Genomic DNA, 144,179 nt, shown 5'->3' on the forward strand with positions numbered 1-144,179 from the left:
TGTATACACTGAGAACATATACCACATATTTTCCATATTTGCGGTATCTCTTTATTCCCCAATTGTTAAAAGCTTCCCAGTATTCTTTTAAAGGATTCTTTTTTGCTCGAGTTAAATAAGGCCTGTCCAAGATATTTGAAATGGAAAACCTAGCGCAGAAAATAACGAAGAGTTACGAGTACGGTAAGAAAATACTGCTTTCTGTAGAAATGTTAAGAGAAAATAATAGCCAGAAGTTACCATGGTCGAAATGGAAAGAAAATGCACCCTCTCACAAACTTTAGAAATTGCTGCAACTTTTCTGAAGGTTACTTTTTCATGATTACTTGCCATGCCATACTATGCCTATTGACTTATGGAAAAGAACTTTATAAATCATACTGTAAATATCTAGTGTACATAAAGATTTATAAAATTGAAAAATTACAAATAGATCGCTCAACACTACAACTGGGATTAAAATATCATTACATAGCTACGTGTCTGAATACTTTGCAACCGTAAAAACAAAGGATTTACCGTAACATTTACCAAATAGAGAAATTGCTTATGATATAAGTGATAGAGAAAACATAACAAGAGTCTAAGGTATATCTCATGATCTCGATTTCGGGTAAAGAGCATACATTTGCATATAAAGGACAACTAGAAGGAAAGATAAGATTATATTAATGTACTATGACTTTCTCTTAATATGTATTAAAAAAATGTTCCCGATAGGAACACGTTTTAATTTCTGTATGTATCAGAGTAAAATTGTGTAGCTAAAACCAAGCAGTAAAAAAATTGATGGATCAAGGCAAAGTACCCCACTCCAGGGCTGAGACAGAGGCACCAGGTAACACCAACCGCCCGCCTGGCCAAAGGTGCATGAGAGCGCCCACCTGAGACCGCCCCCCAAAGGCTGAGACAGACCACACCAGGATTATCCACCGCTCCGCTGGAGCCAGAGCCCCCAAAGCATGGTCCCCAGACACGGCTGAGATGGAGGAGCCAAGGAAGCGGGGCCACCCCTGCATTAGTGAGATGGCGTGGCCAGGAAACCATCCTCACCAGGGGCTGAGAAAGGGCACCATGACAGAATGCCCCTCCCGTGTGGAGGCGGACCTTCCAAGGAAGAGTCTCAGCCGCCCCAGGCCTCACAGGGAGCACCCAGCAAGAGCCCGAAGCCCCAGTGCTGAGAAAGCGCCCATGGGAACGTTCTGTGCCCCCACGCCTGAGGCGGAGCCCCCGGGAGAGCTGCTCCCTGGTCTTAGAGCCCGCAAGGAAGGGATCCCCCCGAGGCCTGTGGCAGAGCACGCAACGCCAGTCCCCCAGGACCACTAAGAGTCCCCACGAGGAGAGCAGAACACAAGAAAGGTGGCCCCCCAGTCAGAGCTCCAGAGAAGACCCAGGGAAGCGTCGCCCCACCCCCACCTGTGGAAGCCGACGGGGTTGGGGGGGAGCAGTCCCACACGGGCTGAGGGAGGGGCGGTCCCACACGGGCTGAGGTAGAGCCCGCAGGGGAGAGGCGCCCAACGGCGGAGGTAACTAACGCCCCTGAGGGCAAGTTCCCCCTCACAGGGCTGCATGGGGCGCCCAGGAGCACCCCAACCCCCCCAGGACTCAGGCCAGCGCCCAAGGAAGAGGCCCCTCACCAGCGCTGAGAGGAGAGGCCTTCTCAGGACTGAGGTGGGGCGCCAAGGACGGCTCTCTCCCCAAAATGGCTGAGGGGAGGTGCCCAGGGGAAGGGCGCCCCCCTCAGGGCTGAGATCAGCGCTCCGCAAAGTGAGCATCTCCACATGGCGGAGGGGGATCGTGCAGGAAGAGTGCCGCACCCTACAACCGAGAACAGCCCAGGGGGAGACACCGTCTGGGGCAGAGAGAGCGCACCCAGGGAGAAGAGTCCACACCCCAGGGGCAAAATCCTGACCTGCTGGAGGCGCCTGGCAGCCATTCTCCAAGTAGCGGTCGAGTGGTGGTGCCTCACCACTGGGACTTTCTAGAAACACGCCGTCCGGAAGCCTCTGGGAATGCGCCCCCTAGGGCGTCTGGGGGCCAAGTACAGGAGGAAGTTCCTCACCAGAAGCTGTTGGATGGATCAGTTCCCCGAGAGGGGTTTGAGGGAAGCTGCGGGCCAAAGAGCGCCTCTGAAGAGGCCGTGGGCGGGGCGAAGCCTCGGGCTAGAGCAGCCTCCTGCTAGAGCAGCCTCGGGCTAGAGCAGCCTCCCGCCTGGGACAGCCCCCTAGGGGCCCGGAGGCAGCACGCCAGCTGCAGCCTCTCTGGCGCCCCCTACAGACGAACGCCAGTGACAAGGACACTGGAGCAAAACGTTTAAAGGAGCCATAACCGCTTTCACAGTTGAGGCCAAAAGGGCACAGACGCCTGTCGCTCGTTGGTAAAAAAGCAAAAGCGACTCTGCTGTATCAACAGCAAAGGAGAACCTGCGTGATCACAAATGGAACAAATATTCACGAGGAAGGAAAGACCAAAAGCATTTGTTGAGAAGGTATGTACCAAAAATCCACAGGACACATCATTCCCGGTGGTGAAAAGTACCAATTACCCCTCGTAAGATGAAAGCGGGACAAGATTTTCCACCTTCGTCACTTCCGTTCAGCCCTGCACTACAGGAATTCCTACCAGGCACCTTAACATAGGGAAGGGGCTGTCACACAAAGCGAGACCCCAGGCTGTTCCATGAGGGACAACCTCTGAGAACGGTGCTTTGCAGGGAGGCGCCAGGCACGTCCAATAGTGACCATGGCCCGGGAGTAGGACGCCGGGGTGCTCCCATCAGGTTTGCGCCCTCCAGTAGCTGGGAGGTTGCTGGGCTTCAGAGCCACTGAAGATGTGAGGGCCGTTGGTTTCCTGGCTGCCACGGAGCTGAGGAGAAGGGTGGGCACAGCGCAAGTCACCACATCCCATCACAAAACTCCCCGCCCCACCCTCATCCAGCCCTTTTTCTTGGATAAATGCCCTTTGGGTTGGTGCGAGCCTTATAGTTAATCTCCAGAGTCTGAAAACCTTTATTCTGACAATATTTGCCCGTGTTCTCATGGCTTTTATGCTCGTGTGGATAAAGGCTCTCGGGCCCTTACTCCACCAACCCACAAGTGCCTCTTCACATGTGCTGCGTTTTAAACTAAGTGTAAATCCAGTGAATCACACTACATTACTTATACCATTTCTCCTTTTGTCCTGGAAGAAAACTAATAAAGCCTGTGTGTGCATACTGTAAACAGCTACGTATAATCCAGTCCTCACGTCTTGAGTCTCCGGTCAATGGGTCTTAGTGAAATACAGTTGCAGATACAGAAGGCATATCAGGCTTTTATTTTGTGTAACACATTACCACAAATTCAGTGGCTTAAAAAGATGACCCCCAAACTTAGCGGCTTCAAACAGCACTCGTTTATTATTCTTATCTCACAGGTCTGTAGCTCAGAAGTCTGCATGGTTCTGAGTTGCTTCCCTGCTTCAGGTCTTAAAGGGCTGACATTAAGAGCATAGCCAAGCTGTGCTCTCATCTGGAAGACCTGGGGTAGAACGCACCTCCAGATTCATTCGGATTGTTAGCAGGATTCGAGTCTTTTGCTGTGAGAGGCAGAGCCCCGATTTCTTGCCGGCTGTTAGCCAGGGCTCACTCTCAGCTCTAGAGGCCACTATCAGCCCTTTTTCCTTGGTGCTCTCCACCTTCAGGCCAGCAATGACACATCAGATTCTTCTCATGCTTCATAGCTACCTCTTCTGCTTGCGCACCAGCTGGAGAAAACACCGCTGGAAAGGCTCACAGGAGTAGGTTTGGCCCCCCCCCCCCACTCATCCCCCTATCTTAAGGCCAAGTGATCGGTAACCTTAGGTACATCTGCAAAAGCACTTTGGCCCTCTGTAATGTAATGATGGGACTGACGCCAGAAGGCAAAAGTCTTGGGGACCATCTCAGAATCCTTCCAAGCAAGGCAGAGAAGTTAATGTAGCCAGAGTCACAGCCATGGTCGAGGACCGCTCCATCACACAAAGTACTTGTGGCTTCAGGACCTGCTCGAGTCTGATCCTATACACACCCCCGTCCACCGGATAGTGGGGGTGTGCTTCTGTGCACACCCATCGCCGTGGCTTGCTGGGTCAGCAAACGCCCAGGTTAGGATGGGCCACAGCACAGGTGGCACGGGAACTTGGTGCCCATGGTCAAGCAGTTGGTCTCTACTAAGGCCCAATACTCAGCCAAATGATCCTCCAAAGGACCAGAATGGCGTTCATGTGTCCAGGAAATGAGTGCCACTTCAGAGCTGGGGGCCTGTGATCGCACGCAGATGTGACAATTTCTGTTCTCCAATGTACAGTCACACGAGTAAAGCGCTGTGGTCCCCTTGGGGTAAGAATGGGAGAAAGATTAACGATGTAAACTTTTCAGTGCAGGAGGGTCCTTCCCCAAGTAGCCTCTCCTTCAAACAGGAGTTTTGGACCTCTAACCAAGTCAAGTCTGGGATGTGGTTGGCTCAGGGCCCCTTGGTCACATGGGTGTAAGGGGACATCTGCAATGCACGGGATCCTGGAGGGCACCCCTCGGGTCCACCTGCTAGGTCCACTGGTTAAGGTCAGTGGAAACGACGCCAGCCTAATTCGGTCAAGACTGCTAATGGCCATGAACCTCAGGAGCACAAGCTGCGGTCACTCCCTCAGGACCAGGGAGAGTACCTGTGAGGGTAACAGAATGCGGAATGGGTAGCGGAGGAAGTAACCACATAGCCATATGCAGAATCAAGGACTGTAACAATTTTGAGTGTTCATTCCCTGTTTTGATATGCTTACATACATATTAACCAAATATTTTTGAATTTTACCTGCTCTCATTCCCTTAGATGCTAACATAAGATATGTCATTAGTGAACTTTATTTTTATGGTAATTAAGGTACACGATATTAAACTGTGAGTCTTGTGGCAGAAGAACAAACAAGACTTAAGAATATATAGGACTTTCTCGCCTTTTTTAAAGAAGAGCTAGAGTTTTATCAGTGGTAGGTGGGAGAGATGTATTGTGTTAGGGAGAATTATGACTTTGTTATTACCTCTATTTGAGATTAAGTGTGGTTTAGGGTGATGTGCATGGGTTCCAAAATGACAAAGGTACCACTTATAATGTGTCAACTTGGTTAGGCCAAATTACATCACCCATAATCCCCTTTCTGGAATGTATCTGGTTAGAGTGTGTCACAGAGAGATTCCATGAAGACTGGGGATGGTGGTTGAAGCGAAGCAGCAGCCATTTTGTAGGTCACATACACTATTGCTGATCAGCTGGTTCACCTTACCGGGGGAAGCAGCAGCTGGGCCTGCAATTTCTCTACCTTTTGCTGGCTCCTCCATCAGCTTCTCTATCTTCTGGACCAGGTGTGTGTGTTTAGCTCCATGCAAAGGGTTCTCCTGGCTTCTGTAGAATACCCTGATTACCAAGGTCAGAGGCAAAAGAAGAAACACATATCTCAATCTATCCTTATAGGGTCCAGATCATGTTTGTGGAATCCAGCCTGTTCCCTCCTCACCCTCCAGTGACACAGCCTTATAGGGACTGCTTAACTGCCTTCCAGAAATGTCTAAGGCCAATTCCCTTCAACAAATCTGTCTATCTATCTATCTGTCTATCTATCTATCTATCTATCTATCTATCTATCTATCTATCTATCATCTATCTATCTATCTATCATGTATCATCATCTATCAATCCGTCTATCTCCCCTATAATTTTCTGCATCTAGTTGAACTCTAAGGAAAGGAGGTAACCAAAACCTTATTAATCCTCATTATACCACCAGCTTCTAGACTTGTGAAGTTTCCCTCTGTGCTGATACGTACGGGATCGGCCTATTTTAAAATCCATCTTTTAAAATTTCCTCCTGTTAAAAGTTCAACGTGTCCAAGCCAGACAGGAACAAGCACCATTGTTGACAGAGAGTCATTTAAAGTTTAAATCCTTGTTAATTTTTTAAAAGAAAATGATACAATTAATTTTTCTGTAAAGGAATAACAAATCATGAGAAAGGCATAACTAGAAATTTCTCCAGCAGTAAAGAACTGATAAAAATAAATGCAATGTTTTATTTTAAACGTGTGAAGTGAAAATCTTTTTTTACCCCAAATATTTAAAAATTGATAACAACAACAATTCTGGTAACCAGAAAATTTGTGTCAACATTAAGGAAAGCTACATGATGTTTTGTCTTTCAGTGTTATTAAATTTTTGAAAAAATTTTATTTTAAAGTAAAGATCATGTGTATTTGAAGCCATATAACATAATACTTGATATAAATATATATAGTGCAATGATTGTGACAGTCCAGCTGATTAACATATCCATCTCCTTATGTAATGACCTTTAATGTGTGTGTGGTGAAAACACTGGAAATCTACTCAGCAAATTTTTAGTATTCAACACAGTATTCTTAATTATAGTCACCATACTGCACATTAGACACCTAGACTTAGTCATTGTACATCACTGCAGCTATACCCTGTGACCATCTCTTCCTTTCAGTGCTTTAAAAGGATAAATGCAAGTCAACCTGAGCATGATTTCCCCATTATGCCTGCCTGACCTGCTCCAACTTCACACCCAGAAATAACAGCCTTGCAGAGAATGCTTCAGCCAATTCCATGCAACAACTAGCTTTATCATATGTATTTGCATGTAGAGTACACATGCACACATTAAAATCTCCTATTAGTTCCACTTGTCTGGTTGAAGACTGACTGATAAAGATTTTGGTACTAAGAGTGGTTCCAAAGGAAGAGATTCTTGACAATGGGTTCCCTGAATTCATTCTGGGTTTCCTGGAATACACCTGTAATCTGATTAGATTGGAAGGCCTTAATGATGCTGTTTCCAGTGGTAGAGTGGGCACTGTTCGTCCACCAGGAAGTGGCAAAAGAGTTGCTCAGATTTTCACCTTTGGCTACCTATAATCAAGTGCCTGTAAGACCAGCATCTGAGTAACCAAGTATATGCTACATTCGAATTTTAGTCAAAATAAGTTTTGTGGAGTTGATTTGTTGTTTTTGAGTGTGCTGCAGAACTGGAGGAAGGAAAATGATGAGCTCAGGATCTTGGAGTCCCAGTTCAAAGTCCAAATGAAGGACCTGCAAGCTTCTATTACTGGCATGAAAGATATTATTATCTATAGCCGTGAGGCTAAGATTTGGGAAGCCTAAACCGCAAGTCTAATCCTGTGAGTGGCTGAATTACAACACAATTTGAACTCACAACCTCACAGGGTCTCCTCTGTTAATGTTAGAGCACCGATTGGGAGAAGTCAGATACTGGAAATGGCGGTGGGAACATATGGGTGCATACCAATGAATCTGGGTCCCTTGAACCTCTAAATTCTGTGAGGTGGATTTGTCAGTAGAAGTGGCATTCCACTCCCGCCTTTGGAAGCGATTTCTCTTTCGCCTGCAGAACCTCTAAGGGTCTCACCCGAGAGAGTTGCCTGGCAGGAGGCTGACCCTCCTCTGGAGCTCCTGCCGCAACCTCTCCCTGCTTCTTAACCTGTACTCAGACCCAAGTTCCCACAGACCAAGCAAGTTAACAAAATGAGACTCAGGGAGATGTGAGAGTCACTAAAGGAACAGCATGACTTTTCCGATAGATCTAGAGCAGCCAGGGGTAAATGCATGACACTGGTTCTACAGGGTGGGGTTACAAGGTGGAAGCAGTATACCATTGGATCTGGCTACATATAATTTGTGTACAAGGTTTTGTGTGCACATATGCTATTTCCTCTTAGTATATCTATACCTAGAAGTGGAATTGCCAGGTCAGTCATTTGGTAACTTTATGTTTAACTTTTTGATGAAATGCCAGTCTGCTTTCCAAAGATATGACATTATTTTGCATTCCCACCAGCAATGTTAGAGGGTTCCATTTCCTCACAACACTTGTTGAACACCTGTTAATAGCTATCCCAGTGGGTGTGAAGTGGTATCTCATTGTGGTTTTGATCTCCAGCCTCTAATGATTGGTATGTTGATGATCTATTTATGTGTTTAAGATTGTAAAAATGAGGTCCCCATTTCCTTGTTGGCTGTCAGCCAGGTGCCATTCTCAGACCTTCTTAAGGGGACCCCTACATCTTCAAAGCAGTAAAGCTGTCAAACCCTTCTTAACTTCCTCTTCGGCTCTGATCAAGAAATCTGTCTGCTCTTAAAGGGCTCACCTGAGTGTGTCAGGCCCATGCACAAGGATATCTCAGAGACAATTGAAATAGGGAGATCGTGCCATCTGCAAAAGCCCTTCACAGAAGGTCACTGCCAGAGTGGGGGGAGGCTGCGCGGCTGGGTCTTGGCCAGTTAGGGCTGCGTAGTGATGACAGTGCCAAGCTGGGGTGCAGTAGGGCCAGGGTGCTGCATCTTCCCAGTTGCGTGGTGATGAATGGAGGGCCCAGGCAGGCCAGGCCGCAGCTTTTAGTGGCGGGGTGTTGGCGGATGTCTGCATCCATTGGGGATGGCTGCAGCTGCAAGGTGGGGATGTGTGGAGCCACGGATGGGGGCTTTAGGGCGGCAGAGCTGAGGAACTTTGGGGCCTGGGATGAATTAGCCAGGCACCCGCAGGGAGCAGGCGTTCTCTCCTTTCAGCAATTAGTCATGTCCCCAACAGTTTCCCTGCAGTGAACCCAGGATTGCCTGAGAGAGCTGGAGAAGAATCCAGCTTTGAAGTTGGGGGCTATGAATACTGATGCCTTTGGCCACTAGAAAGAGGCCAAGTTCTCAGAAGCCAAACAACATTGGTGATGGAAACCGCATTTTGTATGGAAAGGGTCAAAAAATCCTCCAGGACGCTGGCTGGACTTAGACTTGCTAGAGAAGTGTCACTACCTAGCCTCAGACTTTCACCACATCTTCAAAACGATGTGGAATTTAGCAAGAATGCCCTGATGTTATGTTAATCATTCTATCCAGAACTCTGTATGATTTTCCACTTTTAGAGCCTGTTTTAAGTACAGAAAATTTATATAAAATTGTCATAGCAGAATAACATATTATGATGAAATTGTTAAGAGTATTAATGGGACAAGCCATTTCACTCTTAACACAGGTATTTGCAAGCGATTACTTCCCTGGTTTTTTAGTTCAAAAAATATGTTTGTTAAATACCCTGTCAGAAGACAGTCATTCAGTATTATAGATTCCTGTACTATTGTGCTATGATTTGCCTGTGCTTTGAAACCTTCATAAAGTTCTTTTTGGAAAACATCTGAGTGGTAACAAAATGTAAACATTGTTTTCCCCTCAATGTAAAAATACCATTGTTTTGTCTGTCTTTAATGCTACCAAAATAAAATGCTTCTTTTTTACATGAGAAATCTCACCACAGCAGTACTCATACTAGTGTTTGACTGAATAACCAGGAGACTGGAATACTGGCGGGGAGGCACCTTAGAATTCTGCCTATCACGCAAGCCAAACACAGATAGCTGCATGACAGTCTCGCTCTCTGGGACAGCCCTGAGGGACAGTGGCGAAGGCTGATCCTCCCGGAGGGAAGAAGGTTGAGCAGCGCACCTGGTTGCTCACTCTGCCTGGCGGAGAGTTAGCCAGAGGTGCGAGTGTACATGCATGCACAGGCCACATCCAGTTCATTGGCTGAATAGTCAGAGATTTGAGGATACATGATCGAAAATTTGTGACAAGGTCTGGAGAGAGAGGTATGTGGGTGCACCTGCCCAAATGGACATATGATAGGAAAATGTTTGTGTCCATGAGAGTTCTCAGCAAAGAATAACCCTAGCAGAGCAGAGGTTTCACAGTCTGATGAGTAGAGGACCCACTGTCCAGCTATCAGTCGGCCTCTTGCCCTGGCACTTGTGCCATGACCCAGTAGGCTCAAGGGCTAAAGGGCCACTTGGCAGGGATGGAGGTCATGCTCGGTACCATGCGCCTCCACTCACCAAGGCCCAGCTTCCTACAGCCACCGGTGGGAGCCCAGTGTGCCAGAAGCAGGGACTTAAACTGAGCCCCCGCTATGACACCAGTCTCAGGAGTGATCAGCCAGCTAGCAGGTGGCAGGTGATTACACTGGACCATTTCTGTTAAGGTAGGGACAGTGCTTTGTTCTTACTCAAAAAGACACTTACTCTGGATATGAATTTTCCTTCCCACCTTTAGTGCTTGTGAGAAAACAATTTTTATAGACTTAAAAAATGCCTTATTCCCCATCATGTTATAGCAAACAGCATCACTTCTAAACAAGGAACCCATTTCACAGGAATTCAATGCAACAATGGAGCAATGTTCATGGAATTCACTGGCCTTATTATGTTTCCCTTCATCCTGAAGTGGAATGATCTTTGGAAGACTCACTTGTTTCTAGCTAGGAGGCAATAACTTAAGGGGCTAGAGCAACAGCCTGCAGGAGATGTAATGCTCTGCCTGAGCATTTACATGCATAGATACGTGGTACTGTTCCTCTCAGCATAGGATTAATTGGACCCGCAGTCCCCCTAGTGGACTCTCCTCACTATTACCCCCAACAATACAATAAAAAATTTTTGTTTCTTGTCTTCACAAGAGCTCTAGCTCTTAGTCTTCCTAAGGCTAAGAGGTCTTAGTTCCAAAGAAAGAAATGCTTTCACCAGGGATACAGCATGACTTCTTTGGATGGGAAGTTGAGACTTGTAGCTGGCCATTTTGGACTCCCCACTCCTTTCAACCAACAGGTGAAAAAGGGCTCTACTGTGCTGGCTAGGGTGATTAGCCTGACAATCAAGGGCAAGCTGAGTCAGTACTCCAAAAAAGGATGACTGCTTTGTCTAGAGAGCTTCTTGGTACTCCCATGTTTTGTGATTAAAGTGAATGTGTATGTATATGTATAGTGTATGTATATCATCTCATCACAATGTACACTTTAAAGAGCTTATACTTTTATTTGTCAAAGAAGCTGGGGGAAAAGTCAATGGATAATTATAATAACCTAATTGAAGCAGAACATCTAGTAACCAAATCATTCAAGTGTGATGACTTGAATTATCTCCCCAGTCAGAGAACCATGAATAACTGAGGTACTGGCTAAGGACAAGGGCAGTGAAAGAAGGTATAAATACCAGCCATGTGACTGGCGCAGAAACCAGGGCTGTAATAGTATTTAGCCTGATGAGTTAATAACATATCCTTCCTCAAGTGGGAAAACAAATAAATAAGAAAGGAAACTATATTTTCAAAAGAAATTCTTAGGGCCAAAGCCAGATTTTACTGACCAGAGAATCACAACATTAAAAAAAATGTCCATTGCTTTATCTTAACCTCTGGAAGGCAATTCCCTTGAATGCCATATTCCAGGAAACTTCGGCAATATCTAGCACCACTCTGCAGCACAGCAAATGTGTCCTTGTTTCTCAGAGATAGTTTCAATAATGGGATTATGTTTGTGATATAATTAACTTTGTTGTAAAGATGGTGCAAACTTATTTTTTCTAGTACCTTCTCAAGGTCCTGAATCTTCTTTTAAACCTGAAAATAAACAGACATTTCATTAACCAAAAAATGCCTAAAACACTTATATTGTGCAAGATATTGTGGAGGATATGAAAAGGAGCTGACAATGTACATGGGATTATAAAATGAATCCTTATGGAAAGTTGTAGGATACAAAATCAACACAGAAAAATAAGTGGCATTTCTGTACACTAACAGTGAACAATCTGGAAATTAAGAAAATAATTTCACCTATAGCATCAAAAAGAATAAAACTCTTAGAAATAAGCCTATTAGGAAGGTGAAAGATTTGTACACTGAAAACTACAAAACATTGCTACAAGAATTGGACTAAGACACAAATAAATTGAAAGATATCCCAAATCCATGGATTGGAAGATTTAATAGTATTAACATGCCCATGCTACCCAAAGCAATCTAAAATGCAATCCCTATCAAAATTCCAATGACATTTTTTGCAGAAATAGAAAAATTCATCCTAAAATTCATATGGAATCTCAAGGGATACCAAATAGCCAAAACAATTTTTAAAAAGAACAAAAATTGGAAGACTCACATTGCTGATTTCAAAATGTATTAGAAAGCTATAGTAATTAAAACAGTATGCTACTGACCTAAAGACACACCACTAGACCAATGGAATAGAATAGAGATCCTAGAAGTAAAACTCATATATATGGTCAAATACTCTTCTACAAGGGTGCCAAGACGACTTAATTGAGAATGCAGTCTCTTTTAAAAATGCTGCTGAGGAAACTAAATAGCCATATGAAAAAGTATGAAGTTGGACCCTTATACTATAAATGAAAAACTAACTCAAAATGGATGAAAGAGCTAAATATAAGACCTAAACTGTAAAACTGCTGGAAGAAAAAGCTTCACGGCTTTGGACTTGGCAATAGTTTTTTGAATATGACACCAAAAGCACAGGCAACAAAAGCAAAAATAGACAAATGCCATATGGAGAAGGTATGAGCAGGGGAGGGAGTTCAGAAGTTCAGTTAAAACACATGGAATGGGTTAAGTCTTAAGCGTCACAAACAAGTGGACACACCATGTATGCATTTGAATCTGAGTCTGGAGTTTGGGATCAACTTATAGTCTACAGACATAAATTTGGGAGCTATTGAAATATACATTGTATTTAAAGCTCCAAGACTATGTGGGATCCTCTAGGGAAAGAATGTATTCAAGGGGAGGAGGCCCAGCTTCCAGATTAATAGCCTTACAACAGTTTGCGGTAGAAATGAAAAGAAACAGCCAAGAAAATGAGTGCCAGTAAGCAGGGAAGAAATAAAAGAAATGTGGTTTCTGGCAGCCTGAGAAGGTTTTCGTGGTAGAGTGGATAACTGTGTTAAATATTGCTGAGAAGTTAAAAGCAACATGCAGCAGATACTGGGGACTTGACAAGGACAGTCTCAGTGGAGCAGAGGAGGCAGGAGCCACACTGCACTGGGTTACAAGATGAACAAGAGATGATTACATGCAGAGAGCGAGTGCAGACCCATCCTCTTTTTGAGCCCATTATCTCCTATTGCTTCAGGAACCTGCTTCTGCCTTTTAACTCTTTCAGCAACTTCTAATGCTTGTACCTTATTAGAATCTTTCCCTTCTACTTGCAAACATGTTCATGTCACTCTGTTCCTCAAGGACATAATTAACATCTTACTTCTTATTTCATTAACAGTAAGGCCATACTCTACCTTCTTTTAGATGAGAAAGGACTGTTGGGTTATTCAGGGCTTTTCATTTTGTTTTCAATCCCTGCAGCAAACTCATTTGCTTCATCACTCATCATTCACTGAAAGAAATCAATCAACATATTCCATTAATGACAAAAATGCAACCATCACAAAATTGGAAAGTCTTCATATGTGTATATAATCACACATTTGCATTATTAATACAGGTTTTAATCATGGGGCAAAAATTTACCATCCCCCAAGAAATACTCTGTTCTCAGAAATGCATCTTAATTTTAATCCAGTCTAAGTGAAATAAGGACAAAGTTAAAATACAGCCATGGTTCAAAGCAAACATGGTACAACTGTGATTAATCAGAATATTTGCGGAATGAGTGGTTGTCATTAACCGAAGGGAGACAAACACATGGTTACCCACAGAAAAAGTACAAGCCATTCTACATCCACCTTTTTTAAGGGAGATCATTCTCTCTTTTTTGTCCTTTCATGCTTTAAACTCATCATTAACAAATATTGATTGCCACTTTATCCAATGCTACATGTAGACGGTAAAGGGTGGGGTAGTTTGAAAATGTAAATCCCTCACCCCAAACAGAGAGAGATTCAAATATATCCACCTAGGTGCGAAGGGGAGGGTAGTGCTTTTCAATGTTGGGGAATAAGGACCAGAAGAATAGAAGGGTATCTTTAAGCTGTTATCATTCTAGGATAACCAAAGACTATGCCCTCCATTATTTGGATAAAAACATTATAAATCTTTTTTCCATAGCACTTGCATTTCTCATAGTAGAAGAGTACAGAGAGGGTGAAAACATTTCATAGGTATTTATTACCTGCCAGATACTATTCTAAGTGTTTTACATGCATTAACTCACTGAATCCTTTGCAGAGCTCTGAGTTAGGTGTGATTATCATCTTCATTGTTATCAATGAGGACACCAGGGTACAGAAAGATTAAGGGAAACTCAAATTAATTGAGGACTAGGGTGAGGTGGAATACCCTTAAGTCCAGTTTTCATTAGACAAGGATTATTGCATGCTTTGGACCTTAATACCAATGGTCTCTTCCATGAGTGCAGATATAATGTCTGTCTCTCATCCCCACCAGGGCTGAGACAGAGTCCAAAAAAAGAGCCACTCTTCAGAGCTTAGAAAAAACACCCAAGGAAAAGTATACCCCAGGACTGAGTTAAAGCACCCAAGGAAGCCTCCTCACCAAGGCTGAGCTACAGCACCCAAGGAAAGCTCCCAGCTACATGGCTGAAACAGAGTGCTCAAGGGAAATTCCTCCGGTGTTGAAGAGTAGTGCACCTGAGCTGAAGTAGAATGCCCAATGAAAAGTTCTCTCCAGGGTTTAGAGAGAGCTAAGAGGAAAATCCTCCCTCCTAAAGGGTTGAAGTCCAGGTCTTGTTGGGAAGGCCTAGCTGTGACTCAGTGTACGGCAGAGAATTTTTTTGGTGCTGGCAACACACCTTCTGGAATTAGATATAGCACCACGAAAGAATCCCTTTGCCTAAGGCTGAGATCAAACACTCAAGAAAAAGCCCTTCGTTTTAACACAGCTGCAATAGAGGGCCATGGGAAGAGCCCCTCTCTGCCTGCATGGAGCTGAAACAGGGCACTTAAGTAAAAGCCACCCCCCATCATGGCTAAGACAGAGTATCCAAGAAAGAGCCCCCACCACAGAGCTGATGTAAACACAGCCAAAGAAGAGCTCCCCATCAGAGGACTGAGATAAGGAATCTAAGAAGCAGCCTCAAACCCACAGCTGACATGGAGCAATCAAGGAAGACTCCCCACTGCATGGCTGATAAGCAAGCAAAGACAGTCCCTTCCCCCAACATCGCTGAGATAGGGAGCACCCTTGGGAAAGTTGTCTCCCAGGGCCGAGATGATCACTGAAGGAAAAGATCCCCCTGACTGGACTGAAATAGAGCACGCAAGGAAAGCCCCCTCATACAACATAGCTGGGAGAGTCCCAAGGGAAAGTTCTCACCCAGGAAGTAAGAGTCACTGAAGGAAGAGTCCCCAACAGAGCTGAGGCAGAACGCCCAAGGAACAGTTCTCCCCACCCTGTGGGTGATTTATAGTACCCAAGAAAGAGTGCCACTTCAGGGTTGAGCAGATCATCCAAGGAATAGCACCATCCCCTGGACTGAGAACACCCAAGGGCGAGTCTCCTTCCAGGGCAGAGTACCCAAGGAAAAGCACTCCCACCCCAGGGGACTGAAATCCAGGACCTTATTGGAGGCAAGAAGCAACTCACCAAAGGGCAGTAAAATTATGGTGCTTCACTGCTGGAGCTTTCTAGAAACATGTCCTCCGGGAGCCTCTGACAATACGCCCCCTAGGACGTCTGGGGGCCACCTACAGGAGAAAGTGTCTTACCAGAAGCCAGCTGATGGACCACTGCCTGAGAGGGGTTTGAGGGAAGCTGCTGGCCAAAGAGCGCCTCTGGACACACCGCCCTGCAGCAGCCGGGCACCGAAGAGGCCGTGGGAGGGGCACAGCCTCCTGCTAGAGCAGCCTCCTGCCCAGCAAGAGCCTCCTGGGCCAGCAACCCAGAACCGGGAGGCAAATATTTCCCCCTGCAATGTCTCTGGTACCCTCTACAGACAAACTTAAGTGACAAGTGCCACAAGGAAAAAATTACAGGAATCATTTTCATAGGTCAACGCAAACAGGTAAATTTGGAGCTGAGAGGCAAGAAATCAATAACCAGCACAATGTGTTAATATAAGAGGAAAATCATACAATTATCCTAACCAATTCCGAAAACAAGCAATAAAATACAACTATTCATGAGGACAAAATTAAAAGCATTTGCTGAAAAGTGAATCTAGCAGAAATCTACAATGCACATCATTCCTAGTGGTGAAAAATGAGAAGTATTCTTTGTAAGATCAAGAACAAGACAAGGATGCCCACTATCACCACTTCTATACAACACTATACTACAAGAATCCCTACCTGGCACCCTAAGACAATAAGAGATAAAAAAGTTATTTGTCCAAACCAAAAATGCAGAATAGTCTGTAAATAAATAAAGAATTTAACAGGGAGGGTAGATATAAAGATATAAAGTCAACTCATAAAAATTAATTGTATTTCTATATAACAGTAATAAAAAATAAGGAAATAAAGTTTTTAAGCTATTGTTAAAATTAGCAAAACTATATAAAGAACAAATATATAAACATACAGGAATATATATTGTATATGTGTAATATATATACATACTGTTCAGAATATATATATGTATATATATATACATAGAGAGAGACTATATGTGTGTGTGTGTGTATGGAATGAATATAATTAAACATGTGCAAAACCAGTATGCAGACAATTATAAAATTGCATTGAAAGACATCAGAGAAGACTTAAAGAGAGGACTACACCATATACAGGAAGAGGTAATGTTCCCTCCCTCCATCCCTCAATTTAATGTATAAAACTAGCGCAGTTACAATAAAAATCCCAACAGGGTTTTTCATGGAACTTGACAAGCTGATTCTAAAATTACTGTGGAAAAGTAAATGCCCAATATAGCCAAGACAAACATGAAGAACAAAAAATTAAGGGGCTCTACTGTCCTATTTCAGGACTTATTAACCTTTAATAGTAAAGACAGTGTGATACAAATGCAAACATACAACAACTGAACACCGATACAGAATAGTAGGGCCCAGAAACAGTCTCATGCGTATATGGAAATTTGGTACATTTCAGAGGTATCATTGAGGACCACTTGGGAAAGAACTTACACTTTCCTTCCACAGTATATGGTCCCATGGCACTGGGACAATTGTCAATCTATGTGAAAAATAATGAACTGGATCTCTCCTTCACACCACATGAAAAAACTTTCAGACTGATTAAGTACTTAAATATGAAAGAAAATTAAGACTTTAGAACAAATCATAGAAGAATATCTTTAAGATTTCAAAACAGGAAAAGATTTCCTAAAGAGGACACAAAAATGCTAAATATAATATAAAAGGTTGATGCAACAATATTGGTCATACTCTCATGTTTAAGTTTGATAGCAAATTTACAGAAATTCCTTTTATTCAGTTTCATCTTACATATAAGATCCATGTATTTTTGTGTGAACCAAATATTACACTATAAAATGACTGCAAAAAGAAAGGCATATAAATTATAGCAGAGAAAGAGCTCAGTGCCCTTAATAACCATGGAAGTAGACCCAACTTATAGCAGAACTCTAGTCTTTACCAGTGAACCTGTGGTTTGAAGAAATTATTATAAAAGCAGGGTTAACATTAAAGGCAATCAAAACCAAAAATCCTAGCAAGCTGTTACTTTTAAAGAATACTTGCTTCATCCCATGAATGTAAAGATATGTCAGCATTTGAACACGTATTTGCATAATTCACCATTTTAATACATAAAAGAAGAAAGTAAAACCATGATTATCTCAATAGACAGCAAAAATGCATTTGACAAAATTCAAGATGTATTCCTAAATTTAAAAAATAATGACAAGGAGTAAGATACAAGATTAATCAACTAAAGTCAATTGCTTTCCTAAATACCAACAATGATAATTGGAATTTGAAATTTAAAAGACAGTACCATTAAATAGCACCAAAATAATGAAATATGTACAAATCAAACCAAATATGTACAGAATATCTATGTGGACAACTACAAGATCTATATAAATGTAGAGATATTCCATGTTCACAGATTGGAAGATTCAGTATTACTAAGATGACAATTATTTCCAACATGATCATAGATTCTAAGCAATCCCATCCAAAATCCCAGCAAGTTATTTTGTAGTTATTGACAAACTGATTCTAATGATTATAGGGAAAGATGAAAGACCTTGAATAGTCAATGCAACACTGAAAAATAGGAACAAAGATGGAGGACTCATACTACCCAATTTCAAGACTTAATATTAAGCTATAGTAATTAAGGAAGTGTGGTATATACAAAAGTTTAGACATGTAGATCAGTGGAATAGACAGCTCAGAAATAGACCCATACATACACAGTCAACTGATTTTTGACAAAGGAGCAAAGGCAATTCAACGGAGAAAGTTTAGTCTTTTCAACAAACAGTGTTGAAACAATTGAATGTCCATATGGGGAAAAAAATGAACCTAGACACATATCTTTTGCAAAAGTCAACTCAAAATGGCTCATAGACCTAAATGTAAACTGAAAAACAATAAAACTTCTATAAGTAAGTGTAGGAGGAAACCTAAAAGACCTTGGGCTTGAAAATGAACATTTAAATTCAATACCAAAAGCATGATCCATGAAAGAGAAAGTTGATAAGTTGGACTTTACCAAAATTAAAAACTTCTCTGTGATAGATGGTGTTATGAGAATGAAAAGAAAAACAATAGCCTGGGAGAAAATATTTGCAAAACACATATGCAAAGGACCTGTATTCAAAACATGAGAACTCTTAAAATTCAACAATAAGAAAACAAACAACCCAATTTGAAATTGAGCAAAAGATCTGAACAGATACTTAACCAAAAGAGAAATACGGGTGGCAAATAAGCATATAAGATGCTTGACATCATTTGTCATTAGGGAACTGCAAATTAAAACAAGATATCACTATACACCTATTAGAATAGCTAAAATTTTAAACCTGACAATGCCAATTACTGGTGAGGATGCAGACAACAGGAACTCTCATTCATTGCTGATGGGAATGCAAAATGGTACAGTCACTTTGGAAGAAAGCTTGGCAGTTTCTTATAAAGCTGAAAGTAACCTTACCATATGGTCCAGAAATCATGCACCTTGGTATTTCTAACTAATTTGAAAAATTATATCCAAACAAAAGTGTGCAATTATATTTCAATTAAAAACTTCCTTACCAACACACACACACACACGCTCACACAAAACCCCCTGCATACAAGTGTTTAGAGCAGTTTTATTCATAACCATGAAAAAATGGAGATGTCCTTCAATAGGAGATGGATAAACAAACCGTGGGATATCCATACAATGGACTATTATTCAGAGATTTTAAAAATGGGTTATGAAGTCAGAGAGATACAGAGGAATCCTGAATACAAATTGTTAAGCATGATTCCAATTATAAGACATTCTGAAAAAGGCAAAACTATAGAGACAGTAAAAAGATCAGTGGTTACCAGGGGCTCAGGGGAAGAGGAGAGAGTTGAACAGGTGAAACACAATGGATTTTTAGGGCTGTGAAATTATTCTCTATGATAATGCAGTTGTGGATATGTCACATTATGGATTTGTCAAAACCCGTTGAACTTAAGGGCACAAAAAATGAACCTTGATGTTTCTTTTTAAAGATACAAATCTTTAAAAAACCATTTAGGAGATCAGGTGAAACCCAGGATAGAATGCAGAATGTGACAACACAATCTACTGTATTTAAAAATCTATGAAACAAACAGTCCTGTAGGTGGAGGTGCGGGAGGTGCTGAGCTAAGTAACTTTGGAAATGAGTGGAGTCTGTAAAACTAATGACAAAAAAAAACAACTATATAATCACTGTGCTCTAGCTGAAAGTTGTTTCCCATGGGAGTGTGGGTTAACAATTCTGAAACCATGTAGAGTATACTGGAATTAAACAATTCAAGTAAATGGGTAGCGGGGGTGGGAACGAGGATCCTTAGTGTTGGAGTGTGAGTTTACAGATAAGCAAGGGGAGGAGTTTAGAACGATTTATAGTAGCGATGGATCAAACATAGGCATGAACTCGTGTCACTTAATAGAAATATCGATGTTACATATAGAAATATCTACACATATGTGGATATGCACAGGATAGTATACACACATCAATTTCCTTGCTCTGTCAGCTTAAAGGGCCTCAAATCAACATAAGCTAAGCAGCACTGAGCCCAAAGAGGCCCAAATCTTGGTTTCTAATGCAATTCTTCAAGCAAAGGAGCCAGGTTCTTTAGAGAAAAGGCTGATCCTAGGACTAGGGAGGAAACATACAGGATGAGACCGGAACGGCTTGTAGTGCCAGAAAGGAAGTGCTCCCCCCTCAAAAGAAAATCCACAGTAATGGGAGTATGTCAAAGTGCACAGAAGCCAAATGAAAGAGCCACTGATGTCCACAACTGACACAATTCCAACAACAAAATAAAGTATATTGCATGACAACCCAAAGTATAAAACAAATATCCATGAGCTTGAATTCATATAAACAAATTATTGAATAAATAAGTAAGGGAGAAGAAACTTATCTCCCCTGCAGAAATCCAAATAATTGATGTAGATACTCTATCTCCAAGGGGGTGGAGCATAATAACTCCCCACTCCTTAAGTGTGAGCTATGTGTCGTGGCTTCCTTCCAAAGAGTACAATGTGGAAAGGGATGAAAAAAAATAACTTAAAAGTAGAGAAACCTAACAAACACTACTTAGGTGATCAAGAATAACATCAACAGTGGTTAAGTGCATGTTAATAAATATGCACCCTTGATATAACCATGGCACAGGTAATCCTGGTCTAATAATGGTAAAAGCATCAGACAAAATCCCAATGAGGAACATTCTACAAAATACCTGACCAGTATTCTTCAAAACTGTCAAGGTCATCAGAAACAAGGAAAGTCTAAGGAACTGTCACAGCCAAGAAAAGCCTAAGAAGACATCACAAGTAAATGTGATCCCATATGGATGGAATCCTGGAACACAAAAAGGACATTAGGTAAAAATGAAGGGAATCCAAACTGCAGTTAAAAATATGCATCAATATTGGTTCATTGATTTTATCAAATGTATCATGCTAACATAAGATGTTAATAACAGGGGAAAGCAAGTGTGGAGTATATGGGAGCTCTGTACTTTCTTCCAGTTTTTCTATACATCTGAAACAGTTGTAAAAAATTAAGTTTGCTTAGAAAATGCCATTTTAAAAAGAAGGTAGAGTGACTGTTTAAAAGAGACCAGAGAGACACGCTAACCAGTGTCATTTGAACCTTGATAGGGGAAGCTATAAAAGTCATTATAGGGACATGTGGGGAAATCTGAATAGGAAATAATATTGGATGGTTCATCATTTTGTTAAGTGTGAGAATGGTACTGTGGTTAAATGGGAGAATGTCCTCACCATTATTTAGAGATGTCGTGAAGTGCAATGATGACGTCTGCAACTTACCACAGACAGTTCAGGAAGGGAAAAAGCACATTTGGAGAGAAAAGCAGAAGTGGCAAAATGTTAGGAATGATGAATCTAAATGAAAAGTGTACTGGCATTCATCATACGATTCTTTCACTATTTTCTGTAAGTTTGAAATTTTTCAAAATAAGATTTTAGAGAAAATATCAATACAATTTTAGAATTGCACAAGATGATACTAAGGTTCCTCTGGAAATATAAGCATTCAAGAATGACTAGGAAAAATCCTGAAAATAATCATGAGGTATGAAATAGTAATGCCAAATACAAAAATGTCTAACAACTTAAAATATTAAAAGACTGGTAACTTTTGCAACAGACTATAGAGCTCAGAAACAGATCTAAATATATATGGAAATTCAATGTATGAATGAGGATGGATTTTCAAATCAGTGTGGAAAAGTCAATAAATGAGTTGGGAATAACCAGATAGCTATCGAGGAGAAAAATTCTAAGTCCTTACCTCATTCCCTCTACCTAAACAAATTCCAAATGAATCAAAGATTTAAAGGTTAAAAAAAAACTTAAAAGTTCTGGAAAAATACATTCAATTTATTCTTAAATGTAATGAAGGCCTTTGTAAGCAAGGCACAAATCCCGGAAGCCATAAAGACAGAAAGTTTAACTACATAAGTAAGTAAATAAATAAATGAAACTCAGGAAAATATTATTAAACATATAACAATTGACCAATTTTCTTAGCTTACAAAGAGTTCATACAAATAAATAAAAAACAAATCATCTAATAGAAAACAGAACATGACCATACAAGTTCACAGCAAATGAAATATAGGTAACCACTGAACATGAAAATGTTTCATCTCCTTCAGTAAAATGCACAACTTCATTAAGATGCAAGATAACCATTTATTCACTGCCAGATGATAAATTTTCAAAACTTTCATACCCAGTATTGGCATGGGCCTCATAAATAATTTTTCTTATACATATATGTGGGAGTATAACTGGATAAGTATTTCTAAAGAACAATTTGGCAATAATTACTGAACTGAAAATGAAAAATGTCCTTGGATCTGGCAATTTTATTGCTAGGAATTAACCCTTTTAGTATAATCTCATATGTACAAATATGTTTACTGCAATATGGTTTAGCAACAGTAAAATACTGGAAATAACCTGAAAGCTCATCAACATTTGAACATTTATAACACATTCATACATTGGAATACCATGCAGTCATTAAAAAGAATGAGGTATTTCTGTATATACTGATACAGAAAGATCTTATAAGACACAGGTAGCAAAAAAAGCAAGGTACAGGAAAGTGTATACGTCTGATTCCATTAATGTAAAAAATTTTTAAGTATATATTTGTTGGCAAATAATTTTTTTCCTGAAATACAGAAGACACTTTAAGCTGGTTACTGTTAGAGAGAGGCATTAGGAACAGGAGGGAAGGAGGCACGTTTTAATTTCATGTCATTCTGTACTATCTTATTTTTTTTTTGCCATGTGCATATATTATCTTTCTTTGTTCCTTTTTAAAAAATACCTAATTAGTAGGTTATTTTGAGATATTCCTATGTAGATAAGAATACCAGGAGTGCTATTTTTCAAAATACTGCAGTTAAGTGCCAAGTTTTGCAAAGCAGAACCTCCCCCCTTGGATTTATATTAAACTTAAGATTTGCCTCCCTGATGCTTTATTCATAATGGTTTTCTGCTAAGTATAAGGTGACATTTTGTAATGGCAGTTTGGCTATATAACAAATTTGTGAAGGAATGATCAAACACTCCTACTTAAGGACTGAAATTCTTTTACCCAAAGGGTATTTGAAAATTTATAAATATAAATGAGATTACACATTGCATTTTGACTCTTAAAAAATGGAAAATTGCAGTAAGACTTTATATGTACAATAAAAAGTAAAGGATCCATTGAATTTAGTAAACTAGTATCACACTGGAAAAAATACAGTCATAAAATTAACTCTTACATTTTTCTAGTGACAAAGAAGCAGAAGAAAATGAAATTAAAAGTAAAAAACAAAAACAAAAACAAAAAACCACTACCAAAAAACAGGGTGAGACAATCATTTATTTATTGGACAGGGCAAGGTCATTTAAAGAGAGGAAACATGTCCAAAAGAAGGTGTTTAGCTTGGTGATACAGGCATCAAAGCTCACAACAAACAACACTACTCAATACATCATGGAAATAGGCCACATACAACCAGGAAGGTGCTGTCATGCCTCTCAGAAATAAGCCGCAGTGCTTAGGAACCAATCATGAGGGAGTTACACAGCATCAGTCTCCAATTTGCCCATCTGCGTTCTCTGCATTAGCCCTTAGCATTTGGCTGGTTCCCTGATTATTAAGAAGTGTCTTCCTGTATTCTAGAGAGCCTCCAACAGTACACATTTCTGAATGTCACTGAACTCATAGTCAACTGCAGGCTTAACTAGCCTACATCACCACATGTTTTTGGACTATCCTAGGTAGTCATTGACTCATAGTGTTACAAATAAAATTCTGAACTTAATCCATTTAGCACTGTTATGATGCATCTAAATCACCTTGAGTCCTATGGTACATACTTGAAAAAGTCAGGAATTCGCGGGAAGAAATTAAAAGAAATTTGAGAAGCTCACCTAGCCCTAGTTTTATAAGCTGCTAGCAAAGTTAAACATGCCTGAAAACTGAAATGCCAACTATTTGCCAAATTATTTAGCATCATTTTTAGCAGGACCTTCCTGACTTGGCAGGCAAAGATTTCAATATCCATTCTAGAAACTAGCCAAAATATTATAAGCAGTAGTAGATCATGAGTGCTTGGTTATAAGGGAAAACTATTCAGCATTAAGATTGACTGAGAAACCTGTTAGGTATCTGACCCTCCCTGCTTACATCTACTGATTTTACCAACCACTTCCTTCCATAGCAATCACAGTTCTCAAGATGAGAAGTTCTCACTCCACGTAGAACAAAACCATATTTAGGAAACCAGTCAATAAAGACCAGATATTGTATGAACCCATTCATATTAAATGACCAGAATAGGTAAATCTGTAGAGATAGAAAGTAGATTAGTGGTGCCTGGGGCCAGGAGGCTTTGGGGAGAATGAAAGGTGTCTGCTAAAGGGTACAGAGTGTCTTTTTGGGGTGATGGAAATGTTCTAAATTGATGGAAACGTCATGGTTGCACAACAATATTACAAAACCACTGAACTGTACCCCTTAAATAGGTGAATTGCAAGATATGTGAATTATTTCTCAATAAAGTTGTTACAAAGACATATCAGGAAAGGAAGAGAGCCCCAAAAGAGAAGCAAACAAGTCTCTTGCAAATCAAGTCATTCCTGAGGAAGGTAGACAAGCCTGACGTAAGAAGCTTGTTTTTCACACAATACTTGATTTAATTTTTAACACTTTAACCCCTGACCTCACATTTCTAACTCATTTCTAAATTATTTTAGGTTCTCAGGTTTCTAACTTTATTCTCCTTAGAAAGCAGAGTCAGTGTTTCACAGACAGACTGGGTTGGCCAAAGCTAAACACTAAAACCCCAATGTGAAAATAATCTCGTGCTTTGGGGCCATGTGTTACCAGGCAGAATAGAAGAGCTGAGGTTCCTTTCTAATGGGAACGATGCCATCAAGCAAAAGGGCATCTTATGACTCTGGCCTACAGCACATTTCCTTTTCACATCTGCATAGTTATTCCCTTCACACCTATACAATTCAACAAAGGCAATCTTTTCAAACCTGTGCAATTCAACAAAAGCAGCATAAATATTTAGCTTCCTGCAGATCAAGCAGCTAGCCAAATTCCCCTAAAACTTAGAATAACTGTTTCTAGAAAAATTCTACTCTGTACCCTCATCTTCACCTTTAGCAACATGTAATGAAGATGGAAAAACACTAAGCCTGATACAAATCAAAAGCTAAGAAACAATTTCTTAAATGACCTTAATTTTTTTAAAAATTAAATATATTAGTTCCAAATATTTAGAACATATTTGGCCCAATTTCTTTGAAGTCTACCTTTAACAAGAAGTTTCCTTTATTTTTACTAATCCACTAGCTTAATATGCAATAAAATAAGAGATTTCAAATAAGTTAAACTGCCTAATGATAAGTAATCAGTTCTCCTTAGTGATTAACATTCTTCTACATAGGCAGGATCATTAAATCATGAATGGCCTTTTTGGTCTATCTTCAACTATTCTTACACTAATAACCAATTAAGGAAACTACAGATAAATGAAGAGAACACAAGTTGGGTCTATTAAATACGTTTGTGAGAAATTCTGACACAAAAATTGCTCACTGCATACCCAGAAAAGTGATGGAACCAGACAGCTGATGTTAGAAGGTATATGGGAGCCGGGTGGTAAAAGAAGTCATGGATAAATTAAAAACTGGCCAGTATCTCCTGAAGCAGAGCCACTTTTTTAGGGATTATAAGAAAAACTTGTAAGTCACCATTTTGGTCTCTTTAGAGAATTCCATTTGTTGTTAGAACTGAAGACCATTTTACTATCGTTCATGCTGCAAACTGCAGTAGTCACGCTATTTCCAAAATGACCCTAAAAACTCTAGTGCAAAAGAAATCTAAGAAAATAAATAATTACAAAACCATCAACATTTTTTAAAGAAACATGTTCAAAAGAGTGACTTTTACAAAAGATGTGAATTTGTTTTAAATGAAGAAAAGAATTCTCTATGAAAGATCATCAAAGACTCATTTCATACATAACTTATACTACATTAAGAATTTGATTAACAGTGCACAAACAAGGGCCATAGACTTTTTTTAATTAGGTCCAAAAGATCAATATAATATAAATACTGATGGGGGGGGGAGTGTTTTATATCCCAAACTCCAATATCCAGCTCTGTGTCCTGTCCTGTTATTATAATTTGTAAAAATCTTAACGACGCAGTGACTCAAGTTTTCGTAACTTCAATGATGTGTTAGAGGACAATGCATCTTGGTTTGAAGAATTTGTTGTATCCGAAGGCCGGAACAGTACTCGACCACGATGATTAAATACGTAAAATGATGGGTGATTCCTTAATGTGTCAAATGTCCTTAAAAGAAAAAAAGCATCAATTTTAGAGAAACCTTTATAAAAGCTTATTTGAAAATAAGCAGGCTTCTAATGAATTATGAATTTGATATGGGTTATATTTTTAACTAAACTTAAATCCAGAAAATCAGATTACAAATGGTAATCATACTGTATCTCATTTTTCTCCTGTACAAGGAAAATAAGAAACATGGAAATGCAACATAAAGCTCTTGAACTTTTTTTTTATTCAGCCATTCCTTCCAGGATGCCTATGTATGCTAACAAATAATCGCTCAACCTGATCACTTCTATAACTCTAACATGAGCACACGCCAATCTTTAAAAAACAGTACATGGATTATATCTTTGGTTACTTTCGTTTGGCCCTCACTACTCCAGCCATATGATCGTTTTCCAGGAATCTTTCAAGCATATGAAAAATTCCTTTTGGCCCTTCTGTACCTGCTCTTGTCCACACCCATATATTTTGCTACCACCTACAGAATTCATACATTTTGCTACCGCCTACTTAATACCATTCTGTTTTCTTTCTTTCTTTCCTGGCCCCTTGCCTGTGATTCTTGGTAGACTCTGAAAGAGTAGTAGTGGGTGGTGATAGTAGAGAATCCTTTCTTCTTTTCCAGTCTAAAAAAAGCTCACAAACACCTAAGTGTATCGCTTTTAGTGTTGGTTTGTTTTTAAGTATCATTTTCCTGGAAAAAAATTCTTCCTTTCATAAAAACTCAAATCTCAAAGTCAGCCAACCTAAAAATCCAAGCATACGCCCACATAAACAAGAAGCTTGAGATGTGACTATTTAAAATGCAAATTAAAAAGCAAAAGTAAAAAGGGGGTGAATTTCCTCTAACACATAAATGTTTACTGGAATCCTTCTAAGGAAATATTGCAAAGGGTTAAAATTTCTAGGATCAAGAAGGTGGGTAAAGTCTAGAAATGGCATTGAAAAAAGCTAAAGGCTGATTTTATGAAAATAAGAAGTATGGGAAAGAAAAGTGAGCAAAGCTCATGAAAGTAGCTTAAAAATAAAGGAGATAAAAGAAAGCAGAATAACAAATATACTTTAGTCCAGGGATTTTTAAAAAAATGGCCTGAGAGCACAGTTTACATCACAGACTAGTGATAGAGGAAACAGAAAACCCTTTATTCTTCCAAGGACTAAGCTGGGACAAGAGGATAAAAAGAAAAAAGAAAGGCAGGGAGGGAGGGAGAGAGGGAAGGAAGGAAAAAAGTTCTGAGGGAATATCTTCCTATGTATCTATTTCCATCTGTCCACCCATCCAACCAACCAACAAATAATTTTAAGCAACCATAACATAACATCTTACTCTTAACATCAATGATGTTTCATTCAACTTCCATTTTTCGCATAATATCAAACACTGCCTCAGTATTTTTACCTCATTACTCAAACACCATAATCAAAATGTAAAGATAAAACCAACTTTCATGTACCAGAAAACATACATCTTAACTTATGTAAATGAAGCAAAACCCTATGAAATTAAATGCCTATGAAGAGGGAAAGACTTACTTATTTTTTAGTTCTGAAGTGGCATCCATGTCTTTAAACTCCCCTGCAATATGAACTATACCGTAACAGGTAACTGCAAAGGCCAGAAGTGTCTGAAGAACTATCTGTGAGTATAAAGATTGAGATTACTAAATAACACACAAATATTATTATAAATTTTTTCAATTTTCTCTTTATCTCTTTTTAGCCTCTAACAGGTATTTCTCCCAGATCCTATGAAGTAATCAATCCTCACTTTAAATTATTTGGACTCAGCCACAATAAAATCTTCTATAAATTCTGTGGATTGGCTGTAAAAATATTTCTGGGTTTTGCTCAAATAGCAAAAACAGGTACTAAGCCATTAAGAACTCAGTTATCAACTATTCCCTGCTTCCAAGAGCAACTAAGAACTTTTAACATATTGTTGTTAAAGATTATAGAGTATAAAAAGAATACCCCTTGCCCACCATCCAGTTTAAGAAATAGAACATTACTTGTATATCAATTAAAAAAAAGAAATAGGATATTACCAGTAACTTCAAGTTCTATGTGTCCCTCTCTAATTATATCCTTCACCCTCCCTCTCAAAGTTAACTATTGTCTCAAATTGTGTATTTATCAGTTCCTTGATCTTCTTTATAATTTTACCAGCTATGTCTGTACCTCTAAAACACATATTACTTACTTTTTCCAATTTCAAACTTTTTGGGGAGATTTATCCCTATTGTAGTATATAGCTGTCTCTTCATTTTCATTGTGTTTTATATTTCATTATATGAGAATGCCACAATTTATCCATTCCCCTGTTGATGGCTTTGTGGGATGTTTCCTGTGTTTTACTTTTACAATGCCAATATGGATATCCTTGTGTATGTCTCCTGGTGCATGCGAGTAGCATCACTGGTGTAGAGTATATACATATTTAACTTTATTAGGTTAATACCAAACGGCTTTCTGAAAGATTGTGCAAGCAAATACGGTGTTTGGTATTAACCAATATGGGATTACAGGCATATTTTATTTTCTTGATTGTGATTTTCTGTATTTTTCAAAACTCTCAATTTGTAAACAGAAGAAAGTTATTTTAAATAGATATAAATGAATGTGTGTGTGTATCAACCACAAAGCAAACATGATGGAAGAATGAGTTAACAGCCACATCTGCCATAACTCTATGGATAACTAAAGTCAAAATTAGCCACGTTATTACTCTAACTTTCTACATTAAAACCTAATATCATATGTTATACCAGTTTATATTCCTGCCACCAGTGTACCAGGAGCTATTTCATACAATGCAATCATAGGCACTATTAACAAGAATGTTGTACATCTATGAGTTGTCATGAAAATCTGTCAAGATAAGTTATTAAATAATAAAAAGTTAATTATAACACTATACATTAATATACATGCATAATAACCTTCTTAAAGAAAAGCTGTGTGTGTTTTAACTAGGTAAAACTATACTATATAAACAAAGACAATGCCGTGTCTACATAGGAAGAAAATTGAACTACTGATACATTCTAAACTGTTGGGAGTAGAAGTAGAATTGCTGAGCAGTGGGATTGGGCTTTTTTTTTTTATTGCATGGGGACAGTTTTATTTTTTACACACTGATTCTTCTACAAAGAACTTACTTTTTTTAAATTTAAAATCCAATAAAGATAAAAATTGTGAGTGAAGCTCACGTATCATTTCAGCTTAAAAAAGCACTTCCTGCTTTTCTTTAGTTTTACCACTTAAGCATATGTCCCTAAACAATCTTTTGCTAGTTTTACTTGTTGCTAAAATTTATATAAAAAGGAACTTTCTAAAAAATAAAGTCAAATAACCAACTTTTAAAGTCCATCTCAGACTATGGACAGAGCAACTTCTAAAAAGACTATTTAAAACTACAATTCTAGAAACCAAACAGAGAAATCTTTTGTTTGAAAATCCTTGCATTTTACGAGTAACAAAAAGTAAAGTGTAGAAGAGATGTTATTTCATGTCTGGAAATTTTTAAGAGAACAAAAACCAGTGAAAATTATTATAAGCTAGTTACGTGGATAATTTAAAAAAATATTTTAATGGAATATAAATGACCAACTTACATCTATTGGCAGTGATTCATCTTCCTTTTCTGTTAATCGCATATAAGAACGATCTATAAACCAGAAGCATACCATTAAGGAAATTGTAGCCCATTTTTCTTTCTTAAAATGCAAGCAAATGAATACACCAAAGAAGTGGCTGACTTACATGCTACATAAAGTAATACTAATCCCGGATTCCTCAATAACCTCTATCTTCTAAGGCAGTCAGTCTGATCTTGAACTATTTTGTTCTCATCATGACCTGCTCTGTCACCTTATAAAACAGAGTAAGAGTGACAGATGAGCAAGTATGAGGAAGAAACAGCTGGACATAATTTTTCTTTCATTACTACAGGAAAATTAGTATCCTCTGAAACTGTGAAGAACAGTTTCTGAATTGTGGAGAAATCACAGTTATTTAAAAATTGTTTGACAGAAAATCTCAACTCTGAAATAGCACCACCGTCACATAGTACGGACAAGTAACACTGGTACAGAAATGTTTTTCCTGAGAGAATATGCCAGGGCAGTGGTGGAATGGCAAAAATTCCACAACATCAATGTCTGTATCTATGATTAAATTATAATTCTGCTGCTGCCTTAGCCTCAGGAAGCAGCAAGGTATGAAGGAAAAGGATCAGGATTTGGAAGATGATAATCCTGGATCATAAAACCAGCTCTTCAATTTACTGCATTTGACTTTATCTCATTCAATGTAAGACATCCTCATGAATAGTAACATGTATCTCAGTTTCCAAGTGGTAAAACGTAGGAGTGGGGCAGCGGGGGGGCTGGGGGGCAGGGGAGAGTATCTTAGAATCAGAGAGGCACGGTATCTTTTCACTACCTACATTTTTGCAACCAAAAACCGAGAATGTGAGGCTTAACTGAGATACATGATAGGCGGCAGTCTGCCATAACAAAGTTCACTACTGAGAAGGGGAGCACGCCACCGCACCACAGGGTGCTATCTGCTGCCACAATCTGACCTGACACAATTAGCCCCAAAGGTAAATGTTAGTTTCTTTCATGAGCATTACAAAGAGGTCCCACTGCACTGACAAATGCAAGAAGGCATTCTCATCTCACTGGAAACATAAAAAGACAAAATCCTAATTCTAGAGGAATTTTACAAAATCCCTGTTTAATAATGGACTACGGACTAAAAACACCAAATTGTTGTGAGGGAACATGTACTGACCTTAAAAGAGAATGTGTTTAGAGACACTTCTGAAGTTTTATCTTAGAAGGTTTATCATGAGGACAGGTGAAAAAGAAAAGGCAAACCAATATCAAAAATAGGTTTGGGATGACTTCCTATTGTCTGTTCAATTCCCGGCTAGCTTTCTTCTTTGCAGAAAGCCTAATTTTACTCTAGCACTGCCTTTAACCAGGCATTTCCTCAACTGTAAAATGAAAGGGTTGGACTTACGCTATCACCTTGCTCTAGCGCTGTAAAATTTTACAGTTGAAGCCTATTGTAGAAAATGACTCAGGACTCCACAATATCCTTATCTCCTCTAGGGTGGTGCTTTTCTAACGAATGTGCATACAAATCCCCTGGGGATCTTATTAAAATGCAGATTTCCATTCTACAGATCTGGAGCGGGGCCTGACTTTTTGTATTTCTAACTAGCTCTGAGGGATTCCCACGGTGCTGGTCTGTTGGCCACACTTGAGCAGCAAGGCTCTTACCCCCTTGCCCGCCAGAAAAACAACTGCCCCCGTATCCATGCATCCTTACATACTTTAAGCACATATATCACTTCACTGTGATTATTTCTTGATCCACTTGTTTCTCCACTTTTAACTCCCTCATGGCATCACTGTACCTCTAGCACCCAAGCACAGAGCCATTTCAACCCATCACCCAAGGCTGAGTTCTAAAAGCAGCATAGCACATAAGCTCTAGAGTCAAACTGCTTGCCTTTGGAGGCTGGCCCCACCACTTACCACCTCTGTAATTTTGTGCAAATTTCCTACCTGTGTATGCCTCCATTTCCTTCAATTTCAGAGGTGATAACAACAATAACAGCTACCTGACAGGGCTTTTGGTAGGACTGAATTCTATAATACATGTAAAGTGCTTAGTTTAGCGCCTGGCAGATGGTAAGCACTTAATAAATGCTAGCTATTATTATTTTTATCATTAAAGATTGGAGCTTTGGAGAAACAGAACATAGAAGACTGGGTAAACATGACAACTAAATGTGATACAATATCCTAGACTGATTCCTGAAATAGAAAAAGGTATTCATGGAAAAACTCGTGAAACCCAAATAAAAGCTAGACTTCAGTTAATAGTAATATACTACTGCCAGTTTTGTAGCTGTGACAATACACCATGGTAATGTAAGATGCTACCAATGGGGAAAACTGGGTGAGGGGTATACAGTAACTCTCTGTACTATCCTTTCAACTTCTCTGTGAATCTAAAATTTCAACATAAGGAATTTAAGAAATAAAGCTAAATTATTGTCAGACAAATGTCATAATACATATATGTAACAAGTAGTTAAAATAACTGGATCATTTTACCTATATAAAAAAGATTTGATCTTGAAAAAGAAACTGGAGCTTTGAAGGAATTCACATTTCATTTTCTACTTTATTCCTGAAGATGGAAAGTAATCTAGCAAATAAAGGAATAAAGTTCAACTCTGAATTCATTTCCTTCATTCAACAAGTTTGTTGAGTACCGATTGAGGGGAACATTGTGCTAGGCACTAAGTTTACAGCACTGAACAAAATATACATTGTCCCTGCCCTCATGGGCCCTATGGGCTTAGACAGGGGTCAGCAAACTTTTCCTGTAAAGGACGGGGTGATAAATATTTAGGCTTTGCAGGCCATACTACCTCTATCAGAACTACTCAACTCTGTCCTTGGACAGCAACCAGACAATACCTACTGAATGGGCGTCGCGGTGTGCCACTAAAATTTCACTGATGGACACTGAAACTTGGATTTTATATAACTGTCATGGATCATAAAATGACATTCTTTTACTTTTTACCCCAGAGGATTAGAATATGTAAAAACATTCTTAGCTTCCTACAAAGACAGGAGGGAGGCTGCATTTGACTCACATGCCAGAGTTTGCTGACCCCTGCTCTAGGAGAGAAGGAAGACCTCAAAACACATCAGCTGTCTCAAGACAGCACTGCATCCTCTGCTGCACTCCAAGTTTCTTTTTTAAAATACAGTTATATTTGTATAATAAACTACTTTTACTTTTTAAATTTTCATTTAAACTTCTCAAACACTCTGTGACATAGATAGGGCAAGGATTAAAATCCACCTCAGTGAAGCCTCAGGGAAGGGGCATGACTTGCCCAAGGTCACACCGACTTAGCGGTAAAGCAAGTTTTTAAGAACCAGCCTTCCAGACTCCCAGCCCAGTGCTCTGTCCCCTGTATCACAGTGCCTCCCTGAGGCAAACGGTCACTTCTCAGTCTCTGCCTCGACAGCCCAGGAGGGCTCAAGACGTTGTCCACCTAGTTGTCATGGGACCATGAGCACTAGAGTACTCAATCTGACACTTTGCCTGATGAGCCCCACGCTGGATCTGACTTGTCCGGGATTCCCACACAGACTCCTCTGCCCACCCTGCAACCTGCCGGTCCCACTCTGAGCACTCTCCCAAACAGACACCCCCTTCCAACCTGGCTGCAATCTCAGCTGTCCCACTTTCCTCAAACTCAGACTCCCAAGCTTTCCATCGGGGAGTCCCGCACCGCTTTCGTAGTCGCCCCCAAACTCTAAGGTCTCAAATGACCGTGCCTGGGACACTCGGTCCGACACTCCTCAGGGGTGCGCCCACACACCGCCCCCGGAGTCCCGCACGGGAGCGGCCCCCTTCACCAGGCACTTACGCTGCGCAGCGGAAAAGGCCGCGTGGGCTAGGGCAAAGAGGCCGATGCCTACCAGCCCCTTCCACAGCGACGGCGCCATGACTCCGAAGAAGCAGCAGCCCAACAAAAGGAGCGAAGGGCGGCGGAGCTGTTCCTTCTTCCACCAGCGGTTGTCAGAGCAGCGCAGAAAGATGACGTCACTGAACCCCTGGGCGCGAAGAGCCTCAGAGACGGAAAATCCGAAGAGCCTTAAGAAAGCGGAAGCGGGAATGCCGGGAAGAAGGGGAAACCGACAGGGAAAAAGGTCCGCGAGTGACCAGCGGCAGAGCCTTCGCTGCGCTGCCTCTCTGTGAGGGGCGGAGCTGAGCCAAGGACTGAAAAGAAGGGGCGAAAGCGCATCAATGGGGAAACACAGAGGAAGGGCGCCAGCAAATGAGCGCGGGCCGCGGGGCAAGGGGCGGGGCCTGCGTGGAGGCCCGGGCGGGGCTGGAGGTGGTGGTTAAAGGCCGCGCGTGTTGGGTCTCTATTCCTAGCAGGGGGTTTTGTTTGTTTGCTTTTCCCCTCAAGCTGTGTCCTTTGTTTTTTGTCGGCCTTTCCTGTGCTTCCATCCCCTGGGAACCGGTGCTGCGAAAAGAAGCAAGGGTGTGAAAGCGAGGAGGCGGGTTGGGGTGTAAAGGAAAACGACCTGGGATTTGGAGTCCCACACTTAGCACGCGGAGGGATGCTCAGTAAAAGTTCCCTTCTCCTCACCTTAAAAAGGTCTTTAAGAAAGATTCTCGCCCCACGGGGTGTAGGGCAGCGGGAGTGTTTTGTCATGAAGACAACCAGTTTACTTTAGGGAGAAATGAAAGGAGAGGAATAAAAGGATGCTAACAGCGCAGGCCCATCTTGTCTCTGTCTCTATTATCTCTCATTAGAATAAACTGTACGGTCTTTTCTCGATTTTTCTTTGTCTTCATCCTCTAAAACGTAGACATTCATTAATAAGGTTCTCCTCTTTACATCTTTCCACTCTGCTCTCCTTTGGGGAGCTCACCCCTATTCATTCCCACCGCTTCAGCCATCGTGCATATTACAGTGATTCCAAAGCGACATCTCTGTGTTAAATGTCTCTCCTTAGCTCCAGACCCGTATTTCCAACTACCTGCTGATCGTTTATTTCTATCCTGTGGTACTTCAAAGTTAATATGCCCAAAGTGGAATTCATCCTTTTATCCAAACTCTGCATCAGCAACTCCAGAGCCACCTGACTGACTGGCACTGCGTTGTTAACTGCACATCACAAGGTAAATGCCCTCAACCCTGTGAGAATTCTACATTTTAGCTGCATGGACTTGTTCAGTTTCATGTGTGCAAAGATGCCTATTCTAACCAGCCCTTTTAAATTTGCAATCTTCCCTTTCCTGATCCCCTTAGTCTACTCTATTTCTGTATCTTCTAACATACTGTAATTAACCTATTTAGTATGTTGTGTTATTTTTGTTTACTGTCTCTCTTCCTCCACTGGAATGTAAGTTCCTGGAGGACAGAGATTTCTGTCTATGCCCAGAACATTGCCTGTCCCATGGTAGGCATTCAATAAATGTTTGCTGAACAAATGAATGAATGAATTATGGAAGGGAAGAGTGGTGGGATGTATCCCTGTTTGAAAGGATCTCTAAAGAGTCCTTCCATTATTTTGAATCAGTTTCAAAAATCCCTGTGGACTTGTATACCCTCTTAAATTTTGATAACCCTTTGATTGATGATATTACATTTTCTGATTTAGTTAAGCTTCCTTAAATCTGAAAAAAAAAACAGAAAATAAAGAAAACATCAGATTTCCTCAACTTTACCTATATATAGTGTTTATCCTGGATCCCATTTTTCAAACCTTTAATTGTAGTAATTGTTTTTCTCTGGGCTCTCTCTAATTTCCTTACCTGTAAGCTGAGATTTGACACAGTACTGATCAATGTCAAGTACAGTATAATGTATTCCTTACAAATGTAGTCCTCTTTCTAAATCTCACAATCAGGAAGAACCAGGAAATAATCTCTCTGCACTCGACAGGAAAGTACTTCCTTCTCCACCCCTGGGAGGTGGCAAGATAAAAACGATAGTTGACAAAAGAAATCTTAAAACTTTAACTTTGATAATGGTCAAATTGAAATTAGCCTTTTTAGATATGAATGTATCTGAAACTGAAAATGATCAGAAGTTTCTTTAAAGAGCTGAAATCTGGTTCCTTTTTTTAAAAAATGAGGTTATAGAAAAAAGAGCCAGTAATGAATATGGTGTTTGTATAAGCCACCAATACAGAATCCTAGTCTGCAGGGAAGTGGCCTGTGTCCAGGCATTGAATTTTGTTTTCTCCCTTACACTCTTAAATTGCATCCCCCACTCTCTTCTTTTGAATCTCTTACCCATGTACTGAGTACATAAGAAACTAGGCTAGTTTCACATTTTCTAGAAGTAAAGGGTTAACTCATATTCTTGGAGTGGGATTTTAATTGTCTTATCTGTAGATTCCAACCTGAAGGGAAGCCAAGGTATTCACAGCCACAGTTACCAAGGACTGTATTATTCAAATAAATACCTTGGGTCCACTCCTAGGTTGGAGTTATTCCCAAGGTGCATATGGCTAGTGGCAGCACTGTTTTCATGAGCTCTTCAGACAAAAGTCAAACCTCAAGAGAAAAAGCACCTGAATTCCTAAGTGACCCCAGAAATGTCTTTAGTTTTCCCAAAGTAACAGCCATTTTTCATATACACAGTGGATAAGTGATCTGGGTATTATTAAAGGTGGGGATAAAGATCTCTAAGGCATTTCCTATGGTGATGTTACTTATGAAGATTCATCAAGTTTCCTCAGGATAGTCCATTGAATACAGAAAGCACTGTAATCCCAAAATTGTCTTCAAGCTAATTAACTTTGTTTTGTGCCACCCAACTAGATGAGTAGCTTCATACACCACTCATCCATGTCTCCGTTTTCCATGCAGGTTTTCCCTCTATCTATAACACTGTCTTTTCCTACCTAGTTGAAAAATCCACTTTCCCTAGGAATATGTTCCTGACTGTTATAGGTATCTATAAAAGGTATACTTCTGTTGTAGGTACTAAACCTTTCTTCAAGTTATTTATATTTATTACAACCTCACTGAGTAACAAATTCTAGAAGTTTACTACCTGCTGGGTTAACTCATATTTTCAATATTTAAATTGAAATTGCATCTCTTAATTTTTTTCTTTACAAAAGTGATATGTGTTCAGTGTAAGAAATTCAAACAACAAAACAATGTACTCCTCTTAAAGCATTAAGTGGTGTCTTGATATTTGGAGTTTTGAATCTTAGTAAACAAGACTGTGGTTACTTGATTCATACCTTTGAGGTTTGTTTGCTGGAAGGGTTATACTACCATGGTTAAAAGTGTATGCTCTAAAATCAGATTGGGTTTCAATCCTGGCTTCTCCTTTACTACCTTTTGGAGATTGGACAAGTTACTTAATTTCACTATGCCTCCATTTCCTTTCTAAAGTAGGGATAATAATAGTACTTATCTGTTAAGATTGTTGTCTGGATTGAGTGAGATGATACATATAAGGTATTTGGAATAATCTCACACATGGTGAGCTCTCAATAAATGTTAGCATTATAATTGCTGTTGCCCCTGCTGTTGACTCTTCCTGCTATTTTTCCAGACTGGAGATTCTTTATCCCTTTAGTCTCTCCTAAAACTTCTCCCCTTTGATTATTTTAATTGCTCTTCTCTGGACCATTTCCAGACCTACTAATATCCCTCTTGGGGTTTCATTACCACATCTGCACAAAGTATCCTAGGTTACTTGTCTGAGGTTAATGTGATTATTCATTTCAAATAGCCTCGTCACTGAAAATTACACCAAAAATCTTTGCTTTCTTAGCACATTGAGCTGGTATGTTCGGGAAATAAACTGCAAACTCCAGCATAATTATGCTGGGTTCTAACTGGTAGTTGTGACTTATTCTTTCTTCTACTCCTTGACTATAGGCATTCCCTATACTACCACCCTAAGATACCCTAATACTACCACTCTCTTTCTACCCTCTCTTCTTTAAGGAACACATGACCTCCCACAGCTTCAGTATGGTGCATATAGCTCCCAAATCTATCATTGGTCCTGACCTCACTCGTGAACTCCAAACCCAAGCTTTAACTGCCTATTTTGATACCTACACTTGGATATCCCACCAGTCCCTTAAATCCAGCGTGTCCAGAGCAGAGCTCTACCTTCTGACTCCCATTTTAATATTATTAGCATTAAATAGCATCTTCCATTTATCCAGGTCAAAACTTTTGAGTAATCTTTCAATCTTCCTCAAGTGTACCTCTTCTACCCACCTAATCCATGCCAAGAGAGGTTAATCCTACCTCTGCACTGACTCTTGCATCCAGTCTCCCATTTCCATTCCTGCAGCATTTATTTTTTACAGTTACTCATTATACATTATTTTAAATAGATCGGTTTTCTTTCAAATGAATCAGAAGTTATGCATTTTTACCTATAAACGTGTTATCAATAGAGGGCAGTGGGTACCAGATTGCTTAGTTTTAATACTTTCTTCATAGAAAAGGTCTCATTGCTTTACAACAGGACTTTTTTGACCTCTTAACTGGCCTCCCCTACTGCCCATCCCTCTGTATTTCATTCACTTCTGGCCTTTCTGCTGCCAAATTAATATTGGGGAGGTTTTGATGAGGGAAATGAATGAGGTTTAAATTTCTGTGGCATAAAGACCTTCCACAATATGGCCTTAGCTTAAGCTTTTCAACCTTACCCCCGATAAATGAATTAATTAGTTCAATGTTTGTCAGTCATCTCTGATGAACCACGGACTGTACCAAACACTGGACTAAACTTACTTTCACTTAACAATTACCAAGTACTACCTGAACATTTACTATGTACCCAGTCCTGGAAAGTCCTCTTTCAGTTTATCCTTGAACTGAATCTATGTCCCTAGGGGAATTTAATGTCATCTGCAAACATGGAAATTTCCTTGGGACTCAGTTAAATTTAAGGGACATTCACTGATACTCAGACATGCTTTATTGAGTACCTCTTCTGGTTACGTTTGTGTGTGATGCTGTCAGTAAAGAAATAAGTGACACCTGGCTGCTGTCCTCAAGGTACTCGTGACCTATGGAATAACAGATATGTAAATCAAACATGATAACACTTCAGGAGTGCTAAGAGAGAGATGTGCTGAGGGGGGCCGTGGGAGCCTGTACAAGGGCCCCCTGACTCAGCCTGAGGGCACCCCGGAAATCTTGGCGACCTTTAAACTGAGTTTTGTCAGAGGAGTAGAAGTTACTTAGCTGAGGAAAGGGTTGAAGGACTGTCCAAGCAGAGAGACACATGGAAAGGCCCATAGATGTATGAAACTACATGAAGCATTGAGGAAACTGCAAGGAGTTCAGAATGGATGAAGCAAAATATATTTGGGGGAGGACAGGATGCAGAGTAAAGAAACTGTCTGTAGTCAGGATGTGTAGGGCATCGTGTGCCAGGCTAAGGAGCTAGAACTGAAGGCAAAGGGGTCACTAGAGGGATTGGAGGATGGCTGTGCTACATATAATCGGATCTGTGCTTCAGAAAGGTCCCTCTGGTAGAAGTATGAAGGAATGATTGGTGGAGGCCACGCAGAGGTCAGCAAACCTTTCCTGTAAAGAACCAGACAGTAAACAGCTCAGGCTTCCCAGGCTAAACCATCTCTCTCTCAACTAGTCACCTCTGCCTTGGAGTGAAAAAGATGCCACAAAAAATACATAAACAAATGGGCATGGCCATGTCCAATAAACCTTTACCGTGGATACCGAAATACAAATTTCATATAATTTTCACGTGTCACAAATTGTTATTATCTCTCTGATTTTTTTTAACCATTAATAAATAGAAAACACATTCTTAGTTTCAGGCCATACCAAAACAGGTGGTGGTGGGGATTTAGCTTGTGGAACATTGCTAATACCTGGAGTAGTGCATCGGAGTGCAGAGAATGTATACAGCACTTTTGAGAAGCTTGTTTCTGAAGATGAGAGAAAATTGTGCAGTAGTAGAAGTGGCTGTAGACAAAGAGCTGTTTCTCAGAAGAGACCTGAAAGTGATTTTAGAGAACAGAAATAGATAGTGGAGACAGAGCCATTGAAGATTGTGGACGGAGATGATTGTTGGAGTAGATCCCGGAAGAAGCAAGAAGGGTGTGATGAAGTGCAGAGTACAGAGTGAGGCATATGTTTCATAAGGGAGGAGGAAACATCTCTTCACCTGAGGCTGGAAAGGAGGAAGAAAAGCAGAAAGGCTGGGAGCTCATGGCATATTTAGGTAGGTTGCAGGGTAAGGACATGAGGACTATTTTCTTGAGGATCTTGGTTTTCCCAGTGAAAAAGGACACAAGGCTCAAATTCCAGATGACTTACCTATATGAGTATCAAAGTCACCCAGGATGAAGGCAGGGCTCGGGGAAGAAAGGGGAAGAGAGGAAGCTGTGGACCAGATGCCCATGTCCCCCATGAATGTGTGGGAATGACTAGGAAGTCATTAGGCAACAAGGAAAGAAGAGGGTGTTGGAGCTTCAGTGAAGGCTGGAGGAGTGAAGAGTTTGGAACAACAGTGGGAGTGAGGCGAGTGCCAGCTCCTCCTTTAGGCCACATGATACAGGACATGAGCTGTGCATGTGTGTGTGTGTATGTGTGCATGGGACAGTGGGTTGGTGAGGAAATAAACAGCCTCTACTTAAAACAGCTTCAGAGCATGTGATGTCCTGGGCAAGATCCAGGCACTGGTAAAAGGAGGAGATGGAGGGGGCATCAATGCAGCAACTGAGAGAGTTGGGCAGTTTGTTCCTAATGGAGGGTACTCTGGAAAGCACACGACAAGGATTGGCGGGGAGAGGAGAAAAGCAGTGGGGGCGAGACTAGGAAAGCATAGCACCGTGTTGGCTTGAGAGAGAAGTACATTCTGAAGGGAGCCGGGGGCTCATGGGGATTGGCAGGCTTGGTAAAATCACTATCTCAAGATTCCTGCTGGAACTCTGACATAAAGAGGTTGCTAGGCATGGGGAGCACACTAACTTGCTGGGGCCTTGTAAACAGAGGTAGATTCTGGGGCTTGAAGGCATTTACTAACTGTGGTCAGGCAAGCAGTCTGTAACTGTTTTTTTCACGTTCCAAACACTAGGAAAATGAAAAATGGTTTTGTGCTGAGGCATCATAGTTTTGAATCGAGTGTTGGGGCTAAAGAAGCAGGTAAACTCGTTTGCTAGGTCTTCTGGGGTGGCCAAGACAGGTCTGAGGAGGAGGCAATGGGGAGTCTGGGGAGGAGGCAGTGGGGAGACTGGGAAGGATCCTCACCTGGGTGTCTTGTCTCTACAAAGCCCAGCCCTGTGTGAACAAGGCATTGTGTTTACGTTAGAGTCAGGTAATAGGACACCGGCAGCCAGAAGGTTTCTTGGTAAGGCACAGACAGACCCCGGTAGTAAGAGGAGAGAATGGGCTCACAGACACTGGGACAGTTCCTGACCTGACAGGGACTGAATTGATTCCGAACACCATACTAGTGCTTTTTTTTTAAAGCTTAGCATCTTCCCAGAACTGAAAGAACTGGTTAGTGGTGGTGAATCTACACTGGGGGTGGCTTGGAGTCACCTGGATGTTGTGTGTCTTAGCATGGAGGCTATAGGGCCATGATATGAAACCGTTTGAGAATTATGACTTCTAGACAGAATGGAAGGAATTGGATTGATGGTATGAAATTTTTGAGAGAGAGAATATGTGTTTGTAGGGGGGAATGAGCTCATTTTAAAACATGTTTAGTTTTTGAGATTGGTAGGAGTCTCAACAGGATATGCCCAGCATCCAACAGATAGAAGCCTGAGGGGAAGGTGGTAGGTCAGGGCTTGGGATTTATTTAGCATTCTTGTGGAGCTGGAAATGAAAGTCTAGAGAAAACAAAAAGCCCATACAAACTAAGGAGTGATGAGAGCAATATGGAGAAAATAGCAATCCACTGTTCTCAAAGAGGTGAGAACTGTAAAAATTCAGTGTGTGAGGTGAAGAGGCTGAGAACAAGAAAATACTGTTTGAGGAAGAGAGATAAGAGACGGTGTCAGAGGTGACTTCAGAGCTGGCGAGCTTTGCTTTATTAAGACAGCAGGAAAAAGGAGTAAGTGGAGAGGAAGAAACCCACTACTCTAAAGAGTGCTTGGAGCACGGGGAAATCTGAGCACAAACCGATGGACTCTTCTTTGTGAGACTGAGTTGTTTCTCTGTACAGGTTCCAGGCATGAGAGATGACTTACGTGTTTACATCTAAATATATCCGAATATGCAGACACGCGCATAATTCTTGCTTTTGAGGCAATTCTTTTTGTGAACTACCCGTGTTGTTTTTTCCCAGGGAGGACAAAACAAGGAGAATCCGACTTAAATTACAGAGGTGGAGATTTGGATGCCTCCCTAGGGGACAACTTCTTATCCTGTCAAGAGACACAGAGGGAAAATACTGAGATGAGCTATGAAAGACCGATTCACCTGAGAGCTCTAATAGGATCAAAGTAGATACAGCTCAATCTACCTCGGCTTGATTACGCTGAGCCGTAGTTTTTTTTTCCAGAAGGCAGTGGGCTAAATTCGACGGCCTTTCGTTCGGTGGCAGCGTCTGAGTGAGTGTCCCGGGCTGGGGGAAGCTGGTGTGGTGGGGGACAGAAGTGCAAAGGGAAGGAGCCAACGATCTGGGAGTGCCGCGTCCCCTTTAAGAGCGGCGGCGGCGGCGCGTGCTCCGCGGGCTTCCCCGCGGCCCCGCCCCTTTCCCGTGAGCCCTTGGGGAGTGTCCGACCGCGAGCGGCTGAGGGTGTGGAGTGGGGCGGGGGTCGGCGGGAGTCATGGCTCGGCGCGGCTGGCAGCGGGCGCTCCTCCGCCGGGCTGTCGGCGGCGAAGGTTCCCAGGCCCGCTGGCTCAAGCAGCCGCTGTGGCTGCTCCTCGCAGTGGGCGTCTTTGGCTGGGCCGGGGCTTCGGACGGCGCCGGCGGAGCGGCGAGAGCCATGGATGAGGAGATCGTGTCAGAGAAGCAGGCTGAAGAGAGCCACCGGCAGGATAGCGCCAACCTACTCATCTTCATCCTGCTTCTCACGCTCACAATTCTCACGATTTGGCTCTTCAAGCACCGCCGGGCCCGCTTCCTGCACGAAACCGGCCTGGCTATGATTTATGGTAAGTGCCTCAACCTGGTGCCCGCCCCCTGTCGTTCCCCCTTGCTCTGCCCTCCGGCCTCTTCGCCTCTTCAGGCCCTGCTCGGCCTACGTTCGGCTCCCCTTCTAATTTCTTCCATTTTCTGTCTCGCCTCGCCCCCCTTTTTCCTGCTACGCCCCCCTCCCCTTTCTCTGCCTCACCCCATTTCCTCCTCAGCCTCGCCCCCCATTTTCTCTGTCTCGCACCCCCGTTTTTTCTGCCTGTACAGATCTCTTTTTCCCTCCTGCCCAACCCCCTGTTTCTTCCGCACCCCCTGCCTCTACCCACCAAGCTCGGGACCCGGGACTGAGGATGGAAAGGGAGTGGGTGGGGTGTCTCGGATTGGACTGGGGACTGGGGGAGGGGAAGACAGCATAGCGATCCATTTCTCTGGGTGTCAGTTTGTTTAAGGACCTTTGAAGCTGCAGGAGTATCTTCATTGCTCAGAATCTGGCGTTCTTTGGGAACCAGAGTCCACCTTTATCCGTCACCCAGCTCTTGCTACGCCCTGTCCTTTTGAGGCTGGGAGAAAACCTTTCTCCCATGTAGCCCAAGTGAAAACCCGAATGCGAAAGAATCTAAAGAAGGCTTAGGGCATTTTAAATGACGTCCTGATTTATTGTACTATGCATGTAATGTCTGGTATAGATATATGTATATATCATATGTAGATATATATGGTTGACCCTCCTAATTCAGATGTACCCAGGTGTGGACAAGGAAGAGTTAAAGGCCTTCCAGCAGTGTGTTGTACTATACGATGATCAAGACAGTTCAGCCAAACAGTAACTAGGAACACCACGCATATGCAGTATAGGTGATTTGCTGGTGTCATAAGGTTATTGTCAGATCATTGAATAAATGGCTTCAGTTCTTGTGTTTTAGTGTGCTTTCTTCTTGAGGTTTCTTGTTTAGTTGTTTTTATTTTTTTGGTCATGAGGAGGGAAGGGCAAATCAAACCATGAGCTCAGAGGCATTTTGGCCTGTGCTGGGGCCGCATGACAGGAAAAGACACGTATTGCTGACTGTCTTAATCTAAAATGACTGTGAGGCATATATGGCTGAAGAGATGAAGGAAGATGAACAGTCCTTTCTGTCAGTAGTTAGTGAAGATTATCTTCATTTGGAACAGGCTGCAACTGATGAGCTTGTTGAGCTCTGTTTCCCAGACTTGCAGAAAAAGACATTTCTCCGTGGACCACCCTCCTCGCCCCACCCCTTTCCAGTAAATACACACTTCCGGAATGTGCATCTCAAGGGTAGCAAGGAAAGGGTAGTTGTGTGCATAAGGAAAATGCCTGAATTCAGGCTTATTTTTCATGTGTAAGGTAATAAAATTCTAAGTCTGCGTAGAAAATAACTCTGCTTCCTAAGATTCTTAGTTTTTAGACATATTAGGTGGTTTCCATATTTCATATGTTTGGTATTTTATTTACAGCATCCCTTAAGTTAAATTGGCCAGATAAGCTACACATCTCTGTATAACACTGTTGTTTACTATCCTCAACAAACATTTGCTAATTAGCCTATGTATTATGCACAACAAATGCAAAGAAATATCAGACCCTCTTCAAGGAACATATCTTTCTTGCGTAGACAGATCATATAAAGAAAATAATGGCATCTTAAATTTCATTAAATGCCAAATGAGTGTGAAATGTCAGATTATGGTGTGAAAATAAGGAACTCATCACAGAAACCTCTTTCCTATAGAGATAGTGTGATGTAGTGTTAAAAGTACAAGGCTTTTTAGACCAGATGTCTGCAAATTTTTTCTGTAAAGGGCCAGATACTAAATATTGTTGACTTTGTGGGTCACACAGGTCTCTTGTCTCTCTTGCATTTTCTTTTTGTTTTTTTCTTTTTACAAACCTTTAAAAACATTTTAAAAAGTTACTGGCTTTGAGCTGTACAAAAACAGACCATCATGGTAGTTTGCCAACCCCTGCTTTAGAGTCAGACCTTGGTTCCTGTCTCACTGTACCAACAGCTTTGTGATTTTAGGCAAGTCCTTTACTCTTTTTACACTGTCATCTACAAATTGGGAACAACGATAGGATTATTGTGAGACAGAAATGTTTTTAGCTTAGTACCTGACCCTTAAGTAAATGATCAATAAATGAAAGCTGTGATACTATTATTATTGCTGTTATAACTGCATTTTCTCAGGTTAGGATAGGAACAGTTCCTTTAACTGATCAGTCTTGTAAATTGAGAGGCAAACATAGCATTTTTTTAATCAGATAGGGATTTAGAATTGCCCTGAAAATATTTGCTTTTTGGTAGTTGATATCATTAACTTCATCTGACTCTTTGGCTGAAGTAGGAAAGTGGAATTGCAGATTGCATTTCCTGCCGTTTCTAAGTTAATAAAAAGTAATGGAGTACCTTAGTGTTAGTATCTTGTGCAGGAAAAGCAAGGGTATCTTTTGTGGAATATAAAGTAGAAGAGTGTTATCTGGAAGTCAAATCTGGCATTAATTTGCCACAACTTTCCATTCTTTAGCCTGTCCCATTTACTTACAGGTTAGGGGGGCTGTGGATAAACAGCCTCCTAACTCTCAAATACACTTTGAGAACAGAGGGGATTGGGTCAAAATGGTTTCAGTGCCATGGAAATTAACGTTTTCTAATCCTAATTACTTTTTCTTATGACTCTTGTATCATTGTAACTATTATGTTAATATATTATTTTAAGACCTTTATTTTTCAGCTTGACTTGCAGATGAAAAGGCATCTTACTCTGGGAATGTTCAGACATCCAAGATTCACTCCACTGATGATTTTATTTCTCTGATGTCTGTTTGGCTACCTGAATCCTGGAAAAGTGCTACTTAAAATAAGCCTCTCTGTTAACGGTTAAAAAAATGATTAAATGGTCAATGTGGTCAATTTCTAGACTATGAGATCGCCTAAGTGTGCCAGTTACAAATACAAACACAATATCAAAGCACCCCAGTGTTCTATTCACTGGGCTAACTTCCTTGCGAAGCTTAAAAGTGAATCACTATTGGTAAAAATTGTGAGTAGTTAATTAAATCTGAAAGTGATCACTCACTGCAGTGTGCTTAGATGGTATAAAAAGCAAAAGACAGAAAAGAAATATTTATTTTTCCTTAAACTTAGAACATCCAGAATCTTAGGCTTAACTAATGTGATTCATCAATAAGTATTTATTAAGTGTCTTTGATGTATGAGATGTGATGGGAAATACAGGTGAGTCATCATCCCTGCTCACAAAGCACGTACAATCTAGTGATTTAATAGGCAGTGTTTAATGGAGGATTATAATGTGTTAGACACTGGTAGGTGGTTTAAAAGTATTTCATTTAAACCTCACAACAGCCCTGTGAGACAGGTACTATTATATTTCCCATTTTACAGATGAGGAAATTGGGCATAGAGAGGTTTAAAAACCTGCCTGAAGTCACATACCTTGTAAATATTGAGCCAAGATTCAAACCCAGTCAGTCTGGCTCAAAAACCCCATTCTCTTGGCCCCTAACCATATTGCCTCATGTTGAAAGGATAAAACCGAATGATAAAGACAAAATGGGTTTGTATTATCATCACTACGTATGAGGAAACAGGTTCACTGAGAGGTTATCTACCCTAAGATCACAGACTAGAACTTGATGGAGTCAGAATTCATGCATCTATCAGAATTCTAAACTTGTGCTTCTCCTATACTGTAACTGTACTAAACTTCGTTAGATTGGATATGTAGGTAATACTTAACATTGTAGGGGTTTGGGAGGTGGATTGAGAAGGAAGACTATGAGAGAATGGAGACCTAAACCACTGGAGAAAAAGTTGTTGGTGACATGAGAGTGAGGAGATGATTAGAAAGTTACAGAGGCTTTGCAATTAGGAAAAAACAGGTTTCAATTCTGGTTTTGTCACTCAATGCCAAATAATGTTGGCAAGTCATTTATCCCCCTGTTACAGATGAAGAAATAATAACAGAAATTTATAATAGTATGATTTCCTAAGGTTATAAGGATCACATGATATATATAGAAACAATTAGGATGAGGATTGATGGGTTCAAGGTCCTAGGTGAAAAGACTCCCTTGGAAAAGAGGTTGCTCTTTCCTGAGAGGGGAGCTAAAGAGAAATGAGCATATACTGAGATGGATAAGCCTGGATTTGAGGCAGTTTTCATCAGATGGCCTCCACCGTCTCAGAAAAGTAGGCAGTGAAGGTGAGGACTTGAGAAGGAGGATAAAGGTTAGAAGAGCTGCTGGAGGTAATGTACTAGGAGACAAAAGATGAATAAACACATGTAAAACTAACCAGAGGCCTGCAAAAGCCTTGACCTTTTTTTTGCTGTCTTGAAGTTGAATTAGCTTTTAAGACAAAATCTAACAGTACTCTTCAAGAAGTAGATAATTGTTATATACATACATATATACGTACCTACACATATATAAATATATATATATATACATGTATACTTTTTAATCTGTAGAAATTTTATCAATTGTGGCCACACTTAATATTCCAGTGATGTTCCTTCCATATTGTTTATTATTAGAGGCTTCTAGTGTGATAAGCTGGGAAAATGTACTGAAATCCATTAGAAAATCAATTTCCACCAACTGTGAGACTCATACAATGGTGGGGCCTGGGGTGCTACTGGGTTCTTTATCCCTGAAGGGGAGTTTCCAGCACAAGAAGGTCAGGAATGTGTAGGAGTGGTGGCACCTCTCTGTTTTGTGAAAAATGTCTCCTACTGGTTATATTCTTTGTTGCCTGTTAGTGGTCATTTTAAATTTCTTGATGTCAATATTTTTTGTGCCTCTGTCTGTTAGAGGCTAGAAGTTTCTTCCTTATCCTTCAATGAAGCACTCTTTTTGTGTACTTTCTCTTTACTAAGAACTGCTTTAACTCCATGATTGGGATTTGACCTTTCACAGAACCCAAATTAACATGATCTGTTAACTTTATTCAAAGAAATTCCAAATTTTCAGATGTCTGATGTTGTAATGAAAGAATCTCGATTTTTTCCAACTTAAGTAACTATTCTTCTTGCTGATGTTTTTAACCGTCTAGATGTATGTTTCAAATTTGTCCAAGTGCTGAGTTAACCTCAGGGCACCCAGTGACATTTCAGCACTGAATTGGGACACAGTAGAACCAGTAAAACTGTTCCTTACGTGATGGGCTTGAGGACATGGAAAGAATTTGTGCTACTATTATTATTACTTGTAGTAGCTTAACTATGATTTTTGCACAATATAATAGGACAATTTTTACTGAGCCTCTTAATTAGGAGGTCTTATGGGGTAGTAGAAAAAAGAGCTGTTTCTATGTCACATAGGCAGGAGATGACTGTGGATATAGCTTTTCTCTCCCAGGTCAAATGTTTACCAAACACAGCTGATACCAGCCATCATTTTTTAATTTTGTTTTTCTAGAGGTGAGCCATTTCAAAGTGTGTCTTTCATTTACTTTATTTAAATTTTTAAATAGGTTTATACCCATTTCTCCCACTCCCCATCCCATCTCTGGCAACTTTCAATCTGTTATCTGTATCTATGAGGTTGGTGTTTTATTTTGTTTTTTAGATTCCACATATAAGTGCGATCATATGGTTTTGTTTCTCTTTCTGACTTATTTCACTTACCATAGTACCCTCAAGGTGCATTTATGCTGTTGAAAATGGTAAGTTCCTTTTTTATGGCTGAGTAATATTCCATGTGTGTGTGCACACATGTGTGCATGACCACATCTTTGTCCATTCATCCATCAGTGGATACTTATGTTGTTTCCATATCTTACCTATTGTAAATAAAGCTGCAAGGAACAAGGGGGGTATAGATATTTTTTCAGATTTGTGTTTCTGTTTTCTTCAGATAAATCCCAAAAAGTTGAATTGCTAGATCATACGGCAATTCTATTTTTAATTTTTTGAGGAACCTCCATACTGTTTTCCATAGTGGCTGCACCACTTCATATTCCCAGCAGCAACGCACAAGGGTTCTCTTTTCTCCACATCCTTGTCAATACTCGTTATCTCTTGTCTTTTTGATGATAGCCATTCTAACATTTGTGAGCTAATATCTCATTCTGGTTTTGATTTGCATTTCCCTGAAAATGATGTTGAGCATCTTTCCATGTACCTGTTGGCCATCTGTATGTCTTATTTGGAAAAATGTCTATTCAGATCTTCTGCCCATTTATTAATTGGATTGCTTGTTTTTTTGTTACTGAGTTGTGTGAGTTCTTTATATATTTTAGATATTAGCCCCTTATCAGATATATGATTTGAAAGTATTTCTCTCATCTATTTTAAATCTGGACCTTTGTTAAAACTTTCAAAGAGTTGGTCATTGTACTGTTTACCAGTTACTCATTGCTGCTCACTTTCCAAAACGTATGGTTCTAAATTGACTTAGAAGGATTCCTTCATCTCTGCTCCCTCCCCACTTCCCAGCTAACTACTGCTCTTGTACCCCCCATTTCCACCTCATCACTTCCCACTCTGCTGGCTTCTATCCCCACTACACTGAAACTGCTCTTACCAAGGTCACCTATGACCTCCCTGTTGCCAGTGGACACTTCTTAGTGCCTGTCTTCCTTGACTTTGCTGTAGCATTTTCATTACTTCCTCCTCTTCTTCCTATTCCTGCGGCTTTCCCTTCTTAGAGTCCTTTATGAGCTCCTTCTGTACCAGCCCCTTAATGTTGGCCATTAAATGTTGGGTTAGAACTCTGGACGTATATCCATAGTCCTCTTCCCATTTTATTTGCTCCCCAGAGAATTTTACCTGCACCTGACTTCATGTTATGATTGCCTAGTGTATATCTTCAGTTGAGACCCCCCACACATTCCTTGAGCTCCAGATCCCACATACTCAACTGTGCATGTGTCACAGGTACATTAAATGCAACATGTTCAAAATGGGACTCTGAGTTTCCCTCTGGAAATCAGTTCCCTGTCTCACTGAATGGCCCTGCTACCCACCTGGTTGCTCAAGTCAGCTTACACACCTAGTGGTCAAGTCAGTTTAGGCTTCTTTTACTCTTTCATCTCCCTTCCTCCCAGTCTACTCAAGCACCAAATCCTTCTAGAAGATAAGACCTTCTAAAAATATCTCTCTCTCCTATCTCTATCTCTCCCTATTCTCTACTCTTACATTAAACCCTAAACTCTGCAGTGGCCTTCTCTCTGGCCTTTTTGAAACTCTGTAATATAGACCAACCAGTCTTTCTAAAATAGACATCTGATGTCAAGTCCCTGCCTATGACCTTCTATGACTTTTTTTAGCTTTTGGGATAAAATGTAAACTCCCTTCCCCAGCATGCAAGGTCTTTTATAATTCATCTCCTGCTGATCTTTCCTACCTCATCTCTGTCACTTTATAACCCAGCCATACTGAACTACTTGTGATACCCTGAATGGGCTGTGTTCTTTCTTCCTCAACTGGATATATGCTGCTGTTCCTCCTAGCTGGAAGACCTTTTCCTTTACTTTGTTACCTGCTAAGGTGACACCTCTGGAAAGACTTCCCTAATGCCCTACTCTCTCAGACTTGGTTAGGTACCTCTTTTCTGTTTTTATAATACCATGTATACATATTTATCATATATGATTGTTTATTTGGTCTATTTTTACTAACTGGACTAAGAGGTGTTTGAAGGAGGGACCTTGTTTTCATCTCTGAACCCTGGGGGCTTACTTAACATAGTGCTCCTTCCACATATATTAAAAAGAATGGCTGGTGGTTCAATTGGAAGGAAACAAGAAGGTAATGATGGTCATATGTTGCGCTTCTTGAAGTTAAGGAAAGTTCCAGAAGCTTGAGTTCAAATTTGCAGTTGAGATATATCCATACAATAGAATATTATTTGACCATAAAAAAATGAAATTCTGATGCGTGCCACAAAATGGATAAACCTTGAGAACATTATGCTAAGTGAAAGAGACCAAACATAAGTTACATTTTGTAAACTTCTATATATATGAAATGTCTAGTATAGGCAAATCTATAGAGAAAGCAGACCAGTCTTTGCCAGGGCTGAATCTGGGCAGAGGGAAATGAAGGGTGATTGCTAATAGGTATAGGGTTTCTTTTTAGAGCAATGAATATGTTTTGGAATTGGATAGTAGTAATCAATATACAACTTTGCAAATATACTAAAAGCCACAGAATTACATACAGTTTAAAAGGGTAAATTTTATGGCATGTGAATTATATCTCAATAAAGCCATTATAAAACAATTTGATATAAGTATATAGTACCTGGAACATTGTGCATACTTGAATATCAGTATGATAATCTGGGTAAAATTCTAGTGATATGTTGATATCATACTACCAGATTCAATACTTCTATTCCATGTTTTGATTTGGAAGCATAAGCATATATTTTAAAATTAAAATCTGACCTTTTAGTAGTAGTAGAAGAACTCAGTTGATCTACAAATACTAATGTCTTTTCAGTTTGGCAAATGTGTATTATTTGGCCAGCCATGTGCTTTATGGAATAACTTGAGAAATATGTGTGTTTAGTAGTCTTATGAATTGATGGATGGAGATAGTAAACACATTTCTAACATGATTACACTGTCAGGTTGGGGCCCCTTGGAGCATATTCTTTGTACAGATGATTTGAAAGATATTTCCTCATTTTTTTTATCTTCCTAATTACTTACTAATATCTTGATCTAGCAAGGCAATGATATGTGCTGTTACCCTAGGGAATATTATTCCCTCCTGTCCCACTGGATTATATGAATATTGGACTCTTAGATTTTTGAATTCAGTAATACTTTAAAATGTAACTGAATTTGGTCCAAAAATTGGTTCTGAACCACAGGTTCTAAGATATTTTCTGTTTTCAATACAAAGGTATGTGTGGGGTACAAAAGAAGTAGTCTCCATTTAAAAGAAGAGCTTATTTTGTTCTTTTATTATTTTCAGGTCTTTTGGTGGGCCTTGTACTTCGATACGGTATTCATGTTCCAAGCGATGTAAATAATGTGACCCTGAGCTGTGAAGTGCAGTCAAGCCCAACTACCTTATTGGTAAATGTTAGTGGAAAATTTTACGAGTATACTCTGAAAGGAGAGATTAGTTCGCATGAACTCAATAACGTTCAAGATAATGAAATGCTTAGAAAGGTAAGTTCTAAGTTAAAGGGAATCTTTGGACTCTTTAAAAAATGTGTAACTAGCAGCAGAGTCATTCAGGAGAAAAATAACAAATTTTTAGTGATATTGAAAATAATTAGTCTTTTAAAATGGAGTAAAACGTCAATTAATGAATGAATGTAATGCTCAGGAAATGGACATGTCTGTACATTTCGTTTTCTGATTGAGGCTAAGTACTATAACCTTTTTTGTTTCACTCGGATGTTTACAGTTGTAATAAATTGTGGCTGATATACTAAGTTAAGCAGAATTTACAATCAATTCTTTACATTTGCAGATGGTCTTTAGAGTTTTATAGTACTTCACATTGAGTTTATTATATAATACCTAAAATATTCCATTAATATTTCTTTGAATTCTTTCTAGCCTTGATTGTTGTATTCTCTACTGAATACAATTTGATCTTTCTTTGAGTCATAATCTGGCACAACTTGAGTGTCCTTAGTCTTGAGTATCAGTTACTGTACCATGGTGTGCATAAAGCTTTATGTAGGAGGTTGGGTTGCAGTCTTACTGACTCCCAGACATTCCTGGAGCTGTTTCTCCTGTCCCCCTCATAGTTTCTTTTTTTTCTAGGAGAGCCAGGGAGAGGCTTTTATTGAGAGATACAGTGAGAGGACAGAGCTCCTGGCTTGCATCAGGAGGGGACAAGAGAGGCCGGGGTGGTGCATTGTCTAGGGGATGTATAGGCAGTTGAGGATTGGAAACTGATAAAGGGCTTAGGGGTGTGGACTTGTTAAAAGTGGTTTTAGGATGTTTGTCCTTGATGAGACATTAAGTCCCTTTCAGCATGCTAAAGTGAATCTTATACATGATTATAAATGATTAGCATAAAAACATGGGCTTTGCTGAAATACTTTCCTTTATCTGGGGAATATTAACTGATCTCACTGAAGAATGACTCTAGGGCTTAATGTTTAACATGGAGTTTTGGTAGGGGGTTTCCTTGCATGTTGTTACACTACTATGACTGTAATTATCCTGCCTTGCTTTTTCTGGAGGCCCTCACTCTACTCTGACTACACCCATGGTCCCTGTCTCATCTCTACAGATAGAGACCCTAGCTGCTTCTAGGGAAAGGGGGCAATGACGACTGGCTGCTTCATGCTGAGAGGGGGCACAATAAAGGGTGCAGTTAGATCTCCATCACTGGTCAGTCGAGAAGGCCTTGGAAGATGGGCACTTTTATTCCAGGTTCCATTACTATTTGCAGTTTTATGGCTTTGTAAGAAATCTGATCTGTGAGACGAGGTCAGGGGTCATCTGTGACTCTCGCATAGACAGCAGCCTAGCCGGAGGTTCTCTCAGCGCCATGGGATCAGTAGGCCAGAGCTGAGATCCAGGACTACTGTCTGCTAGTCCGGTCTGCCCTCGGAGTCCTCAGATTTGTCCCCCTCATAGTTTCTATCATGAAGTTTCTCAGGGCCTCTCCTTGTATCTGTCTGTTTTTACCTACCCTTGGCCATTTGCCTCTACTTCTGTCTTCTACATTGTCATCTACTTGGCTTTTACAACTACTTGATTATGCTCCTGACCATCTTCAATGCTTTTAAAAATTTCATATGAATTTAAAGTTTACTTTGCAACAAGAGTTCTTTCCACCTGTGGAAAATTCCAGTTCCTTAAAAGTTCTGGTAAATGAAATTTTAGCAAGGGTATGTGTGTAGCTGCTTTCATGTCAAATCCTAACTATAGCCTTATGAACAGAAGGGGGCATCTATATTATTATAGGGAATCGGTATTGAAAGAAATAGGCTGCCCAAACTAGAAATCTGAGTTGTACTAAACTTTACTATAATATTATGTTATATACCTATAGAGATGTTACGTATACAAGAAGTCTGTTTCCTCTTGCCAATAATAATGCCATACCCCCAAATTTGTGTTACCAGTTTTGGATCTCTTTTCTTTAAATCAAAGGTATGTTCATGCTTTCTCCAATTTTAAGGTTTTTAAAATTGTAGTATTTTAACATGCTTTTCATAGATATGACTTGACTGATTCCTCCAATACTATCTCTTTGTTGTTTGGTGGAGAAATGGAACAGTAGCTTTTCTATTTGAAATATTTTTCAGTTACCACCATAATATCCTTGCCTTTCACCAATTTAACATTAAATCTTTTTTCTTTTTGATAGTTTGGTAATGGAATATGAGGTCTTCTAAGGGAATTCATCTAAAAGAACTCTTTATTTTAACAGGTTACCTTTGATCCAGAAGTATTTTTCAACATATTACTTCCTCCTATCATATTTTATGCAGGATATAGTCTGAAAAGAGTAAGTGCTTTTGTATTTCATTTACTTTAAACAACCTTAAACTCCATGGGCTTTATGATCTTTAACACTTCATTAAAAAGCAGTTCTTTCCATGTTTCCCTCCCTTTTCCTCCCCTTATCCTTTTTAGATGCTGAAATTTATGCCTGTACAAAATTCTTTATTGTATTTCATTTAATGAATAATGCATTTAATATTAACATAACACACTAGAATAAATATTTTTCAAATAATTGGTAAGTATTCTAACACAGTGTAACTTCTTTTTTGTTAGAGACATTTCTTTCGAAACCTTGGGTCTATCCTAGCATATGCTTTTCTTGGAACAGCAATTTCTTGTTTCGTGATTGGGTAAGTACTTGAAGCTTAAAACACTTTTTAGCCTGCAAATTATAATTTTAAAATAATTCGTATTTGTTTTATGCAGTATTGTATTCCTGAATGTGTCTAAGGACTTACTCAGTAAAATGTATTCACACAGATAATAGGTTGTTTGAATTTTCCTTAAGGCCAAGGTGTCAGCATATTTAAATTACATGAATTAAATGTGGGATTAGTCACAAAGTACTTTAGTAGACACATTTTATTTTATTTTATTTTTTATTTTTTTATTAAGGTATAATTGATATACACTCTTATGAAGGTTTCACATGAAAAACATTGTGGTTACTACATTCATCCATATCATCAAGTCCCCCCCCACACCCATTGCAGTCACTGTCCATCAGCGTAGTTAGATGCCACAGTCACTACTTGTCTTTTCTGTGCTGCACTGTCTTCTCCGTGACCCCCACACACACCATGTGTGCCAATCATAATGCTCCTTAATCCCCTTCCCCTCCCACCCACTCTCCCCCACCCCTCCCCTTTGATAACTGCTAGCTAGTCCCTTCTTGGAGTGTAGTAGACACATTTATTATTTTTACCATATTCTGACTTCTTTAACAGATGATTTGTTTTCTAAAAGAGAAATGTTTTTTGGACAGGTCAATAATGTACGGCTGTGTGACACTGATGAAAGTAACTGGACAACTTGCAGGAGATTTTTACTTTACAGATTGCCTGCTGTTTGGTGCCATCGTATCAGCTACTGATCCAGGTATGTTTTACATGAGAGTGAAGCTAAAGTACTTAAGGTACAATGTTTTCCGGGCAGAGCCCAAGGGACTAAGTCTTCCTTTGAGGTGTAGAATTCATAATTAGGTACTTCCTGTGGTGCTATGCTTCCCAGTTGTAGAGGAAAAAATAATAATCATGGTTCCTTTTGGCTTAAGCACACATTCTTTTTCTTTTGTTACATTTGCCTCTCATGGTCCACAGTTAGAAGCTCTTTAGACAAGAGCTATAAGGTATTTTTTTCAGGAATTCAGGTTGGTATCTATCCTTTGTAATTGGGTAAAGGAGAATGTGAACTCTATTAGTTAAAATGGGTAATAATTACACACTTCCTTTCAAGCTTCCAGAAAGCCAGTTCCCTAAAAACCTTTTTTACATTCAACTATCTGCATTTAAGAGTAAGAAAAACACTTTTAAATGCTTGTTAGAAGGCAGTTGTACTACCGCAAGTGTGATTTGGCATCATTTGTGGACTTTAATGTACATTAAAGAATTATTTTTATGTAATTGGCTTTATGATTATAAAATAGTTTTGATATTAGCACAGCTGGAGAATGAATTTAATTGTACTGAGTTAGGTTATAGTTTTCCTAATATTATTGGTGAGCTTCATACCTACATTCAAACTAGGAATTCAGAGATTATGTAGGCTGAAGACATAGGGATAAGAACATAGACTGCAGTTTTGAACTAAGGATACAACTTTTCTTTCACCACACTTAAGGATGTTGGTAGAGGTTTGTTCTGTTTTACCTTTTGACCTTATAGGTTAGTTATCTTCTTTAATTGTCATCCAGCACAATTAAAGGTAGGATCCTAAGATTTTTCTCTGAATTCCTTTATTAACTCTCATAACACACAGCATTACAGGAAGTGGGAAAATATGTGCTCTACTTTATAAGAGATGATTTTAAAAGCTCAGAGGACACTTTACAGAGGTTTTTGTATAGTTACGCATTTTTGAAACTGAGTATCAAATTCCTTCCTTAAAGACAAACAAGGCTGCCCCCTTATTGTTTGTAGCTGCTCCCATTATCAATATGAAGATAGGATGGTTTATGCAAGGGAACAATGTGATCTCTGTTTTTGTGTCCTCTCACCAGAAGCCAGGTCCTTGACTTTTCAGTCTGTGAGAAATCTAAGGCAGTTGGACTGGCTATATTACTTCAGCCTTCTGGTTGTGTTTTAGTAGAAATATATTGCCTGAATGGCCCAAGTAAAACTCTTTTACTTATATAAATTTGGACGGTTATATTTCTTCTGAATTATATAGGCATTTGCTCCTATAATAATTCTATTATTGTACAATTGTTCACTTGATAGAAGGGTGAGCCATACGTTCTCTTTTCAAAATTCTGTAGCATTGTTCCTGCTCACCTTTTCTCTTTCTCTTGGATTAAGTTTTAGTATCAGTGTATTCCAGGTGAAAAGCTTTGCAATAGAGACTGTATCTTTTAAACTGCAAGTTTCTTGGGTTTTTTGGTTAGCATTTCAAGAGGCTCTCCCTTTTCTGGTTCTTCATCAAAATTAATGATCACCTGGTTTATAAGAAGAAATTCATTATGGAAAAGAAATGTACAAGACAAGATTATTAGCATTTGCATGAAGAATGTAGGCCAAGTCAGCCTTCAAAGTTATTTTCAGCTGTTTATAAGATAGAGAAAGGAGATACTGCAGATACACAATTAGGGAAAAGAAAAATATTGAAAAATTATTTCAAAAGAAAAAATAAAATTATTGAATCTTAAACATGGTAAGCAAATGTTTATTAGGTTTGAATTCTAAGACAAAGAAATGAATTTCTGAATAATTTATAATCATCTACAGAGGGGAATATATTATATGTTTAATGTCTAAATATTCCTCTGGCTCTTTCTCTTTGCTAGTGACTGTTCTTGCCATATTCCATGAGCTTCAAGTTGATGTTGAACTCTATGCACTTCTTTTTGGTGAAAGTGTCCTCAATGATGCTGTTGCCATAGTGCTGTCTTCGTAAGTGTTTATTTTCTTATTATATTCTGTATATTGAATTTAGGGTAATAGAAATCAAAAGTTGCTTATTGATTGAAGCACATTGTGAATGGAAACAGTGGAAAGAATGAGGCATTTTTTTCCTCTTGAAGAAATACATACCTATAGATAACATGGAAAATGAAGGGAAGATAAAGGAGGAAAAAAAAATCTACCCCTGACACCTAAAACCAATCACTAAACATTCTAAGACATTTCCTTTTATTCTTTTTTTCCACGCATGCTATTTTTACATAGCTGCGACTGTAGAGTATATATAATTTTGTATTCTGTTTTAACATTCTAAGATGATCATTTTATTTTTTAATTAAATTTTTAGAATAGATAACATATTCACATGGTTCAAAAATCAAAACTATTTAGAAAGGTGTACATTGAAAATTCACATTCTTACTCCTATCTTCATTGACCTGTCCCACCAGCTTCTTACAGGTAACAATTTTTATTAGTTCCTTGTGTATCCTAGTATTTCTTTATCCCTATCATAGTATTTCTTTAGCCAAATGCAGGCACACATATGAATAAATAATTTTTTTGCCTCTTATTTCTTATTTTAAAAGTAGCATGCTATATATCTATATACCTAGATTTCTCTCACATAACTGTATTCTAGAGATCTTTTCATATCAAGACAGTTTTCTCATTCTTTGTGTGCAGCTACATAGTATTCTATGTACTATACTGTGAACTGTACTATAGTTTCCGATGACTGGAAACATAAAGGGTTTTAAATCCTTTGCTGTCCCAAATAATGTTGCAGTGATTAACCCTGAGCTTACTTGTTTTATACATGGATAGGTATATTGGCAGGATCAGTTTCTGAAAGTGAGATTAGTGAGATAAAAAGTAAATACATTTGTAATTTTTTTAGACATTGCTAAATTGCCTGTTAGAGGGATTATGCCATTTTGCATTTTAACCACTAAATTACGGGAGTGCCTGTTTCCTAATAGCTTCACCAACAAATATTTGTTAAACTTTTGTTATTTTTGCCAATTTGATGATTGAGAAATATCTCATTGTATTTTAATTCGTATTTCTCTTATTTAACATATCATTTAAGAAATATTTTTCAATTTTTAGAAGTGTTAAATAATATACCTTCTAAGACAGTTACTGAAATGAGCAATATTTTAATCTAATTATAGAAATTACATGTTTTTAGAAGATGTCTGCAGGTGAAAGAATGGGTCTGAACCTCTGAGGAATTCAGTTCTGCCAACCCACCCCTACTAAGCAAATATCCAACCCTGTAGACAGTTGCCTTTGTGCTATACCAGAACTTCCTATAAAATAAAAGTAAAAGCCCTTCACATTTTCTCTTTTTAAAAATTTCTCTCCTTAATTTCTACTTTATTAACTGTAAAAGAGTAATCAGTCACTGATTCTGGTTTGCATAGCTTGCTTGTCCCCATTGCCTTACTGCAAAGTAGAAAATTATTCTTTCAAAGATGTACACTTAAATGTTGTGTATAAAGATATGCAAAAGGTCAGACCCTTTTTTGTGAATGCAATGCCTGCAAATTCCACTCCCTCCACCATATTTATTTCCAGATTTTTTTTGCAGCTGTCTATAACTAATGTAAATTTAACTTAAGGAATAAAGCCTAAAAGCTAGCACTAATATATAATGAACATATGTCCCTCCAATGGCGATAGGTGCAAAATAAAAGTTTTCTATTATTTGAAGGGAGGGAGAAAAGGATAGTGTGGTTATAATTTATGTGTTATTAAAAAAAATGAAGCTACAAAGGTTGTAGAAGCTTTCAGTATGTAGGAGCACATAAGATCACCAGAACATTTAAGATTACCAGATGAAGACAATAAGGTACAAGGAGTTATTTTAAGCATCAGTTTCCCATCCTAGATAATTATTATGCTACTTAATCATCTTACTGATAAATGTCCTTTCCTCATTGCACTAAATGATTTAGAGTCAGAAAAATCTCTGCTCTGGTCTTATTTTAAACTGATGTGCCCTTTGCCTTAGTTTTTCCATTAATAAAGTAACTTATTTTCTGTAACTTTAAGAACAGAGAATAGTGTTAAAGGAAAAAAACCTCATTGAAAAATTTTGAGCTTGGAGGTGTACATATCAGTGTTGGGTCAAGTAAATGTGTTAGGAAGAGGGGCCATGCTCATCCTTTATTTCAGCCTTTTCTCAAATAAGGTTCTGTGAGACAATTAAGCTTTCTAGAGAATGATTTGAGTGTTCTTTCCTCAATTCTTTCAAGGATGGTACATAGCTAGTACTATTCTAGATTCACAGGAGATAAGTTAACTCATTACATAGTCTGGTAGAACTCTGCTGGAGAAAGACTGCATTCAGAGAGTATCATATCTCCTATCAGGGAAATTTTTGGCTGAGTAGGTGTCTTAATGAAGGGGAGCAAATGAATTCCTGCCCAAAAGCTGAAGGGAAACCAGTTGTGTTGCTGGCTATGGGAGGTTACTAGCTGAAGTGCTCAGTGATATGTTTATTATCATCTTTCATTTGCTCTTAAAGTGTTAGATAGATATGTTAAGTTCTGTTAGTCTGATGATTTTCTGATGTGTGTATTATATAGAAGCAGGCTTGGAAAAAAGAGGGGAACCCCTTTCTGAAGGACTTCTGCTTGGCAATTAACAGGTTAAGGCAACCCTTCTTGAAATTTATGTTGGACGTTGTTTTTGTTTGGTTTTGACCTGTTAGCTAGCAGTATTTTTTTTTGTTAATGTTAATGTTAATACTTTTAATCTGGCAAGGGTGAAGTGAAACTGGTTCCCTCATATGTTGCTGGATGAGGCAGATGTATATGTGCTGATATAGTGTCATATGTATACCTAGTTGGAGATAATGTCTGAGTTGCATAGTATTCAACTCATACCATAATTAGCCTGGAGACCTTAATTCATACTAGTTTAAAATATGTTTCCTAAAATCACTTACATTTTATAAAAGAGGAATTACAGTGAGTAAACAAACATGACAAAGTGTTTAACTGTATTAGTTACCAGAGATATACATGTTAAAATAAGTGGCCACCTTTATTCAGTTAACAAGAAAAATTTGTTAATGAAAATAGTTACTACTGGTAATGGTCTAGTGCAGTCATTCTTAACCTGGGGCAGTTTTGCTCCCTGTTCCCTGCAGGGGTATTTGGCAATGTCTGGGGACATTTTGGTTGCCATGAATGGGAGGAGGTCGCTACTGGTTCTGGTGAGTAGAAGCCAGGGATGCTGCTACTTATCTTTTGATACACAGGACAGCACTCACCAACCAACAGATAATTATCTTGCCCCAAATATCAATAATGCCAGGATTGAGAAACTATCACCCACTCTTCTTTTATTTTACCAAATGTTACTTATGCTAATAAAATTAATACATGTTTGTAACAAAAATCCAAAGTATTTGACTTAAAAAGTAGAAAATTCCTGAAATTTCATCCCTCAGAAATAATCACTAGTAAGGTTTTCATCCACACTTTTTCCATTAGGATATTAGCATGCATAAAAATATATTAATATTTTTTAAACAATAAAAGCATAGCACTATCCATACTTTCCTGTAACTTGCTTTTCTCACTTGGACATTGTACTACATCAATACCTCTATCATCCCATTCTACAGCTGCACTACAAATTTACCTCTCTAATTCCTTGTTGATTAATATTTCATATTTTCTAATACTGTATTGAATAGCACTGCAGTGAACATATTTATGTGTAAATCTCTATGTATCTTTGACAGAATTTCTGCAGGATATTTTTTAGAAGTAGAATTTCTAGGTCAATGGATATGATCACTAAAAAATTGAGAGGTATAGTCATATTTCCCTCCAAAAATAGAATACAGATCTATCTGGAAGCAGTTTTATAACATATAGAAAGAGCCACAGGTATAGTAATACTCTAATTCTAGAAATGTAGCACAAGGTCCAAAATTTGTAAAAAACACAAATATTTTTCACACTGTTATTTATAGTAGCAAAAATATTAGAAGCAACTTTTAAATATCTAACGAGAAGAAATGGTTAAATATGTTGTATCCATTTGGACCATTCTTGAAGTCTTAAAAACCATGGTTAGAGAGACTGTAGTAATATCTATTGTCATTGTCAGTTGAAGAAGTAAAATTCAAAACCATATGTTCACTATGATTACAACTGAATGTGAAATAGCATGCATGTCACAAAGAGAGGGGAGAGAAATACAGAAGGAGAATAAGGCAAATCTGTGAGAGTAGTCAAAGGATGGGGTGATTTTTTACCCCTATAGTGTACATTGTATTACTCCCAGGATTTAAAAAAATGTACTCATAAAAATGTTGCCGCCTCAAGATAAAATGTTGATGGATGTGGAAAAGATGAGTTAAGATTTCAATCTAGAGACCAGCATTTGACTAAATAAGAAAACAAACCTTTTATATCTACCCTCAGCCCACCATGCTTTTCATGTGTTCTTGTACATCTTAGTGATCTAGGAATAAAATAATAATTAGTGTGAATCTTAAATTTACATGACCTAATCCAGGGAAAGCAGTCTCAGGAGGCCTGGTGTAGATATTTTGTTCCAGTCAGTATTTTGAAAACTACTGCCAGAGAGAAATAAGGTCATCATAGCAATAATTTTCTCCAGTCAGCTGCTATATTTTCATGTTACAATGTGGTCAGATCTCATTTAGGGTGGTGGGGCCTTTTATGTGAAAGTAAGACAGCATGACATTAAAGAGCAATTCATATTTATTAAAACAATGTCAAATCTAATGGTCCCAAAATGATTCTGGTCACTTTGAACATTTAAACTCAAGTTTTTAAAATTTTCAATTCAGATTGAGTCTCAGAGATTTCTAGATGCCATTTATGTTACTGCTATATTTCAATTAAACAGATGAACTTAGGGAACTTTAGTTTGGATTTAGATGATTTTTTTAACTTGGAAAGTATGAGAAGAACTTAGCAAGCCCATTTTTTCGCCTTGAACCAGAAAAAAACATTCCAGTAACCACAGGAAGAATTCATTATATTCTTAGAAATGTGTTTTTTCTCCCTCTTTTCTTTGACATGACTTGTATGATGTCTTTGAGTCTGGACGGTTTTGTAAAAACACTGATACCTCAATTAACTGAGATGAGAACTGATTTAGTAATGGTAGGCACTCTTGCCAGAGACCTGCTGGCCACAGTGATTTTCTCAGCCATTCCTGTTTCCTAGGGTGACTGTTTTAAAAGAAGCATTTTGAACCAGGTTTGGACTGTGAGTTCAAGATGGAGAATGTCTCCTGTAATTGCTTGTCTTGGCTTCTTACAGTGATTCTCTTTCAGAAGTTTGAGGTGGAGGATCCAGCTGGGTATGCTAAAAGTACTGTTGAGTGGATTCTAATTCCTTGGAAGGCCTTTTAAGCCTTTTTCCCTATAAAAGTCCATTTCTGTGAGTGAATAGATATTAGGCATTGGGCCCATTTCTGGTATTCTAAAAGTTGAAAAGGTACTTCAGTCATCTTTTTTTTCCCATAGGAAAAACAAAATGTGAGACCGGGTTTAGTATTGCACAATATTCTTTATATTCTTATGCCTTTTCTGGGAATAAGTGGAATTTTTCATTAGTTGTTCACATTAGTATGTTAGGGCTTGCAGGCTCTCAGTACTAGTAAGTCTTAAACAAAGTCACAAAAGAATAGTATTGCACAGTATTTTGAGGTTGGAGAAAATGTCTCAGTACAGCTTCATGTAGAAGACCTTACAGTGTTCTGCCTCCTGAAATTGTCATTTAAGTAATAGCTGAGTTTTCTTGCTAGCTGAATCCACTGCAGGATGTTTGGGTGACCATTTGTCCTTAATGTCCTTAATTGTGGGCATTTACTAAACCATTACTAAATTAGTTCTCAGTCCAAATTCATAGGTTTTCTCCCTGCTGTGATTTCATCTCTGAAGCTATACTACACTAGATGTATTGACTGATTGATTGATTTTATTATTAGTTTTTTTGGAGAATGTTTTTAAAGTAAAAGTTGCTTCTAGATGTAAGAATAATCTCTTTTGTAGCTCAATAGTGGCATACCAGCCAGCTGGAGACAACAGCCACACCTTTGATGTCACAGCCATGTTTAAGTCTATTGGGATTTTCCTTGGGATCTTCAGTGGATCTTTTGCAATGGGTGCTGCAACTGGAGTGGTAACAGCTTTAATATCCTTTTATTACATTTACCTTTTCTTGTTAACCTAACAAAGTAGTTGAATGCTGTGTTCTGGGTTTCTCCTAGTACCATTATTGGCACTGGTATAATTATTAACTTTATAACCAAGTACTTGGTTTGAAAACATTAGGCAATCATCTTTACCAATAAATAAAAGAATTTCATTGTTTTGCATAGGGCTCCATGCCCTCAAACTTTCACTACAAAAGTCTAATTAGACACAGTGACCTTTTGATGGTAAATTTTAAGGTGGTAGACAAAACAGATATAAAAGTAGACATATTCCAGTGAGCCTCGGGGTGTTCTATGCTGCTGTTCAGCCTGGCAGTCTTTTGCTCTTCAATAGGACAAATAAGAAATGTATGACCATCATGCCAACTGAACAAAATAGGGTTCCTGGATTAAGAGAGATGGGGGTTCATCTCTGTTCTCACTGATTTTAGCCTTCTGCTCTAGAGTCCAAGGCACTACCACTAGTTTGCTATTAAAAATATCAGCCAAGTCATCCTGGTATTCATTCAAAAAACATTTCTTGATTGCCTCCCTTAATTTCTTGATGCCAGATGCTATGCTATGCTATGCTCTGGGTATCAAAGATAAACAAGACAGATATGGAGTCTGCGTTCCTGGAGCTTCCAGTGTAGAAGTGCTGGTACTTCACCTCATGGGACCTCAGTGTAGAAAGGTGGAGAGTGGCAACAGTGGGGAGGATGAGTGGGACTAGATGATCTCTGAAGAGACTTCAGCTTTGTGCTGGAAGAGACTATTCTCATGGCTTTTTACAGGCAAACTGAGGCATAAAGAGTCAGTAAAAAAGTTCTGAAGAAGGAGCCGGAACTGATAGTATCGCTCTCCCATTATGAGTTACTTGAGGGTAGGAAGTCTTGCTAATCTTTGTTGCAGTATACATTTGTTGAAGTGAGTGTACATTCCAGCCTGAGATTTGTCCCAGCTGGCCACAGGCCCTTCCACTGTCAACTGACAAATACATTTTAGACTAGAGTAACATGCCTCACTTTCTTCATCATGCAGTGCTCCACATCAGAGAGGTGTTAGAGGAACAAGAAAACGTGAAATCTCATGGAAATGACCAATTTTTAATAAGTATAAATTGTATAATTATGGAAGCTGTCTTGCTTTGAGTCACATTAATAGATTTGGCATGTTGTGTATCTGATCTGTTGCTCCTGTCTCTACCTGTGTGGTCTCTGGCAAGGTGCGTGATACCCATAAAACAATTGGATTGACTAAGCTGTAAGACATCCTCATGGAAGGGAAGTGTGTGTGACTTCTCAGTACAAAGCTCATTTGAAGAGTTTCTTCACTTTGGTGTCTCCCTATTCTATGACTTTTGTGTTAGGCTGGAGAACCCTTCTTTTGTTTTCATGGTTGCCTTTCTTTGAATATTATTTTTTCTAGTCGAATTCTGTATTATGAGATCTAGTTACCACCCTTGACAGTCTTACGTGACAAAATTCACCAAATTACGGGAGTTCCAGTTGTTGGAGACAGGCTTGTTCTTCTTGATGTCCTGGAGTACTTTCCTCTTGGCTGAGGCATGGGGTTTCACAGGTAAGTTACATTTTCCTGATTATAAACCTTTACAGGGAGTGACTTTACCAGTCATTTTTTCTGTAAGTGGACCAACTCCTCTAGTATTTGAACATATTTGTTAGGGTTGGAATTTCTGTTGTCACTTTAGAATGTAAAAAAGATTTTCAATGGAAGTGGTTCTTCTCAACAAAATAAGTCACAACTGAAAATTTCAGCACTAAGCATATACTCTTCTGTAAAGTAACAGCCTTGGTATAAAAGTCAGGACCTCTCCTTTGATGTGAACTTGGAATTCCTTGTTTTTATAGGCGTGGTTGCAGTGTTGTTTTGTGGAATCACACAGGCCCATTATACATACAATAATTTGTCCACGGAGTCTCAGCATAGAACTAAACAGGTAAGAGAAACTTAATAGTTTTTTAATAGACTTCCCCCTTGAAGCAAAACAGAAGCCTTTTTTTTGGCTTTATCATGTTGTTATTTTTTTGTTTAATTAATTTTTAGAAATTGAAGTACAGAATCTTAATAGTTTATAACAATGGATTTTAATTCTATCTCACTAATGTCGTCATGCTTTGTCTGATAGCTCTACTTCACTCAGGGACCTAGGCTAACAGAGTATTTCACAATCTGGGGCATTGGCAATTTTGGTAAGGTGGTTATTTTGGTAAAGCCAGCAGTGCTTACTGTTGAAGAGCCCCTCCTCTCCTTCCTGCCCTACAATAAGGGAGCTCCACAGCATTTTTGCTTTGATTTATGCAGGAATAAAGCTCAGTGCTCTTGTCTCAAGGTAAAACATACTCTGCTGGGTAATTTAGTCTTGAAAGTTCCCTAAAATTTCCGGCTGAGACTGGGGCTTCATTTGAAATCACACCTTTGCTTATCTTTCCTCTCTTTCTTATACTGCTTCCCCCATTCCCATACCTGTTTCTTGTGGGTTTACTACCTTAATAAATCTCTTGTACCATATCTTCCCTTGATATGGGATACCTGACCTAAGTCCCAGAACAAATGGGTAGAGGAAGGAGGATCTGTGGTCACTCACTAACTTCAGCCAGAAGAAAATTTTTGTTGGCCAAATAAAGTCTCACGGTCATATCTAATTCCAAGGTGGGTAAGGAAGGTATATTCTTTCTTTCTTTTTTTATTTTGGTATCATTAATATACAATCATGTGAGCAACATTGTGGTTACGAGATTCCCCCCATTACCAAGTCCCCAACATATACCCCATTAAGTCACTGTTCATCAGCATAGTAAGATAGTGTAGAGTCACTACTTGTCTTCTCTGTGCAATACTGCCTTCCCCGTGCTCCCCCGCCATGTTATGTATGCTAATTGTAATGCCCCTTATTCCCCTTAACCCTTCCTTTCCACCCACCCTCACCAGTCCCTTTCGCTTTCGTAACTGTTAGTCCATTCTTGGGTTCTGTGAGTCTGCTGCTGTTTTGTTCCTTCAGTTTTTTCTTTGTTCTTATACTCCACAGATGAGTAAAATCATTTGGTACTTGTCTTTCTCCACCTGGCTTATTTCACTGAGCATAAAACCCTCTAGCTCCATCCATGTTGTTGCAAATGGTAGGATTTGTTTTCTTCTTATGGCTGAATAATATTCCATTATGTATATGTACCACATCTTCTTTATCCATTCATCTACTGATGGACACTTAGGTTGCTTCCATTAAATAGTGCTGCGATAAACATAGGGGTGCATCTGTCTTTTTCAAACTTGAGTGCTGCATTCTTAGGGTAAATTCCTAGAAGTGGAATTCCTGGGTCAAATGGTATTTCTACTTTGAGTTTTTTGAGGAACCTCCATACTGCTTTCCACAATGGTTAAACTAGTTTACATTCCTACCAGCAGTGTAGGAGGGTTCCCCTTTCTCCGCATCCTTGCCAGCATTTGTTGTTCTTAGTCTTTTCAATGCTGTCCATCCTTACTGCTGTGAGGTGATATCTCATTGTGGTTTTAATTTGCATTTCCCTTATAATTAGCAGTGTGGAACATCTTTTCATGTGCCTCTTGGCCATCTGAATTTCTTCTTTGGAGAATTCTCTCTTCAAATCCTCTGCCCAATTTTTAATCAGGTTATTTGCTTTTTGGTTGTTGAGGTGTATGAGTTCTTTATATATTTTGGATGTTAACCCCTTGTCAGATATGTTATTAACAGATATTTTCTCCCATACTGTAGGATGCCTTTTTGCTCTACTGATGGTGTCCTTCGCTGTACAGAAGCTTTTCAGCATGATGTAGTCCCACTTGTTCATTTTTGCTTTTGTTTCCCTTGCCCAAGGAGATGCATTCAGGAAAAAGTTGCTCATGCTTATATTCAGGAGATTTTTGCCCATGTTATCTTCTATGAGTTTTATGGTTTCATGACTTACATTCAGGTCTTTGATCCATTTGGATTTTGAATTTCTTCTGTGTATGGGGTTAGACAATAATGTAGTTTCATTCCCTTGCATGTAGCTGTCCAGTTTTGCCAACACCAGCTACTGAATAGGCTATCATTTCCCTATTGTATGTCCATGGCTCCCTTATCGTATATTAATTGACCATATATGGTTGTGTTTATATCTGGGCTCTCCAGTCTGTTCCATTGGTCTATGGGTCTGTTCTTGTACCAGTGCCAAATTGTCTTGATTACTGTGGCGTTGTAGTAGAGCTTGAAGTCGGGGAGAGTAATCCTCCCTGCTTTATTCTTCCTTCTCAGGATTGCTTTGGCTATGTGGGGTCTTTTGTGGTTCCATATGAATTTTAGAATGATTTTCTCTAGCTCATTGAAGAATGCTGTTGGTATTTTGATAGGGATTGCATTGAATTTGTAGATTGCTTTAGGCAGGATGACCATTTTGACAATATTAATTCTTTATATCCATGAGCACGGGATGCGTTTCCATTTATTCGTATCTTCTTTTTTTAAAATTTTTTTATTAAGGTATTATTGATCTATACTCTTAAGAAGGTTTCACATGATAAAATAATGTGGTTACTACATTGATCTATATTATCAAGTCCCCACCCATACCCCAGTGCAGTCACTGTCCATCAGTGTAGTAACATGCCACAGATTCACTGTTTGCCTTCTCTGTGCTACACTGTTTTCCCCATGACCGCCCACACCATGTGTACTAAACATAATAACCCTCAATCCCCATCTCCTTTCCTGCTGACCTGCCCTCCCACACCCCTCCCCTTTGGTAACCACTAGTCCCTTCTTGGAGTCTGTGAATCTGCTGGTATTTTATTCCTTAAGTTTTGCTTCATTGTTATACTCCACAAATGAGGGAAATCATTTGGCACTTGTCTTTCTCTGCCTGGCTTATTTCACTGAGCATAATATCCTCCAGCACCATCCATGTTGCTGCAAGTGGTAGGATTTGTTTCTTTCTTATGGCTGAATAGTATTCCATTGTGTATATGTACCACTTCTTCTTTATCCATTCATCTACTGATGGACACTTAGGTTGCTTCCATTTCTTGGCTGTTGTAAATAGTGCTGCGATAAACATAGGTGTGCATATGTCTTTTTCAAACTGGGCTGCTGCATTTTTAGGGTAAATTCCTAGGAGTGGAATTCCTGGGTCAAATGGTATTTCTATTTCGAGTTTTTTGAGGAACCTCCATACTGGTTTCCACAATGGTTGAACTAATTTACATTCCCACCAGCAGTGTAGGAGGGTTCCCCTTTCTCTGCATCCTTGCCAGCATTTGTTGTTCTTAGTCTTTTCGATGCTGTCCATCCTTACTGGTGTGAGGTGATATCTCATTGTGGTTTTAATTTGCATTTCCCTGATGATTAGTGATGTGGAGCACCTGTTCATGTGTCTGTTGGCCATCTGAATTTCTTCTTTGGAGAATTGCCTCTTCATATCCTCTGCCCATTTTTTAATCGGGTTATATGCTTTTTGGGTGTGGAGGTGTGAGTTCTTTATATGTTTTGGATGTTAACCCCTTGTTGGATATGTCATTTACAAATATATTCTCCCACACTGTAGGATGCCTTTTTGTTCTGTTGATGGTGTCTTTTGCTGTACAGAAAGTTTTTAGTTTGATGTAGTCCCATGTGTTCATTTTTGCTTTTGTTTCCCTTGCTCGAGGAGATGCATTCAGGAAGAAGTTGCTCATGCTTATATTCAGGAAATTTTTGCCTATGTTGTCTTCTACGAGTTTTATGGTTTCGTGACTTACATTCAGGTCTTTGATCCATTTTGAGTTTACTTTTGTGTATGGGGTTAAACAATAATCCAGTTTCATTCTCTTGCATGTAGCTGTCCAGTTTTGCTAACACCAGTTGTTGAACAGGCTGTCATTTGTCCATGGGCTCCCTTATCATATATTAATTGAGCATATGTGGTTGGGCTTATATCAGGGCTCTCTAGTCTGTTCCATTGGTCTATGGATCTGTTCTTGTGCCAGTACCAAATTGTCTTGATTACCATGGCTTTGTAGTAGAGCTTGAAGTTGGGGAGCATAATCCCCCCAGCTTTATTCTTCCTTCTCAGGATTGCTTTGGCTATGTGGGGACTTTTGTGGTTCCATATGAATTTTAAAACGATTTTCTCTAGTTCACTGAAGAATGCTGTTGGTATTTTGATAGGAATTGCATTGAATCTGTAGATTGCTTTAGGCAGGATGGCCATTTTGACAATATTAATTGTTCCTATCCATGAGGATGGGATGTGTTTCCATTTATTGGTATCTTCTTTAATTTCTCTCATGAGTATCTTGTAGTTTTCAGAGTATAGGTGTTTCACTTACTTTGTTAGGTTTATTCCTAGTTATTTTATTCTTTTTGATGCAACTGTGAATGGAATTGTTTTCCTGATTTCTCTTCTGCTAGTTCATCATTAGTGTATAGGAATGCAACAGATTTCTGTGTATTAGTTTTGTAATCCTGCAACTTTGCTGAATTCAGATACTAGTTCTATTAGTTTTAGAGTGGATTCTTTATGGTTTTTTATGTACAATATCATGTCATCTGCAAACAGTGACAGTTTAACTTCTTCCTTGCCAATCCGGATACTTTTTATTTCTTTGTGTTGTCTGATTGCTGTGGCTAGCACCTCCAGAACTATGTTGAATAATAGTGGGGAGAGTGGGCATCCTTGTCTTGTTCCCAATCTTAAAGGAAAAGCTCTCAGCTTCTCACTGTTAAGTATAATGTTGGCTGTGGGTTTGTCATATATGGTCTTTATTATGTTAAGGTACTTGCCCTCTATACCCATTTTGTTGAGAGTTTTTATCATGAATGGATGTTGAATTTTGTCAAATGCTTTTTCACCATCTATGGAGATGATCATGTGGTTTTTGTTGATGTGAATGATGTTGATGGATTTTCAAATATTGCACCATCCTTGCACCCCTGGAATAAATCCTGCTTGAGCATGATGCATTATCTTTTTGATGTATTTTTGAATTAGATTTGCTAATATTTTGTTGACTTTTTTGCATCTATGTTCATCAGGGATATTGGTCTGTAATTTTCTCTTTTTGTGGTGTCTTTGCCTGGTTTTGTTATTCGAGTAATGCTAGCCTCATAGAAGGAGTTTGGGAGTATTGCCTCCTCTTCTGCTTTTTGGAAAACTTTAAGGAGGATGAGTATTAGGTCTTCACTAAATGTTTGATAAAATTCAGCAGTGAAACCATCTGGTCCAGGAGTTTTGTTGTTAGGTATTTTTTTGATTACCAATTCAATTTCCTTGCTGGTAATTGGTCTATTCAGATTTTCTGTTTCTTCCTGGGTCAGCCTTGGAAGGTTGTATTTTTCTGGAAAGTTGTCCATTTCTTCTAGCTTATGCAGTTTGTTAGCATATAATTTTTCATAGTATTCTCTAATAATTCTTTGTATTTCTGTGGTGTCCGTAGTGATTTTTCCTTTCTCATTTCTGATTCTGTTTATGTGTGTAGACTCTCTTTTTTCTTGGTAAGTCTGGCTAGGGGTTTATCTATTTTGTTTATTTTCTTGAAGAACCAGCTCCTGTTTTCATTGTTTCTTTCTATTGTTTTATTCTTAGTTTTATTTATTTCTGCTCTAATCTTTATTATGTCCCTCCTTCTACTGACTTTGGGCCTCATTTGTTTTTCTTTTTATAGTTTCATTAATTGGGAGTTTAGACTGTTCTTTTGGGATTGTTCTTCTCAGAAGCCATTTTTTACTGAAAAATAGTCTTGGTGCTGTTCAAAACAATGCTACTCATTTCAGCTCCTTTTCCCTTGACTCCAGAAATAGATGGGATTGGTAGGTTAAAGGGTGAAAGCTTTTAGGGTATAGGCAGTTCAGTATACTAGCCAGGGGCTATCATTGTGGCTCCAATTATCAGTCAGCTAGCTTTCTTTCCTTGTTTTCCTCATCTATTTGCTTTTATGAGGAATGCTTTAGAGGCTCACTCAGGTCTGACTGGAACTACTATTTGTGCTATACATAAGATTAACTTCTGATCTGACTAGATCTACTGGGTGATACAGATTGACTTCCTTCAATCTTCCTTCAGGCACTTTGAAACCTGCTTTGCTTCCAGGAATGACAACTACATCAGTGATTTGGCTCCATATGATACTGAGTGATCAGTTGTGCAGGGTACCTAAAGGCAATTGTAAAGGAAATAGATGTAGCATTTTCTAGACTCATGAGGTAGATGGGACAAATATGTGAACAATATGTAATGTGTAGAATATAAATAAATGCATATTTGATATTGAGAAATAGAAGTTTGACATTTTGCCAAATGATTAGTACCCAGAGAGATTAGCCTAGAAAGGACCCAGGGTAAAGCAGGAACAAGGGTAGTTTTTCTTTTCTTCTTTCTTTCTGGAGCCACAAATTTAGTGTATGACCTATATGTTTTTTTCCCAACCTCTCAAAAGAGATTAGGCTTTTTTCCCCCAAGCATTTACATTAGGGTTATAGATCCCTTTTATGAATTAATTCAGTTCAATAAGTATAGAGAAGAAAATCAGCTGTGGGGGTTGGCATTTTTCTAGGCAGTGGGGAGGAACATTAAAAAAAAAGTAGGAATTTCCAGTCTTGTTGATGATAATGAAGCTTCTATACATTAAAAAAAACAGACTCATAGAACTTATAGATTGTGTATTTCAGATTATATGTCATGTAATAGGCCAGAGAAGTGGGGACATGGCTTGAGGCTTAAGGACCTGGAAAGCTACCATAGAGGAAATGGTGAGGCTAGAAAGATGGGAAGGATTCAGAAAAGCCTTGGGAAAAAAATACTGGTAAAGTCAGGAATAAAAAGGTAGCTGAGGTTCCAAAATGGAAGATAGTGAACTGTAGATCAGTGGTTGGCAAATAACAGCCAGGCCTCCCAGCAAAGTCTGTGAGCTAAGGATGGTCTTTACATTTCTAAATGATTGGAAACAAATCAAAAGGAGAAGAGTATTTTGTGATATGTGAAAGTTTCTGAAATTCAGATTTCTGTGTCCATCTATAGTTTTATTGGCAGTTGAGTGGTTGTGACAGGGACCATGTGCCCATAAAGCCTCAAATATTTATTCTCTGGCCCTTCACAGGAAAAGTTTGTAGACATATGGTGTTGTGGATTAAAGCAGGGACTCTGGAGTCACTGTATTGTTCCTAGTGCTGGTTCCACTACTTGCTGGCTGTGTGACTGGGGGCAAGTTACACAACTTCTCTGTGCTTCAGTTTTGTCATCTTTAAAATGAGGATAATAATAGTACCTACATCATGGCGTTGTAAGATCAAAATGAGATCATGCATATAAAGTCCTTAGTGTAATATTGGGCACATAGTAAAAACTGGATAAAGTTTAGCTATTTTCATTAAGTAAGTAATAATAGTATATTAAGTCATTTGAAGCAAATTAAACATATGCTTATTTATTTCCATTTTTATTCCCATTTTTCAGTAATGAAACAACCCTGGTTTAGTAAGATTAACTTGCCCAAAGCCATAAAGCTGGCAAGTAGGAAAAGCAGGATTCAAGCCAAGACATTTTGCTTCTGAGCCCATTGTTGTTACTTAACCACCACCCTGTTTTCTAGGGCAGAAGGCCTACATTAAAGAGCAGTGGTAGATTACTATGATGGACAGAGGGAAGATGAATTATGGAGGACCTTGAATTCATTCATTGAACAATCTCATACCCCTGCTCTGTCGGTACCACGAAGCAGTGATGCAAACCAGGAGGGGGCGGGTGTGGTGCAGAGCTCAAGGCTATAATGTGTATGTCCCAACTCCCTAAATGAGGGCTAAGACCCATGTAAAAGGAGAAATCACATGGCAAGGCAGCAATACAAGAATTGTCATGAAGCATTCTATGTCAGGGTAAAAGACTTTGAACTGGATCTTAGAGCCTGTGAAGAGGAAAGTGTCTTAAAACTGCCATACTGAGAGAGATTCACTGGTGAGGGTGTGGAAGATGGGGGGGCAGGGATACCAGTTAAGATCCTTTTAAAAGCAACATTATGGGTGGGAATGATGAAAGCTAGACTAAGGCAGCGGCAGCTACAACAAGGACATCCAAAAGAAAATTGACAGGGTTTAGAGGAGGAGGCTAAGAATGACTGAATATGGGGATTAGAGAAGGGAAACTGGGGGCAGTGAAGGAGCAACAGTTCTGGCTTGTTCTGTGGGACTAGAAATGTCGTCTCTACATTTACTTCCCTCTGAATCACATATTTTGGAGAATATTCATGAAATTTGAATATTGGAAGTGTTTGGTTTATTATCTTAGTAATACTAATGTTTTCAAATTACATGATTTTATTTACTGGACTAATCTTTTAAATTTTGTTTTCAGTTGTTTGAGCTTCTCAATTTCTTGGCAGAGAATTTCATCTTCTCCTACATGGGACTGACACTGTTCACCTTCCAGAACCATGTCTTTAACCCAACATTTGTAGTAGGAGCATTTGTATCCTTTATTATATGTTCTAGTTTGAAAACTTCTTTTTATTCATTGAGATTCACATATGTTTTCTGGAGTGGTGGTTGGTAAGAATACATTAAATATATAAAACTTTTCTCTGAGTAAAACAGATAAGGATTTCAACTCTTTTTTGTATTCTATGTGATTTATTCTATTTTCATTTTGTTCATTGCACAAATAATACTGACAGATTGAAGTGACAGAAAAGTCTCCTACCATTCAGTCAACCGTAAAAGATAAAACTGTTTGTCCTCTATTGCTAAAGGGAAGAAAGAGAGTAGATACTGGGAAGAGTTTACAGTCTATGCCACTAGTTGAAAGGGGATGAAAGGCTAAAGGAGACTGCCTTTTCTCCCTGTTCCTTACCCTCTCTTTCTCAATATCTCTCCTCCCCACCCAACTCCCACCTCATTGAGTCTTAAAACCCAGTTGAAATGGAGAAACTGAGTATATGAAAGAGAGTAATCAACAGGGCCAGCCTCATGAGAAGGCAGGAGGAGATGGAATCCAAAGCATGTGGGGAGGGATTGGCCTTTGGTGGGAGGAGGCACAGCTCCATCATTGTTCCAGGAGAGGATAGGGTATGTAGAGATGAAAGTACGTTTGTAAGATGGAGCTTCTCTCTGATGGTTTCTATTTTTATCTGTAAAGTAGATGACATCATCTGTTGAGAGCGAGGTAGGAGCAGGTAGCCTATCAGTTATTTGCTGTGTAACAAATTACACTAAAATTTAGCAGCTGAAAACAACAAACCTATAGTACATCACACACACTGAGGGCCAGGAATCCAGGAAAAGCTTAGTTGGGTAGTTCTGATTCAAGGTCTCTCATGGGGTTACAGTAGGCTGGGACTGCCTTCTCTCAGGTCAGAGCTGGGTCTGGAGAATCCACCCTAAGCTCACTCACAGGACTGTTAGCTGGAGGCTTCAGGTTTTTTTCCACATGGACCTCTCCATGGGGCCACTCACAATATAGCTTCCCCCAGAGGGAGTGAGCTGAGAGCACCAAGATGGAAGGTGAAGTGCCTTTTATAACCTGGTCTTGGAAGTGATATACTGTTATCCCTTCTGCTGAATTCTGTTGGTGACACAAATGGACCCTGGTACAGTGTGAGCAGGGACTACACAAAGGCATGAATACTAGGAGGCAGAGATCATTGGGAACCATCTTGGAGACTGGTTTCCACAGGTAATAGGAGTTTTGAAGAGAAGGTTTGGAAATAGTTGTTACAGAGAGTGTGAGAGTGAGTTGACCAAAGAAATGTGGTAGGATTGCTGAGCAGTATTAGAGACTCCTTTGAGTCTGAGGAATAGATATTAACAGTAGAATTGATCTGTCCTGTTATATGACTTTGCCCAGGAATACTTAACTACACGCATGGAGAAGAGATAGTTGGGTCCATTCAGGTTTGGAGTTTTGTCAAGTGAGTGCAATGAAAGCACAGAGAGGGGCAAGTGAATGTAGGGTATTGGGGAAGAGTATTAGGATGTGGCTAAGAAGGAAAGTGAAGAAGGGAGAGGAGTGACTGAGGGACAGATAGAGGGATCTTTGGGCTGGAGGTCCCAGTGAGGTGGAAGAATGATCCAAGTGGGATAGATGAACAAGAAACATGGAAGGAGAGGTTGTGGTCAGAGAGAGGGATGTTTGAATTAGTGATTTTCAAAAGAGATACTTTTAGAAAACCACGTCAGAATGAAGATCAAAGAGATTAACATAGATGTTTTAAAATTAAACTTTAAGTAGGGTCTTTGCTAGAAAATAAGGTATTACTGAAATGCCATTCTGCAGTCTTAGTCTTCTGTGAATGAACTTCAAGCAAAATGGTAAAGCCCTATTAAGCAGAGAAGAACCTTAGCTGGAAGACTCCCATGAGATCAATAACTTCATGTCCTGCTAGTCTTTGAGAAATTTTTGAGCAGTCCAGTGGCTGATCCACAATACTTACCCAGCAACAAAGCTAAATATTCTCTATAGGTTTCTGAGTCTGTTAGGAATTGAAGTGCCTCACTACAAAATCCTACCATGAAAATTGATTCTTACCAGGAAAAACTTGTTCTCTTGCTGGCTATATTAATTAGGATATAGGTTTGGTTTCATGTGACAGTGACCCAAATTATCAGAGGTTCAAACAAGACAGAAGTTTATTTCTTTCTCATGTAAAAGTCTGAACTGGTATGGCATCTCTGCTCCACAAAGTCATTAGGGTCCCAAGCAGCCTTCTTGCAGCTATCCTTAGGGAATTGCCCTTGTTCTTAGGATCAAAAGTGGCTCTCCCCCATGTTTGCCAATTCCCTATAAGGACACAACCCAAAATATTCACACATCACTTCTGCTTAATATTCATTGGTTACACCTACTGCAAGGGAGGCTGGGAATTACATTCTTTATCTAGATGGCTGTGTACTCAGATGAGAATTGGAGGTGAGAGGGGAAAGTGTCTACTACTATAGAGGAAGAGAAGAATAGATACTGGGGATATAACTAGCAGTCACTGCCACATTATTAGCCCACATGTTTTGTTGTTATTGTTTTGTTTTGTTTTTCCCAGGGAGTCACTGTTTTTAATAACCTTTGTATTCTAGAATAGTTTTAAAGATACAGAAAAATTGTGAAGATAATACAGGAAGTTCTCATATACCCAACACCCAGGTTGTTCCCCTGTTATTCACATCCTACATTAGTATAATACATGTGTCACAATTAATGAACCAAAGTTGATATATTATTATTAACTGAGGTTCGTACTTTATTCAGATTCCCAGAGTTTTTCCCTAATGTCCTTTTTCTGGTCCAAAGTCCCATCCAGGACACGACATTTCATTTAGTTGTCACTGCCTCCTTAGGTTCTGCTTGTCTGTGACAGTTTCTCAGACTTGTTTTTGATGACCCTTGATGGTTTTGAGGAGGTGCTAGTCAGGTATTTTACAGAATTTCCCACAATTGGAATTTGTCTGATATTTTCCCCATGATTAGATTGGGGTTGTGTGATCTTTGGGAAGAAGACCTCAGAAGTAAAGTGCTTGTCTCATCACATCATATCATATCAAGAGTACATTCTTACTAGCATGTTAATAAATGTTGCTATTACCCTTAATCTCTTGGCTGAGATAGTGTTTGTCAGATTACTCAGTTGTGAAGTTACTCATTTTTCCCCTTTCTATATCGTACTGCTTGGAAGGGAGTCAGAGCTACAGCCCCCACATAGGGAGTTGGGTGTTAGGATCCCCCTCCTCAAGGACAGAGTATCTACAAAATTATTTGGAATTTTTTACATGGAAGATTTAGCTATTCTCCCCCATTTATTGTTTTATGCCATTTATTCGTATCAGTATGGACTCATTGATAACCTATTCTATTTATTATATGTTTAGGTTATGATACAGTAGTACTTTAAAAATTTTCGTTGCCCAAACTGTTACAGGTTTGGCCGTTGGGAACTCTTTCAGTGGGTTCCTGAGTGTCTTTGCCACACCCCCATCATTGTGTTTTTTGGAATTTTTTTTTTTGAGCACTTCCTTACTTTGTGTAACTACAAGATGCTTCAGACTCATTTTGTGTATGTTCTGCCCCAGCTCTAGAATCAGCCATTTCTCCAAGGAACCCTATTTCCTTTTTGGGGGGAATGGTATTAGAAATGAAGATCTGGGCTCTAAGTATGTTCAGTATTACTAGAGTGTCCTGGCTCAGCTGACAGAAGGAGGAAATATATATGTGTATACTAACTCCTATATATATTTATATGTCAATAAATATTTCTGTATTCAACCATCTGTATCTCTATTAAGCTAAACATGAATTCATATCAATGTTTCCAGCTCTAACCATTACCACAGATATATCATTCTAGCCTCCTACCCTTACTGATCTGTGAACTCCCATTCCAGCAGTGAGAAATCTGGCTCCCACCATCCACCATCCATTTACTTAATTGTTCCATTCCAGCATACATAGCAGTATCAGAATAGTTAGCCAATACTCCATGGGAAACAACTTTATCAATAAGCATATAATACTTATGTGCAGTTCCTGTTGCCTTCAGTCTTACATACTACCAATTTCCAAAGTTACTTAGGATAGTACCATTTCCTCCTACTTTGTTTTGTTTTTAATCTTACCTTTTCCTTTATATTCCTTTCAGAAAATGAGGTGGACACTATTGTGAGCCCTGAAATAAAAATTGTCATTGTAAAGCAGGAACCTCTATGGACAGTCAAGTGGGAAAAAAAGGACTGAAATTGGTTTCTAGTTAAAACCAGTCTGAATCCCCTTTAAGGCTTCCTTTTGAAGTAGGTTGGATGCATAGACTTGGAGGAACATCCTGGGGCTAGCAGGAAATTAAGTTGTATGTGGTATTTGATCTCCCCTTTTCTTTGTTCTGAGGAAGAAAGGGCAAATTTAACCAGTATTACTCTTCCTCTTACCAACAGTGGCACCTAAAATGAATTAATCTGTTTTATCAATAATCTTTTGGTTATACCTAAGAAGATCTGCTTTAAACATGTTCCTATTCATCGAATGAATTTCCTACGTGTTAGATTTGTATTGTCCAATTTGGTAGCAGCTAACCACATGTGATTATTTAAATTTAAATTAGTTTAAATGAAATAAAATTAAAATTGCATTTCCTCAGTCACACTGGCGGCATTTCAGGCACTCACCATGTTGAACAGTGCAGATACAGAACATTTCTGTTGTGGCTGAAAGTTCAGTTGGATGGTGCTGTATTAGCAGAATCAAAGGAATGTGTGTTGCAAACAAGCACCCTAAGATAGTCTTTCACCATCTTGAATGTATAGTCTGAATAGTATTAATAGTAAAAAATTATCCTTAACCTAATAATTTTAGATTGCTATTTTCTTGGGAAGAGCTGCCAATATTTACCCTCTGTCCCTTTTACTTAATTTGGGTAGAAGAAGTAAGATTGGATCAAATTTTCAACACATGATGATGTTTGCTGGTAAGTTATAACTTTCCCTGTCTTTGCTCACACCAAACACCCACTCATAACACTTATGCCAGCTTGATTTTAAGTGAAAATGATATGCTGGTAATATACAACTCCCTTAAACATTGAAGTTGTAACCTCCAATAGAAAATTCTTTTTATAGTGTCCCATTCCCTTCTATGGGAATTTTTTCATGTTTTGGTTCCAAATTCCCAGTTCAGAAATATGTCACCCATAGTAGAGAAGATAAAAATTAATGCATTTTCATATAAAAACTGGTATGAATGTTCATGGCAATTCTATTCATAATTGTCAAAACCTGGAAGTAGCCCAATTATCTTTCTTCCAGTGGGTAAGTGAATAAGCAAACTGGTTTGTATGTCCAAGCTATGGAGTACTGCTTAGCACTACAAAGAACAAACTATTGATACAGCAACAGGGAGAAACTTCAGAGGCATTGTGCTAAGTGAAAGAAGCTAGTGTCAAAAGCTTACATACTGCACAATCCCCTTTATATGACAGTCTCACAAAGACAAAAACATAGCAATAGAGAGCAGATAAGTGGTTGCCAAGGGTTTTTTCAGGGTGACAGAGAAGTTGGACCAAAAAGAGGTAGCACAAAGGAATTTGGGGGATGATGAAACTCTTCTGTGTCTTGGTTGTGGTAGTGGTAGCACACTTCTATGCATTTGTCAAAACTCATGGAACTGCACACCAAAAAGAGTGAATTTTACTGCATGTAAATTTGAACATAATTTCAAAACATTGTTGAAAGATCAGTGCATGTCAGTATTTTGTTCTAATTCTCTATTTGTATATACATCTATGTGTCAGTAGAATATATTTGTCCACATGTTTCTAAGTGTTTAGAAAGTGCCTTATTTCTCTGAATTTATGAAGCTCACATTGGTAAGGAGTCATTGAAGATACCTCTTCCATTCCCTTGTAGGCCTTCGTGGTGCAATGGCATTTGCCTTGGCCATTCGAGATACTGCCACTTATGCACGGCAAATGATGTTTAGCACCACACTTCTGATTGTGTTTTTTACTGTGTGGGTGTTTGGTGGTGGCACCACTGCCATGCTGTCATGCCTGCATATAAGGTAGGTAGTGCCTGGTTTCTTTTAATCATGAGAAAATTTTAAGCTTTGGCAAATATGTAATGTTTCATTTTTTTCCATTTCAAAAAGTATATAACATGGTACAGAAAAAATGGAAAATATACAAAAGAAAAATAAAAACCATTGTTACCACTTTGAGGGATGTCTTTCCATACCTCTTACTATGCATTATGTATATTTTTAACAAAAATGGGCAATGCTACAGGTACTCTTGTAAACTGATTTTTAAATGTGATATAGCATGAACATTTGTTAGTAGATATATTTACATAATAATTTTAATGGTTCCATATCTCATAATTTATTTAACCAAATCCCTATCATTGGACTTTTGCATTGTTTCTAGGATTTTGCTATTCCCATTAACGTTTGAGGATTTTGCTATTAGTATTACCATTAACATTGTGAACATTCATAAGTGTAAATACTACTGTGCGCATGTTTGATTATTACCATAGGGTGCATTCCTAGAACTGGAATTGCTTGGTTAAAGGATACGCATATATTTAAAGCTCTTGATCCATACCAAATCAGATCAAAAGTTTTTCTTCTGTCTACAGCATATGAGACAGTTCAGTTTATTCCAACCCTAATCAATAATTGATAGTATCATTCTTTCTCAACTATATAATTAGCACTGCTTCTAATCTGACAATCCACTGCCAAGATTGTGAGGTCCTAGTTTTAAATACATACTAATGTATTCAATGTGAAAGTGTCCTTGTATCTCAAGAGTTCTTCATTGTTTCCATGGATACAGTATCCTATGTTGCTAAAGCCTTTGTAGATTTTAGTTCTGTGTTTGACTGCAAGTTCATAAACCTTAAAAGATTTTCTGAGCTTACAGAATGTGTAGGGTTCATTAGAGAAAACAGTATTTCACATTTGATAGAAGCTGTTCTCCTTTTTTTCCCATTCATTATGCCTTACTTTTAACATTCTAAAGACAAGCCAGCCTGGAATCACACTTTGAATGTTATTATTGTCTTTATTTCTCTTTACTATTCAAATCCCTTTCTTACAGTTTCTGTGCTGTTATTGCATATAGTCAAATATACATGGAAATAATGTTCTTACAACCCCGATTATTATTACGTCAGGGAGGACCTGGCATTTGTTGAGCACCGGCTGTGTGCCAGGCATTCTGCTAAGTGATTTTACATATTTATCTAATCACAATAGCTCCATTTTAAAAGTGAGGAAGTAAAAGCTTAAAAAGTTTCTAAGTTGTTCAAGATCATACAGAGAACTAAATGGTAGACAAAGGAGCCTCTGGTCTCACCTAATTTCTCTTAGACTGTGATGCATAAAGAAATGAGGGTGTTAAATTTTGGAAAGATTAAATTCCTTTCTTTCCTCAAGAGCTTGTAAATGATTCTTCCTTATTCTACTAAGAAGAATAAAATTAAATGTAAGATAATTTAGGAAAAATAAGTCTTCAGTGGAATCTCAGTGTTTAAGTAGAATCAGTTCTCTTAACAAAGAAAGGAATACCCATGCTTACCAGCACCCCCAAACCTCACCTATTCACATAAAGTGGAACCCACCTTACCAGCTCTGCAAGCTTTTTGGCCCCACCTTGCCTGTCCTGTAGCATAGTTAGGCACTTAATTATATGCGTTGCCTTAAAGTCTTAGGCTAATTCTTGTTGGTGGTGTGGGGTTTTTTGGCCTCTGCAAACTGTGGATTTTAAGTTTCTCATTCCTCCCCGCAAATTTGTCTAGTACAATTTTGAGGATGCTGGTAAGTCTTTAAGGTTTAGGATTCAAGCAAACTTAGACTTGGCTTTGAGCCCTTTCTCTTTCATTTACCAATTCTGTGATCTTGGGCACATTCTTTAACCTTTTTAAGCCTCAGTTTCCTCAGTTATAATGTGTGTGTGAGATATATCTACCACTTAAGGTTGTTATAAGGATTCAGTGAACTAATGTCTATAAAGCTTTTAGCACAGCATTTCAAATGTGCCTTTTATTCATTCATTTGGTAAGTACTGATTGAACACCAACCATGTGCCAACCACTGTTTTTTTTGGTATCAATCTACATTTACATGAGGAACATTATATTTATTAGGTTTCCCCCTTCACCAAGTCCCCCCCACAACCCCCATTACAGTCACTGTCCATCAGTGTAGTAAGATGCTGTAGATTCACTACATGTCTTCTCTGTGCCAACCACTGTTTTAAGCTTTAACTTAGTAGTTCTCAACTGGGGGTGATTTTGGCAGTGTCTGGAGACATTTCTGATTGTCACAATCAGAAAGAGGAGGCTGCTGCTGGCCTCTAGTGGGTGGAGGCCAAGGATGCTGCTAAATGCCCTACAGTGCACAGAGCAGCCCCCACGGCAGAGCCGTCTGGGCCAGATGTCAGTGACGGAAGGTCAGGAGGCCCTGCTCTCAGGAGGTGCACTGGTAGTGACGAGATGGAAAAGGTCCCTGCCCTCATAAAGTCTGCACTCCAGGGGGAGAAGACAGACAAAAAACTAGTAAATGAATGATGGTGACAATTTTAGATGATATTAAATGCCATGACGACAGACAAGGTACTGTTATAGTGGGGAGGAGAGTAGTGTTTTATAGGCTGTGGTCAGGAAAGTTCTCTCAGGTTGCATTTGAGCTCAGTGCACATGAGTGATAAGATGTTGCCAGTTAAAAAGTGAGCAGGAAGAAGAGCAGTCCTGGCAGAAGGGAAAGCAGTGCAAACGCCCTGAGGTAGGAACAAACTTAGCCTGTTTAATGAACAGGATAAAAGCCCACATAGCTGGAGTTTAGTGATGGAAAGTAGGTAGGAAATTAACTGGGCAAGACCCTGTAGGGGCAGAGGTCGACAAACATGTCCTGTAAAGGCCAGATGGTAAATATTTTAGGCTTTGCAGGCCATATGTCTCTGTCTCAACTACTCAACTCTATCATGAAAGCAGCCATAGACAATACATAAATCAGTTGATGTCGCTATGTGCCAACAAGATTTTATTTACAGAGACACCAGGTGCACCCGATGTGGCCTGTGGGTCTTGTAGGATCTGGTAGGGAGTTTGGACTTTAAAATCCAGTTAGAAATCTTACAGGATTTTAAAACACGGGAGTGACATGATCAATTTTACAGTGTGAAAGAAAGGATTGTTCCAGTTGTGTGGACAGCAGATGCTCAGAGCCAGCTGGTCAGCTACTACTCCATCCTATCACACAGTTTGTGACCATCACATTTGGCTCCCTGTCATTTACCACACACACTTTGCACTTCTCTGTGTCCAAACCTTTGCTCATACTGTTTCCTCTGCCTGGAATTCTTTTTCACTCTCAGGAAATGACATGGCTCAAATGCCTCCTCCTTTTTGTCTTCTTTTCTATTGGAACCACATTTCTATTTGCTCAGCATTGGGTATCTTGATTACAGAACTTATTTCAATCAAACTTTTAATAATATGGTTATAAGAACTACCATTTAGTGAGTGTTAATGATGTGTCAGGCACCCTTTTAAAATCTTTAGATACATTTTCTCATTTAATCCTTGCAGCAACTCTTGTGGATATCCCCATTTTCCAGATGAAAAAGTGTGGTTCTTGGGACTGCATTACTTGACTAAGTTCACAGGCTAGAAAGGAGCTGAAGCCAGATTGGAACCCAGCTCTCCCTGATTGTGAAGTCCTTCGGGATTATGCTCTATAGTCTGTTTTCCCCCACTAGTCTGTGAGCTCCTTGAGGTCAGGGGCCACGTCTAATTCATGTCTATGCCCTGTGCCTAGCACAGTGCCTGGCAGATAATAAGTGCTCTATAAATGTTTATTACATTGAATTGGTTTCCAGTAATATTCTCAGTATTAAAATGTGCTATCTGCAAGACCACTAGATGTCACTTTAGATGCACAAAAGTGGTTAGAGTTTAATACGGTAAGAAGATATTAAACAGCTTCTGCCATTTTAACAAAGAAGAAATAAGCCTGTCTTTGAATTATGAATCTGGTTATGACCATCTGTTTTCAGATACTTGATCATGATTCACTTGCCTTCCAGATGAGCTCTTGCATCATTTTTCTTCCTTAGGTGTTACTTGTATTCTGGGGTGCTACTGCTACAGCTTCTCGCACTTTTTTCTGTGTTGTCTGTAGTAGTGACTAATTGATAAACATTTGAGCACCTATTGTGTGTTAGGTACTGTGCTAGACTCTGGGGATACAGAGATGAATTGAGACATGGCCTTTACCTTCAAGGAGTTCACAGTCTTTCTGGGGAGACTGACAGGTAAATAACTATAACTGACAGCTAAGTATTATAATACAGGAATCTAGAAAGTGCTGTAAAAGCACAGGAAAAAAATGATTCTGCCTCAGGGGGCAGGAATCATAGAATGGTGCGTTTGGAATGCAAAAAAGTAAAAAAAATGAGGGACCAGTGCAGTTCAGGTAGAGGAACAGCTTGAGCAAAAGCATGGAGGCCCAAGAGAGGACAGGGATTTGGGGAAAGGTATAGACAGGTATGGCTAATACAGGGTATGGAGAAGAGAATGAGGGGAAATAGGGGTATAAAGGTAGGTTGGATGGCAGGGGTTGCTAGTTTGTAGAGTCTTGAATGCCACACAAAGGACTTTAGACTTGACCTTCTGGGTTATAAGCCACTCTCAGAGTCTTTGGTCAAGGGCATACCCAGTGAGTTCTGTGCATTAGACAGCTCACTCAAGGGGAGAGCCTGGCAGCTGGAAAACCTTACAGCCAACTGCTGCAGACCCCATGAGTTGAACTGGAAAGGAGAGAAGATCAGAGAAACAGTTTAGAGAAGAATTAACAATCAGAGAGTGCTCATGTTGAGGAGATAGAGAGGAGACAAAGAGCACTTCTTCATAATGAAACTGTTCCCAGGACACAGAAAGCAGGAATTTTAAGCAGATAAAAAACAATTATGAAGAAGCAAAGCTAATGTCTTTCCATCAGGCTATGAAAAATACTGTCATTGGACCCTTTTTTCAGTCATCATAACAGAATGTTGCCATGTGAGCTGAGAGGTTTGAAAACATACTCCTCCCTCGGGGAACTGCACTGTGCCAGCCTTGGTTCTGGAACTACCCAGTAGTTCTTATTCAGCAACTGGAGCAATGCTGTTTTCCCTGACCCTGCTTATAGTGGACTTACATTCATAGAAGAAAATGTTGTGTTTCTGAAACTGTTAAGAGGGATTGCAAGAAGAGAATCATTAATAGACCCTGCTTGCCTTAGGAACCAAGCTGTTGCTGAGGAAGTGGCAGGAACCAAAAATTTCTATCACCAACCACAGAGAAGCAAGAAAATATTAACCATTCTGTAACTTATGTGTTGAGAAAAGTAGTTGCCTGGCAGTGTACATATGTGAATATACCTTCATTTGGCTCCAAGTTCTCATTGCCTTTTGTGTTTCTCCTTTAGGGTTGGTGTTGATTCAGATCAAGAACATTTGGTAAATATGTATTTGTGTTGTCTCTAGCATTTCTGTCAAATGTGCAGTTGTTTGGAAAGAAAATAATCTACTCTCAACTTGTCACTATTATTTAGATCTTGTCCTATTTCCATCAGCTTTTAACTGACATCATTCCTGGCTTTTCTCACTGCTCAATGGAGACAAAACCAAATTTTAGACAGCATGTGGTTATCAAGGATGACAGTTCTCATATCTGTGGGCCAACCTGGGTTTTGGCCACAGAGGAGAACAGTCCCTTATGTACTCCTGGGTTTTCAAGTGACTGCTCTGGCACAGAGAGCCTTTTTCCACTTTGGTTTGCGCATGAAAGCTTGTCTCTGATGTAAATCCCACTCCAGCGGCTCTTCCTGTGAAACTTTCAAATTGGATGACCAGCAGTTGCCCTTGAGAACTGCCTAGAAGCTTTGGAATCTTCAGCCAGTCTTCCCTGTCTGTTCCAGGGAAGACTTTCTTACCCTATCCCTCAGCCTAGCCCACTTTTCCTTGCTCACTTCCTTGTGTCATTTTTTCAGTTGTTCCTCTGAACCTGAGCCTTTTAGACTGTGTGCAATGTAACTTGGTGCCCTTTCTAGACTGATCACCCTTTTCTGGTATTTTCCATCTGCTTTTTAATGATTTCTGAGCACCCCTGAAAAATGACTCTTTTGTCATTTTTGGGAAATCACAGAAACTAGGTTTTTGAATATGGAAAGCATCTCTTTCAAAACAACTCTTTTCTTGTCTGAAACAAGCTCTGGTCTATTGGTGTTCAGGATGTGGTTAAAAAAACATCTATCAGATTTGTTTCCTAAACACTAATTTTGTTAGCTGTTGACTGATGAGTGTGTATATGATATAGTGATTACTTGACTCTCTTGTGGTCAGAACCTTATAGTTTCATGGGCTTGAAATACTTGTACAAACTGAGCAGGATAAATCCCCATGATGCTGAGCTTCTGGGGTAGTTCCCAAGGGATAATGGCTTCCCAGTGCCTCTACCTCTGTGTCCAAACAAGAATAAGGTTGTCATACAGCTCACCAGACAAATGCTTGATCACTGTCTGTATGTCACCACAGAGGAGAAATGGAGTGACGGGGGGGGAGCCAGGTAGATGAGTACCAACTGTGACATACAGAAGAAAAATAACATTATTCCCTGGCCCTCAAAACCCTATGGATATCTTGGTTTGCTATATTGTTTACTTAGTAATGCAATTGTCCACTGGGAAGCACAGAGGAACATTACAGTAACTATGGAGCATGTGGGGCTTGAGTGTACAGGTGTTTGTGTGGTAAGGGAATCATGACAGTTATAGATAAATTGCTTTTCAAAAAGTGGAGATACACAAACCTATGCCTACTGCTGTGAAAGGAATTACAGGGGGTTTTCAGCTCTTCTAAACCCATACAGTGTTCTCAAACATTTTTATATTGTGTATGTTTTGATACATGCTGTGGAAGATTCACTTATTTTGAGGATCAGGAAGGATAGAAAGGAACTAAAACCCAGAATCCAAACTCTGTGCTCTTAGAAAATCATGGAACTAGAGAACATCTGGGCTAGAAAGACCTTTGAGAGTCTCTAACCCTCACGTTGTATACATGAAGAAATTCAGGCCCAGAGAGGGAAAGGGGCTTGCCCATCGGTTCAAGTCAGAGCTGAGACAAACCAGATTACGTCACTGCCCCACAACTGACTAAACCATATTACAAATGAGAGCTCAGCTTATGTTTTTGGAAGCTATTTTAGAAGAGTCCTGCTTGCTATGTTAGTTTTCCCTTCCTGCCAGCCAGGCTTATCATGGACATTCCTTATCTGCTTTCATTTTGCTAGTGTTCTAAGAACATGGTAGCAACTTTGAAAATACCAGTTTTTTTTGGGACCCATGACAACTCCCAGAGATAGGGATGTTGATATGATGTTTTCTACTTAAGATAAAATTCACATTGTGGGTGTAAGACCTCCAAATTTAAGGGGTGAATTATCCCACATTGATTTTCTAAATGATGGTAGACTCATAAATCACCAAGCAGCCTGAGTAAATGTTCAGAAAAAAACATTTCAATTTTTTATTCCAAAGCTGCAATATACAAGCTGTTAAATGTCTAATGATAACCTACGTTAGAATGTGTCTTATATGAAGTAGGCTATATTTCTGAGTCTACAAAGAAATAACTCTAAATAGATGTGTTTTTATCTTTGTGTATATATTGATTTCTTTATTATCTGTTTACAGGGTATTCCTGAAAATGAAAGAAGAACTACCAAAGCAGAGAGTGCCTGGCTTTTCCGGATATGGTACAACTTTGATCATAAGTATCCTTTATTGAGGGGGAAAATGGTAGTATGGACACGGATTATTTCAGTTTAATGGAACAACTGTTCTGACCATGCCCATCCTGAAGTGGAATATAAAACCTGCCTTTGGTCTTCCCATTCCCCTTTGATGTAGTGGAGAAGGTGATTAAAGGGACACATACAAATGAGTTCCCCTGAAAACCAATGATACCAGTAGGGACTGGTTAGTGCAGATACTGGCTGTGTGAAGGGACTCAGGAGCCCTTGTGATAGACTTTCTTTGATGTATAGGTTTATTTATTGAGCAAACTAATGTTTATTGCTCTTTAGCTAATTTAGTGAATCCTACAATCTGGTTCATCTCAGCTCTGACATGAACTTTGGGTTCTTGTCAGTGTATTTGCTGGGGTAAAAGAGGAGAGGCTGCCTTAGGAAAAAGCCTGAGAATAAGAATAAAATGCAGTAGTGTTAGATAGTCAGTGATACGACTTTTTTCTCTGACCTTTCCAAAAACAGAGATTCTCCTCTCCATTCAGAATGCCAGTGTTTCATGGTCTACCAAGTTTCTTTCTCTTCCTATTGTAACAGTCTTCTTTGTAGCTACACATTGGGTCCTGTTATATCCCATAACCTATTTAAATCATGCCTTTTAGAAAACATTCTATCACTCACTACTTATTGACATTAGTTTCTTATTTGAAAATTGAAGTAGAAAAGGGAACATGGAGTTCTCTTGGACTGAGACTTAATCAATAAATGAATCAGAACTTGGTTTATGTTCCACTGAATTAAATTTGGGACAACCATGTAAAAAATTTTTTTCCTTGCTTTTGACATCCTGATCAAAGTCTTCCATACTTAAGAAAAATGCACTTGACACTTATCATTAAAAGCTACTATTTACTATATTATGTTTGCTAGATTTTTACATTCACTTTTTGCAAGTGTTCAAAATTAAATAAGTGTATGGAAACAAGAATGCAAACATATCTGTGGTATTAAGACTCCCATTAGAGAGAGAGATCCTGGCTCTTTAACATTTTTTAATGATTATGTCATTACTTTTGGCTCCCTTATCAGCATTTTGGGTGTAAGCCACTACCATATCTCTTGGGGCTTTTTCATCTCTCTGGTTAAACAAAAGTTGTTTAGTGTTTCCTGCATGAAATGTTTTGTACATTTTCTGCCTAATACAAAACAATTAAATGATCCTAATGTAAAGAAAGAATAAAACATTAGCTTATTTTTCTGTATATTCTTATAGAAGTAAACACCAAGATTTGTTTAACTCAGTTCTACCATATTAAGTAGTATTAAGCCAAGGCCTGGTCATTTTAATACCCAGTGTCCTAGTAGAATTAATCATTCATCATTCTACATTTCAGTTCCTTTGTGTAGCCAGATTGTGATAATTGATATATAACTTAAGTACAGTAATGTACACAAAAATTAAATGTACAGCTTAATTTTGACCTATGTCTACAACTGTGTGCCTGCCACCATATAAAGATACATAGGACATTTCCAGCACCCCAGAATGTGCTCTGTGTTCCCTTACAGTAAGCAGTGCCTCCCCTACTCCCTGAAAGGGCGACCACCACTCTGATATCTAGCACATTGATTACTTTTATCTGTTTTTGATCTTCAGAAAAATGGAATCATATATTATGTACTATTTTATGTCTTGCTTCTTTCATTCAACATTGTGTAATTTATCCATGTAGTGGCCTGTACCAGTTATTCATTCTTTTCATTGCTGTGTAGTGTTCCATAGTAGGAATATACTATGTAGGGGTTTGTTTGGTTTTTCAGTCATTCTACTGTTGATAAACATTTAGGTTGTTTCCAGCTTATGACTATTACAAACAAAACTCAACATTCATATATACATCTTTTGGTGAACACAGACACTCATTTCTTTTGGGTATATACCTAGGAGTGGCATTTAGGGCAAGTGTATGTTTAGCTTTAGTAGATTTTGCCAACCAGTTTTCCAGAGTGGTTGTAACCAATTTACATCCCCTTCAACAAGTTAAGGGAATTCCCGTTGTTACACATCTACACCAAAATTTGGTATTTGTCAGTCTTTTAAATTTTAGCCATTTTGATGGGCTAAATGGGTACTGATATCTTAGGTGGTTTAATTTGCATTTCTCTGATGACCAGTGAGGTCAATCATCCTTTCATGTAGTTTTTGCCATTTGGATAGATATCCTCTTTTACAGAATGTGTCTATTCAGTTCTTTTGCCCATTATTTAATTGAGTTTTCTTGTCTCCTTATTGACTTGTAGTTCTTTCTGCATTCCTGAATTGGGCTCTTTGTTGCTTATATATACTGTGAATATCTTCTCCCAATCTGTAACTTGCCTTTTCATTTTTTTTAATCCTGTCTTTTGAGGGACAGAAATCCTTCATTTTAATAATAATGAATTTTCATATTCATAATAAAATGAAGTTTATTTAAGTAATCCTTTCTTTTGGTTGATTAGTGCTTTTGGTGTCTTAAAATATTTCATATCCCAAGGTCATGAAGATATTTTCCTATGTTTTCTTCTAAAAATGTGTTTCAGCTAACACACTGAGGTCTTGGATCCACCACAAATTAATTTTTGTGTATGGTAGAGGCGTGGGTCAAAGCCTACTTTTTTCCATATGAATAGTCAACTGACCCAGCACCATTTGTTGAAAATGCCATCCTTACCCCACTGAACTGTACTGGGGCCTTTGTTGTAAATCACTCGGCCATATAAGTGGAGGTCTATTTCTGGACTCTTCTGTTTGTCTATTTTTACATCAGTACCACACTCTCTTAATTTTTGTACCTTATAATAAGTCTAGCTATCCAATAAGGGAAATTCTACAGGTTTAGGGGTTCAGAAGAAGGGAAATTCTTGAATATTGCCTTGGCTATTTTAGGTTCATTGCATTTTCATGTGAATTTTAGAAACAGCTTGTCATTTTCCATACATGCACACACAGACATACACACAACCCACCGGCAATTTTATTGTGTTTTTATTAAATATGTTTACGAATTTAGAGAGAACTGTCATCTTAACAATATTGAATATTCTAATCCATGAACACAGTATATTTCTCCATTTATTTAGACCTTTCTCTCTTAATGTTTTATAGTTTTCAGTAAGAAGTCTTGCACCTCTTTCATTATACTTATCCCTGAATATTTGATATTTTTGATGCTATTGCAAATTATTTATTTTATTTTCTACTTGTTTGCTTTTATATAGATATACAATTGGATTTTTATATATTGGCTTTGTATCCAGCGATCTTGTAAAGCTCATTTACTTTTCCTAATAGTTTGTAGATTCTCTTTGATTTTCTATACATGTAATCAAGTGAACAATAATCCTTTAATTTTTCATTTCTAATGCCTTGAATTTCTTTTTATATCTTATTACACTGGCTGAACCTCTCCAGTACCATGTTGAGTATAAGTGATGATAGTGGAGATTATTGTCTTATTCCTGACCTCAGGGGAAAATTTTTCAATATTTCACCATTAAATATTTTAACTGTAGGTTTTGAGATACTCTTTATCAAGTTAAAAATATTCTCTTCTATTTCTAGTCTGCTGAGAGTTTTTATCATGAACAGGTATTGAATATTATCAGATGCTTTTTCTGCATCAATTGAGACGGCCATGTGTTTATTTTTTCTCTTTTAATCTGTTGTGCTAATTTTCATGGGTTGTTTGAATGTTAAACCAATCTTGCATTTGTAGAACAAATCCCACTTGGTCATGTTGTGTTATCCCTTATGTATGTCACGGGATTTAATTTACTAATAAGCTGTCTGATTTTTGTGTCCATTTTCATGGGAGATGCTGGTTTGTGGGAGATTTTTTTCTTGTAATGTCTTTGTTAAATTTCCATAAAAATATTATGCTGGTTTTATAAAATGAGTGAGGAAGAATTTTTCTATTTCCTGGAGGATTGGTATTATTTCTTCCTTAAATACTAGAAGATTTTACCATTGAAGTCACCTGGGCCTGGAGTGTCTTGTATTAGAAGGTTTTAAATTTCTTTAATCAATATAGGACTATTCAGGGTTTTTTTCCCTTTTGTCAATGTTTGGAAAGTTTGAGTTTTTAAGGAATTTATTCATATAGAGTTAAACACCAAGACTTGTTAGCTTCAGTACTACCCTATGAAGTACCAGTAGACTAAGGTCTTGTAGTTTCTGTACTTAATGCACTAGTAGAATTCATCATTCCAGGTTTCCAGTGATTTTGTGTGGCCAGGTATTTATAAAATTAAATATAAAAATAAAGTATGTAAGTGCACTTATATAACATACTTTATTTAATCTTTACTTAGAATTTATAAATGTGGGAGAATTAATGATCTTTTCTCTTGACTTCCTCATTTTTAATTGAGAACAACCTTAGTTGTATCTGATTTTTGAAAGTGGGGATTGTGTGTATGTTTCTTTCTCCCTTTCTCTGTACTTCTTATGATTCCCTCTTTTTTCCTTCTGAGTGTCTATATATTATAACATTTGTTTTTACTTTTTGGAGAATAAATGAGTACTGAAATGAGGGCCTATCATAGTGGAACTCATGATAGTTAATTCAGTTTCCTTTGATACTGAAGTTTTAAGTGGCCAGCTGAATCCATAATAAATGATTGAAACCATTTTTATAATTGTATTCTACTACCAGAATGTTTAATCTCTTTTCTGACTGTTACCATTCTCTACTACTTCTGTATCTCCTTCAGTGCTAAATCAAGAGTGAATTTGTCTTCCTTTTGGTTTCAGTAAAATCAGAAAGGCAGTATGTTACAAAGGGCACAGGATTTGGTATCAAATCAATCTGGATTTGAGCCTTGGTCCTCCCTTTACTTAATTGTGTGACTTCAGGTGGATCACTGACTTCTGTGTGCCTCAGTTTCCATATGTGTGTAATAGAGATCATAACAAAATCTCCCTTTGCTGTATGTACATAAGGTGGTAATGAAATGAGACAACATATGTGAAAGCTGTTTGTTGTCCTCTAAAGAGGGATGCACACAGTGACAGCAGTTCTTACCAAATAAGTTGTTCTTTTAAATTTGTGAAGAAAGGAACGCACCTCTTCCTTAACCAGTACAGCTATCTGAAGCCCCTGCTGACACACAGTGGGCCTCCTCTCACAACAACACTCCCTGCCTGCTGTGGACCCATTGCGAGGTGCCTGACAAGCCCCCAGGCTTATGAGGTAAGTTGGTTTTATCCAAAATCTAAGGTTTTCATTAAGTTAAATTTATCTGGTTTGGATGTGTTTACTGGTTTGGCTTGGCTTGCCTTTAAGGTATAAAATCCACGAGAGGGAATATAAGCATATTTTGCTTAGCCAGAAAATACACTGAAATCTGAAAATATAATTCACAGCTTTTGAAGCACCATTTGAAAACATGTAGACTGGTACCTTATCTTACTGTCAGTGATTTTAATAACTAATCCCATTTCCATGCTGGTTTTCATTTATTTGCGGTTTGTGGCATGAGCTCAGAACTAAATGCATGTATTTTAATCTATAAACTAGGGTTGTCACAATGATGCTGAGGGGATTAATAAAACAATATTTGATGCCCCTAAAGTACAACAGATGGTCATTTAGTTCACACCTACTGACTTTTGGATATTAGGGAAAATGTATCTACCTGTGTTTCATGTTGCTGGGTGGCATGAGCCTATCTAGATATAATCTAGATTCCATATGTTTTTCCTTTTCCACAACATATGATTGGTGATTCAGCAAGTATGGCAACAAAGAAAGGAATGACAAATGCTAACCAGCCTTTATTTTAGAGTATGAACATCTTTTTTTCCCTTCTAATTTTATTTTATTTTTATACAACTTTTTTATTAAGGTATCATTGATATACACTCTTATGAAGGTTTCACATGAAAAAAACAATGTGGTTACTACATTCACCCATATTATTGAGTCACTCCCCATACCCCATTGCAGTCACTGTCCATCAGTGTGGTAAAATGCCACAGAGTCCCTATTTGTCTTCTCTGAGCTACACTGTCTTCCCCGTGACTGCACACACACCACATGCACCAATCATGATACCCCACAATCCCCTTCTCCCCACCTCCCCACCTGCCTTCCCCCACCCCACCCCTTTGGAAACCGCTACTCCGTTCCTGGAGTCTGAGTCTGCTGCTATTTTGTTCCTCCAGTTATGCTTCATTGTTATACTCCACAGTGAAGGAAATCATTTGGTACTTGTCTTTCTCTGCCTGGCATATTTCAATAAGCATAGTACTCTCCAGCTCCATCCATGTTGTTGCAAATGGTAGGATTTGTTTCTTTCTTATGGTTGAATAGTATTCCATTGTGTATATGTACCACTTCTTCTTTATTCATTCATCTACTGATGGACACTTAGGTTGCTTCCATATCTTGGCTATTGTAAATAGCGCTGCAATAAACATAGGGGTGCATATATCATTTTGAGTCTGAGAAGTTGTATTCTTTGGGTAAATTCCAAGGAGTGGGATTCCCGGGTCAAATGGTAATTCAATTTTTAGTTTTTTGAGGAACCTTCATACTGCTTTCTACAATGGTTGAACTAATTTACATTCCCTCCAGCAATGTAGGAGGGTTCCCCATTCTCTGCAACCTCGCCAGCATTTGTTGTTCTTAGTCTTTTCAATGCTGGCCATCCTTACTGGTGTGAGGTGATATCTCATTGTGGTTTTAATTTGCATTTACCTGATAATTAGTGATGTGGAACATCTTTTCATGTGCCTCTTGGCCATCTGAATTTCTTCTTTGGAGAATTCTCTCTTCAAATCCTCTGCCCAATTTTTAATCAGATTACTTGCTTTTTGGTTGTTGAGGTGTATGAGTTCTTTATATAATTTGGATATTAAACCCTTGTCAGATATGTCATTTACAAATATATTCTCCCATACTGTAGGATGCCTTTTTGTTCTGCTGATGGTGTCCTTTACTTTTAGCTTGATGTGGTCCCATTTGTTCATTTTTGCTTTGTTTCCTTTGCCTGAGTATATGCGTTCAGGAAAAGGTTGCTCATGTTTTTATTCAGGAGATTTCTGTCTATGTTGTCTTCTAAGAGTTTTATGGTTTCTTGACTTACATTCAGGTCTTTGATCCATTTCAAGTTGACTTTTTTTTTTTTTTGAGAGGGCATCTCTCATATTTATTGATCAAATGGTTGTTAACAACAATAAAATTCTGTATAGGGGACTCAGTGCACAATCATTAATCAACCCCAAGCCTAATTCTCAACAGTCTCCAATCTTCTGAAGCATAACGAACAAGTTCTTACATGGTGAACAAATTCTTACATAGTGAATAAGTTCTTGCATGGTGAACAGTGTAAGGGCAGTCATCACAGAAACTTTCGGTTTTGTCAAGTTTACTTTTGTATGTGAGGTTAGACAGTAATCCAGTTTCATTCTCTTGCATGTAACTGTCCAGTTTTGCCAACATCAGTTGATGAAGAGGCTGTCATTTCCCCATTGTATGTCCATGGCTCCTTTATTGAATATTAATTGACCATATATGCTTGGATTTATATCTGGGCTCTCTAGTCTTTTCCATTGGTCTATGTGTCTGTTCTTGTGCCAGTACCAAATTGTCTTGATGACTGTGGCTTTGTAGTAGAACTTGAAGCTGGGAAGCATAATCCCCCCAGCTTTATTCTTCCTTCTCAGGATTGCTTTGGATATTTGGGGTCTTTTGTGGTTCCATATGAATTTTAGAACTATTTGTTCTAGTTCGGTGAAGAATGTTATTGGTATTTTGATAGGAATTGCGTTGAATCTGTAGATTGCCTTAGGCAGGATGGCCATTTTGACAATATTAATTCTTCCTATCCATTAGCACAGGATGTATTTTCATTGATTGGTATCTTCTTTAATATCTCTCATGAGTGTCTTGTAGTTTTCAGGGTATAGGTCTTTCACTTACTTTATTAGGTTTATTCCTAGTTATTTTACTCTTTTTGATGCAATTGTGAATGGAATTGTTTTCCTGATTTCTCTTTCTGCTAGTTCATCGTTAGTGTGTAGGAATGCGACAGATTTCTGTGTGTTAATTTTGTATCCTACAACTTTGCTGAATTCAGATATTAGTTCTAGTAGTTTTGGAGTTGATTCTTTAGGGGTTTTTTATGAAAAATATCATGTCATCTGCAAACAGTGACAGTTTAAGTTCTTCTCTACCAATCTGGATGCCCTGTATTTCTTTGTGTTGTCTGATTGCCATGGCTAGGATCACCAGAACTATGTTGAATAAAAGTGGGGAGAGTGGGGATCCTTGTCTTGTTTCCAAACTTGAAGGAAAAGCTTGCAGCTTCTCACTGTTAAGTATGATGTTGACTGTGGGTTTGTCATATATGTCCTTTATTATGTTAAGGTACTTGCCCTCTATACCCATTTTGCTGAGAGTTTTTATCATGAATGGATGTTGAATTTTGTCGAATGCTTTTTCAGCATCTATGGAGATGATCATGTGGTTTTTGTCCTTTTTGTTGATGTGGTAGATGATGTTGATGGATTTTTGAATGTTGTACCATCCTTGCATCACTAGAATAAATCCTACTTGATCATGATGGATGATCTTTTTGATGTATTTTTGAATTCCATTTGCTAATATTTGTTGAGTATTTTTGCATCTATGTTCATCAGGGATATTGGTCTGTGATCTGTTTTTGTGGTGTCTTTGCCTGGTTTTGTTATTAGAGTGATGCTTGCCTCAGAGAATGAGTTTGGAAGTATTCCCTCCTCTTCTACTTTTTGGAAAACTTTAAGGAGGCTAGATATTAGGTCTCCACTAAATGTTTGATAAAATTCAGCAGTGAAACCATCTAGTCCAGGGGTTTTGTTCTTAGGTAGGTTTTTGATTGCCAGTTCAATTCGTTGCTGGTAATTGGTCTGTTCAGATTTTCTGTTTCTTCCTGGGTCAGCCTTGGAAGGTTGTATTTTTCTAGCTAGTTGTCCATTTCTTCTAGGTTACCCAGTTTGTTTGCATATAATTTTTCATAGTATTCCCTAATAATTCTTTGTGTTTCTGTGGTGTCTGTAGTGATTTTTCCTTTCTCATTTCTGATTCTGTTTATGTGTGTAGACTCTCTTTTTTTCTTGATAAGTCTGGCTAGGGGTTTATCTATTTTGTTTATTTTCTTGAAGAACCAGCTCCTGCTTTCATTGATTCTTTCTATTGTTTTATTCTTCTTGATTTTATTTATTTATGCTCTAATCTTTATTATGTCCCTCCTTCTACTGACTTTGGGCCTCATTTGTTCTTCTTTTTCTAGTTTCATCAATTGTGAGTTTAGACTGTTCATATGGAATTGTTCTTCTTTCCTGAGGTAGGCCTGTATTGCAATATACTTCCCTCTTAGCACAGCCTTGGCTGCATCCCACAGATTTTGCGGTGTTGAATTACTGTTGTCATGTGTCTCCATATATTGCTTGATCTCTGGTTTTATTTGGTCATTGATCCATTGGTTATTTAGGAGCATGTTGTTAAGTCTCCATGTGTTTGTGGGGTTCTTTGTTTTCTCTGCATAATGTATTTCTAGTTTCATACCTTTGTAGTCTGTGAAGCTGGTTGGTACAATTTCAGTCTTTTGATTTTACTGATGCTCTTTTTGTGGCCTAATATATGACCTATTCTTGAAAATGTTCCATGTGCACTTGAGAAGCATGTGTATCTTGCTGCTTTTGGGTGGAGTGTTGTGTAGATGTCTGTTAGGTCCATCTGTTCTAATGTGTTGTTCAGTGCCTCTGTGTCCTTACTTATTTTCTCTCTGGTCGATCTGTCCTTTGGAGTGAGTGGAGTGTTGAAGTCTCCTAGAATGAATGCATTGCATTCTATTTCCCCCTTCAATTCTGTTAGTATTTGTTTCACACATGTAGGTGCTCCTATGTTGGGTTCATAGATGTTTATAATGGTTATATCCTCTTGTTGGACTGACCCCTTTATCATTATGTAATGTCCTTCTTTGTCTCTTGTGACTTTCTTTGTTTTTTTTATTTTTCTTTTTTTTATTTTGGTATCATTAATCTACAATTACAGAAAGAACATTATGTTTACTAGGTTCCCCCCTTCACCAAGTCCCCCCAACATACCCCTTCTCAGTCACTGTCCATCTGTGTAGTAAGATGCTGTAAAATCACTACTTGTCTTCTCTGTATTGCGCAGCCCTCCCCATGTCCCCCATGCACTATACATGCTAATCATAATACCCCCTTTCTTCTTTCCCACCCTTATCCCTGCCTACCCTCCCATTCTCCCGAGTCTCTTTACCTTTGGTAACTATTAGTCCATTCTTGGGTTCTGTGATTCTGCTGCTGTTTTGTTCCTTCAGTTTTTCTTTTGTTTTATACTCCACAGATGAGTGAAATCATTTGGTATTTGTTTTTCACCACTTGGCTTATTTCACTGAGCATAATACCCTCTAGCTCCATCCATGTTGTTGCGAATGGTAGGATTTGTTTTTTTCTTATGGCTGAATAATATTCCATTGTGTATATGTACCACATCTTCTTTATCCATTCATCTACTGATGGACACTTAGGTTGCTTCCATTTCTTGGCTATTGTAAACAGTGCAGCGATAAACATAGGGGTGCATCTGCCTTTTTCAAACTGGAGTGCTGCATCCTTAGGGTAAATTCCTAGAAGTGGAATTCCTGGGTCAAATGGTAAGTATTTTGAGCATTTTGAGGAACCTCCATATTGCTTTCCACAATGGTTTAACTAATTTACATTCCCACCAGCAGTGTAGGAGGGTTCCCCTTTCTCCGCAACCTCGCCAACATTTGTGGTTGTTTGTCTTTTGGATGGTGGCCATCCTTACTGGTGTGAGGTGATATCTCATTGTGCTTTTAATTTGCATTTCTCTGATAACTAGCGATGTGGAGCATCTTTCCATGTGTCTGTTGGCCATCTGAATTTCTTCTTAGGAGAACTGTCTGTTCAGCTCCTACGCCCATTTTTTAATTGGACTGTTTGCTTTTTGTTTGTTGAGGAGCGTGAGCTCTTTATATATTTTGGATGTCAAGCCTTTATCAGATCTGTCATTTACAAAAATATTCTCCCATACTATAGTATACCTTTTTGTTCTATTGATAGTGTCCTTTGCTGTACAGAAGCTTTTTAGCTTGATATAGTCCCACTTGTTCATTTTTGCCTTTGTTTCCCTTGCCTGGGGAGATATGTTCATGAAGAAGTCACTCATGTTTATGTCCATGAGATTTTTCCCTATGTTTTTTCCTAAGAGTTTTATGGTTTCATGACTTACATTCAGGTCTTTGATCCATTTGGAGTTTACTTTTGTGTATGGGGTTAGACAGTGATCCAGTTTCATTCTCTTACATGTAGCTGTCCAGTTTTGCCAACACCATCTGTTGAAGAGACTGTCATTTCCCCATTGTATGTCCATGGCTCCTTTATCAAATATTAATTGGCCATATATGCTTGCGTTAATGTCTGGACTCTTTATTCTGTTCCACTGGTCTGTGGCTCTGTTCTTGTGCCAGTACCAAATTATCTTGATTACTGTGGCTTTGTAGTAGAGCTTGAAGTTGGGGAGCGAGATCCCCCCCCCACTTTATTCTTCCTTCTCAGGATTGTGTTAGCTATTCGGGGTCTTTGATGGTTCCATATGAATTTTTGAACTATTTGTTCCAGTTCGTTGAGGAATGTTGTTGGTAATTTGATAGGAATTGCATCAAATCTGTATATTACTTTGGGCAGGATGGCCGTTATGACGATATTAATTCTTCCTAGCCAAGAGCATGGGATGAGTTTCCATTTGTTAGTGTCCTCTTTAACTTCTCTTGAGTGTCTTATAGTTTTCAGGGTATAGGTCTTTCACTTCTTTGCTTAGGTTTATTCCTAGGTATTTTATTCTTTTTGATGCAATTGTGAATGGAATTGTTTTCCTGATTTCTCTTTCTATTAGCTCATTGTTAGTGTATAGGAAAGCCACAGATTTCTATGTGTTAATTTTGTATCTTGCAACTTTGCTGTATTCTGTTATCAGTTCTAGTAGTTTTGGAGTGGAGTCTTTAGGGTTTTTTATGTACAATATCATGTCATCTGCAAATAGTGACAGTTTAACTTCTTCTTTACCAATCTGGATTCCTTGTATTTATTTGTTTTGTCTAATTGCCGTGGCTAGGACCTCCAGTACTATGTTAAATAACAGTGGGGAGAGTGGGCATCCCTGTCTTGTTCCCGATCTCAGAGGAAAACCTTTCAGCCTCTCGCTGTTCAGTATGATGTTGGCTGTGGGTTTATCATATATGGCCTTTATTATGTTGAGGTACTTGCCCTCTATTCCCATTTTGCTGAGAGTTTTTATCATGAATGGATGTTGAATTTTGTCGAATGCTTTTTCAGCATCTCTGGAGATGATCATGTGGTTTTTGTCTTTCTTTTTGTTGATGTGGTGGATGATGTTGATGGGTTTTTGAATGTTGTACCATCCTTGCATCCCTGGGATGAATCCCACTTGGTCGTGGTGTATGATCCTTTTGATATATTTTTGAATTCGGTTTGCCAATATTTTGTTGAGTATTTTTGCATCTACATTCACCAGGAATATTGGTCTGTAATTTTCTTTTTTGGTGGGGTCTTTGCCTGGCTTTGGTATTAGGGTGATGTTGGCTTCATAGAATGAGTTTGGGAGTATTCCCTCCTCTTCTATTTTTTGGAAAACTTTAAGGGTATGGGTATTATATCTTCTCTGTATGTCTGATAAAATTCTGAGGTAAATCCATCTGGCCCGGGGTTTTTTTTCTTGGGTAGTTTTTTGATTACTGATTCAATTTCTTTGCTAGTAATTGGTCTGTTTAGATTTTCTGTTTCTTCCTTGGTCAGTCTTGGAAGGTTGCATTTTTATAGGAAGTTGTCCATTTCTCCTAGGTTTTCCAGCTTGTTAGCATATAGGTTTTCATAGTAGTCTCTAATAAATCTTTGTATTTTTCCTTTCTCGTTTCTGATTCTGTTGATGTATGTTGACTCTCTTTTTCTCTTAATAAGTCTGGCTAGAGGCTTATCTATTTTGTTTATTTTCTCGAAGAACCAGCTCTTGGTTTCATTGATTTTTTTCTATTGTTTTATTCTTCTCAATTTTGTTTATTTCTTCTCTGATCTTTATTACATCCCTCCATCTGCTGACTTTAGGCCTCATTTCTTCTTCTTTTTCCAATTTTGATAACTGTGATATTAGACTATTCATTTTGGTTTGTTCTTCCTTCTTTAAATATGCCTGGATTGCTATATACTTTCCTCTTAAGACTGCTTTCGCTGCGTCCCACAGAAGTTTTGGCTTTGTGTTGTTGTTGTCATTTATTTCCATATATTGCTGCATCTCCATTTTAGTTTGGTCGTTGATCCATTGACTATTTAGAAGCGTGTTGTTAAGCCTCCATGTGTTTGTGAGCCTTTTTGCTTTCTTGGTACAATTTATTTCTAGTTTTATACCTTTGTGGTCTGAAAAGTTGGTTGGTAGGATTTCAATCTTTTTGAATTTACTGAGGCTCTTTTTGTGGCCTAATATGTGGTCTATTCTGGAAAATGTTCCATGTGCACTTGAGAAGAATGTGTATCCTGTTGCTTTTGGGTGTAGAGTTCTATAGATGTCTATTAGGTCCATCTGTTCTAGTGTGTTGCTCAGTGCCTCTGTGTCCTTACTTATTTTCTGTCTGGTGGATCTGTCCTTTGGAGTGAATGGTGTGTTGAAGTCTCCTAAAATGAATGCATTGCAGTCTATTTCCTCCTTTAGTTCTGTTAGTATTTGTTTCACATATGCTGGTGCTCCTGTGTTGGGTGCTTATATATTTATAATGGTTATATTCTCTAGTTGGACTGAGCCCCTTATCATTATGTAATGTCCTTCTTTATCTCTTGTTACTTTCTTTGTTTTGAAGTCTATTTTGTCTGATACTAGTACCACAACTCCTGCTTTTTTCTCCCTATTGTTTGCATGAAATTATCTTTTTCCATCCCTTGACTTTTAGTCTGTGCATGTCTTTGGGTTTGAGGTGAGTCACTTGTAAGCAGCATATAGATGGGTCTTGTTTTTTTATTCATTCAATGACTCTATGTCTTTTGATTGGTGCATTCAGTCCATTTACATTTAGGGTGATTATCGATAGGTATGTACTTATTGCCATTTCAGGCTTTAGATTCATGGTTACCAAAGGTTCCAGGTTACTTTCCTTACTATCTCAGAGTCTAACTTAACTCACTTAGTGTGCTGTTACAAACACAATCTAAAGGTTCTTTTCTATTTCTCCTCCTTTTTCTTCCTCCTTCATTCTTTATATATTAGGTATCAGATTCTATACTTTTTCTCTACCCCTTGATTGGCTTTGGGGATAGTCAGTTTAATTTTGCATTTGCCTCGCAATCAGCTGCTCCACCCTCCCTACTATGATTTTACTACATCTGGTGACAGCTATCCAACCCTAGGAACACTTCCATCTATAGCAGTCCCTCCAAAATAGACTGCAGAGATGGTTTGTGGGAGGTAAACTCTCTCAGCTTTTGCTTATCTGGAAATTGTTTAATCCCTCCTTCAAATTTAAATGATAATATCACAGGATAAAGTAATCTTGGTTGCAGGCCCTTCTTCATGGCATTAAATACATCATGCCACTCCCTTCTGGCCTGTAAGGTTTCTGCTTAGAAGTCTGTTGTTAGTCTGATGGGATTTCCTTTGTATGTGATCTTCTTTCTGCCTCTGGCTGCTTTTAACAGTCTGTCCTTATCCTTGATCTTTCCCATTTTAATTACTATGTGTCTTGGTGTTGTCTTCCTTGGATCCCTTGTGTAGGGGGATCTGTGGATCTCCATGGCCTGACAGACTATGTCCTTCCCCAGATTGGGGAAGTTTTCAGCAACTACCTCCTCAAAGACACTTTCTATCCCTTTCTCTCTCTCTTCTTCTTCTGCTATCCCTATAATGCGAATATTGTTCCACCTGGATTGGTCACACAGTTCTCTCAATATTCTTTCATTCTTAGAGATCCTTTTTTCTCTCTGTGCCTCAGCTTCTTTGTATTCCTCTTCTCTAGTTTCTATTTCATTTATTGTTTCCCCCACTGTATCCAACCTACTTTTAATACCCTCCATCGTGTTCTTTAACGATTGGATCTCTGACCTGAATTCATTCCTGAGTTCTTGGATGTCTTTCCTTACCTCCATTAGGATGTTGATAATTTTTATTTTGAACTCCCTTTCAGGAAGAGTCACGAGGTCCATGTCATTTAAATCTTTCTTGGGAGTTGTAGTAACAATTTTACTCTGGACAAGGTTCCTTTGGCGTTTCATGTTTGTATATGGCGCCCTCTAGTGTCCAGAAGCTCTATTCTGGAGCTGCTGAGCCCCTGAAGCAATGTCAGGGGTTGCAGGGGAGCGGTACTGGGGGTAGGAAAGAGCTGTTCCCTGCCTCCTGGCTCCTGTGCCTGTCTCCATTGCCTGAGCCAGTGGGCCGGGCATACAGGTATAAGTTTTTTGTCCCAGAGCAGCCAGATATGGATCCCTGCATTCCACAAGCAGCCGGAATCCCAGTCTCCCCAGGAACTCTGCCTGTATTAACTTTCCAACCCGGTAGTCATGCGAGTCTCATGAAAGCACCATGAAATGTAGGTTTGTGCTCCCAACGCAGATCTCCAGAGCTAGGTATTCAGCAGTCCCAAGCCTTCCACTCCCTCCCTGCTCTGTTTCTCTTCCTCCCGCCAGTGAGCTGGAGTGGGGGAGAGGTTCGGGTCCCATGGAGCCACAGCTCTGGTATGTTACCCCATTCGCTACCCCGTTTGCTGAGGTCTGCTCTTTTCTCCAGGTGTGTGCAGTCTGACAGTCCTCTTTCCTGTTGCTCTCTCAGAATTAGTTGCACCAATTAAATTTTCTAATTGTATCCAGTTTTAGGAGGAAGTCTCTGTCTCTCCTCTCACTCCGCCATCTTTAATCCCCTCACATATCCTTTTTTTAATTTACCAGAATGACATTATATATGCTTGAGTTTTTTCTCTTTTGTAGAACTTTATTTAATTATATTCTTTTGGCCACAAAGTTTCCATTAGAACTAAAGCTTATCAAACTGGGAGACAAATATGCAGTGACAGTTCAGTATATTTGAGGGGCAATATATTTCTAGGCATTGTTAATACAATCATAAAGGCTTCATTTATATAAATCTATTCAATAATCAATTGAACTCCCATTTAGTGAATACTTTCTTTGTACCCCAAACTGTTAATGGTTGAACCATAGCCCTGAAGGAACTTAGAGTCTAGTGGTGGGGGCAGGTGTGTAGAGCAGACCCGTGCACATGCAATTGTGATACAATGGTAAGTGCCTCTTTAGGGAGGCAGATCAGTACAGGGAGACTGGGAGAGAGCACAGGAGGGACTGCTAAGCTAGCCTTGGAAGATCAAGGAAGAACTCTGGGTAGAAGTGACTTTTAAGCTGAGACCTCGGTGATAAGTAGGCTGTAGTCATATGAAGGCAGGCACACAGGGGGCTGTTGAGGTGGCAGAAGCAGATTGTGCTAGGAGTTGAAGCTGAAGGGCCTAAGATACACAGTGTCTTTTAAGCCAAGGTAAGGACTTTAGTTTTATCCTGAGGGCAGCAGGCTAGACCCAAAGGGTTTTATGTAGGGAATCCTTGAAAATTCTCCTATTGAAAATGTTTCTTGCATTATGTAACGATTTTTAAAATTTATTTTATTTGCATTTAGAACCAGGAACAATTGAAAGATGATGACTCGGATCTTATTCTCAATGATGGGGATATTAGTTTGACATATGGGGATTCTACTGTGAACACTGAATCAGCAACATCCGCTACACCTAGGAGATTTATGGGGAACAGTTCTGAAGATGCCTTGGATCGGGAGCTTGCATTTGGGGACCATGAACTGGTCATTCGGGGAACACGTCTGGTTCTTCCTATGGATGATTCTGAGCCCCCATTAAATTTATTAGATAATACAAGACATGGTCCAGCCTAAGCTTACTAATACTCACTTAGTGATTTGTAAAATTTGCACATGTGATTGTGAAGAAATTCGTACTACCTAAAAAGTCCCAGTGCATGTCTCTGAATGTTTAAGCTATATAAATGGTATTTATATGGCATCGAAAGAATTTAAATATCCTGTACAAGGCAGATTGTGAACAATTCTTTTACATTTTATTGGCTGCACTATGTAGACTGGATCTGTTTTAAAAGGTATTTTCACAGTGATATTGTGTGTTCTGTTAGCTTTACGTCTCAAAGTATAAAAAGTGACAGATTTACTCTTTCTTATATTTACCTGACACTTAACCAGAGTACCAAGTTCTTGTGATGTAAATTAATTTTGTTTTATGGGAGGGGAGCGAGTGCAAAGAGGGAGTGTTGTTCCCCGGGGGGCCCATGGAGGAGCGGTTCCTTTGTGGGGAAACTTGTGTTGACTGCTGCTGCCTCTGTTACGACCTTTTTCTTTCCTTTTTCTCTGGTGACTTGTTTGGTGCAAGAGGCTGACGGCTTCAGATCTTGCCCCTTATGGGTTGGGGAGTGAAGTGCAGGGGCCCTTCCTCCCCCTTGCTGTGAAAGAACATATTCATTGACGGCAGGACACTGCTATTCAGAAAAGAAGGCTGCAGTTGACTTCCAAGACAGGTTCTTTTCTTCCAGTCCAAGATGGTAGACGGGAGTCACATCATCCAGCCAGCTTAGCCAAAGTACAGGTGTATATAGTTCAGAGCACTTGGTTTCCATTTGGAGAGGCTGGGGTGGATGGAAAGTGGGCAGAGAGGGCAGGAGGGGAGTAAAGAGAATTGTGGTTTTCGAGGTCTCTCTTCCCAAATATGTAAATATTCTGTGCCAGATAAGTTTAATTAAATTCAATTGCTGCTTACTTTTTGATCATGTACTTTATCTGTATAGCAAGCTTTGTGGTCAGAAATTTTTATATCAATTTAAATTGCTGCTCTTTAGCAGCCAAACAGGAGCAAAATGTAAAATTTTTGAACTTACTGTGTCTAATTGTCATTCGTTAGTCTGTAGTTGATGTCAAAAGTTAATTTATAATCCATGATTGTCCCACACTACACTGAAGTCAGTCGTGAGAGACTGCAATGCTGTGGAGAGCTCACTGTAAAGGACGGCAGCTCCTTCATGTGCACTGGGTGTAGTTGTCTTCATTTTCATGTTACTTTTTAATATGAAATATGTAAGCTGCCATGTGTTTTTTTTACAGTCTTCAAGGAAGAGTACATAACAACAACAACTTCCCATTTCATATTCAGAGTATGAAAGTGGATTCTATTTTGTATTGCTGAAAATACCTAAAGGTGCATTGAACACTTAGAAGGCGGATACTTTCTGATGGTGATTCTGACCTGGTAATGTTTCAGAAGAAAAATAACAACATTTTTGGTTATTTTCCCCCTCAGGTCTGAGTAGCCTTGCCTTAAATCTTACCCAATTCAAAAATTGACTTGTTTGCATGATGCTCAAATTCTCCAACGAAAAAGATCCTTCCAAACAAAATATGTACTTATTCTCCCAAAGTATCTGTGTTGTTGCAAACACTCCTTGAGAATTTAAGGGAATTCTACTGTTGTACCCCTGAGTGGCAGCTCTGTTGGCATAGCCATTTGTTATGTAGTGGTAGCAAATTTCCTGCTATGCAGGAACCCCGTGAAGTGTGCGTTTTATATGATGTGTGCCTCTTCATGCAGTCAATAATTTCTTGTTAATGTATGTTTGAGGGGCTTTGAACTTCAGCATCATCTACCCATGAAATTATTCAAGTTGTAAAAGGAATCCACAACCACCTTTTTTATTCTGTCAGGTTACTGAGCTCTCTTTATGAAAATGCCTGTAAATACTTAGCATGACAAATTCAGTAACTCGTCTGTTTCAGCATGCATAAAGACTTTTTCCTTAGGGAAACTGATAAAGCTTCAGTCAACTGAATCTGCCTTCGTACTTTGTGAAAGGGTAACCAAGCCTGCTGTGCTTACATCAGCATCTAGAAGATTCTCCTCTCCTCTAATCTGTGTGCACATCTCCAAGCAAAGAAGAAAAAACAAACTCTTCTCAAACATCTGTTGGTTTTAGACAACTGAACGAACTTGGATGAAGTACAGTCTGTTACCACCACATACAAGTAGAACTGCTCTCGGACTTTTTTTCTGTTCTTCGTGGACCCTACACGTTTGAATGACTTGAACGTTGCATCTTTTGAAGTTATTTTTTAAGGTTCCTTGGCATTTTATCCTACTTGTCCGTGTTTGGCAATCTGCTGTTAAAGTAATAGACATTTACTCTTTATGTATCTTTGTTTTCCCGTGGAGTACTTGGACAGATGTCGTAGTAGTTTCTTTTAGGACAATCTGTCATTAAAAAACTTCTAGCCTTGCAAATAACCACTCACCGTATTTGAGTCACAGTTTATTCTTGTGAGAAGTAAAGAGTGCTGACTTCATTTATTTTTCTACCTATGTGCCTACCGGGAAAGGGGGGTGACTGATGTTTTTAAAAGAAACAGAAACCTAACAGAACATGACTTATGGGGTGGCAAATTTTTGGTGTTTATGTGTAAGGCTGAATGTATTTGCTTAAGGTCACAATTGGACCATTTAAGGAATATGACTGAAAGCAGTTGAATTATGCACATTGATTTGTAGCCTGTTAGCTCAGTAATGGATAATGTCATGAAAATGTTAGTTCCATTATATGGGGAGAGTATATTCTGTATCTAGTTAGAGAGAAAGGCAATTCCAAGTTTGGTTAAAAGTGTGATCACACAAATAGTTCTTTTTCCAAGTTGAAGATAGGCCTTTCTTTTTGTACATGAATTTTATGGAGTTTGCTGACAGCAACCTTGTCTAGTCTAGTAATGGCACCGATCACACTATTGTGTTTTGTTGCCATTGATACCAGTTTCCTTGTTCATACGGCCCAGTGGGAGACATGGATGATGGGCCTACACACCACAGACTCTTTTCTTGAATAAACCGATGTTTCCTAATTCACAAATGAAACCCTACAGTAGATTTGAGTAAGTACATTTGTTAACTTGACTTAATGTAGGAGTGTAAGGAGGTGGAAGTATAGAGGTTTTAACTTAATCAGAAATCCTTTGAAAGAAAATACCCCACACAGGTGATGCAGTATGAGGTATGAGGCCTGAAATAAATTGAAAATAATAACAGTAGTAGTTCCCATTTTTTAGCCCCTCTTAGATATAGGCAATGTATATATGAGGTATTTTTAAATCTACATTTTAATTTAATCTTAATCATGCTGTGAGGGCACATTCTATTATACTCATTTCACAGATGAGGAAACTGAGGGGCAGGGAAGCTATCACACTGCTAGTAAGTGACAGATCAGGACTCCAATCCAGTCTTGATTCAAAATCTAGATTGCTAAGCACTACACTACTGGCTCCAGTGGCAGGCTATGGGCTAGTCCATCTTGAGTATAACTGGAAGTGTGATGAAAGGAATTGCAGACTTCTGCTGCCCACTGTCTGTCATCATCAGTCCAGGGTAGGACGGGAAGTGTCAGCTCTGTCCCTCTATTTGCTGCACTGTTGCCTGGAAGACATGAGTTCCCTGGCTGGGAATTTTCTCAAGTTCTTAGTGAAGTGCCCTTCTGTGTGTCTTTGACTTCGTGGGCAAGGCAACCTGGCTAGCACCATGCCTTCACACTGCCTTCCAACATTTTCACCAATGGCCCATCTTTTATGGCAGAGCTTGTCCTGAGCAGTGTCTCTGTGCCTACATAGTTCGATGTAGTAGAGAAAAAAAAAAACAGGCTTTGGAGTTACGCAGACCTGGCATCAAATTCAAACTCTGCTACTTGCTTATTGTGTAACATTGGCCAGTTACTTGACTTTGCTGAGCCTTTCCACTTCCTTAGCTATAAAGTTTAATTCATTCAAGAAATATTTGGGTGCTTATTTGTGCCACACACAGTGGATATAGCAGCAAACAACTCAACAAGAGCCCCTTTTCTCACAAAGCATATTCTCCGGGAGGCACTGACAACTGTCTCCCAGGGTTCATTGGAATCACTGGCTCATAGGAACCATTCATGCAAGGAGGACTGATTGTCTTGTGGTAGGGGGATATCTAAAATAATCAGCAAGTAACACCAAATACAATGATCATAAAGGCTATGATGGAAACGTGTGAGAGACTCAGAGAGGGGACTGTCTGGTGGTCGGGGAATAGGGAAGATTTTCCTGATATAGTGGTATTTCAATTTAGACCTCAATAGTCAGCCAAGCATCAAGCAGGTGAAGGAGGACGAGAATGAGCATTCCAGGCAGAGTGAACAGTGACAACTCTCCACCTATAATTGATCTTCTACACAACAATCATCCAGTCAAATACTTAGTAACAAGTATACCAGGTACTGTGCTGTATATGTGTAGTGAAGAGTAAAATAGACGTAGACTACCCTCATGGTGATGCTGGGTTCTTGTTTGCAGAGTCTAAGAATGAACTTAGCAAACACCCAACCAAGGTAGGAGAGCCAGGGAGAGGCTTTTATTGAGAGATACAGTGAGAGGACAGAGCTCCTGGCTCACGCCAGGAGGGGACAAAAGAGCCCCGGGGTGGTGCATTGTCTAGGGGATTTATAGGCAGTTGAGAATTTTGGGGAACTGATAAAGGGCTTAGGGTGTGGACTTGTACCACCTGCCCTGCCCCCAAGGTGAGATGGGTTGTTGTCTGTTTGCTAGGGCTGTTTACAGTGAAGTCACGGGTTATGCTGAGATATCCTTCTTTATTTGCAGAACACTCAAACATTCCAGGCTAAGTTGCTCCTGGCCTTTTGAGCTTTAACTGATCTCACTGAAGATGTCTGTATTCCTAGTCTGGTATCTTTACCATAGAGAATTAGTGTGATCTTGACTTCGCACAATGCTTAACACAGAGTTTCCATAGGGACTTCTTTGCACATTGTTACATTGCTCTGACTGTAAATACCCTGCCTTTTTCAGGAGGCCCTCATCCTACTCTGACTACACCCACGGTCCCTGCCTCAATGGCACTTCCTTAGTGCGGAAGACAGTAAGTACCCAACAATCACAAGGAAGAGCACCTTGAATCCAAACCTGCCCTGCAACTTCCTCCCCTTTCTCCCCCTCCCACTGCACCCCTAAGGCAAGTCCACAGCCCTCTTCTGGGTTGCAGCCTTCCGACATTTGTGAAGAGGATCTGGTATGTCTCCCTTGGGTCTTTCCACCCCCAGGCTAACAACCCCATTCCCTTCCTATCTTTCAGACATGCACCAGTAGTCCATTGTCCTAGACATTTTGGAGAATGTGACTGACGCCACACAGGCTTTTTGTTTCAGTGGCCACACCCTCCTCATCTTTCAGTGGGCTGACTGTTACTGGAAAGTCTGGGCCAGTCCCCTACCCTCACAGAGCTTAAGGTGCGGTTGGGGAACACCAACCATAAATAAACAAATGTGAAAATAAAATAGAGATAGGGTAAGTGACAAGTAGGGAATTTGTAGAGGGTAAAGGGTGTGAGGAAGCAGTGGAGGAAGGGAGGGCTAGTGGGGAGGCCTTGCTCATGAGGTAATATTAAAAGCAAGACTTGAAGGAGCCAGCCAGCAGAGAACAAGGGAAGAGTGGTGAAAAGGGCTGGTTTAAGGTAGATGCTCAAGGAGTGTTTTTGGAAAAGGAGAAAAGTGTCACCTCTGACCTTTATTGAGTTGGATTTGAAAGGTCACCATGATGGAATAGAAGTGATAGGCCAGAGTCCTAGCCCAGCCTGCCACTGGGTGCTCTTCAGAATCCACTTAAACCTCTCTGAGCCTGTTTCTTCCTTAATAGAATGATGACAGTTCACTGACTCACTGAACATTTACGGAGCTGCTGTCATGTGCCAGCACTGTGGTAGGTACTGAATTATGATGCCAGGCCTATTCTGGGGATCAGATGAAGTGATGTACACTGAAACATTCTGACCAGGATTCAGAAGACTGAAACTGAGGGTGAATATTGGGTAAGGTTTTGCTGATGAGGTGTTACTTGAGTAAAATATGAACACTCTTTGCAGACTGTGCTTCTGCTCTGAGCTTCTTTCATTTGGAATCTCCTGTTCAGCAAGTTGGAGGTGTCCCAAGTAGTTGCCATAGTGAAGGCTGAACTCTGAGAATTGGCTTAGCTGGGGCTGTCATGGCTGGAGCCTGAACTCCATGAGACCTGACAGTTTCTGGACAATTCCGTCGCCTAGTGAAAGAGCCCCTCTCCTTCACCATACACCCATAGTGCAATTGCATCCTGGGTGTCCTGCTTGAACACCAGCTCTGCTCATTTTCTGCTTGGTGCCGTCTGATGGCACTGGGTCCCACTAAAGAGATGCAGCTCAGTTGTGTAAGTTATTTCTTTTGCAGTGATGGAAAATGCACTAAAGGCTCTGAGTGGTTCTTGGAAACAAGGTTTAATTTCTCCAGATTTGTTGGAACTGAAGTGGTTCACTGTGTGTCTAAATACTAATCCTACAAAAATTGAGAAGTATTCAGTTCTTGGTTGCTTTGGGAGTCACGAGGCCTTGTTGCATGATTTTTTTCTTTTCTTCATCTGAATTTCCTATACAGCTGTGTTCCCATGTGGACTAGGCAAAAAGCATGTGAGCTGTTTTTTCATCTGAAAAATCTGGAAGACTTCTGTCAGATAATGGAAGATGTCTGTTTTTCCAATCTTAGAGCTGGTTTAGTGTGAGAAAGGAAGATAATGGCAATTGGGTCCCCTGGGTGTGCTAAAAATTGCTTTTTAAACACTTTCTTGAACCTCAACAATCAAAGCTCCATTTTCTAAGAGCCAAGGGGTTGATATTTAAACATACTAGCCAACCAATATTTTGCTTCTTAACTTCCAGTCAACAAACACTGAACACTCCATGTGGACTGAACCCCGAGGCCAGGCACTGGGGACACAGAGGTGACTAAGTCATGGTTTCAATCTAATGGTGACTGTGGCCAATTAGGTAAAAGCATTGCAATTGTGTGAAAACCATTAGAAAGGGGCTGCTATATGGAATTCCGGTCCCTCACCCCTTGCTGCTTATGGTGGGCAGAATGAGGGTCCCTAAAGATGTCCACCCCCTAATCCCTGGAACCTGTAAATATGTTAGGTTACATGAGAAAGAGAATTAAGGTTATAGATGGAATTAAGGTTGCCAATCAGCTGACCTCGAGATGGGGAGGTTATTCTGGATTATTCTAGTTGTGCCCAATCTAATCACACTGCTCTCAAAACTGGAGAAACTTTCCTGGCTGTGTTCTGAGAAAGAGATGTGACAGCAGAAGCAGGGTCAGAGATTCTGTGTTGTTGGCTTTCAACGAGAAAGGTAGTCTCTAGAAGCTGGAAAAAACAAGGAAATGGACTCTCCCCTAGAGCCTCCAGAAGGAACGCAGCCCTGCCGACACCTTGATTTTAGCCCAGTGATACCTAAGACTGTGTCAGACTTCTGACCTACAGAATCAGTAAATGACAAGTGGGTATTGTTTAAGCCACTAAATTTGCAGTAATTTGTTATGGAGCAATAGGTAACAAACACACTGCCTTTGAGAGAAAGGGGGTTGTGTTACTGTTCAGTTTTGAATGTCTGCTCTGTGCCAGGCACTGTGCCTGATTCTGCAGGTACAGAAGTGAGCACTGTCCAGACTCCACAGCCCAGTGAGGGAGACTAGCAAGTATACAGACAACATGGCACCACGATGAAGGAAAGTCTGGATGATAAGTGCATAGCCAGGGAAAGGATCTGGAGGCTGGGGAAGGCCCTGCCATTTTTAACACTTCCACATTACTCACTGGTGTAAGGAATTTCCCCAGGCTGCCATGCCCACTAGATTACCAGGGAGTGGTAGTGTTATGGAAGACATCATCATCCTTGGGTTCCAGAAAGGTCATTCTCATGATGGCTGCAGTGGGAAGGATGGATTATTCAGACAGGGGCAGTAGTGGCCATGGAGATGCTGGTTAGAGGACTTGGCCAAGTGATAGAGAGTGTGGCCTGGGCTAGAGAAATATCAGTGGGGATGGGGAGGACTGGCAGGAGACATGTAGTTGGTAGACTCAACAAGACTTGGAAAGTACATGTAATGAATGAGTGAGAAGGGAGAGTTTACAATGATTCCCAGCAATCTAGGTTGGGCAAATGGGTTGGGGGGAATGGTAGTAACTACAATTTTAGAAAATACTTTTTATGACAAAGAAGTTAAGACATGTAGCAGTAAAGGTACAAATCTAAATTTGCCTCTGGATCACTTTAGATAAGGGAAGATGGAGCTTAGTTGGGGAAAGAGGGATAGGAGAAGGGGACTAAGGGCCCCAAATGAGAAAGTTGGGAGAGGATACAAGTTTGAAAAACACCGGGATGTAATTCATTCTTCCATTATAACCTAAGAACATCTGGAACTTTCTGCTATGGGTTGTGTCTGGGGAAAATAATTGCTCTAACCAAAGTACAATAGATGGAGGAAAAAATAAATTATCTTCCCTCCTTACAAAAAGCAGAAGGCTTCCAAAGTTCTCAGGGAATGATGGGTGGTGTTATTAGGAAACTAAAAATGTGTCACTCCGGATTTTGGTGTATCCTCCACTGGTCTGGCCAGAAAAATGAAAATATATGTTGTGGGCTCTCTAAAATGCAGTTCTTAGCATTTTCCAGGAGGGTCAGGGGCCAAGGAATGAATACTGTATCTGGACAGGAAGCCACCACTAGTTGGACAGACCCTTTCTCGTTCTGTGGAGGTTTACATGAAAGCAAGGAGACTGCTTCACTTGGTGTTTTTCACCAAAGGCTGTTGTGAGAGTTCTCTAGCAAATGCAGTCTAGCATTCAGAGTCCTCTGGTGTGCTCTTCTCAAACACACTGCGCCAGTAGCTTGCCAAAATAGTCAGTGCCTGAGCAGCAGTCTTTGCAGATTTGGGCCAGTTTGGGCCAAATAGCACCTGTTGGGGCAGAGTTCATGAAATATGCAAGGATTCACACTTTTGAAAAATTGATTTTTTTGTGTCAATAGAAGAAAATCAGTGATTGACAGTATAACTGACAAAAGACAGCATACAGACCCATATTAAAATGAAGGAAACATCTGGTTTTTGTTTTCTTAACTTTTATTAATTCATCTGAGGTAGAGTTATCAGCTTACCCAGCCAATGTTTCCAAAATGAGGTTGCTATTGCCTCCAGCATCATTGGCAAAAGTCATTTCAGAACTACCTTGAAAGATGATCCACAGAGAGGTGTCATTTTTATCAAATGTAATTTTGGTTCTGATAAGTATTTCTTATAGTTGCTTTTATGTTTCCTTCCACAGCAGGAGATTTTATTCCCCCCTCCAGAAATTGTAGGACTGATGTACTGACCTAAAAATGTATATTAAACTCAGACCCTCACAAAGTATGCCCTTCACCTATAAAGCAAAGCAAACTTTTTGGCTCAACTTAGTCTTTTCCAGTAGAGGGCGGGTTTAGCTGTGTAGCCCCTAGGGACCCTATGGAAGGAGAAAAGTCTCCTCTCCCTCTCCCCATGGTCTTCTTGAACCAAAGGGCACTCAGGTGGAGATACTAATGAGAGAGGAAGATTACTTGCTGGGGCTGGACCCTACCACCGCTTGGGTTAGTGATTCTGTGCTCTTACCCACTCCTCTTGATAATTCATCAACATCACATTTTCAAGATGGCTGGTCAGAGTTCACAGTTGGCCTATGGTTACTGTCCAGGGAAAAGCTGACTGGTCTGTGTAATGATGGAGCCAGCAACTTTGCTCTCATGACACTGTATTCTACCCAGCTAAGCTGTTCTTTTTCTGACTCATTGGTAGGGATGTCATTGGTGGGATTAAAACCCCTACCTTTCATAGAAGACTGATTACTTGATTTTACTGTTCATTCATTCATTCATTCAACAGACTTTGTCTGAGTGCCTTCCCTAGGTACTGGGAATTCAAAGGTGAATAAGGCATGGTTCCTGCCCTCAAGGAGCTCACAGTCTAACAGTAGAAACAGACTTGTAATTAAATGAATTATTATTCCATGGCTCCTGAAGAGGGTGGTGTTGAATTGAGCCTTAAAGCATCAGGTAGATATATTAAGCCTGAAGCATGAGAGAGAGAGAGAGACAGAGACTTTGGGAGTGGGTGAGATCATCAAGTGTACAATAGACAAAGTCCTAGAAAAAAATACAAAATAATCCAAAACAAAAGTGAAACATGCAAAACCAGTGACATTTAAAGGGAAGTAAAATAAAAGAAAACTAAGAAGGAAAAACCAGAGAGGTTGGTGGAAAACAAGAAGGGAGTGGCATTAGAGATATCAAGGGAAAAGGGGAATTTTCATAAGGAAGGGATGGTCAGTAATGTCAAAACCAGTAAAGAGATCAAGTAATGCAAAGACAGAAGAGCATCTATTGGCTCCAAGAATACGGAGACATCACTAAGCAATGGTGACAGTAAGGGAATGCAAAAGCAGGCTTAGGGGAAACCTATTGACTCCTTGGATATGGGAGGTGAGGGAGTGTGGGATGTTAAGGATGCCTACCAGGTTTCTGGACCAAGTGGCTGGTGAGTAGTGGTTCCATTCACCAAGATGTAGAACCCAGGAAGAGCAGATCAGGAGAGTTCAGGTTTGAACACATTAACCATGAGGTACCTGTGGGATATCAGTGGGAGACGTCCAGTAGCCCATTGGCTGTCTGGGTCTAAGAGCTCAAAATTTCTAGTCTGTAAACAAAGTAGACTAACATGGCAATTTTTTTTTCTGTAGAGAACTCCATGCCACTTTTTCATTATGTCCTTTACCAGGATCAGTCACTTAGATATTTTCAAATTTTCATTATTTCTCTGTGATTTCTCAACTTACTTTATTTGAACCAAAAGCATCTGTACAGGTAATTTCTCTACCATACATTTGGAACCACTTGTAAGGTGAAGCAGAAGAATTTACCAGTAAGTTGAAAAATGGAACAGTTCTTCTCTCTGCATTGAGCCAGTTGCCCACCTCCTTTCCATAACACTCATCTATGGTAGAACTTTGTCTTGTTGTTAACCTAAGGAAGAAACCAAAAGGTAACTTCAGATTCTACCTTAATTATAAAACATCTAACATCAGTATTTATGTACAATGTCTGATTCTACATTAAATAAAGCACAAAGCAATCTCAAATATTTAAATGACATGACTGAATTTGATAAACAGTGTCTACCCTGGTAACTGCATAGGGATTGTAGCACCTGTCCCAATACCATAGACACAGTAGGCCGTCAAGTCCTTTTATGTGAAGGAGGGTCTATGTCTAGGTATTGCTCTTTCCTTCTGTAGATAATCTTAATTTTTTTTCACAAGTAATAGAAGGCTTTACTACACCAATCTCAGGACAAGACAGATTAAATGAACAAAAAATATAATGCTTAAACAACATAATTAATAAGTAGACCATATATGTGTGCATCTATCCATCTATCTACATGTATAAAAATTTACATCCTGGTAATAGAGAATATTATGTCTTTTCTCAGACAAAAATAAAATCTTTGCTAAAAGGTTAATGATACATTAACTCATAAAACATCAGTAAGCCTCATGAAGTGACACTGGTCACAATGCAACAAAATCTTAAAATAAAAAACCATAAAGGCCCTCACATGTGGATTTTTTTTCAAGATTGAGATTCTATTTATTTAAGTATAGTTGACATACAATATTGTATTAGTATCAGGTGTATAACATAGTGACTCAGCATTTACATACATTATGAAATGCTCATCACCATAAGTGTAGTTACCATCTGTCACTATCAATATTATTACAACAATATTGACTATATTCCCTATACTGTACTTTTCATTCCCATGACTTATTTACTTTATAAAAAGAGGTACAAAGTTTGTACCTCTATCCCCTTCCCCTATTTCACCTGTCCCCCCCAGCCAACCACCTGTTTGTTCTCTATATTTATGAGTGTTTCTGTTTTTTGTTTGTTCATTTATTTTGTTTTTTAGATTCCACTTGTAAGTGAAATCAGATGGTATTTGTCTTTCTCTGTCTGACTTATTTCATTTAACATAATACTGTCTATCTCTGTTGTCTCAAATGGCAAGATTTCAGTCTTTCTGGTGGCTGAATAATACCCCATTGCGCTTATGTGCCACATCTTTATCTACTCATCTACTGATAGACACTTAGGTTGCCTCCATATCTTGGCTACTGTAAATAATGCTTCACTGAACATAGGGTTTCAGTTATCTTTTTGAATTAGTGATTTTGTTTAATTCAGGTAAATATGCTAAACTGGAAATACTGGAGTGTATTGGTATTTCTGTTTTTAATTTTGAGGAACCTCCATATCCTTTCCGTAGTGGCTGCACCAGTTTACATTCCCACCAACAGTGCACAAGGGTTTCCTTTTCTCCACATCCTTGCCAACACGTTATTTCTTGTGTTTTTGATACTGGCCATTCTGATAGGTGTGAGGTGACATTTCATTTGCATTTCCCTGGTGATTAGTGATGTTAAGCATATTTTCATGTGTCTGTTGGCCATCTGTATGTCTTCTTTGGAAAAATGTCTATTCAGGGCCCCTGCCCATTTTTTTATTGGATTATTTGGATCTTGGTGTTGAGTTCTATGAGTTCTTTATATGTTTTGAATATTTACCCTTTATAGAATGTGTCATTTGCAAATATCTTTTCCCAGTCATTGGGTTGCATTTTCATTTTGATTGCTTCCTTTGCTATGCAGCTTTTTAATTTGATGTCAGATAATCTTAATTTCTTGCCAGATTCTGGCTCGTGTAGTACCCTACTCTAAGATAATCTTTATGTTGTGTCCCTTGCAGCAAATGAAAACCCCAATCTTCACAAAGAAAATGATGTCATTGGCTTGCCCTTTTCCCGAGTCCCCATCAGATTGAATTTAGATATGATACTGGCAGGAGCAAGAGGATAAATGATCAATTGTGATATGTCTGATTCAAGGGGGACTATTTTGATAGTCTGTTCAAACCATGCAAGCGATGTTTCCAATAAAAAGTTTTATTAGGTGTTGTCACAGATGTAAATGTTTTATAAATATATCACTCAAGTTGTAAGTCAGTTACTCGAATTCATACTAAAGTCACCTCATTAAATACAAGAAAAACTGTGTCTTTCACGTAAATCCCGGTCTCTAGTGGCTTTAAAAAAAAAGAAAAGAACAAAAAACAAAACGCAAGCCCCAGCCATCTAGAGTTGAATTTAAAGAGAGAGACAGGAATATGAAAATTTCCTTTATCTGTTTCCTTAATCTTCCTTTGGAGATCATGCTGTAGAAAATTTTCATTATCTTGCTAGATCCATCAGATTCTCCAGAGATAATAGGACTAGAGAAGTGATCCAGCCTCTACCTTAAAAAAGAAAAAAGTTTAAAAAATAAAATCACTTATTGAGAAATGATTTATATATGGTAAAATGTAACCCTTTTAGTGTACCATTCTGTGAGTTTTGAAAAACATACACAGTCAGGTAACTATCACCACATGCAAGATCCAGAACATTTCCGTCTCTCCAAAAAATTTTTGTGTCCCTTTGTAGTCAGCGGCTTCCCCTCCCAGGCTCCTGGCAACCGCTGACCTCTGTTCTGTCCCTAGAGTCTTGCCTTTTCCAGAATGTCATATAAAGAGAATCATACAGCATGCAGCCTTTTGCAGAATCTTCACTTTTAAAGCCAACATTATTTTACAGGTAATAAAGATTAATACATGTTCGTTGGGGAAATTTTTAAATATTTAATTAAGAAATGAGAAGGGATGAAAATGCTTCCCAAAGATAACGACTGCTCATGTTCAGGGGGGTTCCTTCCGGTCCTTCTACTGTATGTGCATGTGCACTCCCACATACAGAAACAAAATGTATACAACTGGAATCCTGCCTACAGGATTTTGTATTTTGTCAGTTAATCTTGTGAGCATTTTCTGAAGGATTCGCTTTCTTGAGGCTTGGAGGCAAAAGCCTATTCAGCAGGTTCAGGGACGGACAAGCAATAGAAGCAGAATCAGCATGACCCGCAGGACCAAGAGCCAAAGCTGCCTTTGCGGGCTCCATGCCCTCTGCCCTTGCTCTCCTGGGATTCTGAATCCACTTGTTTGCATCAAAGCCTTTTTTTGTTGTCGTTGCTTGGCTTTTTCTCACCCTAAAACAAACACACTCCCAGGATGAGTTTGCTGCCCATTCCTCTGGGCCTGACAGCACCCTGTGCTCCTCTCCCGCAGAGAGCTTTTCACACCGTGTTAGAATCACCCGTTTTGTTTTGTCCACCTCCCCGGTGGGAGGGTGAGTCCTCAGCAACAGGCACCCTTGTCTTCCTCAGCTCAGTGTTCCCCATGCCTGTGGCACAGTGCTTGGTGAAGGGTAAACACTAAGAATGTGATGAGAGAATAAGCGAACACACCAAGACGCAGCGTTCCCCTCCCTGGCCTGGCTGCTGCCACTCCTTTTGTTTTCTCTCTGCTTTACCCTAAGAAGAAGGGACAAAATGCCTTTTGGGGCATTGGTGGTGGTGGCCATCACAGAGGGGGTGGATTTGGCTTTCACATGCCTGCCTTGGCATTTCTGCCTCACAGCTACAGAGCCTGGCAGAGTAGCCAACGGATGCTCTTTCTCACTGTTCTGGCCTGCCCGACGAGTTGCCCTGTGGAGCCAGGCCGGTGTTGCACCGTCAGAGAGATGCTCAAAGCAGAGAATGGGCCTGGCAGGAGGAAGAGAACGGCAGTGTGTTCAGAGTTGCTCTTGATGGACACACAGACCTGTGAGGGAGTGCTTTGTGTTTCTCGATGGCCAGGCCCGCTCTTGCCTTGCCTGCCCCTCTCAGGGCTGGGAGGGAAATGAGAGGGTCTGTATTGAAGAGCCAGGGTAAGGTGGACAGAGTGAGGCTGAGGGAGGGCAGAAGTCAGAGGTAAGATGGTTCTTGTTTTCCCCTCTGATCCTCTCACTTGATATTTTTCACATGGAATAACAGTAATAATAGTTGCCCCTTACTGAGTACTACCTCCTTAGGGCCAGGGGCAGAGTTAAGCCCTTCACATGCATGCATTTCTTCACTGAATGCTCACTGCAACTCTCTGAGCTAAGCACAGTTATTATCCGTCCTTTACAGATAAGCAGGAAATTGAGGCTCAGAGAGGCTCAGTGAATATTCAAAGCCACACAGCTACTCAATACAGAGCCTGTGTCCCTGTGAACACACTGCCAATGGTAGCTATTATGGATGCTATCACTACTGCTGATCATAAGGAATGGCTGGTGCCATGGGCTCAAAGGCCCAAAGCAGACTCTGAGATGCAGATGCCTGTAGGCCACCTAGAACGTACAGAGACTGGTTCAGTGCACCATGAGGCCCCCGACTTCCCTTTCTGCTTCATCAAGATTTGGGAAGGTGGCTCCTTGGGTGGTGGAAGAAATGAAGCTGTGCTTGTGTTTGGCTCCTTCTTGGTTCCCACAAATGCCCTTAACATTTTCCATTTTCTGAGTGCTTTTGTGCAACAGCTATGATGTGGTTGACAGTATGCGTAGTCAGAGCCAAGTCAAGCCTTCCTCTGGGGGAAAGCTGGAACCCTTTAAGGGTCTTGTCAGTGCTCATGTAGCCCACAGGCGCCTTTTCAGTGGTGCCCAAGGCTGAGGCTTTCCAGGCAGGCAGCTGCCGAGCACAGTGAGCTCATTGATCCCTGCACTGCCTCTTTTGTGAGGGGAACCACCACCATATCAGCCTGCCGTGGCCTCGCCGGGGACTTCCTCCAGGGAGGGTTCTGCTGGAGCCTCTAATCTGCCCGTGATGCTCTTCGTGGTTTAGGGACTGCTGTGGACGGCTCGAGATGATTTCCCTTCCGTGTTTTCTGCAGCTTTTTTTCCCCAGGACCCAGCAGAAACTTTGAAACTTAAAATTACCTGCATGCAAGGAATCTCCTCCACAGCCTTGTTGTGAGGGGTAGATGAGCACCATATGCTGTTTATATAAAAAAAATGCCCCCCCCCCCATGAAGCACACAGGCCTGAGTCACTGGCTAACCCCTCTTTTACCTTAGCAGCTGGAGCACTGGCCCTCTGGATGAAGATGCATATGCAGAGAGCAATTTGGCTTGAAGAAACCCCAAACAGTTTGTTTGTGGAACAACTGGGTCTCCTAGAGGACAGGAGGCAGGCAGGCCCACAGCCCCTGCGGGACCAGTTAAACAAGGCAGACAGGCAGTGCTGTGCACGGACCTTCTTCCTCCCCAGGCGGACTTTCAAAGGGGTCCCCCTCATCCTAATGCCTCCCCAGCATCATGTGCCCTGGGGATGGGGGAGAAGGGGATCTCTTTTCTTGAACTTCAAACATCATAGGGCTTGCCTTGAGCAATAGCTGTTCATTAATTCATTTGTCAAGCAATTATTGAGCACACACTGCATGCACATCTTGACATTGCACAAAGTCCAGCCCCAACCACTGGTCCCCATTGACAACCCAACCAGGACACTGGCCAAAATGCAAAGTCTGCAAGTGAGGCAGGCTGAAACTCAGCAGCCTGGGCAGCTAGTGAGTGAAGGCGTCAGTTACTGCAGTTCAGTGGGCTTTCATTCATTCATGCACTCATTCATTCACTCATTAGTTTATTCAACAAACAACTCATGAGGGTCTACTGTGTACTAGACACTGTGCTGGGCTCCAAAGTTATCAGAAGGGAGATTCCGAGCTCTAATCAAAGGGAATTTCAGGTAACAGTAACTAATGTGTATTGAGTGCTTCCTATACATGCCAAGAACTACAGAGTGCTCTCTCATGCCTTATCTTTTTGAGCCCTCATTCCAGAGCTGGCAGAGAGATTCATACAGATAGGGAACCTAAGGCTCAGAGGTTTTACTGACTTGCTCAAGGTCACCTAGCCAAAAAAGTGGCAGAAGTAAGGTTGAAAAATCCAAGTGAGTCCACAGGCCTGAGGCTGCATTCTTTGTACCTCACCACCTCCTGCAAGGGTGTCAGTCACCGGCAGCCGGCAGTCCACATCTGGCCCCCTGCCTATTTCATACTGCTCAAGAGCTAAGGATGGCTTTAGCATTTTTACATGGTTGAAAAAATCAAAATAAGACTATTTCGTGGCAAGAGAAAATAATACGAGGTTCAAATTTCACTTTCCATCAGTAAAGTTTTGTTGAGGCATGGCCACACCCATTCACTTGCAGTTGGTCTAAGGCTTTTCCAGTACAAGGGCAGAACTGAGGAGTCATGACAGAGGACTTACATGGCCCAGAGAGTTGAAAATGCTATCTAGCTCTTTACAGGAAGGGTTTGCTGACCCCCCAGACTCGTAGGTCATAGACAAAAAATGAAGGAGGTCTCAGCCCATGTCTGAACTCATGTGGCTGCCAGAACCCTGTGCTCCTGTTCCAGCCTCTTCCTCAGCAACCCAGCAAGACTCCCGGGAGCCTCGAGTGAGCATGTCCATCATGGCCTCATTTAAGTTATTTTCGCTTCTTGAAAACACTTCTTTAAAAGTCTTAGAGGCCTGAGATGTTTGGGGCGGTATTAGGTTTTTCCTCAAATGTTTAGATGAAAATGTAGACAGCAGTTCCGGGGTTATTTGTGAACAAAGTCCTGAAAGCAATCCTGTTGGTCTTTGCTGAGAGGTGCCAAATTCTCTTGGGCTCCACTGGGAGCTGCCTGCAGGGCCTTATATGGACATAATCTCCTAACCCGGGCTTGTCTCACTCTGCAGTATGGTCAGATCCACTTTTAAGGTTATGTGTGAACATTTCTGGTCTTCCCATTTGTTCAAGCTGTGGGGAACTTAGCTTCTGCTGCACTTGAAGGAGACATCAGTTCTGTCAACTTCTACAAGCATCCTATTTGTCCATGAAAGATGACAGTCGCCTTCCTCTAGGCATTCATTTCTCTTTACACCTGCCTGTAGGTGGAGGGAAGCGTTTTGGTAAGTGCTGCAGTGGGGGAAATACAGTTTCATTATCCTAAGTGTTTCCTGAGACTAGTGTGTTTGAAGAGATGTTGCTGATGAAAACATTTGCAGTGTGCCTAAAGGCAGCGGGGGCTGTATGAGGCCCGCCAGGTGTGCTGTGCCACACAGACCTCCCCGCATTCATTCGTTCAACAGATATTCACCGAATGCCTACTAAATGCCACATCCTGTGCAAGGCCAGGGCTACAACAGAGACTGAGATAAACAGCCCCTGTCCTCATGGAGCCAACCCTCTAATGTGAGAGGCAGATAATCAATAAAGAAATACAACAAATCATTACAGTTGTGATGAGTGGTATAAAGCAAAAGGACAGTGTGCCAAGACAGAGTAGTGGGGTGACCTACCTGACACTGGGTACATGGAAAGCCTCTCAAAACAGGAGACATTTAAGATGAGACATGAAGGACAAGAAGGAGCCAGCCGGGAGGCTCAGTCATTGGTCTGGAAGTCTGGGTAATAAGAGTTTAGTTAAGAATGTTGAGAGCGATGCCAGTGGCTCAGTTGACTGGAGCCTCATGCTGATGGTTGCGTTCTATAGACCTTAGCCTGGTGCCCTAACTTAGGCAGCCCTGCTTCCAAAGGGAGCACCTGAGCAATAAGGTGCCCCCCCTATTGGATCTCCAGTTCCACCAATGTTTATGGAGCTCTTCCCATGAGCCCAACACCATCTAGGTTCAGAGATCCGGAGACCAACCAGACCACAAGGAGTTCATGCTCTAGTGGATAATACCAGACATATAACCCAATACCTGCCTCAACAGTGTGGTACATCTAACAGGAGAAATATGTTCAAGATCCCAAGGTAGCACTGAAGAGGGGGTGCTGAACACCTTTGGGAGGGAATAGCCAAAGGAGGCTGAGTTTTGAAGGGCTGGAAGGGCCTGTTAGAACAAGGAACCGCAACGAGCAAAGGCCCAGAGGTGTGAAGCCACGTTGCCCTGGGCCTTCGGGGGATTAGAAGTCATCCTGCTACATATTTTTGAGCCTGGAGTACCAGGTAGAGAGTGGGGGTACTGAGGTTGGAGATTTCAGCAAGGGTAGGTCACGGGAAGGCTTTGCGTGTCAGTGTTGCGGATAGGAGTTGCACTAAAGTTATGTAAACACAAGAAACAGATCTCTCTGTTCATTTGCCTTGATAAGGCCCCTCTTGTTACCTAATCCCACTGGCTTAGACACAATTTTCTAGGAAGCGATGGTATTTCAAAGAAACTGCCTGATCCTTTTCTAGACAGATTTCATGCATTTGGAAGTAACCTTTTCCCTCTAAGTACTTTATACTTTTCTTACAAATTTTCAAAGCATCTACCATATGGTATTTCTCCCAAGTGAGAGATTATTACCCCGTTATTTAGGGGGGGGGGGAGCTAAAATGAAGTCATCTGTCCACTGGAGTGACAGCTGCAAGCGGAGATGTGGCCCCAGGACAGAGGGCCTGCCACCCGAGCCCGGTGCAGCGTGCCTCTCTCTGAGTGGCTCTCCCTGCTCAGCTGCCCACTGCTGCCTCTGCTTTCTCCTTGCTTCCCATTATATAAGAGCATTTTTGCAGAGATGAGCTCTAGGCTTGTTCTGAATATTTTAGGTGTCAAACATCCTGTTTTCCTCTGAGTAATGTGACCCTGTCAATGACCCACTGCATTTCAGAATGACATCATGGGATTAAACTGAGACTGCTTGAAGAGAAGTGATTATGGGAGCCTGGGGACCTCTGCTTGTCCCTTTACCTGTCAACAGGGCATTTGGACACACTGAAGGCAGACCCTGCACATCTGTGTTTGCTTCACAGACAGCAGGGGTCACAGACCATGGCCAGTGGGCCAAACCCAGCCCATAGAGAAAATCTGGTCTGCCTGCTTTTGCAAATAAAGTTTTATTGGCACACAGCCATGCTCATTGGTCTGCATATTGTCTATGGCTGCTTTCGCACTGCAGAGGCAGAGTTGAGCCTTTGTGATAGAGCTCATATGGCCCACAGATAGCTGAAAATATCTACTGTCTGGCCGGTACAGAAAAAGTCTGCCAAGCCCTACTCTGGGGCCTTCACCCTCCCCCCCCAGGAAGGGAGCGTGTGAATTCAGTGGCATCCCCCATTTCCTTCCCCTCCTCCCCAAACACATGGCACAACAAAAAAGTAGGCACTGATTTTTTAACAAGCATATCAGAGCTTTCATGCTTACTAAGTGACATCAGAACTTATACATGTAGTAAATGAGTGCTGCCCTCCCAAGAAGTTCCCCTGGGAGACTGCACACTTAGCCAAAGTGTGCGGGACACTGCGGGGCTGCTTCTCTGAGCTAAGTTACGTGACACCTGAGAAAAGCCCCTTCGCCTTCTTTCTGGACCCAAACTACTGCTGCCATGTTAGAACATCAGCCCAGCGGCCATGGGTCAAATATTGGCCAATTTCTAAAAATTCGATCTAGCACTGTTTATCCCAAGTAGTTGGCTGCAAGGTGCTACAAGCACCTCCCTAAAAGGCACTCCATGTAGGGTTTCTTTAGAACACAGGCTAGCCTTTTCTGAGGAAATGGGAGTCAAGGTCATATTTTGAAATCACCTTTTGGGATTTTCACGCATGTTTTCAGCATTTGGGCCACTTGATTTCTCACAAAATGAAATGCTCAGTGTGTGGCTTCCTCCTCCCTGTTTAGGGACTCCTTCTTTTCTTCATCCGTCCTGCATTTCCCCATCTCTGTACAGCTGCTGGCAGTGTGTTTGCGGGTGCTTGGTGCATTGTACCCATTTGGCTAAAAATAGCATGGGCTAAGGGGTGAGGGGACCTTTGCTCAGTTTCCCTTCTCACAGCCAAGTTTGCATGGGGAAGAGTTCTCTAGGAGCTAGCCTGTGGGCTGCTGTTGGGAGAGTGGACGCAGTGGGTGTGTCAACACTTGGTGGCCGCTCTTGTCTCACGGACCTCTGTGTGCTCTGGACTGGTGGGGTGGAGGGGGTCTGCAGTTTGGTGGTTTCTGAGAACCACACAATACCTACTTACTGCTCCACATTTCTGCTTTCTCATTTTCCTTAAACTCATTCTGCAATGGCAGTATCGCATGGCCAGCCCGGAAGCAAAATGAAACCAGTTAAGCAAGTGGCTTTTTCCTTTTTTGTCCTTCCTTTCTTTTTTTCCCAAGAGCCACTGCCTTCCACACAAAATGTGTACATTTCACCAGTCCACAGTTCCTTCACTGATTTCTGCTCTGCCTGCCTCAGACACTGGCCTCTGGGGGAGTTTCTCAGATCCATGTCTGTACTTAGACTTCCCACTGAAGTAAATGTGCTGGCGTGAGGGAGTAGAATCAAGCGGATGACGGAGAAGCAAGAAGGATTAGGACTGGAGCCACAGGTGTAAGTTCCTCCCGTATGCTGGATTCGCACCCGCCTGGCTCTGGGGGTGGCGCTGGCACTTGCCAATGGACTCTTCATTAGCAAAGAATTAACGGCAGGCGGGTAGCTTCAGTTGAGAGAACTTTTCACTCTTCAGAGATTTTCTTGCTCCAGGGACCAGAATGTAAACTCGGGTGAAGAGAGGATCCTGGTCCTGATGTTCTGAAGCCACAGGTCTTTCGTGTCATGGGGCCCCAAGGGAAGCTGAGAGCCCTAGACCACTCACCAGAGGGGGTGGAGAGAGCAAATGCTGGCCACACCATATGTGCCTGTGCTATTTGTTTCTTCATTATCACGTATGCCTGTTCACATATGATGATCTGCTCCCATTGGACCCTTTCAAGGGTAGGAATTTTGTCTTCTATTATTTGGGCAATGCCACGCCAGCTTTCTTGGCTCAGAGGACACATCATGTGCTGAATTGTCTACAACAATATGTAAACTGGCAAGCAGATAGGACTTTGGGGCATTTGGTTTTATATTTTTAGCTTAATGCCTATTCTGGAAGTACTTAGTAATCAAGCAGCCGGGTGTGAATCCTCTGAGTCGAGTCCCACAGGACGTCCGTCAATCAGGCAGCATTTGAGGGAACTTATATTTTGTTCATAAAAAGTCTGGTCCTTGGGAGATGTCCCAGCTGGTTTGGCTTTCCACTAAAGGGAGAGGTGGAGGCGAGGCTCTTTGTGAAAGAGCTCTGTAGTTTGCAGTTTTAGCAAAGGAAAGTGGGTGGCTTCAGAAATGTTTGTTGGAAAGCTCAAAACCTCGATTTTGATGCTGAGCAAGGGAGAAGTTATGTTGGCAAGGGCTCCATTTAGGTTCACTTCTCAGTATGCACAGGAACACAGAGGTGGATTTAGCAGGTTGGACACATTCCTGTGGGCAGAGCTTCTGGAGGTGGAATGGTGACTTTCTGTTCTTGCTGTTGGTGGTATGGAGGTGGGGGCTGTGCCACGGAGGGGGAGGGGAGGGGGAGGCAGGGGGGTCAAAGAGAGTTAGAGGCAGGGCAGCAATGGAACGTGAGAGCTATTGTCAATATTCCACTTCACCGCCCTTCAGAAAAGCCAATACTGTTCAAGAGGGCTGTTAGACATCTGGCTAGCTCAGTCCTGTCCTGTCTCATCCACCAGCCAATGGTATGCTGGTTTTCATGAGTGTTCATGGGATATCTGTGTCCCAGGCCTTGCCAGTCACAGATTAATCAGTCTCCAGCACCATGGAAAGTTCTGAGAAGCCACCCTCTGCCAGCTGGTCATGGGGAGATATTTTTTCTTCTTTCCATCTCAAGGGTCTGCCCCATTCAGAAATTAAAAAAAGAACCCTCCCCTGTGTCCTTTTATGAGTGAAAGTGAAGGTGAGGTGGGTAGAAGAAGGGACAGTTTCCATGAAGGGCCACCGCTCACAGCACATATCTGAGGGACCAAGGGAAGTTCACACCAGAATTCAAGGAAGGGGAAGGAGACGTGGGAGGGGAGACTGGAAAGGTAGACGCGCGTGTGGAGGAGTTGGGATTCATATTCTGAAGACAATGGAAGATCCAATGAGCAGTGTGAAGTAGGGGAAAGACACAATCCCCTTTATGTTCAGAAAAAACCATGGCTCTGGGTGCTATGGGGAGACTGGCGTGTAGGGGAGTAAGAACAGAGGCAGCAGGAACAGTTGGGAGACAAGGCCAGTGTCCAGGTGAGAGGGGACATTGCCTTGGCTCGGGGTGGTGGGTAGAGACAAACATAAGTGGACAGATTCATGAGAAACTTAGCAGGTAAGACTGACAGGGCTTGATGAGGGATTTGTAAGTGGAGGTGAGTGAAGGAGAGGGGGCGTCAACAATGCCTCCTAGGTTTTGGGCCTAAGCACCTGGATGTACGCTGGCGCCATTTAAAGAGATGGGAGAGACAGAGTATGAGAGTTGGTGAAGGGATGGGGGCAGGAGGAACAGCTCTGTTCGGGACATTTTGAATTTGAGGAGATGTTCACTCGGCAGATGGAAATTCTGGAGCCTGGAGCCCAGAGAAGCATTCTGGCAAAAGAAGAACTGTCAGCAGATAGATGTGAATTGGGGCAGCTGAGGCCATGGGAGTGGAGAGGCAATGCCAAGCGGAAGACACAGAAACAGAGTGAAGGCAGAGAAAGGGGAGGACCAGGGACTGAACGCCGAGACCCAATCGCCACATTTAGAGGCTGAGCAGCTGAGGTTGAGGAGCCGGTGAGATGCGGGGAAACCTGAGGTATCTTCACGGCAGTGGAGAGGAGAACCTCGTGTTTCAAGGCAGGCGGTGTTCCCGCTGTTGATGTGTCTAATGCTGCTGCTGAGCCTCTAGGCGGGGACAATGGAATGACTGTTGAATTGGGGACAGAAGGTCACTGGTATCCTTGACAAGAGCTATTTCAGTAGAGGCTCGGGGGCGTGGAAGCCTGATTGGGGCCGGTGGAGGAAAGAATGGGTGGTGAGAACCTGGAGAAAGAGGCCGGGAGGAAAGGCGACATTTTACAGTTTGGAACCAAGACTGAATCCTCAATGGGCTGTCAGATGAAGTCTATGTGCATTCAACACGTAACTCCCAAGACTCTCCGGAGGGCAAACAAGTGGCCACACTTTAAGGAAATTGAAGGCTCATAATTCCGCACATCACGAACAGCCCCTCCACGTAGCCTCCCATCACCAGCGGACACAGGCCCACCCTTCGTGTACACTGAGAAGGCAGGCCACCCATGATGAAATGCATTCACTCTTTTTTTCATCACTTTGTAACTGCTTATTATTAAGCGCAATGTATAGGCCCAGGAATAAAGCACTGGAGAAGACAAATTCACGGAATTCATATTCTAGTGGAAGAGGCAGACAACAAGGAAGAAAATAACTAAGTATGATATTTTCAGACCGTGGTGAGTGCACTAAAGAAAACAAAATAGAGTTGTGGGCTGCACAGTGATGGGAAGGGAAGAAGGCAGGGTATGAGGGAGTTTCATTTAACCAGAACGTTCAGAGAAGACTCCTCAAGGCATCCATCAAAAGGTGAATGGATAAAGGAGATGTGATAATTACACTTGTGGTGAGCATTTCATAATGCATATAACTGTCGAATCAATACACTGTACACCTGAAACTAATATAATATTTTTTGTCAGCTATACTTCAATTTAAAGAAAAAGAGTTCTCTGAAGGGGAGACATTTGATCTCCCTACAGAGCTGCACTTGTCTGCCTCTTCCCCATAGCGACACATCTGCTGGGCTTCCACCACAACCACAGCCTCTTCCACTACCACCAGCACGACCACTTCGGTATTCATGAGGAAGAGCCTTCCGTCCTTAGCCAGCCTCTCAGCAGCTTGACCTCCTTCCCTCCAATAATCTTGTCCACTCCTGGCCCCACTCAATTCCATCTAGACCTGATCATTACCAGTTTTTCTACACAAACTTCCAATATCCCCTTGCAAGGCTAGGTAGGAAACTAGCATCTACTATCTGTCCAGCTCACTACCACTAGTGACCCCAACTATCTTTTGACCCCATGAGACTTCCCATCCATTGATCTACTTTCTAACTGTCCCCCACCCCATTGATGTCCTCTCTCCCCACCTTACTGAGCTTGCATTACATATGCAGTCATTGTAATCACTCCTTGGCACACACTCCAACTCGATGCCCTTCTCACATCTGCACACTTACTTAGCAAAACCCCAAACCTGGTTAAGTTCACCCATCTACTTGCTCTACACCTGCAGCTGAAATGTGGCTGAAGGAAAAAACAAAACCATGATATCTGGTCTCACTTTAAATTCATGACCACTAACCAGTGGGTCCTTGGAGTTGCCTGGCAACCAAACTACTTCCCCAGATATTCACTCTCCAGCTCCCACTGAAAACTCTGTCACACCTACTCCTGTCTCCTCAAGCCTCTAACGCCTCTTCACGCATTTTCACTCTCAGTAGTGATTTAGTTTCCAAATTTATTGAGAAAATAGAAGCAAGCAGAAGAGAAAAAGAACTTCCAAAAATTCCCACAGTCAAATCTGTTGCAATGGAAGAGGTGTCTGTTTCCCATCTGAGGACAACTTTCCTACTTCTTCACTAGATTCCCATCCCTGTTGACAAAGCTATAACAATTCTCCCCTTTCTCTTCTAAATCATTCATTTTTCCTGCTCTACCAGATCCCTTTAATGAACAAACATGTCTCTGACTCACTTTCCTCTCTAGCAACTGCTCCAGTTTTTCATTTTTCTCTTTCCTTTTACACTAAAGCTCCTTAAGAGAGTTGTCTATACTCATTGCCACCAAATTCTCTTCTTCCATTCATATTCTCTCTCCTTCCCCCCTTCCCTCTCTCTCTCTGTCATGATTTATCATATCTATGTGGAAAAGAGGTGGAATGATGGTTAGCAGGGAATGCACAGAGTTCTCTAAGGCAGTGGAAATGGAAGCCTTACAAAGTTATCACCAAAAGAGGCATCCCTAGAACAGTGATTCAGTTCTAGTGTCCAAGAGGAATATAAGAACATCAGAATGAAACGTCTGATCTTGACAATTCCTCAGAACTGTAATTCTATGAATGTGATGAGACTTCCTAAGATGTACAGTAAGAATACCAGTTGTACCCACAAAAATTTCTAGACACCATGGATACAGAAAAGTATAAGGCAATGTATTAAGAGTCTCCTATTGGAATTTTTAAAAGACAATTTTTTACAGCAGTTTTGGGTTCACAGCAAAATAAAGAGGAGGATACAGAGAGTTCCCATATGCCCACACATGCACAGCCTCCCCCATTATCAACATCCCCCACAAGAGTGGGACATCTGTTACAATTAATGAATTGACTTCGTCGCATCATTGTCACTCAAAGTTTATAGTTTGCATGAGAGCTCACTCATGGTGTGGCTTGGACAAATGTATAATGACATGTATCCACCATTACAGTATCATACAGAGTATTTTCACTACCCTAAACATCCTCTGTGTTCTGCCCATTGATCACTACCCACCCCCAATCCCTAGCAACCAGTGATCTTTTCACTGTCTCCATAGTTTTGCTTTTTCCAGAATATCATATAGTTGGAATCATGCAGTATGTAGCCTTTCCAGACTGGCTTCTTTCACTTAGTAATCTGAATTTAAGCTTCCTCCATGTCTGTTCATGGCTTGATTAGCTCATTTCTTTTTAGCACTGAATAATAGTCCATTGTCTGGATGTACCACAGTTTATTTATCCATTCACCTACCGAAGGACATCTTGGTTGCTTCCAAATTTTGGCAATTATTAAATAAAGCTACTATAAACATGTATGTGTTGTTATTTTTTTATTAAGGTATCATTGATATACAGTCTTATGAAGGTTTCACAAGTAAAACAATGTTACTACATTCACCCATATTATCGAGTCCCCCACCATACCCCATTGCAGTCTCTGTCTATCAGTGTAGTAAGATTATGTGCAGGTTTTTACATGATATAAGTTTTCAGGTCTTTTGTGTGAAATACCAAGGAGTGTGATGTTTGGGTCTTAATGGTAACAGTATGTTTAGTTTTGTAAGAAACCATCAAGCTGTCTTCCAAAGTGGCTGTGCCATTGGACATCCTCACGAGCAATGAGTGAGACTCCCCGCTGCTCCACACCCTTGTCGGCACTTGGTGCTGTCAGTGTTCCAGATATTGGACATTTAAATTGGTGTGTAATGGTATCTCACTGTTGTTTCAGTTCTCATTTGCCTAATAATATATGATATGAACCATCTTTTCATATGCTTTTTGCCATCTGTATATCTTCTTTGGTGAGGTGTCTGTTAAGGTTTTCAGCTCATCTTTTAATCAAATTGTTTTCTTGCTTTTGAGTTTTAAGAGTTCTTTGTATATTTTGGATAATATCCTTTATCAGATATGTCTTTTGTATTTTCTTCCAGTTTGTGGCTTGTCTTCTCATTCTTTTGACATTTGTCTTTTGCAGAGCAGAAGTCTTTATTTTAATACAGTCCAGTTTATCCATTACTTTTTTCACAGATTATGACTTTGGTGTTGTGTCTAAAAAGTCATAGAAATACCCAAGGTCATCTAGGTTTCTCCTTTACCATCTTCTAGGAGTTTTATAGTTTTGAATTTTATGTTTAGGTCTATGGTCCATTTTGAGTTAATTTTTGTGAAGGGTGTAAGTTCTATGTCTAGATTCATTTTTTAAATATGTGGCTGTCCAATTGTTCTAACACCATTTACGGAAAATACTTTATCTGCTCCATTTTATTGCCTTTTTTGCTCCCTTATCAAAGATCAGTTGACTTTATTTAGCTTTCTATGCTCTCTGTGCTCTTCCATTGATCTATCTGTCTATTCTTTCCCCAGTATCGCACTGTTTTGTATACTATAGCTTTATAGCAAGTCTTGAAGTCAGGTAGTATCGGTCCTCCAACTTTTTTCTCCTTCAATATTGTTTTGGCTATTCTGGGTCTTTTGCCTCTCCATCTAAACTTTAGAATCATTTTGTCAATATCCAAAAATTAACTTGTTGGGATTTTGATTAGGATTGTATTGAATCTATATAGATCAATTTGGGAAGAACCAACATCCTAACAATATTTAGTCATCCTATCCACAAACATGGAATACCTCTCCATTTATTTAGCTCTCCTTTGATTTTTCCCCCTCCATCTGTTTTTTACCCTTAACATTTATTTGTTGGAAAAAACTCATTGTTTATCCTGTAAAATTCTCCATATTCTCTAGTGTACTGACTGCATCCTGTGATTTCATTTAACATGCTCCTCTGCCGCCTGTATTTTATGTATATCGGTATTTGAATCCAGAAGCTTAATCAGATTTGGTGTGTTTGTTTGCTTGTTTAACAAGACCACTTTATTGGTGTGTGCTTCATTAGGAGGTAGGAAAATGTGATAACATCTCTTTGTGTGATGCTAGCAGCCATTTCTAATATTGCTAACATGAGACATAGATTTCCACTGAGGATTGCTGAGTGGTGATGATAAAATTCTATCACCCCATCTTCACATATTACCTAGAAATACTTCTATAAAGAGAAATGTCCCCTCACATACTCTATGGTTTTATAGTGGTGCCATTTCTATAGAAAGGTAGGAGGGATGCTTGATTCTAACTCATTTACCAGTTTTCAAAATAACGAGTTGGATGCCTAGCATCCTCCAACAGTGACCAATCAGGTTTTTCCCCATTGCATTCTAGTCAAGTTTTCACCTGCATTATTCCACCTAAATGGCTCTTATTAAGGCCATCCATGATCTTCATGATACTAAATCCAATGATACAGCCTCAACCTAGATTAAATCTCCACAGTATTTGACACACTCCCATGGGGTCATTTTTTCTCTCTATCCTTTCTGGACAACCCACTCTCCTGGCTTTGTTAGCTCACTGACCACTCCTTTACCCCCTTTGTTGTTCTTTCTCAGCTCTCTGACTTCTTTTTATAAAATTGAGATATAGTCACATACCCTAAAATTTTCCTTTTTATCATGTACAATTAAATGGTTTTTAGTACACTCACAGACTTGGCAATCATCACAATTATCTAATTCCTGAACATTTTCATTATCCCCAAAAGTAACCCTTTATCCATGAACAGTTACTCTCCATCCCTATGCTCCAGTCCCTGAGAACCATGAGCTTTATTTTCCGGCTCTATGGATTTGCCTATTCTTCTCCCTGACTTCTTAACATTGGAGTGCTCCAGAGCTCAGCTCCTCTCCTCTTCATCTATACTTACTCCTTGGTGATCCCATCCAGTTCCATGGCTTTAAATGCAATCCGTACTCTGGTAACACCAGCATGGAACTCTCCCCTGAATTCCAGACTTGGATATCCAAATTCCTAGTCAACATTAACACATGGATGTCTAACAGACATCTCAAACCTAGCATGGTCAGAGCAAGATTCTGATATCCCAGAACCTGCTCCACCTGCATGGTCTCCATCTCAGATGATGACAATCTATCCTTTCAGTTGCTCAGGCACCAAAATCTTGCAGTCATCTTTGGCTCCTCCCTTTCACTCACACCCCACATTTATTATATCAGGAAATCCTGTTGGCTCTAACTTCAAAATATATCCAGAATCTGACCATGTCTCACAACCTCCACTGCTGTTACTCTTGTCCAAGCCACTGTTATCTCTCATCTGGTTATTTCAATAATCACCCTACTACCACCTTTGTGCCTTCTGTAGTTTTCAACCCAGAAAAGGATGATTCTTTAAATATTTCAGTTTGGTGATGATGAGGATGGCATGATATAATAATACTTATTACATATATAGTACCTGCTACCTGCCGGGCACTACAAGGCCTTACATGATCTAGCCCTCATTGCTTCTCTGACCTCATTTCCTACTACTTCCCCTGCCATTCATACCACTCTACACTGGCTTCCCTACTGTTGTGAACACTCAACTAATGCTTTAGTTTCAAGCCTTTTAAGTTGCTATTCCCTCTGCCTGAAACATACTTCTTCCAGGTAGCCTCATGGCTCATGCCTCACTCATTCACTTCCTTCAGGTCATTGCTTACATGTCATCACCTTAGGTGACCACCTCGTCTAAACCTGTAACCACACACTCAATCCCAGCACTCCCCATTTTCCTTCCCTGAAATATTTTTCTCCATAACAGTTATCATCTTTGGACAATCTACATGTATTACTTACTTATTTTGTTTGCAGTTTGTTTCTCTTCAGTAGACTTAAGATCTATTAGTGAAGGGATTTTGAATTCTTTACCCACTGCTATATTCCCAGCACCCAAAACAGTGCTTGGCAAATAGGTGTTCAATAAATATTCAGTCATTGTTAAGTGACTGAATAATAGTACCAGGTACCGATTCACAGACACAAACTGTGCAGCTGGACATCTTATATACATGACATCACCAAGTTTTCATAACAACTCTAGTAAGTTGTATTGTATCCATATTTTGAGATGAGGAGACTGAAGAGTGAAGTGCTCAAATTCACACACATGGTAAGTGTTACACCTCTAGAAGCAGCTTCCATAGGGTCACAGTGTGGCTGCTCTTGCCTCCTCTCAATGGGACTTGTGTCAAAGAGTATTATTCTCTGTACTCAATGCAAACATGTAAATGGAACCCAAATAATGACATTTACATTTTAGAAGTTGTCCAAAAGCAGGCTGTGCTTTGTGGGTTTATTTTTCATAGCTTTGGAGCTATATCCACAAAGGACAAACTTGGTCCTCCTCAGACTCTAGAAATGATGGAAATGACACATGCATCAGTGGGAAAGAACAATGTGATAGGAATAGGAGATGAATTATTTTCTGGAGTGAAAATTGTGTACAGCAGAGGCAATTTATCATGTCATTTCATCACTGAAATTATCTCCCTGCTTCCTGCCAGCTAATCAGAAATTTTGCTTCAGTGATTTCCTTAGTGTTATTTAAGCAAATGAAATATGCTTGCTTCTAGCTTAGTTTATGTAATTCTTTTGTACTGCTTTAGTACGATAATGTGTTTTAATAACTTTATATACTTCATAGATAGTCAAAGATAGTTGTTGTAATATTTTTGCAGTCACATAATAAAATAAGCATTGCATTATGGACAGGGTCAGATTGACCAACACTTGCTGGCACAATCCCTTATATTTGATGCCAACTCTACTAAATTAAATACAGTTTAAGGCAAAATCACTATTAAGAGTATAAAGATCTGGTGGGTTTTCCACATAGCTGGACTTTAGTTTTAGAGGGCCAAAGGGAATGTACTTGAAGAGGACATTTTTTTAAAGGGTCATAATAAGGTGTTTTCAATGCCACTTGACAGAGGCAAGATTTTGAAATGAGTGGTCCCATAAATGGACTGGAGAGTCTAGACAGCATTTGAAATGGTCTTTCTCTTCTGAAAACATAACACTGGGGATTGATACTAGCTCTATTTTATAGAGGCACCCTGGGGAAGTTACAACAGGCTTATCTTCTATTTCTGGTCCATTTCCAGTCAAAAATGTTTAGTGCTTTACCTTCGCAGGCATCCCCATTGACCATTTTTCAGGCAAACAGATAGTAATGATTTAACATAGGTGTTAGCATGTGTCCTTTCTCATTATCTGTGAGAGTCCACCTTCTTTCCCCTCAGCCCGTTTCTTTGCTTCTTCACATCTGGAAAGAGGCAGCATGCAGCAGGAATCCTCTGAGTGCTATCCAGCGTGTGGTCATTCAGCACCTGCTTAAAATCTTCCATAATGACCAGCTCTCTTTTCCGAGGCCCCGGGTATTAGGAGATTCCTTCTTGATACAGAATCCAATTCACCTTCACTATCATACGTACCTGCAAGTTTAGCTCTGCCCCTGGGTATGAATGGATATGCCATCTTCCATATGCCAGCCCTTCCAATATTCAAAATAAAAAACCTTCCATGTCTCTCCTTAGTCTTTTGTCACAAGCTTCTCCATATATGGCAGAGTTACTTCTTATTACCATCCTGACTCTAGACTTCTGGCCCCTCTTAAATGTGTCAACAACTTTCCAAAAGTGTTGCATTTTGTCTCTGAATTCCAAGTATAAAAAAACCAACTCATTAGACTTTTGCTCAGCATTAAAAAATGGTTGTCTTCATTAGAAAAATAGTTCCAAGGCTTTAGTTTATCTTCCTAGTTAGTAGTTCCTTCTACAACCCCATTCTTTCCTACATGATGAAAATAAGATCTGAACAGATTTGAAAATGATGGGCTGGAACCAACAAGATAAAATTGAATAGAAACATTGCATGTGCTAAAGCAACTTCAATTACATAGCCAGTTCACGTGGTTGACTCAAGGGGTCAACTGAAGCCCCTAAGTCTTTTTCCGTGTGGCAAATCAGGTCTTCCTCGTGCTCTGAAATTGTTAGGCATCAGAGATCACCTTGTTGGTTTCAATTCATTCTTCTAGCCTGTCTGGATCTGTTTATTACTGTTAAAAAAATTTTAAGGTATAACAAGTATAGTGTAAAGGTCTTATGTGTATAGCTTGATTGATTTTCACACACACACACACACACACACACACACACGCACACACACACACACACACACACACACACACACCCTGTAATCACCACTCAGATGAAGAAAAAGAACATTACCGGCACCAAGAAGTCTCCCTTTGCCTCTTTTCCATCCATGACTCCCACCGCAAGGTAACTTCTATCCTGATTTCTAACACCGTGCCCGGTTTTTGAGCTTCAGAAAAATAGAATTATACAAAATGTACTCATTTGGGGATGGCTTTTTTGCTCAACCATTATGTCTGTGAGATTAATTTATATTGCTGAATATAGCAGTAGTTTGTTCCTTTTCATTACTAACTAGTAGTCCATTGAAAGGTATATTGTGATTTGTTTATCCATTCTCCTTTTGATGGAAATAAGGGTTGTTTACAATTTCAGACTAATACAAACAAATGCTGTTATGAACATTCTTTTACATGACTTTTGGTGGATACGTGGATTTATATCAGGTGTAAATCTGGAAGGATACTTGCTGGGTCACAGAGCACATTTATGGTTAGCTTTATTATATGCTGTTATACAGTTTTAAAAGGTGATTTTTAAAATTTATATTCTGTGATCGCTAGTTTTATGTGTCCTTGACTAAACTACAGTCTTCAGTTATTCAATGAAAAATTAATCTAGGTGCTGCTATGAAAGTATTTTGTTGATGTGATAAAAGTCCACAATCTGTTGAACTCAAGTAAGGGACATTATCCTAAATAATCTCAGTGGTTTTATTCAATCAGGTGAAGGCCTTAAGAATAGAACTGAGGTGTCCCTGAATAAGAAATTTTGCCTGTGGATAGATAGTAGCTTCGGTTCATGACTAAGACCACCAGATTACCTTTCTTGTTCCTCTGTGGATTTCTGGCTTGCCTAGTTAGCTCCCACAACTGCAGAAGCCAATTTCTTACAATAAACTTCAATATATAATCCATACTAATCCTGTTTCTCTGGTTGAACATGACTGATACTGGTTTTGTACCAAAAGAGTGCTGCTGTAACAAACACCTAAATATATGGAAGTGACTTTGGAATTGGTATTTAGTAGAGGATGGGAGAATTTTGAAAAGCATGATAGAAAATTCCTACATTGGCTTGGGCAGAATGTTAATAGAAAAAAGGATGTTAAATATTTTGCCAGGGAGGGATCAAGAGGAAATCAGGAGCATGGTAAAGTATGACTGTCAACTCAGAGAACTCATATGTCACCATAAAGAAAATGTTGGTAGGATACTATATTCTTTCCATTTTTCAAATATGGATAAAATAAAAATTTAATTCTAAGAAATGTTCAAGTGATCCACAGGAAGACAGGGAAGAAGAAACAGAACAAAGAGAAAACAAGTAATAAAATGGCAGACTTAAATCCTGACATATCAATAATTATATTAAATGTAAATTGTCTAAATATAATGATTAAAAGAAGGAGAATGATACAGTGAATTAAAAAGCATAACCCAACTATATGCTCTTTACAAAAAACCCACTTTGAAAAAATAAGTAGGTTGAGAGTAAAAGGATAGGAAAAAATATATTGTGCATTCATTAACTTTTTTAAGGAGTGGCTATAGTTACATCATATAGAATAGACTTCATACCAAAAGCAAAAACATGCCAGATAAAAGAGGTAAATTACTTAATGATAAAAGGACCAGTCTACCAAGAAGACATAATGACCATAATGACCCTAAATGTGTATGCATCAAACAACAGAGCTTCAACATACATGAAGCAAAAACTGATAGAGTTGAAAGGAGAAATAGAAAATCCACAATTATAGCAGGGGTCTTCAACATCCTACTCTCACCAATTGGTAGAACGATTAGACAGAAAATAAGCCAGGACACAGAAGATCTGAACAACAGTATTAACCAACAGTATCTAATCAACATTTATAGAATACTCCACTCAAAAACAACAGAATACATATTATTTTCAAGCAACCATGAAACATTCACCAAGATAGACTCTAACTTGGGCCATGAAACAAACCTCAATGCATTTAAAAGCATTAAAATCATACAGAGTTTGTTCTCCAGTCACAATGGAATCAAACTAGAAACCAACTAGGAACTAGAAACTAACAACACAAAGGTAACAGAAAAGTCTCCTAACACTTAGAAACTAAGCAACACACTTCTAAATAATTCAGAGTCAAAGAAAGAGGCTCAAGGGAAATCAAAAGAACAAATTGAACAGAATGATAATGAAAGTACAACACATCAAAATTTGTGGTATGCAACTACAGCCGTGCTGAAGGGAAATTAGAGCACTGAATTCATACATTAGAAAAGAGGAAATCTCTCACCAATAATATAAGTGCTCATTCGAATTGAAAGGGGAAGACAAGAATTTAGAATAGCTTAAAACAACTTTGAAGAAGAAGAATGAAGTGGGAGGGATCATTCTATCCAGTGAAAGACTTACTGTATGTAGAGCTATGGGAACCAAGAAAGTGGAGTAATGGTGGAGGGAAAGACACACGACTGGTTTTTAGATGAAGTAGGGCAGGTACTGTCAAAAAGGGTATTCCGTCAGGCTACCTTTTCCCTGCTCCTTTGGGTAGGGAGAGCAGGTCCTTCTTGGAGCTTTTTTTATGTGTACCTGTTTGTGGTTCCAGGTTGCAGGCTTCTACAACACCTTGTTCTGGATATATAGGAGGAAAAGGGAAACCCAGAGGACTCACCGCCATGTTGTTCCTGAAGTCCCAAGGTCCCTGGCCAAGTGAGCCTTCTTTCCACCATCTATGGCCTTCATCTATTTATTAGTTGTTATGTCCAGGGATTTTTTGGTTGTAGGAGGGGCTTTTCCATCTTGATGAGACCAGGAAGTCAAGATTTCTTTCTGTTTTTTTTTTGAAACCCTGTTTTATCACATATGATACTTAACCATCCCTTCCAAGCTAATTGCCACTTCCTAATGCAATTAATTTGCCTTCTAGTCTTTATTCCAGTTACCGAGAAGAAATGTTGAGCAGAACAAGAGGATAAGGGGTCTGCCCCCTGTTTTCTTTCATTTGTGCTTTATTCTCAGTCTCTCTCTGGCCTCTGACAGTTGATTGACACTCCCAATCCTACATATTGGCTCCAATTTGTCTATTTAATGATTATTCTGTTTCTACAGATTTATTCCTAGTCCATAACAAAATAACCCTGCCAAGTAACTTCTATTGACAGGTAAAATATATTAAAGAGTCTTGTTTACAAAAAATAATCTGGTAATTGTGGCTATATACAGCAACATATGGAAACACTATTTGACCTAGAGGAATTTTTTTTTCCCTGCTCACCCTTCTTTTCTCTAATCCAGTCAGACCTGGAGCATAGAAGCAGTCCAGACTGCCAAGGGATGCTCACAATGGGTTGCATCTTTTTTACTGTCTATGAATTTTTTCTAAATCTGTCATTTATGATGAAATTACCATATGCCAGACAGTGTGCTAAGAACTTTGCATATACTCTCACTAATCCTCACAGTAGTGCTATGAAGTAGAAACTAGTACAATCTAAAAACATTTTTCAGAGAATGAAACTAAGGCCCCAAAAGAACAAGTAGCTCTCCTGAAGTCACACAAGATTTGAGCCCAGGTCTCTATAACTAGGTATCCAAAACTGTCAGCCACGATGTTGTATTGCTTTCCCTAAAGACTTCGCAGTACAGGGATTTAATCCTTGACTTGGCATAACCAACTGGCCTAACTAGCTATCCTAATTCACACTAAGCCATTGCTTTTCATTGCTATTTTGGCATGAATTCTTTTTTCAGGTCAGGCCAAACATGGAGCAGGGCCATAGGGGACAGAGAAAAGGTTTGGGGAACTTTGGTTAGGAAGAGCAAGGGGCTATGGTGCCACAGGCATAGTAGAAGCCTGGATTAGGAGGCACAATCCTGGGGCGGTGGGACTAGCAGGGCTCTGTAAGGCAAGTGCAGCCTCCAGATAAAGGTGGGAAGAGGACAGGGCAGAGAGTGAGCAGAGCTCAGCATCAGTCTCAGCCATCAGTAACAAGCTGTTTGACTTTGGGTGAATCATTTGGCCTCTCTGAATCTCAATTTTGTCATCTGTCATTGAGATGGCTGGAGTATCTTGTGGGCTGAATAAGGCCAGCAGTTGTGTGTTGTTCAGGTAGCTTTATGTTATGACTTTCAGTCAAGATATGTGCTTTCCAGACCAATACAGGCTCCATCACACTGTTTCACCCCAAGGGCCGTTGTCCTCTTAGTTCACCTCAAGGCTCCTGAAGGCATTTGTGTTTTGACCACTGTCTTTGGTCCTCCACTCAGCCTAATCTTTTGTTTATTGCAAAGTAAACAAGTCCACCCTAGCAGACCCAGCCTGATACAGTGGGATGAGTACTGGACCAGGAATCAGAATGGCCCTAGGCCCACATCTGAAATACACAACTGAGTGATCTCAGGCAAATCAGCTAACTTCTCTGATTTTGCTTGTTCATCTGTGAATAACATGCCCTGTTCTGCTCACAGAGTAATTGTGGAAACCAAATAGCATAAATAATATGAAAAGCACTTGGAAAGCCGAGCAACTCCCCAGATGTGAGGGACTAGTCATTAGTTATTCTTGCTCCTGTGCCAAAAGATAACAGCATAGAAGTGCCTGTTGTTTAAGGTGGTCACCATCCTGATGGGCTGCAGTGTCCATTCGGATGGGTTAGTACCTGCACCAGGTCAGCTGCCATATATTTTGAGTATCACCCCAGTGGTTGTGTGGAATGAGAGACAAGCACACTGTTGTCTAAATACAAACTTGTCAGATATATTTCATAGTACAGCAGTACAAGAGTTTACTAGCAGAACTTGACTTTGTTTCTATTTCCCCTTTGTAAGGTCTGAGGCATTTGAGAAGGGCTAGAATTCAGGAGTTTGGGGACCCAAATGTGGTTGGGACGGTCACAGGAAGACTATGAATCTCTTAAGGTCATGTCACCAAATGTAGTGGGTTAAGTGGTGGCCCTGCACAAGCTATGTCTACCTTCTAACCTTTAGAAACTGTGAGTGTGGCCTTATTTGGGAAAAGGCTCTTTGCAGATGTAATTAAGTTAAAGGTTGCAAGATGAGATCATCCTGGATTGCCTGGGTGGATCCTAAATCTAATGACAACTACCTTTATGAAAGACAGGTGAGAAGACACAGATCTGGGGAGAAGAGGAAAAAGCCATGTGTATATGGAGGCAGAGACGGGAGCGACGCAGCCACAAGCCAAGAAATGGCTGAAGCCACCAGAGACCTTGATGCTGGGTTTCTGGCCTCCAGAACACAATAAATTTTTTGCTGTTTTGCACCAAGTTTGTGGTAAGTTCTTACAGCAGCCACAGGAATCTAATACACCACCCTTCCAGAATGTATGTTCACCAGAGTCTATGTTCTTTCTGCTTAGAATACCCTGTATCACATTCTTGGCAATTCTTGTATTTCTAAGCTTTAAACTGTATGTTGTGAGCTTTTTTTTTTAACCACTCAAGCTATGAGAAAGCTTCATTTCACCTCCCAAAAAAGGTTTTGGTATTATTTGGTACTGTTTCCTTAACTGTAGGGCTACCTCAGGACATGTACACACATGGCACAGGCTTTGCAGTAAGACAGATCCAGGTCCCAGTTCCTCCTGTCTTACCTACTAGCTGAGGGACCTTTGGCAAATCACTCAGCCTCAGTCCCTTCACGTGGACAGCTGGGTAAACACCTCCCTGGCAACATTATCATGAATGGTAAAGAGAATGAGCCTATGGCAGGGGTACAGTAAACAACAGTTCTTGATACTCATGAAATCTTATTCCATGTTGGGTGTTGAACATGTGCAAAGCCCCATGTCTTCCCAAGTCTGTGATCTTGGATGTTTTTGAAGGTGGTGCTGCTCCCAGGTACAGCCATGCCCCTCACCACTCTTCTTACTCACACTGTCCCAGCCACTCTGGGTTCTGCGCTATTCCTCAAAAATGTCCAGCACGTTCCATTCTCATAGCCTGTTTGCTGTTCCCTCTGTCTAGAACACTCCCAGATACCTGCATGGCTTGCTCCCTTATCATTCAGGTGTCTTCTGTTTAAGGTGGTCACCATCCAGAATGAATTCGGAACTGTCCCTTGCTTCTTGGGAACCAAACAGTGTTGCAAAGTCCTATAGACCCAAGGTTTCAGAAATTTCAGATAGTTGGGTGTGACAGAAAGGAAGAACTGAGGAGGAAGGAAGGGAGGATAGAGGGAAGAGGGAAAGGAAGAAGGAAGGAAATCTATGCTTTTAAGGAACTGACTAGTTCTCGGGAATAATCACATAAACAATCAAAATGCAGTTTGTTAATACTGGTGGTAGAGGTATTTCCATGGTACTGTGGGAACACAAAGGAAGCCGTCCTCCTTCCATGAAGGGGGCAGGAGCTGTGGAGGGAAAGAAAAGGCTTAGCAGGGAATAGCTCACCAGGCAGACAGAGGGGAGTAAGGCCCAGTCGAAGAAGTGCTAACAAGACCTGGAAAGCCATAGAGCCAGGAGCCGCACAGCACCGAGGGAAGGCTGGAGCGCAGGACGCTTACAGGTGAGTGCTGTCTGCAGGCTCCTAGGCATAGGGGACTTAGTGGGGCGGGGAATTTAAGTGGAGAGAGGCGAGAAGAATGTTACAGATCCAGCTTTCGCTTCTAAACCAATCATTCCTACCTTCTCTGTGATCAACTGAAAATAAGA

General features: G+C 40.0%; 2 protein-coding genes and 1 long non-coding RNA gene across 3 annotated transcripts; 1 reads left to right on the forward strand and 2 right to left on the reverse strand.

Moving 5' to 3' along the window:
- Nucleotides 1-3,298: 3,298 nt before the first annotated feature.
- LOC140847448 (uncharacterized) lies at nt 3,299-16,274 on the reverse strand. Its single transcript, XR_012127445.1, has 4 exons — nt 13,172-16,274; nt 11,454-11,483; nt 5,332-5,426; nt 3,299-4,351 (listed from the first exon to the last, which is right to left on the reverse strand). It is a non-coding gene; the product is annotated as an uncharacterized lncRNA (long non-coding RNA).
- A 7,104-nt stretch (nt 16,275-23,378) lies between these two features.
- MMGT1 (membrane magnesium transporter 1) lies at nt 23,379-34,198 on the reverse strand. Its single transcript, XM_017659073.3, has 4 exons — nt 33,864-34,198; nt 30,007-30,059; nt 27,926-28,029; nt 23,379-26,392 (listed from the first exon to the last, which is right to left on the reverse strand). Exons 1-4 carry the CDS (start codon nt 33,940-33,942, stop codon nt 26,233-26,235), a joined length of 396 nt encoding a protein of 131 aa, XP_017514562.1. The 5' UTR covers nt 33,943-34,198; the 3' UTR covers nt 23,379-26,232.
- Nucleotides 34,199-42,670: 8,472 nt separating this feature from the next.
- Nucleotides 42,671-107,524, forward strand: SLC9A6 (solute carrier family 9 member A6). Its single transcript, XM_017659069.3, has 16 exons — nt 42,671-43,075; nt 52,023-52,222; nt 54,453-54,530; nt 54,803-54,879; nt 55,515-55,627; nt 57,531-57,636; nt 63,701-63,842; nt 65,319-65,424; nt 65,715-65,803; nt 74,184-74,297; nt 79,158-79,269; nt 80,207-80,360; nt 85,773-85,803; nt 88,041-88,120; nt 93,219-93,324; nt 104,845-107,524. Exons 1-16 carry the CDS (start codon nt 42,748-42,750, stop codon nt 105,115-105,117), a joined length of 2,109 nt encoding a protein of 702 aa, XP_017514558.1. The 5' UTR covers nt 42,671-42,747; the 3' UTR covers nt 105,118-107,524.
- Nucleotides 107,525-144,179: the final 36,655 nt, after the last annotated feature.

Source organism: Manis javanica, chromosome X, assembly GCF_040802235.1.
Source record: "Manis javanica isolate MJ-LG chromosome X, MJ_LKY, whole genome shotgun sequence".
In the NCBI taxonomy this organism is placed as follows: domain Eukaryota; kingdom Metazoa; phylum Chordata; class Mammalia; order Pholidota; family Manidae; genus Manis; species Manis javanica.

Coding starts and splice junctions, on each gene's coding strand:
- MMGT1 (XM_017659073.3), bottom strand. CDS start 33,942: ATGGCGCCGTCGCTGTGGAAGGGGCTGGTAGGCATCGGCCTCTTTGCC. Junction 30,060..33,863: donor GGCCTTTTCCGCTGCGCAGC/GTAAGTGCCTGG, acceptor TCTGGTTTATAG/ATCGTTCTTATATGCGATTA. Junction 26,393..27,925: donor ACTTCAGAACTAAAAAATAA/GTAAGTCTTTCC, acceptor TTTTCTTTTAAG/GACATTTGACACATTAAGGA.
- SLC9A6 (XM_017659069.3), top strand. CDS start 42,748: ATGGCTCGGCGCGGCTGGCAGCGGGCGCTCCTCCGCCGGGCTGTCGGC. Junction 43,076..52,022: donor CGGCCTGGCTATGATTTATG/GTAAGTGCCTCA, acceptor TATTATTTTCAG/GTCTTTTGGTGGGCCTTGTA. Junction 88,121..93,218: donor TGGTACAACTTTGATCATAA/GTATCCTTTATT, acceptor TAACCAGTACAG/CTATCTGAAGCCCCTGCTGA.